The following is a 144,179-nucleotide window of genomic DNA, read 5'->3' on the forward strand; positions in this document are numbered from 1 at the left end:
GCTTAAAATCATTTTTTATCAATATTTTCCATGTTAAATAGGATTTTAAATGAGTTAGAGCTATGAGTTTTGAAGTGATACAATTACATATGAAATATTCGACTTTAAAAAACAAGGAGCAAAATCACATCATCTCAATAAACATGAAAAAATTTTTTCACAAAATAAAACACTGTAAAACAATCAGGGGTTTGAAGTGGTGGTGGGGTGGGAGGTTGGGGTACCAGGTGGTGGGTATTATAGAGGGTATGGATTGCATGGAGCACTGAATGTGGTGAAAAAATAATGAATACTGTTATGCTGAAAATAAATAAAAAATAAATTTAAAAAAAAATGCAACACTTTTTTCAAAAAAAAAAAACTTTTAACATATTGAGTATAGAAGGGACATACATCAATATAATGAAGACTGTATAAGACAAACCCACAGCTGACATTATACTCAATGAAGAAAAGTTTTCCTCTAAGATCAGGAACAAGACAACTTTTCTCACTCTCACCAAACTTATTCAACATAGTACTGGAAGTCTTAGCTATAGGAATTAGACAAGACAAAGAAATAAAAGACATCCAAATGAGAAAGGAAGAACTAAAGTTGCCACTTTTTGTTGATTAAATGCTTTTATATATAGGAGTCCATCAAAAAATTGTAAGAACTAATCAACAGTTCAGTAAAGTTGTAGTTGCATTCCTTTACACTAATGATGAAACATCTGAAAAAGAAATAAAGAAAAATACACCTTTCAAAATAGCATCAAAAACAATGAAATACTTAGGGATAAAATTAACCAAAGAAGTGAAAGATGTGTACAATGAAAAACACAGTACTGTTGAGAGAGATCAAAGAAAACACAATATAAGATTAAGAGTCACTTGGGGGGAGGGGGTTTGGGAGAAGGGGGTGGGATTATGGACATTGGGGAGGGTATGTGCTTTGGTGAGTGCTGTGAAGTGTGTAAACCTGGTGATTCACAGACCTGTACCCCTGGGGATAAAAATATATGTTTATAAAAAAAAATAAAAAGTTAAATTTGATTTAAAAAAAAAAAAAAGAAAACACAATATAAAGACAGTCTATGCTCATGGATAAGAAGAATTAACATTGTTAACCTAACTATGGATGCATCCCAAGTGTCCACTGATATATGAATTGATAAAGGTGTGGTGTATATATATATACAATGGAATATTATTTGGCCATGTGCCATTTGAAACAACATGGATGGACCTAGAGAGCATGAACTGAGTGAAATAAGTCAGTCACAGAAAGGTGGATACCATATGATTTCACTTATTATATGTGTGGCTTAAGAAACAAAACAAATGAACAAAAAGAAAAAACAGAAAGAGACAAACCAAAAAACACAGACTCTTAATTACAGAGAACAAAGAGATGATTGCCAGAGGGGAGATGTGTGTGGGGAATGGGTGAAACAGGTGAAGGGGACTAAGGGTACACTTACCTTGATTAGCACTGAGTAATATATGGAATGTTGAATCACTACATTGTACACCTGAAAGAAACTAATACAACACTGTATATTAAGTATACTGGAATTAAAATAAAAGCTTAAATAAATAAACAAATAAATATGTTTTTTTAATGGGCAGAAAAGTTAAATAGACCTATTTCCAGAGAGGACAACAAAATGGGGGCCAACAGGCAAGTGGAAAGATGTTCAACATCACTAATTGTCAGGAAAATAAAAATCAAAACCACAAAAATATATCGCCTCACACCTGTTGAGTGACTATAATCAAGAAAACAAGACACGAGAAGTACTGGTGAGGATGTAGAAAAAAATGAAACCTTTCTACATTGTTGATGGAAATGTGAATTGGTCCCACCACTATAAAACAGTATGGAGGCTCTCCCCCAAATTAAAAACATGGTCTACCGTAGAATCCAGCAATTCTACTTCTGTGTATACACCTGAAGGAAATGAAAACAGTTGTGAGGAGAGATCTGAACTTCTATGTTTATTGCAACATTACTTACAATAGCATATATATATATACACACACAAACACACACACACACACACACATACACATATATATATACCTCAATGCCCATTAAGAGATAAATAGATAAGAAAAAAGTGGTGTGGGAGCACCTGAGTGGCTCAGTGAAACAGCCCACTCTTGATTTCCACTCAGGTCATGATGCTGGGATCTAGCCCAGCATCAGCCTCTATGCTCAGTGGGGATTCTGTTCGAGGATTCTTTCCCTCTGCCTTGGCCCCGCCCCTGCTCATGATCGATTGGCTACTTTTTCTTTTAATGTGGCATATATACACAATGAAATATTATTCAGCCATAAGAAAGGAGAATAACCTGTCATTTACAACATGAATGGACTCTTTTACCCATGCATAGTATAATGAATATAGATAACAATGCTATACTATAATTATGTAACATGATAATGACAGTCATATTACAATATACAATGCAATGATGGACATATTACAATATATAAATGTATCAAATTAACACATTGTACATCTTAAATTTATACAACAGTATATATCAGATTCATTCAGTAAAATAAATAAATGAATAAGCCAGGAGTAGAGATGTGTATAAGGTAAGCTTTCCTTTACATTATTTGTAAAAGTGTATACACATGTACAAATATGCATCTTTTATATGCAGGCAAAATCTTTAGATGAGGAATCTCTTCATAGGAATCTGGAGTGGATGGGAAATTTACATTTACTTATATTTCCATACTTTATAAGTGGAAAATAACAAACCTTAGAAATAATGTGGGGATGAAAACTTAAACAGATAAGAAGACATTCATATTTTTATTAATTTAGAAAAAGAATATGAAAAGTATGTATAGCATGTATGATCTAAGAAATTACATCCAAATCTATTATTTTATCTATGTCTTTATCTCTATACCTTGTAATCTCACTTTCTTCCTAAAGTTGTCCATAAATAAATATAACATGTAAGTCACCATCCATAAAGCAAACAACTTACTTCTTTAGAAAATGTATATGTATTTCAACATGAATAATACAAGTGTTGGTAAAGATAGTCCTAGCTTGAAACGGCTTCTGACTGTTAATGTCCCACCTTATCCTACCATCTTCAATTCACCGCTACATAATCCCTTTTGTGTCCACCATTTAATCCCTGGGATAAAGCCAAGAGGTAAAGTTTTTTTTTTTTCTCCTGATCTGGAAACAGTCATTTAAATGAGCCTTAGCAACTTACTCATTGGGCATCCCACCACATCATGAGATTGCCTCTCCAATTACTAGCCAGCAAGAAAGAGGCTTAAAATCACATCTTTGGGGGTGACTGGGTGGCTCAGTCATTAAGCTTCTGCCTTTGGCTCAGGTCGTGATCCCAGAGTCCTGGGATCAGGACTCCCTGCTCAGAGGAAGCCTGTTTCTCCCTCCCCCTCTCCCCCTGCTTGTATTCCTTCTCTCTCAAATAAATAAATAAATCTTTTTTTTTTTTTTTAATAATATCTTTGGTGAACTTTTAGGCTCTTCAGAAAATGTAGTGTGTGCACTGCTTTCCTGTTACTCTGTTGTACCCTGCTCTTACCAGCCAACTCTCACTACCACCACCTGCATTTCTTTTTCTGAGGATTTCTCTTTCTACTAATTTTCTACTACTCAGCAAGCTAGAAGTGCCCCCCCCCCAAAAAAAAACAAATAAACACTCCCTGGGATAGTTTTCAACCAAAAACTGATTCAAAGAAATGAGAAAATGAAACAAAAATGAACAAAAACAGATGGGACCAAAAAAAAAAAAAAAAAAGATGTAACAACAAGGAAACAAAAAGCAAGATGGTGGGAAATTGGAAGGGGAAGTGAACCATGAGAGACTATGGACTCTGAAAAACAATCTGAGGGTTTTAAAGAGGTGGGGAGTGGGAGGTTGGGGTACAAGGTGGTGCGTATTATAGAGGGCATGGATTGCATGGAGCACTGGTTGTGGTGCAAAAATAATGAATACTGTTATGCTGAAAATAAATAAATTTAATTAAAAAAAAAAACGTACACTATTTATATAAAAACAGTGACTCTTAATCTCACAAAACAAACTGAGGGTTGCTAGGGGGAGGGGGTTTGGGAGAAGGGGGTGGGATTATGGACATTGGGGAGGGTATGTGCTTTGGTGAGTGCTGTGAAGTGTATAAACCTGGTGATTCACAGACCTGTACCCCTGGGGATAAAAATATATGTTTATAAAAAATAAAAAATTTAAAAAATAAATAAATAAATAAATAAATACCCCTAAAAGGTAAAATTGATATTGCAACTAAAGCAAGATCAACATATACCGCCTTGAGAAACACACTTTGAATATACGACACACAAATAGTTTAATATTAAAAGGCTGGAGAAAGATAAGCTTTGCTAATACTAACAAAGGGGTAGATGGTGTGGCTCTATTACATCAGACCAAACATATGTTAGAGCAAACAAAAACTACCAAGATAAAGAAGTAAGTTCAAAATGATAGTGGGGTCAATTTATCAAGAAGATTTGACAACTCTCTGCATTTTTGCACTTGATGATATAGCTTCAAAATACATAAAGCAAACACCAATATAACTGTAAGGAAAAACAAATGAGTCTACAATTAGAGTAGGGTATTTCAACATTATTCTCTTAGTCATTGATACAATAAGTAGATAAAATATCAGTAAGGATATAGAAGGATTAGATAGCATTATGAACAGAACTTAGCACTTCTAGAACACTCCTGTCAGTAATAGGAGAATAAGAATTATTTTTAAATGTACTTAGAATATTTACCATGATGGGAAGGCAAGCTGGTGCAGTCACTCTGGAAAACAGCATGGATGCTCCTCAAAAAGTTTAAAATAAACCTACCCTATGACCTAGCAATTGCACTACTGGGTATTTTCCCTAAAGATACAAATGTAGTGATCCAAAGGGGCACGTGCACCTGAATGTTTATAGCACCAATGTTCACAATAGCCAAACTATGGAAAGAACCTAGATGTCCATCAACAGGTGAATGGATAAAGAAGTTGTGGTATATAGACAATGGAACACTGTGCAGCCATCAAAAGAAATGAAATCTTGTCATTTGCAATGACGTGGATGGAAACCAGATGGGTATTATGCTGAGCAAAGTAAGTCAATCAGAGAAAGGCAATTATCATATGATCTCTCTGATATGAGGAATTTGAGAGGCAGGGTGGGGAGTTTGGGGGATAGGGAAGGAAAAAATGAAACAAGATGGGATCGGGAGGGAGACAAACCATAAGAGACTCTGAATCTCACAAAACAAATCAGGGTTGCTGGGGGGATGGGAGTCTGGAGAAGGTGGCTGGGTTATGGACATTGGGGAGGGTGTGTGCTATGGTGAGTGCTGTGACATGTGTAAGCCTGATGATTCACAGACCTGTATCCCTGGGGCAAATAATACATTATATGTTAATAAAAATAATTAATAAAGAAAAAGAATATTCACCATGATATACCATCATAAAAAGTCTCAAATTTTAAAATATTCAAGTCATAGAAAGTATATTCTCTTGACCTCAAAGTAATTGAATTAGAAAACAGTAACAGAAAGATCTTTGGAAAATCCCCAAATATAAATAAAACACTTCCAAATAACCTATAAGTTAAAAAAAATTAAATAAATATAGAAATTATCTTTAACAGAATGAAAACAATGACATATCAAAATTAATAGGAAAAATGTAAAGCTCCACTCAGAGCTTTGGGAAATTTCTAGTACAACCAACAGAGAACAAGATAAAAAGTCTTCAGCCAATTACTTCAGTTTCTACCCAAGAAAAACTAGAAAAGGAGGTGAAAATAAAACCCAAATAAGCACAATGTGAAACTCAAAGGGTTCAGATCCTGATCCCTAGAACCTGTAAACACTTCTTGATTTGGTTTAATGGGTTTCACTGATAAAATTAAATTGAGATCTGAGATGAAGAGGTTTTCTAGGTATCTAGGTGGGACCCAAATGCAATAAATTATTCTTATAAGAGGAAGAGATGTAGAAAAGACTAGAAAGAGAGAGAGGAGAAGGTAATGTGAAGACAGAGGCAGAGGTTGGAGAGGTGTGTTCCCCAAGCCAAGGAATTCTGTAGCAGGGAATAAATTCCCCCTCTCCCCCACCTACCAAGAATCTCTAGAGGAATGATGATCCTGCTGCCCTCTTGATTTCGGCCCACTTTTTAGTAATCTCTTACAGTAGCCACAGTAAACTAATACACGGAAAAAAAGAAACAATTAAAGTCGGAGTGGAAATCAATTTGGTAAAAAAACAAAAACAAAAAAACTTTTTTAAAAGCAATGGAATCAAAACCAGGTTCTTTGAATAGATCAATAAAATCAATACACTTACCAGACTGATCAGAAAAAAAGAAAAGAAACAAATTACCAGCATCAACAATTAAAGAGGTGACACTATAGATTCTACTACAAATGGAAATAGCCTGAGTTAAAAATATACTTGACTTCTGAGACATTGCAAATGGCCTGGTGGGTTGTTCAGGTACCTGGAAGATGCAACACTGGGAAAGCAGAGACAAAGAGCTCTGCTGGGAAAGCGCATGGATAGATTGTGTCCAGTGGATGCAGTTCTTCATGTCTTATATCAATGCCAACAATATCACCTGGTGCAGACATCACTGACCAGGTAGACAAAATTTCAGGCAGCCCGTGTCCTCAGTCACCTCAATGCCAGCACAATGGACCCATGAACAGAGCAGCCATGGTACATGGAGGGAGGTAATATTTGTACAATCATGGATGTTTGAATACTATTTAATCCTAACTTATGGCACTCAGCATAACACCTTCAAGATCCATCCATGTTGTCACATATGGCAAGATTTTGTTCTTTTTTATGGCTGCATAATATTCCTCCCCCCCCCATCCATTCCATTCATCTACTGTTAGACACTTAGGTTTCTTCCATATTTCTGCTGTTATAAACAGTGTTGCAATAAACATAGAGTATATGTATCTTTTCAAGTTGGTGTTTTCATTCTCTTTGGATAAACATCCAGAAATGGAACTGCTGGGTTGTATGGATTGTGTGGTAGTTGTATTTTTGACTTTTGAGGAACCTCCATACTGCTTTCCAGTGTGGCTGCACCAATTTCCATTCCCAACCAATGATGTACTCGAGTTCTTCTTTTTCCATAGCCTCGCCAACACTTATTTCTATCTTTTTAATAATATTTTGGAGAAAAAAGAAAAGACACATTCTAAAGCAGTAAGTATAGTTATATGTCTGTTTGGTGGAATCACAGATCATCCCGAGACCTGAGGAAGTGTGTGAAGCATCAGTCGTATTGGTATATGGAAAGCAGAAATTGTCAGTGCAGTTAGGAAGAGGAATAGAGGCTTGGACACAAATAGGTGTGATTCGGGTGGCTTCCAGGAGGTTGATGAAGCTGCACAAGCTGTTCCAAGCTGCACAAAGCTGAGCTCAGAGCTACTCAGGGTGCCAGTCCTTAAAGGGTCAGTTTACTGTGACCTTTGCCAGGAAGCTTATCCTGTGGCCAGACTGGTGTCATCTCTCTCCCTAGGTACCGGACTCCTTGGTATTCTAGCTGGACTCCCCGCCCCATGGCAGACATGGCAGGTGCACATACTAAACCATATGACAAGACATTGTTCTGTACCAGATAGAAGTCTCCTTCAGGGACTGATCTATATTGGAATAAGCTCTATATTCCCCTCCTTATGCCACCCAGTGCAAGCATTTGTCCAAAAAAAGAACTCACTAATATATACATTTTCAAGTGCTACGAATAAAAGCCCTATGACACATTAGTGTCAGGGAATCAGGAAGAAAAACTAAGAGTGGGCCACTGGAAACTATTAGGGATTCAGGAATCAACTAACGTAAGCCATAGTGTCCTGGCCTATATAATGGGAATAATAACAGTATCTGCTTTATAGGACTATAACAATGATTTAATGAGAGAACCTTAGCACATTTTCTGTCAAGTAATAAGTTGCCAATAAATGTTAGCTATCATTATAATTAATTCATTAAGAAAAGAAGATACTGAAAAAACCAAGCTGGAAGAATTCTTTTAAAAAACATTTAACATCAAGACTGAGGGTATGTGTTTTTAAATCAGATCGTCCTTAGATCAAACCCCACCCCTGTCATTTATCAAATCACTTGCTTGCTTTCTTTGCCAGTTTCCTCATTTGTAAGTGGATATGATTATTTGGCTTCGGTAACATAATACATCCAAAGTATTTAACAAATGTCATTTTCTAAGCTCAAAAAATATTTGGTTATCATGTTCAATTTTTTGACTGTTTTGCAAATGAGGAAACCACCATCCAAAGCAGTAAGAACTTGTCCAGGGTCCCAGAGAAAGTCAGTGTCATTGTTGGCACTAGGATATGACTTTCTTGACTCCCACCCCAGCAGGGGAAACACACACACACACACATATTAAAAAGTCTGCTAAGTTCTCAACCCAAGGAGTCATAACTAGAATGAGTCTAGATCCCGGCCCTATTAAAAATCCACAGAAACAGGCTTCTCAACCTGGCCAGTGACAAGAAAAGACCAATGGGTGGCAGTATATTCACGTACAAAGAGGCTGGTTGTCCCGATTTCCAGTCTCTTTGAATGCCTTTCCTCTCCGAACTTGAAATCATGGCAGAAGATTCAAAACTCAACCATTAGTATCCTGCTCCCACCACAATGTCTCCTGTGCCTGTGTAAGCTTCCGATATCCCCATTTACAAACTCTGCTGCCCATTCAGAACAGAATCTCCCACAACAGTTTGCTCCTGAAAGTCTTATTGTTAATTGATTTGCTGAGTCAAAAACAGCCTTTCAAGAACTGCACCTCAGTGGTGTAGCTGGATAAGCATTTGACTCTGGGTTTAGGCTCAGATCATGATCTCGGGGTTGGGGGATCTAGCCGGAGTCAGACTCTGCACTCAACAGAGAGTCTGCTTGGGATTCTCTGTCTCTCTCTCACAGTCTGCCCTTCCTATCTCCTCTCCCACCTCTCCCTCTCCCTCTCCCCCCCCCAAATAAATTAAATAAATAAATAAATAAATAAATAAATAAATATTTTTAAAGATTAAAAAGAACTTGAGGAACACCACTGCATCTCAGGATTACCCATTAAATCATTATAGTGTTTACTGAGTAGAAACTGTCACCTTATATTTTACAGGCAGTTCATGGGAATAACATTAAGATGCCTCGCTGTTACCTCCACAACTCCTCCCCTCTAAAAAATAAAATATTTGAAATAAAAGGAAATTAGGATTGCCCATTCTGAGGGTAGAAGTTTAAGTGAGAGGAAAATAATTAAGAACAAAAATAAACGAAATCACTTTTGAAAGATCTGTCCTGACATTGAACAGAAATAAGATTCAATTAATTCCTTATCTAAAGACAGAGTAAGTCCATTGGTAGAGGAGTTGGCCAGTAATGCAACCACAAGAGAAGGAAGGAGAGGAAGGAAGAAAGGAAGGAAGGAAGAAAGAAAGGAAGGAAGATAGGGGGAAGAAAAGGAAGGGAGGAAGAGGGCAGGGAAAGGTGAGAAGGGAGGGAGGGAAGAAGGAGGGGATCTCTAAAAGCAAAGCCTATAAGGTGGCTCAGTCAATAAAGCATCTACATGATATCGGGGTCCTGGTATTGAGCCAGGCGTCAGGGTCCCCACTCAGAGGAGATCCTGCTTCTCTCTGCCTCTGCCCCCACCCTGCTCATGCTCTCTGTCAAGTAAATAAATAAAATCATTTAAAAAAAAGTCTAGGGGTGCCTGGGTGGCTCAGTGGGTTAAGCCTCTGCCTTCGGCTCAGGTCATGATCTCAGGGTCCTGGGATCGAGCCCTGCATCAGGGTTTCTGCTCAGCAGGGAGCCGGCTTCCTCCTCTCTCTCTGCCTGCCTCTCTGCTTACTTGTGATCTCTGTCTGTCAAATAAATAAAATCTTAAAAAAAATGTATAAGTGGGAAAGTCCATATTCAAATGTATTATATGGGGTAAGGAACTCTGGTGTATCATGCTTATGGCAGCTTAGCCAGATGCCACTAAATATTCAAATTTTAGTCATAAATTCTGTACCCATTTCCATACCCAAACAGCTTCAAACTAGTACATGGCATCCCACACACCAATATGTAGATATTCTCTACGGAGCCTGAATGAGGCCCATGTGAGTTTCACTGTCTATGGAAATTAACACCTAATAATAAAATTATAAACTGATACTCTACTTTTATCTACCATTCTCTTGTGAGCTTTTGGGAGCTTTTAGGCATCATGCTCTTGGGATATTCTTTGGCACAAGTTAGAACTCATCAACCCAATGACACTTCAGGCCAAGATTCTGTATTTGAAAATCTAACTAGATCCTAGACCAGAAGTGTCCAAAGCAAAGATCTCATTTTAGTGAGATCTATGGGCAAGCTCTTAGCTTCCTCTCATGACACTTCAAGCAAATGGACTTAACTTTCAGGCATCAGCAAATCTTCTTTGATGAATATTCAACTTACTTATATATATGCTCCTGTTTTTAATACCACAGAGATAGAAATAAATGGTCACTTGACTACTTCATAGACTTAATGATGATGGTTGTTAAATGCCAGGGTAGCCTCTGCCTCAGCCAAATGGTTGATATCAGAAAAAAATACTAAGGTCGGCTGCTGCAGTATATCCCAAAGAGGGGCAAATCTGATGTAATATTGTTTCGCACAAAATAAATTGACAACTGAAAATCTGTTATAATCACACATCTATTTTCCAGATCATTGAAGCATAAAATCAATAAAAAAACAAGAGCATTGAATGACACACTGGACCAGATGGGCCTCATAGATAAATACAGAACATTCCACCCTAAAACAACCAGAATACTTGTTCTTCTCAAGTGCACATGGAACCTTCTCAAGAATAGACCACATACTGGGTCACAAATCAGGACTCAACTAATACCAAAAGACTGAGATTATTCCCTGCATATTCTCAGATCACAATGCTTTGAAACTGGAGCTCAATCACAAGGAAAAGTTCCAAAGGAACTCAAACACCTGGAAGCTAAAGGCCACCCTGCTTAAGAATGCTTGGATCAACCAGGAGATCAAAGAAGAACTGAAACAATTCATGGAAACCAATGAGAATGAAGACACTTTGGTCCAAAACCTATGGGATATAGCAAAGGTGGTCCTAAGGGGGAAATATTTAGCCATCCAAGCCTCCCTCAAAAAAATTGAAAAATCCAGAACATAGCAGCTGTCTCTACACCTTAAAGAATGGAGAATCAACAATAAATCAAACCAACTCTACACATAAGAAGGGAAATAATCAAGATTAGAGCTTAGATCAATGAGGTAGAAACAAGGGATACGATAGAACCTATCAGTGAAACTAGAAGCTGGTTTTTTGAAAGAGTCAATAAGATCAATAAACCATTGGCCACACTAATCCAAAAGAAAAGAGAGAAAGCCCAAATTCATAAAATTATGAATGAAAAGGGAGAGATCACAACTAACACCAAGGAAGTAGAAACAATCATCAGAAGTTATTATCAACAGTTATATGCCAATAAGCTTAGCAACTTAGATGAAATGGATGCATTCCTTGAAAACTATAAACTACCAAAATTGAACCAGAAAGAAATTGACAACCTGAATAGACCGATATCTAGTAACAAGATTGAAGCAGTGATCAAAAACCTCCCAAAAACAAGAGCCCAGGACCTGACGGATTCCCTGGGGAATTCTACCATACTTTCAAAGAAGAAATAACACCTATTCTCCTGAAGCTGTTTCAAAAAATTGAAGCAGAAGGAAAACTTCCAGACTCTTTCTATGAAGCCAGCATTACCCTGATCCCCAAACCAGCCAAACCTCTACCAAAAAGGTGAATTTCAGACTAATATCACTGATGAATATGGATGCTAAGATTCTCTACAAGATCCTTGCAAACAGGATCCAACAGCACATTAAAAAGATTATCCACCATGACCAGGTGGGATTCATCCCTGGGCTATAAGGATGGTTCAACATTCGCAAATCAATCAGTGTGATACAACAAATTAATATGAGAAGAGAGAAGAACCACAAGGTCTTCTCAATTGATGCAGAAAAAGCATTTGACAAAATCCAGCATCAGTTCCTGATTAAAACGCTTCAAAGTATAGGGATAGAGGGAACATTCCTGAACTTCATCAAATCTATCTATGAAAGACCCACAGCAAATAGCATCCTCAATGGGAAAAAGCTTGCAGCCTCCCCGTTGAGATCAGGAACAAGACAAGGATGCCCACTGTCACCACTCCTGTTCAACATAGTATTAGAAGTCCTACCAACAGCAATAAGACAACAAAGAGAAATAAAAGGTATCCAAATTGGCAATGAAGAAGTCAAACTCTCTCTATTCGCAGATGACATGATTCTTTATATAAAAAACCCAAAAGACTCCACCCCCAAACTATTAGAACTCATACAGGAAATCAGTAACGTGGCAGGATACAAAGTCAATGTACAAAAATCAGTGGCTTTCTTATACACTAACAATGAAAATACAGAAAGGGAAATTAGAGAATCGATTCCATTTACTATAGTACCAAGAACCATAACATACCTGGGAATAAACCCAACCAAAGAGGTAAAAGATCTGTACTCCAGGAACTACAGAACACTCATGAAAGAAATTGAAGAAGACACAAAAAGATGGAAGACGATTCCATACTCTTGGATCGGAAGAATAAACATTGTTAAAATGTTTATACTATAAACATACTGCCTAGAGCAACCTATACTTTTAATGCCATTACAATAAAAATTCCACCCGTGTTCTTCAAAAGAGCTGGAGCAAATAATCCAAAAATTTGTACGGAATCAGAAGAGACCCCGAATTGCTAAAGAAATGCTGAAAAACAAAACTAAAACTGGAGGCATCACGTTACCTGATTTCAAGCTTTGCTACAAAGCTTTGATCACCAAGACAGCATGGTACTGGCATAAAACAGACACATAGACCAGTGGAACAGAGTAGAGAGCCCAGATATGGACCCTCAACTCTATGGTCAAATAATCTTTGACAAAACAGGAAAAAATATACAGTGGAAAAAAGACAGTCTCTTCAATAAATGGTGCTGGGAAAACTGGGCAGCTATATGTAAAAGAATCAAACTCAACCATTCTCTTACACCGTTCCCAAAGATAAACTCAAAATGGATAAAAGAGCTCAACGTGAGACAGGAATCCATCAAATCCTAGAGGAGAACATAGGCAGTAATATCTTCGATATCAGCCACAGCAACTTCTTTCAAGATATGTCTCCAAAGGCAAAGGAAACAAAAGCCAAAATAAACTTTTGGGACTTCATCTATTTTCCAATTCAAAGATGACTTACGAATCCTCTGTGCCACAGCTCCTCCCTTCCCTTTGCCAAAAGAGTGAAAGGTGATTGATCTCACTAATTTCACATAAAGTACTGTCCTTCATAGTCAAGTATATTTGGATGATTGATTTATTCATGCTTATATGAAATATTTACTTGAAGGGCATTCTAGAGATCATAGAATCCAGCTTCTTGTTTTACAAATAAGGAAACAAAGGTTTCACACAAGCAACATGGCTCACAGTCATATAACTATTGGGTGACAGCAAACTGACCACAGGACACTGATGCCATACAGAAATGACCTCAATAAAAATAAAATTGAGGTTTTATTTGGTGTAAATTGACTCCAGCTTAAACAAGCTGGTGTTCACTGACCTTCCCAGTTTCCAAAGTTGTTTCATGGTCACAGTAATCTACATGATATCATTTTAAGTTTCCATGAAAGTCCCCAGTGCCCCATTTATGAATATTTGTAAACACTTGATCACTTGACTCACCTATAGTCTGGCAGTGTCTGACATGCCCTGATTAAAATAGCATTACTTTAGCTTACGGTTTTATCTACCTGTTAAACTGGGAATGCAAATGCATCTTGGAGATTCGTCATGGGTCAATCAGCCCTCAATAACTCTTCAAAGTGAAAGAACTCCTTTCTTTCTAAAGAGCTATTTGTTGATTCATTGATGTCTTTGATCATGTGTTTAATGAGTACCTGCTCCTGTAAGAGACTGTGCTAAGATTTGGTGGAATTCATGCAAATGAGTAAGGCAAGATTGCTGTCTTCACAGATTTCACAGTCTATCAGGGGAAAGGGGGAATCTAATAAGATGTGACATGTCACAGCAGTTCTGTGAAAACATGTTCTTGATGCTACAGAGGACTGAGAACTAATTTTATTTAAGGTGGGGTGGGGTGGGGGAGCGTTATGAAGGCTTCCTGGAGCAATCCACAGAGGGTTTTGATGGAACAATGTTAAAGAAAACTATGAAGGCATTCTATATCTAAGAGGGATTGAGGGGTGGGGAAACAGTGTGATGAGATGAGGAGAGGAGAAAAATCAAGACTTTGGGTTCCTCAAAGGCTGACTACCCATTACCACTGTGACCTTGTCCAGCTAAGCCTAACATTTACTCTAGACATGAGTTGCAAATACATGTAGACTTTTTACTGAATCATTACCAGAGTGAATACAAAGCTAACATAAAGCATCAATTATGCATGGTTGGGTAATTGAAATGACTCATGATACTCTAGTAAGCAGGAAAACGAAAGCACAGGCAAACATCAAAGAGGTCCAGGACTTCAGATGTAGATTGCAGTATGTTTCCTCCATCATACTGGAAATCACACTTACGTACTTTAGAATCAAAATCATGAAGTATCAAGATACATGCAGGAGACCTTGGGCTCAGGAGAGCCACAGTCTTCTCCAATGGACTGGGCTTATAGCCCTCTGCTTGCATAGCAGGAAAATAGGCTACATGACCAAGAGCAATAGAAGAAACCAAGAGAACACAACAGAAACTAAGTGCAAAACCATTTACCTGTTTTTTAAGAGCAAAGCTAATAAACCAGTAGAGAGTGCCTACCACATCTCTCTTAGACCCCGGGATGGGAATATTTATCCCAAGTTAGTTAATTTCATTGTGATTTGGCAAGAGTCTGCACCTTGGCTCCAGTCATCCCTGGAAATAAGCATAAGATTCAATGGGTCAGTTGTTATTAATTCTGCATTTACACATAGAACCTGCACTTCCTCAAACCAGAAGAGGCAATTAAGGTGAAGTGCTAACACAAAGGTAGGAAAAACATCTTTTGGCTCCATTCTACTTCTCATCCCCCCATTCTCCCTATTCAATATTTTCCTTCAGTCCTTTTTGAGGCCAGAAGATGCCTGAAATTCTGTTGGCTACTGGTTATAATTGAGATTGGCACCTGCTGCTCTTCCTTCTGGGTTATATTTAGTTGCCATTAAATACATCCAACTAGTACATCCAACTCATGCCTGACCACTCCCAGCTCTGTTGCTGGAGGTAGTGGGTCCTCTCTCCAACATCAAAAACTATACTGCTCTCAAGCACAAAAGAGAATCACTGCTTTCTCCCTGCCACAAGTAAAACCTTTTTGATCTTCTTCAATAAAAGTTAATCAGGTTAAGGATGAAAATTCTGGGCCTTGGCTTTCGTGGCAAGGTTGGTCAACTTAAAACTCTGGAGCCACTGGTATAAATCTCTTCCCATTCAGACTGCAGGAATTCACATGGTAAACCTGATAATGGTTGAAAAGGAAAGGAGTTTGAGTCAAGGTTAGAACATAAAGCAGGGGCACCTGGCTGGTTCAGTCAGTAGAACATCTGACTCTTAATCCCAGGGTCATGAGTTTAAGCTTCACATTGGGCATGGATCCTACTTTAAAAAACAAGAACAACAACCATAAATAAATAAATAAACAGATAGATAAATAAATAAATAAATAAATAAATACAAACCAAAACAACACAAAACATAAAGCAGACAGTGAAAACATTCACAAGTCCAGAAATGTCTCTGTCTGTGAAGTTTTTTTGCAATGCCTTCTCCTAAGGCTGTCAATGGACTCAGATCCACTAAAACCAATGTTTCTCTGAAAGATTGACTCACCATCCTCGAAACATTCATGACATGCTAGTAATTCAGTCCTGACTTGAAAAGCCACTATAGCATCCCACTCTCCAGCTACAAATGGAACAATGCTTACAAGCTCATAAGTAAGCCAGCTGAGTTTTTGATTAAGCAATACACAGGACTTATTAAATAATGCCAAGAGCCAACTGGCTTTTCCAGTTTTACTGAGAAATAATTGATATACATCACTGTGTAAGTTTAAAGTGTACAGCATGATGGCTTCATTTATTATTGTAGAATGATTAACACCATAGATTTTTCTAACATCCATCTTCTCATTTAGATAAAATATTGAGAAAAGAAGGAAGATAGGAAGAAGAAAAAAACACTTTTGTCCTTGTGATAAGAACTCTTAGGATATACTCTCCTAACAACTCTTCTATACATTGCATAGCAGTGTGCTACAGGCACCATGTTGTTAATAGCCAACTGTTAACTGAATCTAAACTTGACTTTGGAACACAGGGAAGTAAATCTCATGCCTAGTAAGATGTAGAACTGAAGGATGAAATCCAAGGAGGGCCCCAGAAAGTGAAGATGAGTGAATGTTATCCCTGCCCCTGGAGCATGTCCCTGGTTCCCTCCCAATGCAACCATAAGAGGAATCGTCAGAGTCATGCAGTCATTTACTTTTACCCTCTGACTAACTGGGAACCCCAGAGGGCATGGACTAAACCCTAATGTCTTAGAGTTAGAGATGGATATCTGGTGGTTGCTTACCTCCTTGTTCCCTTTCCTTCTGATAGCAAAGAGCCTGGTCTTAGACAGAAAGATTAAATTCTAATTCTAACTAATTTGCTCCTGAACAAAACTGTTCCCCAGCCTCGAGGTTTACACAGTAGGGAATGTGACGCCTTCTGCCAGGCTCTACCCAGCAGCAATTCTAGAATATCAAGGAAGAATTTACATTTCAGCAAACCAGATACTGGACACCATTCCACAGGAATGCACAGACACTGTCCAGAATGAGAGTGTCCTTAGATCTAGATTTACAGCCTTTTCCCCTCAGCTTCTCAGTCCAGGCACAGCACTTAGCCACAGAACTATTAGTGCTATGCCCCCTTTTGTTCTCTCACGAAGAGGAAAGAAAAGCCATAAGTGGTATGAAGAGACACTTGCAAGAAAAGCAGTCAAAAGTGGAGGATTAACTCCCCTTTCCAGGGAGCCAGGATTAGGGAATCTAGATGTTATGGGAGTAGCTCATCACATAGAAGGCAAGACTTGGACAGGAAACTACAGAGAGAGAGGAAAGATCAAAAATTAAAATTTTAAGGGCTTAAGTGAAATAATAAGGTGAAAAATGATAAATAAAGATCCTATGCCTCCTCCTTCAAAAAGAAGAAAGAAAGAAAGAAAGAGAGAGAGAGAGAGAGAGAGAGAAAGAAAGAAAGAAAGAAAGAAAGAAAGAAAGAAAGAAAGAAAGAAATTGGATGGCAGAAACAAGCAGGAAATTTCTAAAGTAGAAAAACTGAGTGGCTCCTGAAAGCGGTAAGTGCTACCTAATGACAAGACAAAATGAGTGAAGAATATATACTTTGAATGTGAATTTAATAGACTTTCGGTAAATGTTAAAAACACAGCTCCTGGGCCACTGGGTGGCTCAGTGGGTTAAGTCTCTGCTCAGCAGGGAACCTGCTTTCCGCCCCCTCTCTCTCTGCCTGCCTCTCTGCCTACTTGTGATCTCTGTCTGTCAAATAAATAAACAAAATCTTTAAAAAAAAAAAAAACTGTTCCTTCCTTTGAAGAACTAGGGGAGGAAAGTTTAAAAAAAAAAAAAAAGGAAACAGGAATAAAAGTGAGATATTCACCAAAGATGAATGAACACCTATGAACACATGAAAAAATGTGTTAAAACAAAAAGAAATGTTCGAACAGAGAGGCAGGATTCTGGTACCAGTATAGACCCTGAATGACTAACATGAGATCAGTCTTAACTTTTACAGCCTTTGGAACACATATTGCCAAAGAGGATTGCAATCCTCAGGGAGTCTTACCCACCTTACTGATATGCAACCACTTTTCATTTTCTCATATCACAAATTTTTTATCACATTGTCTACATAAACAGAATCACTTAGGTAGTGACTAAGCCTAACCATCTGCCCATAATTTATGAAGCTTTGTTGTTTTATCTTCGTTGTGACTATGGTAACTCACTTAAAAGGATGAACTCTTTTTTGATGGGGGTGGGTGCGGTTTTTTTTTAAAAATGGCCCTCACAGGAAAGCTAGTTTCTAGGGTTAGAGATGGGGAGTCTGAGAAAGTAGTGGTTTTCAGGCTGAAGACAGAGCTGCTTGAATGGAAAAGTGGAATATCAGATTTAGTGATAGCATACATCTCCACATAGTCTCCACACAGAAGCAGAACTCAGCAGAATTGTCTCAGTGAAATAAAAATTTACTCATCAAGTGAGAGACAAAAGTAGTGAAGACTGAAAAGGTGGTTTATTCATCACATGAGCAACAACACAGGAAATAAATGCCTCCAGGTAGAAAAATACTTCAGGTAGGAAAATCGGGAACTTGCAAGTACACAGCCTTAAATTATAAATAGTGAAGCTACTGTGAACCTGCCCAAGGTTCACTATCAAGTAAAGGTTGGTGGGAGAATTTTAAGAAAATTCCTTCATTAATGTAAATTTGATAAAAGAAAGAGTATCATCTGACTTCCCTGTGTGTGTGTGTGTTTACCTAAATTGAAAAGTGGAAGAGGTTCATTGTGGAAAAGGTTATGGACCAGGATAAATGTTCCACACAGACAAACTCTATCTATATGAGAAGAAAACACTTTGGCACACGAAGATACCCAGAAAAACAAGCTTCTGGGTTTAAAGCCAGTAAAGACTACCTAACTCATCCTCTCTGGGGCCATTATGCAGGCTTTGTTGTTAGGCTGGGTTTGCTCTGCTCTTCTATGTTATTAAGTTCTGGCTTCTGTCTACACTCACTTCTTTGATGGTCTTATCTGGTTTCATTGTTATAGGCCAATGCCTCCTGAATTTATTTATTTTTTTTAAAGATTTTATTTATTTATTTGAGAGACAGAGATCACAAGTAGGCAGAGAGGCAGGCAGAGTGAGAGGAGGAAGCAGGCTCTCTGCTCAGCAGAGAGCCCGATGCGGGGCTCGATCCCAGGACCCTGGGATCATGACCTGAGCTGAAGACAGAGGCTTTAACCCATTGAGCCACCCAGGCGCCCCGCCTCCTGAATTTATATGTCCCATTGAAACCTCTCCCCAAACACAGCCTCCAAACACCTGCTCGACAAATACTCTTGGATGTTTTATGGGCACCTCAAAATTAATACATTCAAAAATGAAACGCCTGATCTTCTCCTCTTAACCTGATGCACCCACAGCCTTCGCCCATGTTAATGTTATTTCCCTTTTTCTAGATACTTCAGCCCAAAATTTTGAAGTCATCCTGATTTTCTTCCTCCTCTTCTACCCCACCTCCAATCCATTCACCAACACTATCGGGTCTACTACAGAATATTTCTATATCCAATTATTTCCTACTCCCTCCCTGGCTACCACTCGGATCCACCTACTGCTAATTCTTTCACTGGAATTATTGCAACACTCTCCTACCTGGTTTTTGTGCTTCCACCTTTCCCCCAAGTCATGAAATGGAGTATCAGCACAGCCGCTAAATGATCCTTTAAGAAAAGAGGTCGGACCAGGTCAGTCCTCTGCTCAAGTTATCAGTGGTTTCTCCCATCTCACCTGGAATAAAACCAAAAGCCCTTTCCAGGACTATGGTCCTTTATTTCTCTTATGTCATTTGAAATTTATTTTCTGCTGACTCATCACCTTCCCACCCCACTGGCCTCCTACCTGTTCTTTCAACACATACTAGAAACAGTCTACCTTCCACCTGGAAGTTTCTTCTTCCACATATCCATGTGGCTCACTTCTTCACTTCTTTCAATTTGGGGCTCAAATTTCAGTTATTCATGAGATGTTTCCTGACCAGATCAACTGACTATACTCGGCCCAAGATACTCCCTCTCTTCTCTTCTCTTGCTTTGTCTGAAACAATCATCATCAGTTCAGGTACTATATATTTTACTTAGTTATTTTTCTTGTTATCTGACACCCATTCTTGAATATAAGCTTCATGAAGGTGTACATTTTTTTTCTTTTTTCTCCTCCTAACCCTTCCTAACTCCCATTCCCTTGCTTTTTCCCTACTACCTAGAATAGTGTTTGGCATGTCATTGATACTCAGTAAATGTTCATTTATATTTTAATTGCTCTAATTTCTCATAGCACATTCACTCCACCTCTGAATTTGCAATAACTTTCCCGAGGGTAGGCCAAGAACTTTGAGATTCATAAATCTGGGTCAAAACTAGATGTTCTTCCCAGCCAATATCCAGCCACTATCCAGGATCTAAATGGCTGGATAGCTCATGGCTGGCTAACTCACCTATACTGAGACCATCTCACTTATATAGGCACACTCTGAGAATTTGGGTGATGGGCACTGAGGTTTTATAGTCCTTTTTATGAAAGTTTGAGCCCCGTGGCCCTTAAGGCTTTCTTAGGAGGCTAATAAAATCCTCCTATAAGAACTGCTTACCTCCCAAGCTCCCCTGACAAACCAGAATTTTCACTGCTTCTCCTTCCCTTCAACTCTGTACACTCGACCCAAGCCAGTTTGGAAAGAGATGTGATCTGGTAGGATGATAGGTAGAGGGTGCTCTCTTAGGCCTGACAGGTACAGTCGGAGGTCTAGTTTGCTTTGACACTTAGGGACACAGACACTATCTATGCACTGAATCAATAGGTATCCCAGAACCTTGCCAGACCCTATGCACCTCTTCTTATAACCCATACTATCATCACCACTGGATGATGAGAAACAAGGAAGTTGGCAAGAAATCTACCATAGAGACCAGGATGCCAGAGAACAAATTCCCACACTTGATTCCAAGAGATTCTTCCCATTTTGTTCACCATACAGTCTCCTAAATCCCCTTCCTCATACCTCAGAAGGCCAACCTGGAGAGAAGCAGAGAGATGAGGCATCTGAAAGACAGGACCTTAAGAGATCTGTTCAATTGTGTCTCATAGATTGAACTCAAGTGTAGTAGTCCCTGCTACTTAGCAGCCTGTGGGTCCTTAAGATGAAATCAGCTACAGAAAATAATGTTCAAATACACATTATTTATACATCTGAACGCAATGTAAATGGATCTCTCCCCACCCACCAACAACCCCTGTTACATTTGTCTTTTCCAATCAAGCCCCACAGTCTGGACTTCTGCACTTCTCAAAGGGATTTGATGGATCTTTGATCTAGGTCTTCTCTACCAGGCTAGCTTCTCCAATCCTGAGGCTTTGCCCACTAGCCAGGCCATCATTCATTCATTCAGTCAGTCAGTCCTTTTTCTTTCAACTGTTACAATAAATGAGAGCAGCTGAGGCATAGGAAGGAGAGTCAATTTAGAGATAAAAGAACTGCCACCAGTGCTCAGAGCCATTAACCGTTATCTGCTCTGTGACTTGGACAGTGCCTTAACTTCTCTGAGTCTGTTTCCTTATCTGTAAAATAAGGACAATATACCCAACTCTGAACTATGGGCATTTCTGTTACATAAAAAAAAAGTAAATATGAAAGAGATTGATGCATTTCAAAGTGCTTTGTAAACTCAGGCATTGTTATTACGGATGCTAGCTGCTGCAGGGTGCAAATTTGAGCAAAGACACATTTCCTGCCTCCAGCTTTTTATAATCGAATGCAGTCATACCTTGGGTTCATTTGGCTTGCCCTCTCAGTGTTGCTCTGGCTTACCGGAAATCCGTTTACTTCATGCTGAGAAAGGAGGTTTAGACAGAGTTTTGGTTCCAATCTCTTACCCTGAAATGAGTTACTGCATCATGTAAAATTTCCTGATCCCTCATCCAGCACCTGCACCAAACACTGTTTGCTCACACATCAGGTAAGCAAGAAATATAACATGCATGCATGCACACACACAAACACACACACACACACACACACGTGTGTGCAGGGGGATTGAAACGGCTCTGCCTCTCCAAACTCCTACCTTGGACATCTCTGATATGCTCTCAAGCGCAAAGGAAAATCTTCAAAGATTCCCTTGCATAATGTTTGCAATATTGTATATAAATCTCCCAGCTTGTTTACCTCATTAATTCAGCCCCTATCGGTGTAATGGGAAATTGAAGTAATCAACCAGATAATGAGCACCTGAGAATTTGTTATTGTAGGGCCTGAAATCAGCCAGAGAACTGGTGATGCTCGGCAAAGTGGCTGGCAAATAACTCACCTCGCCACTCATTTTGCTAAAACTATACAGAGAGAGAGAGGGAGAGATGTATATATAATGTTCTATTAACATGTGTTGACCTAGCAGAAGAGGCTGTAAACAACCAAAAGCATTTATTCGGGGTCTTGGGGATTGCAATACGGGAAACAGAGAGAGACCAAAAATTAAAAGTGTGCTCTGAATTGCAAGCAGGGAGTGCAGGCTTGGAAAGGCAAAAACCACAAAGTTATATAACTTGTTTTGAAGGAATTAAGATGAGTCCTGACAGAGTTGCACTGCCTGTCTAAGACAGGATTGGCCATTTAGCTAACAGATGCTATATTATCTTGGTTTCAGTCCAAAGTAGAAGGATGAGTCCCAGGAGGTGGTCGAGGTGCAGATGACAGGTTGCAACTGACAAAATTCACAAGTCTCTAGTGTTCAGAAAATTGAAGCAAAAGAAATGCATTGCTCCTGTTTCCTCAAGATCCTCCCCACCCTATTTTGAATGATGCTGTTAACACCGTTTGCTCCACTTGAGAATCTTTTTTTCACACATAATGGTTGTATTTTATCATTTTATATGTATTTATTTAATTATTTTTAATCAAGTTAATTTTATAATTATTGTATATACTGGAAAGTAAGCATGAGGATACGCCTCCCAGAGACCTCACCATGCTTGGGCATGGGGGAAGGGAGTCCAAAGGAAAAAAATATGTGAATTAGATAAAATTTAACTTATACCACAGCACGCATGTTGTATTTAAGGATATAACTCCCTTATGCCACTCTAAACACTTCTCTACAAAACAAGAAAACCAGGCTTAAAAAAAAAAAAACTATTTGCACATGCACGCACACACACACACACACACACAAAGGTGATATATAGATATAGATGAATATAGATATAGATAGATAGATATGTATGGAGTTTTCCTTCTTCTGTTTCCATCCCCAAGGTGAAATCAAGTTCAAAGATAGTACTTTTCTTAAGGAGAAAAAAAAAAGAAAGAAAATACAGACACTGAACTTTCTCTCCAAAGATTCTGCAGAGGGAGATAATTAAGCTACTTCTCACTGATAAGATATGCAAACTAATTATGAGCAATTTTCTGACACCAAGGTACAAGCAGCCGCTGAGCTGCATTTACTCTGAACCTACATCTTAGGGAGGGCACAGTTCCTTGGTTCCTGCCTATTGTGGAATAAAATCAGAGTGAGATTATAATGAGGCTAGAGAATACCAAAAGTCTAATTAAATATGAAAAGTCAATCCAGGGAACGGGAGAGTGGTCTTGATTTTAGAAAGTCTTTTAATTTTATTTAATTCTTACTCCAAATGTTATCTATGGGAGTTAAGTCTTGGTGTTAAGGTTAAACAAAGGAATATATTCTTACAATATAGTATTTGGATACAGAAGTGGAGGGGTACCCCAGCCTGATCCTTGATAGGTAGCCCCTCACAGAAATAGCTAAATTCCACTGGGTCTTTTATATGCATCTTGCATTGGGTTCAGACATTCATTCATTCAAAAAATACCTTAGACATGAAACATGGCTCTGGGTTCTTGGGATTCAACACACAAATGTTAGATAAACAAGTGAAAAGAGAGAGAGAGAGGTTTAGTCAACTTTAAGAAGTTATGAGAAAAAATAAATTGGCCAGAGGCTAATGAGCAGAGCAGGGAGAAGCCTTCTCAAAGGAGGAAACTAGCAACAGATCAGACTGTCTGTCAGATGGAAGGGCTCTCCAAACCCCCTTCCATGTAGAAGGCACACAAGTGTGTGTCCTCAGTGAAGAATAAGCTTGATTTGTAAGGCGCCTGCGTGGCACAGTCAGTTAAGCGTCTGACTCTACATTTTGGCTCAGGTCATGATCTCGGGGTCCTGGGGTCCAGCCCTGTATGGGGCTCCATGCTCAGCAGAGATTCTGCCTAAGATTCTCTCTCTCCCAGTCTCTCTGCCCCTCCCTGCTGCTCGCTCGCTCTCTCTCTCTCTCTCAAATGAATAAATAAATAAAAAGAACAAGCTTAATTTGTGTAAACAACTGAAAAAGGCTTTAAGTAAATTCTGATTTCCCCCAATTTATAGCTGAGAAATTTGAGTTTAAAAAACTTGCCCAAAGTTCTTTACAAATATGTTCCACTTGCGGGAATTCTTTTAACTTCATTTTCCCTTTTAGGATAGGCAAATCATTTACGTTTCATTGAAGCAACATAAAAACATATTCATTTGGAAGTCTCACTTTCCCTCCTTCCCTGTGCACCCCACCCCATCCTTCATCCCCATTCCCCAGCACTAACTAAAAGTGGTTTATTTTTGGTTTTGCGAACATCATTCAAGTGTTAATGCAAATACAAGCAAATACAATTTCATATCCTTATCCTCCTTCCTTATCTCAAAATAATATATACTAGAAAAATTTACTGCTTTTCTGTTTCACTTAAAAATATATACTGGATAAAAAAGATGTGGTCCCTATGGATAATGGAATATTACTCGGCCATCAAAAATGATGAATACCAAACTTTTGCATTGACATGGATGGGACTGGAGGAGATTATGCTGAGTGAAATAAGTCAAGTAGAGAAAGTCAATTATCATGTGGTTTCACTTATTCGTGGAACATAAGGAATAGCATGGAGGACATTAGGAGAAGGAAGGGAAAAGCAAAGGGGTGAAATTGCAGGAGGAGATGAACCATGAGAGACTGTGCACACTAAGAAGCAAACTGAGGAACTTAGAGGGGAGAAGTGTGGGGGATGGGTTGGCCCAGTGATGGGTATTAAGGAAGGCATGTATTGCATGGAGCACTGAGTATTATATGCAAACAACGAATATGGTGACTAACATAATTTAAAAAATAAGCATTTATTGCATGCCAGTCTCTCATTGTTCTAAACACATTTCATGTAGGAACTTATTTAAACCTCACAACATTTGGAGGTAGATACTGTAATTTTCATTCCATGGAAATTCACAAGGAAAAGTGTGACAGGGGGAAAAGCAAGAGAAGGAGGAGACAGTAGCTATAGTCAATTGCAATTAAAATATCTCACTTGCGTAAACTTTGCAAAAACAAATGGTGTGTGAGCACTTTTCTGGGATTCCTCACAGGGCCTGGGAAGGGATGGATCCAAGTGAGGGTCTTCCTGGAAAGCTGGCCTCTAACAGAAGGACCTTTTGGGAACCTAATTATTCAGAGATTTAAATGAGTAGAAAGAAGTAAATCATGTAAAAATATGGAGAAACAGTATCTTTGGAAAAGATTGCACTGATTTGGCCAGTACAAAGGCTCAAAGCAAGAACAAATTTGAGATGTTTAAGGCACTGAAAGAAAGCCACCATGTATAGGATATAGCTTCCTCTTTCCAGCAAACTCAGGAGAACAGAGGTGTTAAGGAATTCAATGTGGAACTTTGACCAAGAAACTCATGCATCACTATGATAAGCTTAAAGAAACATCTGAGACTATCTAATAACCTGCAAAGCCCTCTAGAATTCTGACAATGCCCCCATAGAGTCCCAGAGATGGGGGACAGGGAAGTTCATACAGAGGCCAAGCAAAATTCAAGCTCCTCACTCCAGCCTCACCACTGCATATTACATGTACCTGTTTTATATCTTGGGTTCCTCACAAGGACTTACTTGAATCAAGGGCTTTCTACAAGGAAAAGTTGATAATCTACAGAGACCCGACCCCATCATTTAGTCTGAGAGGACTTGAAACTCAGAAAGAGTAAATGGCTAGCCCAAAGCCACAGTTAGATAGGGATACATCAATGCAAGAACTCCAACCTCTTGGTTCCCATGCTAGGACTCTCTCTGATATACTGTATCATGCTAATCCCTAATCTTTAGGGAAGTTTTCCTTCAGATATTTGATATTCTTTTTAAATGCAGCATAACGTTTATATTATCTATCCACCTTATAAGACAAAGAAGAGATCCGAAGAACCCGCTCAGGGTAATAAATGTACCATTTACTACAGTGGAATTTGAGAAGGAAAATGTGAATCTTTTGCAGCTGTTAATTCTACCAAGTGGGGTTTCTACTAAAAATATTATTCCTTGATATCTCAACGAAAGAGTCAAGGGATGATGTGTGTGTTCACAATGAAAAGGCTAGGCGAGACCTGGCTCCTCCTGCTTCACTCCCACCATCCTCATCTGTTTTCTAACCCTCATTACTTTTCACCTTAAACCATTACACAAACTATCTCATTGTTCTCTCTGCCTCCAGTCTTTCCCCATTCTAGTCTGTCCACAGTGTCTTGCCCAATTTACCACCTTCCAGGTAAAACTCTTATAAAAACATTCTCTTTCACAACTTTGAAGCTCCTCTACAAATTAGATCATAGAATTCCCAGAATCTTTAAGAATGTTCAGACCTAATCACCTAAACTTGGCACTCAAAGCATTTTGCAATCCAACACTAACACTATAATTCCCATTTTTGGGATGCCTTGGGTGGCTCAGTTGGTTAAGCCACTGCCTTCTGCTCAGGTCATGATCCCAGGGCACTGGGATCAAGTCCCATATCGGCTCCTTGCCCAGCAGTGAGCCTGCTTCTCTCTCCTCCTCTGCCTGCCACTCTGCCAGCTTGTGCTCTCTCGTGCTCTTTCTCTCTCGCTCTCTTTCCCTCTCTCTCCCTGACAAATAAATAAATAAAATCCTTTTTTTTTTAATTTATTTTTTATTTTCAGCATAACAGTATTCATTATTTTTCACCACACCCTTTTTAAAAAGGATCTGTACTCGAGGAACTACAGAACACTCATGAAAGAAATTGAAGAAGACACAAAAAGATGGAAGACCATTCCATGCTCTTGGATCGGAAGAATAAACATTGTTAAAATGTCTATACTGCCTAGAGCAATCTATACTTTTAATGTTATTCTGATCAAAATTCCACCGGTATTCTTCAAAGAGCTGGAGCAAATAATCCTAAAATTTGTATGGAATCAGAAGAGACCCCAAAATGCTAAGGAAATATTGAAAAACAAAAATAAAACGGGGACCATCACGTTACCTGATTTCAAGCTTTACTACAAAGCTGTGATCACCAAGAAAACATGGTACTTGCATAAAAACAGACACATAGGCCAGTGGAACAGAGTAGAGAGCCCAGATATGAACCCTCAACTCTATGGTCAAATAATCTTCGACAAAACAGGAAAAAATATACAGTGGAAAAAAGACAGTCTCTTCAATAAATGGTGCTGGGAAAACTGGACAGCTATATGTAGAAGAATGAAACTTGACCATTCTCTTACACTGTGCAAAAGATAAACTCAAAATGGATAAAAGACCTCAACGTGAGACAGGAATCCATCAGAATCCTAGAGAAGAACATAGGCAGTAATCTCTTCGATATCAGCCACAGCAACTTCTTTCAAGATATGTCTCCAAAGGCAAAGGAAACAAAAGCGAAGATGAACTTTTGGGACTTCATCAAAATCAAATGCTTCTGCACAGCAAAGGAAACAGTCAAGAAAACAAAAAGGCAACCCACGGAATGGGAGAAGATATTTGCAAATGACAGTACAGTCAAAAGGTTGATATCCAGGATCTATAATGAACTCCTCAAACTCAACACACACAAAACAAACAATCATATCAAAAAATGGGCAGAAGATATAGACAGACACTTACTTCTCCAATGAAGACATAAAAATGGCTCTCAGGCAAATGAAAAAATGTTCATCATCACTAGCCATCAGGGAGATTCAAATTAAAACTACATTGAGATTATCACCTTACACCAGTTAGAATGGCCAAAATTAGCAAGACAGGAAACAACATGTGTTGGAGGGGATGTGGATAAAGGGCAACCATCTTACACTGTTGGTGGGAATGCATGTTGGTGCAGCCACTTTGGAGAACAGTGTGGAGATTCCTCAAGAAATTAAAAATAGAACTTCCCTATGACCCTGCCATTGCACTCCTGGGTATTTACCCCAAGGATACAGATGTAGTGAAAAGAAAGGCCATCTGTACCCCAATGTTTATAGCAGCAATGGCCACGGTCGCGAAACTGTGGAAAGAAACAAGATGCCCTGCAACGGACGAATGGATAAGGAAGATGTGGTCCATATACACTATGGAGTATGATGCCTCCATCAGAAAGGACGAATACCCAACTTTTGTTGCAACATGGATGGGACTGGAAGAGATTATGCTGAGTGAAATAAGTCAAGCAGAGAGAGTCAATTATCATATGGTTTCACTTATTTGTGGAGAATAACAAATAGCATGGAAGACATGGGGAGTTAGAGAGGAGAAAGGAGTTGGGGGAAATTGGAAGGGGAGGTGAACCATGAGAGACTATGGACTCTGAAAAATAATCTGAGGGTTTTGAAGGGGCGGGGGGTGGGAGGTCGGGGTACCAGGTGGTGGGTATTATAGAGGGCACGGATTGCTTGGAGTACTGGGTGTGGTGCAAAAAATAATGAATACTGTTATGCTGAAAATAAAAAATAAATTAAAAAAACTAATAAATGAGTATATGTAAACAAAATATAAATAGTATAAGTAAAATCTCTGAAAGTGAAGAACAATTTAAAAATTGATATTTCTGCATCAAAGTCCTGGTCTTTTTAATAAAAATATCTCATCTTCATTTTTAAAAATAATAATAATAATAATTCCCATTTTTTTCTGCAAATGCTGCTTCCATTTATGCTCTGTCCCAGGAATTTTGAGTGTTCCTCATTCTCACACTGTGCTCTTTATCTTTACAGAGATCTTTGCTTATTATCTCTGCCCTAGTGTTCTCCTTGAGTGCTGCCATTGGAGCTTCTCTAACCTTCATGGCCTAATTCAACATCACCTCCTTTAGGAAGGTTTCCTTGTTTGTGGCAAGCAAATAAGAATTCTTCAAACTTTTTCTCCCCACACTGGAATGGCAATTTTTACTGCCTTGTGTTGTCATTATTTGTGAAATTATTTTGTTCCCTTTATATACTATAAGGGAAGAACTAATCTATGTATCTTGGCATTTCCTAAGGGGCCTCACAGACTCCCAGGGGCACAGTGAGTGTTTGGTACCATATGTGGTAAACGGATAGGAAGGGTAGGTCCTCAATATTCCATTCCTCCAGTGTGGGATCGGGCCAGAGACAATAGGTCAGAAACTGAAGACAAATTCCTTTAGGAAACATTCAAAGGCTCTGCCCAAACAGAGGGAGAGAGATGGAGGATCGCTAGGGTACAGCTTGGCAATACATAGACACCAATAAGATTAGTTATAGCCAAATGACACTGTGACAAAATAGAACTTCAGTTGGAACCAGTTTTGCAGCCATGTCCACATTCTGGTCACCTCACTTTCCAGCTGTGTGACTTTGAGCAGGTTCCTGTCACTTCTGAACCTTTCTTACAGAACCATGCTAAGGGCCAGCTGTGAAGACTGCATGAGAAATTCCAATTAACATTTTGGAACATAATATTTATGCCATAAAAAGTAACAAAAACTACAAAAATCAGAAAATCAACTGCAGAGCTGAATATTTATTACTGAAATCAGCCTGCACAGGCATGAAACAGCCATTTGGAGCAGCAAACACCTGTTAGAAATCCAAAGTTTAGGTTGTTAGCTGATGAGTTTATTGAGCCTTCAGAGATCACCTTTTCCCTTCCTGAGATTTTTTTTTTTTTGCAGATTTTGCAATTATCATCAGATCTGAAAAGATGAAAATGACACAAGACTATGATATCATATCCAAAAAAAAAAAAAATGAGTTCACCTGAGGTTCTGATAGGATTATAGGACACTTCTAACGAGGGCGGGAGGGAACAATCAGGGATGACACTGAAAGGAGTCACAAGGCTCAGCACTGCTGAGGTGGGAAGTGAGCCTGGGGTGTGTTTTGACTGAGACTTCCCACCTTCATCACAGAGAATATATGACAGAGCAGAACATGGATCTTCTTTTTGCATTGATCCATTCATTCATCCCGTAATCAAGTCCGAAGCACTATGTAGTTCCAGGTTTGAAAAATGCATGAGTGATCATGGCTTGTCCCTCAAATGACTCTTGGTCTCATGGAGGAGACAACAAGGACAATGCAATTAAGATGTGACAAGAGCTATAATCACACTGTGCCCAAGGGACAGGGAGAACACATAAATGTCCTAGCTCGAGCAAGGTTGATCATGAAAAAATAAAAGTGCTGCTTAACCTGAGTTTTGAAGGATGAACAGGTGTCCCACAGGAAGGCAGGGTGGTTTGCACAAGCAAGGCACAGTGTCTCCTTAGTGAGTCCACACATAGTCTAGTGTAGCGACACAGAAAATGCACGAGGGTAACAGATGGTAAATGAGCGGTGGCAGATTGCACATGTACCCTTTCTTATGGATCATCAAAGAATGTCTACTAGAATGTTCTAAGAAAAGGAGTGCCTATTCTTAAACCTTATATTATATGTAGGATTAATCGCCCTGTGTGATAGAGCAGAATCAGAAGTACGTTTTGGCTATGGTCAGAGAAGAGGACTGAAGAGTTTATCCCAGCCGGGAAGTCAGACATGGCTTCTTTTTACCTGAGAGCTGGAAGGAATCTCAGATACTACCCAATGTAACTTCTTGGAATCCCTAACTACTTTATTAAAAATTTTGTTTTCATTCAACCTATAAAAATAATATCTATATTAGGAGGACTACCTTATTAGCAAATTCTGCCATGCAATGCTGGTGCTCAAGTATTTTGTGTTTGTGGTCTTAAATATCTAAATAGCAAATGATCCGCCCAAGTGATAGCTTTGGCTTCTAATTCAGTACTCTTGGGGATCCCCAAGACCTTATGTTTGAGGACAACTTTATCTGATACAATCCCTCCATGTGATACCCAGAAAGGGAAAATGGCTTTGTAATGCATCCAGCTAATCAGTAACTCAGACTAGAAGCCCAGATGCCCAGCTCAACATTTGCTTTATCACAAGTTAGCCATCAGTCCCATGACTTTCAGAACCTCTGAGTACATATCCAACTTCATAATTCACAACTATGATTTTCCTTTATAGTCAGAGTTTCATCTTCTAGTTTATCTTGGACTACATCTGTACTCCACCTCTGAGAAGCAAGCAGAAAAGTTCAAGATAAATGACTCCAGCTTGAGATAATGAAAATAGCTTTTTAAAAAAATCCTCACTCTCTGACCTTCTTGTATTGTGTAATTTATGAGTTCACATATATAGGAGGAATTTTTCTTATGTCCTGACTAGATGGTACCATGAAACTTCTGACCCCAAAGTAGTACTCTCTTTTGTTCGTTGAAGCAGGTAGTAACTGCTTTTCTGTTAGGAAATATTTTTTTAAGATTATATTTATTTATTTATTTGATAGAGATACAGCAAGAAAGGGAATACAAGCAGAGGGAGTGGGAGAGGGAAAAGCAGGTTCCCCACCGAGCAGTGAGCCCGATGCGGGGCTTGATCCCAGGATCCTGGGATCATGACCTGAGCTGAAGGCAGATGCTTAACGACTAAGCCACCCAGGCGCCTCTGTTAGGAAATTTTTAAAGCAGATCAAGCAATCTATTTTTTGCCATGTTTTACCTATATTTAATATTTCATAAGTACTCACTGAATGAATAGCAAATTGACATTACCTAAAACACCCATTTTATACGGTAAATAACCTATCTCAGAACTGGGAGGTGAGTGAGTCACAGCGTGTGGGGATTCATGGAACCACAGGGCATGGTTCCTAAGAACCTGGCTGGCAAAACCACTGGGGGCTTTAGGAAAAGGCAGACTCTGAAACACCGCTGTAGCCTAGTTGAATCAGAATTTCCACAGGGTTTTACCCAGAATTCAACATTTACAATGGCTCTCTAGGTAATCCATAATTATCTAATCTACCCAAACAAACTCTTGCCATATTTTTCAAAGCAAAAGATTCTAAGTTAAAATGATGAAATCAGTTATGGCAGTCAGTTGGAATCCAGCATGAGAAATGAGACCTTCCAGGATCAAGGTAATTGGGATGAGCTATCCCTTTCCTTCACCCAGATATTTCCTCTTCTTGGGACCCTACTTATTCAATCACTGAACAAATAGTTACAAAATGTATACTGTGCTAGACCTGAGGTTATAATACTGATCATGATATAAATCACCATCTCCTCATGGAGCCTGTGATCTCAGTCACTATAGTACTATAAGAATTCTATCCAGGAAATCTTCCTGAATTTATAAACTTAACTTTTTTTTTCCTGATGTTTCCTTACTTTTCACACTTGGTGCAGACAGGCTTTTTTTTTTTTTTTTTTTTAGAACTATTTCCTGCCTGTGCTTAGAGCCTCTACTCAAGAGATGAGATCCATGTCTCTTCAGGTTTGGGTAGCAATTACAGAACTCTTTCTATTCCTTCCTCTCCTTTCTCTCTTTAATCAGTGACCCACAGTGAGGACAGTAACGTATTGAACCAGAAAAGCCATCCCAGAACCACACAGTTTGTTAATTCTATTTACATTTTCTCCTGGGTTAGCCAAGGACTCTCAACCCTTTGAGGCTTGCTTCTTCTTTCAAATAATGTTCTTTCTGCTAAAATCTGCCAGTCACTGTGCAGCAGGTTGGAAATGCAGACATCAGGGTCATGTTCTCTGCCCCTTGGTGGAGTGTCCCTGTGTATTAGCAAAGTCAGGCAACTAAAAATATACACATACAAGGTGGTCAGACCCAGCACAAGGATGGCACAAGATAGATGCTCAGCAAGTGTATGTTCAACTGATATTAGTTTGTTCATTACATGGAACCATATGAAACTTATGATATTTGACAGTTTAATGTGCAAAGGAAAGTGGCAATTAGATATAATTTAATCTAATACAGGTTCTGATAGGATTAAGCATTAGACAATGTGAGAGAGCAGGGAAGTAGAAACAAGGAGCTGACTCTTTTTTTTTTTTTAATTTTACCGACTTTTTTTTTAAGATTTTTATTTATTTATTTGACAGAAAGAGAGATCACAAGTAGGCAGAGAAGCTGACAGAGAGAGAGGGGGGAGCAGGCTCCACTGAGCAGAGAGCCCAATCTGGGGCTCGATCCCAAGACCCTGGGATCACTACCTGAGCTGAAGGCAGAGGCTTACCCCACTGAGCCATCCAGACGCCCAAGAAGCTGCCTTTTGAAAGTTCAAATTTTACTTTTTTTTGTCTAGTTAGAAAAGCGATATATCAGAGAAGAATCTTAAAGAATAAATTCAGTCATACAATCCATTTCCACTGTCACTCCTCTTACCCAATCCACTATCACCTTTTACCTAGACAAGGGCCATGAGGGCATCCTAACTGATCTCTCCACTTAACGTTTCTTCTCCCCTCTTCCTATGCAGTATCCATATGAATGATCTTGGAAAATCTCAAATCAGATCATGTTCCTCAGCGACTTAAAATCTCCCAGTGGTGACCAGTTATGCTTTAAATAAAACACATATCCCATCAAGGTATTAGCCTGACTTTGCATTTCCTAGCTGTTTAATTCTTTCCATGCCACTCCTTCCATCCCCATCAAGGACAGCAGACACACAGACCTTCATGTTCAGCTCCCCCCACGAGATTCTTTTACATCTGTGGCTCAAGCCTCAGGGGAAAGTTGTTTCATTTCAAGAATAACAAAAAAGGTTATATAACTTTCAACTCCATGTCAAAATTTCATTAGCTAGTAGTTGTTATTACAACTTGGGCTGCACCAGCAAAAAGCAAAGACACATACCTTTTTCATGAATCTTGGGGTAAAAGTGTGTTTTTCTTGAGGTCTTTTGAATTATGGAAGATAGCACAACCGTCCCCATCCACAATTATGGAAGATAGCACAACCGTCCCCATCCACAATTATGGAAGATAGCACAACCGTCCCCATCTTTGTATTCTCTGTGCTCCACTGTTTGTTGGTTTGTTTTGGTTTGGATTTTTTGACCAGAATCAAAGTGACAAAAGGCATTTAGTGAACTGTGGCCTGGTGATCTTTTCCTGCCCCATTTCACCTGACTGACCTATGGTCTCATTTGGGCCTCTCTCTGATCCCTGCATGGAAGTATGGGCTGCCTAGATATCAGAGCTCATGTCCTATCTCCCTTGCATTCTGTAATGTCATCTGCATCAATGAGTATTTATGGAAAACAAGTTATGTGTTCAGTTCCAAACCATATATGTGCGGTCCTATACCTGAGATGAGGACCTGCCCTCTAAGAATTTTTAGGGAGGTTATGTTGGGGAGAGACAATTGAACACACAAGAAGCAATAAAACAACTAGTCCCAGAAAATATTTAGCACCTACTGTAAACATGAAAGGCCCCAAGATGGCCACTAAGGACAAAAGTATTAACTGGTTGTTCAGGTAAACTGATGCAGAAGCACGAGTCTTGGTATCAGAAGACCTATGCCTGTGTTTTCATGTCAATAGGATGTGCAGGTTTAGCCAAGTGTTTTTCTGAACCTATTTCCACATCTATAAAATGTTACTGACACCTACCTCCAAGAGCCACCTGTGGGTTAGGAAGATTAAATGGATGTAAAAGAGTTTTCTAAACCTCAAAGCACTTGCTATGATGATGAAGATGAGGATAAGGATGATGGGTATTTGCATGAGACAAGTTCTATGCTAAACAATTTAAGTATATTATTTCAATTAATCCTCACTGATGTATTTATGAATTAGATTCTATCACAATCTTCACAGATGAGGTTCAGAGTGGGACAAATTTCTTTTTCAAGGTCACATAGCGTATGTAATTGTGGAACTGACACTGGAATCTAGATCTATCTAGTTCCATAATTAATACTCAATCATCATTCTGTACAACCAATCTCCTTTGTCTTTGGAAAGTACTTTTATTAGAAGGCCACTGACAGTGAGTTAGAAACTCTGGGTTAGGACCCTGGGTAGGGCCTGGGCCTATAACTTACTCCATGTCTGATACTAGTTAAGTCCTAATCAACTGTTTGTAAGGAGGTTGAACTCCAGCTTTTCTCAGGTCATTTAGGTCATTCTCTTTATGTCATTTGACATTCTACCATCTTTGTTCTAGTTGATATGCTAGACATGGCCCATTAAGTAATTAACAATTCACATCACCCTGGCTTCATGCCAAATGAATGAAGTCAACTACAGATACTAGAGGGGGTTGAAAAGGAAGATCTCCAAGACTACTGCAGGTGAAGAAATCTTTTCAGAGAGGATGGGCCTGAATTATTTATTATTTTCCTCCATAATCACTATATTTACAAATATTTTATTTTTACTTAACCTAGTGTAGTGGCATAATCTGGCAAAAGAAAAGAGAAGGGGGATCACATGAGCCCCAGAAAGAGTCAGGCAGGGAGGCAAAATTGACCATTGCATGCTTCCTGCAGAACACCACGGTAGAGGGACAGCATTTCATCACCAGTTGTGAGTTAGCTAGAAGTTGTAGCCAAATGCCCAAGAGCTGCTTGGAGTTGAGTCTTCTTTCCTCCATGAGGCCTGTGAGTGCTTCATCCATTGTAAAATCCTTGTCATTATGGGAATGATCATATAAGGCACTGATTCCTTACCATGGGTGATTTTGCTTGTCCAGTGAACAACTGGAAATATCTGGAGAGACAGTTTGTATGTCGGGATTTGGCAGAGGGATGGGAGCAGCTTTCTACTGACACCAAAGGGGTTGAGGCCAGGAATGCTACCAGACATCCTACAAAGCTCAGGACAGCCCCACTCCTATGGCCCATCCCCAGCAATAAAGAATTATCTGGCCCAGAACATCAATAGAGCTAAGACTGATGAGTTCTGATAAAATGGAAGAGCAATTATAGAAAACGATCTCCTTCCCACTCCAATACCAGAAGGGAGAGAGAGCCACCAGGCCAGCTTGTGCAAGGTTTTTGGAAAGTGTAGGAAAAGTTTTAAACTGAACATGTTGATTTTTAATAACTTTTTATTTTATTTTATTTTATTTTTAAATTTTATTTATTTATTTGACAGAGAGAAATCACAAGTAGACGGAGAGGCAGGCAGAGAGAGAGAGGAAGGGACGCAGGCTCCCTGCTGAGCAGAGAGCCTGACGCGGGACTCGATCCCAGGATCCCGAGATCATGACCTGAACCGAAGGCAGCGGCTTAACCCACTGAGCCACCCAGGCGCCCAATAACTTTTTATTTTAAAATAGTTTAAAACCCATGAGAGTTGCAAGAAGTATAGTATAAAGTAACCACATACCCTCCACCTATCTTCTCCCTTTGTTACTGTTAACGTAATCATGGTACGTAGTCAAAACCAGAAAACTGACCATGACAAAATAAATACTATTAACGGAAGTACCACATTATTTCTATTTCACTAGTATTTCCATGCACTCTTTTTTTTCTTTGTTTTATCACATGTGCAGACTCAAGTAACCATCACCATAATCAAAATAGGGAATCGGTCAATTGCAACAAAACTCCCTTGTGTTACCCCTGGATAGTCACCTCCCTTCCCTCAGCACTAGCCTCTGATAACCACTGATCTGTTCTCCATCACTATCAGTTTGTTATTTCAATAACATTATGTAAGTGGAGTCATACGGTATATAGCCCTTTTTTTCACTTTACATAATGCCCTTGAGTATCATCCGAGTTGTTGTATGTGTCAATAATTTATTCTTTCTTACTGATCAATGGTATTCCATTGCATGGATATACTACAGTTTGTTTAACCTTTTACTTGTTAAAGGACATCTAGGATTGTTTCCAGTGTGGAACTCTGATAAATAAATCTGTTATGAACTTTTGTGTCCAGGTTTTTGTGGGAACATAAGTTTTCATTTCTCTAGAACAAATACCAAGAACACATCATTCTTATAATAAATGCATATCTAACTTTAGAAGAAACTACCAAACTGTTTTGCATTGGATCTGTACCACTTTACATTCCCATCAGCAATGCATATGACATTCACTTATGAGACTGATGTTTTAAAATGGAAAGTGCTAGATCTTAACAACCATAATGAGACTGTCTTAATATGATTGCACAGCTAAGACATCTGACTCCAATCAAACTAGTGGAACTCACTGCCCACCTGGAGAGGGAGGATCCAAAGAGCAGAAGAGGTAGCAGTTATTAAAGAAAATAAAACCTTCATCTTTGAATCTCAACAAGTAGAGACTCCTCAATTGAGCGTTATGTCAGCAAATATCATTTTCTCTGAAAAGCAAATTCCTTTTTCCAGTTTTTATCATGTAGGTAACTGCCATTTGGAGCTTTGGATCACCATGTGATAACTCATGGCATCACTGAGATAAACAAATTCCAGGCACATGCAAGGAACCTGACTTCTCCGTGGGTCTCATTGACCTTATATGAAAAATTAGTACTTCTGGTGAACCTGGAAACAACTGGATCTGCCAATTCATGATATGGCTATATGATCAGGTGAATTAGTTAACCTTCTAAACTATTGCAAATTTAGCAAACAACAGTTTCTATATTATGCTTTTAATGCAGTTTGATAATATATGAAAATCACTCAAAGCAGTGCCTAAGACCTAGTGAATACTTAATAAGTGTTCATTATTTATGGCACTTAAGAAGGTAGTTTAAAGATGACAAGTTTTGATTCCTGGTGACTGATAATACCTTAATATCAAAAGAGATGTCAAGATAAGGGGCTGCTTCAGAATAGGGTTCAATGATATTTTAGGGAGACTGAACCTACTTGGTTAAGAATTTTCTACCATGTATGGAGAAATAAGTATTTAGATCTCCACTTTTCTGATGCACAAGGCTCCAATCACATGTATTTATTCATAATTAAATTTTAATTAATTAAGAGAAATTAAAAATTCAGTCTCAGTAACCACACTTTAGCACTAGCCACACTTCAAGTCCTCACTAGCCACATATACTGGACAGCACAGATATAGAGCACTGACAAAGAGGCAGAAAATTCTGTTGAACAGAGCAGACAGATCTCATGCCTTTGATCATATTTTTAAATAATTGAATTTTTATATTACTCCTTTGTTTTGTGTGTTTAAAATATCTTTTGAAGGAGAATTTCATAGCCCTCACCAAATTGCCAAATATGATTTAGAAGCAACAGTAAAAGACCAGAAGTAGAGGTAGAGAGAACTTGAGACATTCTTGTAGAGAAGTCATGAGAGTCAGTACTATTGCACAAAGAGAGAAGGTACATGTGAAGGAAACAGAACCTCAAGAAATGCTCACCTGATGGGAGATACTAATGAATGTTTGGAAAAGGCAAGAAATAAAGAGAGTCCTGCATCCAGAAACCAGGATAGTAGAGTGGGCTGCTTAACAAGTCCAGATGCTGCATGGAAACCCAAGAGAGCAAATACTGAGCAAGAACTCCTGGGTTGGGCAGCCAAGTAGTCATGATAACCCCAGAAGTTTCAGTGGATGGTGGGGTGCTACCCAGTTTACATGGAAATAAGTGGGTGCTTAGGAATGGAAGCAGTACCTGAAGGTTATTCTTTCAAGAAGTTGGCAAGAGTGATAGGAGGGAAAGGCTAGTTATCTTAAAGATATGGAATGAAACATTTTTAATGAAAAGGAAAATAAACTCATGGTCTGATAGAGAATTTCTATTAACAGTTGGACAGACGGCAAGAGAAGAGATGCATTATTCCCTTCATGTCTATATGGGGGAAGCCTGAGGCCATCCCTGGAACATGGAATAGGCTAGAGCACAACATAGAAGGCCATGACCATGACCATGTCCCAGTGTTAGCCTTGCAGGACAAATCTTTCATGTAGGAATCTCCATTTCTAAAAAGTCTGTTCTGGGTCCTTTTCATTCTTCAAAATTCAGCTTAGGATCACATCCATCAAGTCTTCCATGAATTTTTTTTTCAGTGAAAATTTCTTTGGTTTTTAGTAGGTTTTTTGTTTTGTTTTGTTTTTGTTTTTAGCAAGACAGGAAAAAATGTGTGTTGGAGAGGATGTGGAGAAAGGGGAACCCTCTTATACTGTTAATGGGAATGCAAGTTGGTGCAGCCTCTTTGGAGAACAGTGTGGAGATTCCATAAGAAATTAAAAATAAAGCTTCCCTATGACCCTATAATTGCACTACTGGATATTTACCCCAAAGATACAGATTTAGTGAAAAGAAGGGCCATCTGTACCCCAATGTTCATAGCAGCAATGGCCATCGTTGCCAAACTGCGGAAAGAACCAAGATGCCCTTCAATGGACGAATGGGTAAGAAAGATGTGGTCCATATACACTACGGAGTATTATGCCTCCATCGGAAAGGATGAATACCCAACTTTTGTAGCAACATGGACGGGACTGGAAGAGAGTATGCTGAGTGAAATAAGTCAAGCAGAGAGAGTCAATTATCATATGGTTTCACTTATTTGTGGAGCATAACAAATAACTTGGAGGACATGGGAAGATGGAGAGGAGAAGGGAGTTGAGGGAAATTGGGGGGAGAGATGAACCATGAAGACTATGGACTCTGAAAAACAATCTGAGGGTTTTGAAGGAGCGGGGGGTGGGAGGTTGGGGGAGCCTGGTATTGGGTATTATGGAGGACATATATTTCATAGAGCACTGGGTGTAGTGCATAAACAATAAATTCTGTTGCACTGAAAAGAAATTAAATTCCCTGAATTCTTAAAGACAGTTTTGGATACTCTCTTCTCTGTAACTTCATAACCCTCTATAATGATTTTCTCTCACACTCAACCAGAATATTTGAGGTTTAGTGTTTTGTCTTGTTTTTATTGGTATCCCCAACATCTAGCTTATAAAAGGAGCTTAGTAAATATCTGTTGAATAAATGAACTAATGAACATTACATTCATTCATTTCTCCCTATGGGATTTTAAAAAGTATTCCTTAAAAACCTATTCCATCCAGTTCCATGATGTGGATGGAACTGGAAGGTAGTATGCTGAGTGAAATGGGTCAATCAGAGAAAAACAATTATTATATGTTTTAACTCATATGTGGAATTTAAGAAACAAAACAGAGGATCATAGGGGAAGGGAAGGAAAAATAAAATAAGATGAAGTCATAGAGGGAGACAAACCATAAGTGACTCTTAACTATAGGCAAAAACTGAGGGTGGCTGGAGGGAAGGTGGGGGGAGATGAGGTAACTCATGATTGATGGGCATCAAGGAGGGCACATGATGTAATGAGTACTGGGTGTCATATGCAACTGATGAATTACTGAACTCTATTACTGAATCTAATGATACACTGCATGTTAACTAACTGAATTTAAATTAAATAAATAAACAAACAAATAAATAAATAAATAAAAATAAATTTTCAAGACCCCTATTCCATCACCACTAAGAGGAATTCCTTTTACCAGCTTGGAATTAGTAAGATAGACAAGACCTCTTACAACCAACTAACATGGTTGTCAAACCCTACTTCACCCAAACACACTAGCCACATGTATAACACTATCTATGACAAATCACCTATAATAAACTTAGCAGAGTACCTTGGACTCATACACACTAAGGATCAAATTCCACTCAATCCCTTGGGAAATGAATGATCCACAATAAACTGCTTAATCTCCCAGATCTTCTATTTCCTCATCTACATGACAGCAATGCAAATAACTACCTGTCCATTGTGAAGAAGAAAATGGGGGAAAATAATACATGTGTATGCACTTAATAGTAGTAATTCCATAAGTGTTAGTTGACATCTTGAGTATTTAGTCCTGGAGTAAATCTGATAAAGAACTAAAAAGAGAATGGTGAGAGATTATGCTGAGTGAAATAAGTCAAGCAGAGAGAGTCAATTACCATATGGTTTCACTTACTTGTGAAGCATAAAAAATAGCATGGAGGACATGGGGAGTTAGAGAGGAGAAGGGAGTTGAGGTAAATTGGAAGGGGAGGTGAATCATGAGAGACTATGGACTCTGAAATAATCTGAGGGGTTTGAAGTGGAGGAGGGGTGGGAGGTTGGGGTACCAGGTGGTGGGTATTATAGAGGGCACGGATTGCATGGAGCACTGGGTGTGGTGAAAAAATAATGAATACTGTTATGCTGAAAATAAATAAATTAATTTTAAAAAGATTATTGTGATAAAGATAACATTTGGTACTGCTGAAAATTTTCAAACAGTAAAATAAGTAGGTAAGTGGAAAGTAAAGGTGTACCTCATGGCCATTTAAGACACTCACACTTTCTTATATACTTATCTAAATTTATTATGTATTTCTTGAGTCATTTTGATTAATGTACTATAAGAAATATTGCTCAGGAGATATCTTCTTACACAGCAAAGAGACAAACCTTTTTTATTTCTTTGAGATCTTCTCTGGTTCAGGCAATGTATCCAGTGTTGACAGAATGAATCCATAAGCGTCCCATCAACACCTACCAGAAGTTCAGTACCACCCCAAACTCTGGGAAACCGTATAGTCATCACCCAACCAATGTGCTAGTAAGATGGCAAATTCTGGAAAGTAATCTAGCAGCAGGTATACAGCAACATGAATTCAGACTCTTAGAAAAGTTCTCATATACTCCTTTGCCTTTGTAATTATTAAACTTTTAATATAACTGACAAGCATAAAATCTCAAAGTCAACTTGATAGCAGTTGTCATTAACTATAAAAATAGTCATGTTTTGACCCTGTATTTCCCATTCAAGGCAATTTTTCCTCTGTAAATAATGCAGATAAATACATATTCTGTTAATACATAATAAATACAGATAAATACAGGATTCTGTTATTTTGTTATTAATTGTGGAAACAATTTTGAGAATCACTTAACCACTATTAAGGTTATTGCTAAATAAAAGGTGGTACCTCCATAATGTGGAATATGTTTAGCCATCTGAAGTTATGTTTTTCAAAAAATACTTTGCAGAGAGGAAATGTTAAGGAAAATGTGTTAAATAAATAAAAGCAGGATACAAAATAGCATTACAATTCAATTCAAGTTTTTTACTTAGTTTTCTTGAATTGCTTGCAATTAACTCTCTGAAACACCCTTCTTCTGTCTTGATTCCCCCATTTTCTGGGTACCTCAGCTGTTCCCACATCTTTTTATTCTAAATGCCCTGAAAATTTCACCTTCCACCAACCACCAGCCTAACTGAATATGTTCTTTATTTTTTTAACTCATATTGAATCTATTTCCAGGCCCCAAATTATAGCAAGAATGCCCCCAATCAAGCATTGTTAGTGCTATCCCTTGCCTCTTGTGGTACAAAAGCCTCAGGGTTTACTTGGTACTGAGGGAAATAAAATGATAGAAGATGTCCCTTCTTCCATGTAAAGCAATTGCCCTCATTACTGCAGATCATTCTGCTCACAAAACTATTTTTAGCATCAATATTTGCTGATTCTTCCACTCTGAAGTGCATTGAGCTAAATGCATTTTCTTACTCCTCATAAGGGGTGCCTCAAGAAAGGTGGCCAGCACCTCCCTTTCTCAACTGCTTGCTGCGTAACTTAGGAGGAGTCACGTGCCTTCTCTGATAATAAGCCTTCTCTTATAAAGCAAGATGAAATCCCAACTCTGACATTCTATTTTTCTCTTCCTTTACTACATACAAAAATTACAAACAAGAGATTGTAATAACGGAGGGGATGGATTCCATTCTATAAATTGGTCATATTCTTCTGAACTGGCCATGTATTTAGCCTCATTTACTGGATGAAAGTAACTTTATTTGTTGTTCAGCATATTGTGATCTTCTCAGAACATGTTGGGTCCATGATAAATTCTCTGGATACACAGACAACATTCAAATTCTCAGAGACTTCCTGATCACTCCAAGATCTTAGTTTCTGAATACAATGTCTTGTTAACATGAACCAAGCATCTACTTCCAGGGCTGGGGCAGGGAAAATGAAACTGGCACATCTTTGTGTGTCAAGAAGTAAAGATGCCTATCAAACGTTGATGGGAATATATCAGTAAGACAAGAAGTCAGCTTTCTTTAGCCACAATTGGTAAAATTGGTAAAATGAATAATGGTAGGACTGGACTAAAATCCATTAATCTAAAAATAATTTAAAAAAATGAGTACTTATTCATATAAATAAATAAAGATGGATGGATAGATAAATGATAGATAAATAGATGATAGATACATAGATGATGATAGATGATAGATTGATAGATAGATGAGAGATGATTGGTAGATAGATAATAGATGATTGATAGGTAGATAAATGATATATAGACAGACAGATAGATAGAGTCCTTATACATCCATGAAAGAAATAAAGCAAATGTGGTAAAATTCTGACAGTTGGTGAATCAAGATGACAGGTATATGAGTATCCATTTTTCTATTCTTTCAACTTTTATGTAGGTTTCAGATTTTTAAAAATACAAATTTGAGGGAGGAATTGAACCAAGTGACTCCACGTTTAAGTGATTGTCAACTCTGGACTTCAAAAACTCTCTGTAAATAAAAACATTTTAACTCTCTCTCTTTTTTTTTTTTTTTTTGAACAGAAAATATTTATTTATTTATTTATTAAATTGATTTATTTATTTTCAGAAAAACAATATTTATTATTTTTTTGCACCACACCCAGTGCTCCATGCAATCCATGCCCTCTATAATACCCACCACCTGGTACCCCAACCTCCCACCACCCCCCGCCACTTCAAACCCTCACTTGTTTTTCAGAGTCCATAGTCTTTCATGATTCACCTCCCCTTCCAATTTACCCCAACTCCCTTCTCCTCTCTAACAGCCCTTGTCCTCCATGCTATTTGTTATGTTCCACAAATAAGTGAAACCACATGATAATTGTCTCTCTCTGCTTGACTTATTTCACTCAGCATACTCTCTTCCAGTCCCATCCATGTTGCTACAAAAGTTGGGTATTCATCCTTTCTGATGGAGGCATAATACTCCATAGTGTATATGGACCACATCTTCCTTATCCATTCATCCGTTGAAGGGCATCTTGGTTCTTTCCATAGTTTGGCGACCGTGGCCATTGCTACTATAAACATTGGGGTACAGGTGGCCCTTCTTTTCACGACATCTGTATCTTTGGGGTAAATACCCAGGAGTGCAATGGCAGGGTCATAGGGAAGTTCTATTTTTAATTTCTTGAGGAATCTCCACACTGTTCTCCAAAGAGGCTGCACCAACTTGCATTCCCACCAACAGTGTAAGAGGATTCCCCTTTCTCCACATCCTCTCCAACACAAGTTGTTTCCTGTTTTATCTCTCTTTTAAAACCAAGGGATTCATGGGCACTTGGTTGGTTCAGTTAGTTAGGCAACTGCCTTCAGCTCAGGTCATGATCCCAGGGTCCTAAAATTGAGACCCACATCGGGCTCTCTGCTCAGCAGGGGAGTCTGCTTCTTCCTCTCCCTCTGCCTGCCACTCTCCCTACTTTTGCTCTCCCTCTATGCCAAATAGATAAAATATTTAAATGTTTAAAAATGTTTAGAATTAAAAAAAAATAAAACCAAGGGATTCGATGATCACTGATCATCCACATTATTTTTGAAATTTAGTTAACTCTTTCACAGAGATAGCCATCATGTTCCATTTCATCAGAATGTTAAATTTTGCCACTTTAATTCCTATAAAAGATACATTATTCTGATGTGATGCATGGTATGTATCTCTACTAGTAATTTCCTAATGTTATGTTCAAGACTTATATAATAGTGGTGCTGAAAATAAGGGTTTTTAAATTCAAGATAACCAATAAAATGACTTAATATTTTATTAAAATAAAATTATTATAATATGTCTTTTCAAAACACCTCCAAAGCCTCCTCTAGTCACGTATCATATGAATCACCATAGTGGATTCCTATGTCCACCCATAAAGACCCATCTAGATTTTGCCCCAAAACAACTTGTTCTGGCAAGTTAAATCTTCCTTCTTCACTGTAACTCACGCACACACACTCTCATACACATGGACTTAGGGGAAGTACTGTCAAGATCTTGATGAAACACAATGCTAGTTTTCTCTTCACCCGAACAGACATAGTTATGAATCTCTGAAATGTCTGCAGAAAGGAAGAAGAAAGGAAAATTGAGAAAAGAGAGGGAAAAAGGAAAAAGAGAGACTAGCCTGGGATAGAGAAAAAGAAAAGGAGAGAAGAAGTATCAAAACATCAGCTGTGGGAAGAGCCAAGATGCCCTTCAACAGACAAATGGATATAGAAGATGTGGTCCATACATGTAATGGAATATTATGTAGCCATCAGAAAGGATAAATACCCAACTTTTGTATCAACATGGACAGGACTGGAGGAGATTATGCTGAGTGAAATAAGTCAAGCAGAAAAAGTCAATTATCATGTGGTTTCACGTACTTGTGTAGCATAAGGACTAATATGGAGGACATTAGAAGGAGGAAAGGAAAAGTGAAGAGGGGTAAGTTTGTGGAGGAGAGGAAGCATGAGAGACTGTGAACTCTGAGAAACAAACTGAGGGTTTGGGTGGGGCAGAGGTGGGGGGATGGTCAAGCCTGGTGGTGGGTATTAAGGAGGGCATGTATTGCATGGAGCACTGGGTATGGTGCCTAAACAATAAATCTGAAAAAATAAAATGAAAAAAAGATATCAACTGTGGGAGCTCCTGAGTGGTTCAGCCAGTTAAGCATCTGCCTTATAGGCAGGAGGCTGATTCCAGCATTCTGGGATCAAGCCCCACCTCTGGCTCTCTGCTCAGTGGGGAACCTGCCTCTCCTCCCTCTGCCTGCCTCTCTACCTACTTGTGTTCTGTCTCTCTCTCTGTCAAATAAAATAAAATCTTTTTTAGAAAAATATATCAGTTGTGGGATGGCATCTGTTTTAATAAATCAATGTGTTACAATCATCTCCCCACAAACTCAACCCCACCCATGTACCACAGGTATATACTGGTAAACATGGCTTCTGCCTCCTGGAGCCCAAAAGACCTCCACAAAGTTCAGTGAACCTTGGGACCATGGCCAAGGATCTCATGAAACCACACAGTAAACTTACAGTATCTGCCAACATCAACATGAGACTGCATTGACTATTACTCAGTAGGAAGCAAAGTCGCCAGGAGGTGTTAAAACAAAATTGTGGTGACCAGGGACGTGAAGCCACCTTAAGCATGACCACTAGGGCACGCATCTATCTTTTTTTTAATACTAGAGAGTAGAAGCAAATCACCTTGATTTCCACCACTTTTGAGCCACAAAATCCCTGGCACAGTATTGAATATATCCAATCTCTCTGAATCTGTTTTCTCCAGCCTGAGAAATAGAGCTTGTAGCACTTTCCATGGTAAGAAGTAAGTAAAATGAGGGAGGTAAAGATGATGGACCCATGCAAACACTTAATGAATGTCTGGTTTTGCCATGCATTCTCTCTATAAATGATGTAGATTAGAGACCAGTTAAAGGCCCCTGGCAATCCTGAAACTCAGTCCATTTTCCTAACCCTTCATTTGTGTGTTCATTCATGTGCTTAACAAATATTGGGTGAGAACCTAATTTCAAGATGGACTGAAACAGGGGGATGAGACTCAAACAGGCGAAAGCCGTGCCCCCCTTAGACCGTAGAATTTAATCCCCGCTCTGTCCTCTGTCCTTCCCCATTCCTTCCTTGACTGGTGGAACGTGAATTCATGGGTGTTCATGTTGTCCTTCTCAGGAACCATCTCCTTCCTTCCCATAAGATAGGGGAGACCACCACGGAGTCTAGGAGAAGAATAGACCATGTTGTCGCACAATAACCCAGCCCTTGGCAGGACTGGGGCCGGCCAAACAGCAGCTAACAGGGGGGACAGATGGGTGCTAGAAGTGTCTGCAACTCGGGCAGTTCTTCCTAAATGTCAGCGTTGAGGCAATGAGATGCTTTAAAGCCAAAGCACCAATAGCTAATGAGGATATTTTTTGAACGTTTGAAATGAAAAGAACTTCGGAACCGTTGTCCTGGAAAAATGGGTGTGCATTTCATACAGTCACTCCATTCACAGAACCAGAGCATGCCCTGAACCAAATGAACTCTTGAGGAAAGCAGGTCGTAGGTGATCCTAACAGTGATACTCACAAGCATTTATATAATGTCAGTCCTCCAGGAGCTCTAAGCACATTATAAACAGATAGGTAAGCTAGATAGCAACTAATCCTGGCAAGTCAAAGAATTGAATCATCTACAGTCAGTCCACCATGCTGCATGATATTGTGATTAATAAGAATGGTTTCATTGGGCGCCTGGGTGGCTCGGTTGGTTGAGCAAATGCCTTGGGCTCAGGTCATGATCCCAGACTTCTGGGATTTCATCCCGCATCGGGCTCCCAGCTCCTTGGGGAGTTTGCTTCTCCCTCTGACCTTCTCCTCTCTCATGCTCTCTCTCACTCATTCTCTCTCAAATAAATAAATAAAATCTTTAAAAAAAAAAAAAAAAGAATGGTTTCATTTTTCTCTGTGCCTCGATGGATCCAGTTGGAATGGATCTCGTGGAAAACTGGAAAATCTCTCACTCACCATAACATCACAATGGTTATTTATAATCACAGTTTCTGCATTACAACAACATTTCCAGCTTCATTATCTCTTTCTCTCTCTTTTTTATTAACATATAATGTATTATTTGCTTCAGGGGTACAGGTCTGTAAATCATCAGTCTTACAGAATTCACAGCACTCGCCAATTTCATTATCTCTTTTGAACCTCACAACACTTTAAAAAATAGGCAGAATGGGTATCATTATACCCAATTTAACAAGGGCAGAAACTGAGGTTCAAAGAGGATAAATGACTTCAATAAAGATGATCAGCTTTTAGAAGGAAGTAGCATGAAAGAGGTGTGATTAGTTCTGCTAAGACCAGAGTTTTTGCGCTGTCTGTGCAGTTTTCAAACAAGTGTTTCTTTCTCCCTTAGTGATAGAGTTTGAATCCTCAGGAAAGCAAGTGGCACTAGCACCTACTGTAGAATTTCTTTTAAAAATGATTCTTGTTTTTCACCTAAAAGGGCCATGCTTTTGTTTTGAGGACATTCCACTGTAAAACTGTGCATAAGGTGGCCTTTTGTATTAGTTTATGACATTACAGAGCTGAAGAATGTTCACTGATTGACTTAAAAGGAGACAAGGAGCCTGGAAAAGAGATTCCAAGTGGTAGAAGATGCTTCAGAGACGAAAGCTGGTGATAGAGTAAGGAGGAACCCTCAGCCTGCTTCCTCAGTCCGTAATTTTAATTTATGCTTTGATATTTTCTGTCACTACTTCAGTTGCTGTACTGATACATCTTTGTCTCTTTTTCTTGCCTATTTATCTACCTTCTCACTTCCTTTAAAAGAACAGAATTCTTGTGAAGACACCATATTTGGCAAATATTTGTTGTGGTTGGATAACATGCTGACTCAGAGATTAGAGAATCCCAGAGGCTAATGTTTATAATGAACTTAATATATGCCAGGCATTGTCTTAAGCACTTTACATGAACTAGCACATTTAATCTTCACAAAAGAAAATACATAAGGTTTTCAGCATCATATTAGCATTTATTAGCATCATCTATTAGCAACATACCTATGTTACAAACGGGGAAACCAAGCCACAGGAAAGTGAAGGTATTTATCCAAGTGCATGGTGCTAGAAGCATTAGTACTGGATTTTGAACCCTAGGTGTCTGACCTCTCAAAGATATTAAATGCTTGGGGAGGGGAGAGGAAATGCATTTTGTCCACTTGTTTTGTTTTTAGCAGCTGTCCATATGGAGAAAAGGAAGCTCTATCCATTCCTTATTTCCAGGTTATCTAGCATGTCAACTAGAAAATAATTAAACTATCTGTAAATCTTCAGTGAATTATGTAAAGGTGAGAAAATCCTTGATGGCAGAAAGAACTGCTATAAGCTTCTGACAAGCTCTAGGCTGAGATGTGGGGGCACCTGGATTCAGAAGGTCTTATATTGGTCTAACCTGCCTGACCCAGGATGCTGCCTTGAGTCCCCCGAGCGATTGAATGGATACATTCAAGTCATAGTTAATCCATACTCTGACCTTCTAGGGAGTAATGATGTCAAGAAGACTCGTGTTGTTTTTAAAGATGGCAGAGAGGCCTGGAGGCACAATGCCAGCCCACAGAATCTCCTCATTACAGGCTTGGTGGATGAATCCGTAAATACATGAATGATTCCCCTTGCCCTGGTAAGAGATGCTAGCTTTTCAAAAAGCTCATTGTGGGGGGCACCTGGGTGGCTCAGTGGGTTAAAGCCTCTGCCTTCAGCTCAAGTCATGATCTCAGGGTCCTGGGATGGAGCCCCGCATCGGGCTCTATGCTCAGCAGGGAGCCTGCTTCCTCTTCTCTCTCTCTGCCTGCCTCTCTGCCTACTTATGATCTCTGTCAATTAAATAAATAAAATCTTTTAAAAAACAAAATTTTAAAAAATCTTAAAAAGCTTATTATGGATCATGAGAGACTATGGACTCTGAAAAATAATCTGAGGGGTTTGAATTGGCGGGGGGGGGGAGGTTGGGGGTGCCAGGTGGTGGGTATTATAGAGGGCACGGATTGTATGGAGCACTGGATGTGGTGAAAAAATAATGAATACCGTTATGCTGAAAATAAATTTTAAAAAAATAGCTTATTGTGGACTTGACATATCAGAATCATATCCTTCAACGATATTTGGGGTTACACACACCTTTTTGTAATCAGAACAATCTTGAGCATTACCTCTGAGGTAAGGCATTTACCTCATTCCCGTCCCCAAGTAAGAGTTAGAGCAGTGGGTGTTTTACTCAAGTAATAAATCATTGAATATTACATCAAAAACTAATGATGTAATATACATTGGCTAACTAAACGTAATTTAAAAAGAGAGAACATGATGAGTAAGATAGTTACTGAGGGGAGATTGCTCTCTATGAGGCTGGGACAAGACCCTAGAAGTCTGGGAAAGAATTGAACACAGCCACATACACTCATATTTCTACAGACTTGCATCCATTCTGGAAAGGCATGTGTGGCAGGAACCAAGTGTACTGAGGACTTTTCTAGGAAAACCTCCATTACCAACACTTTCTGAGCCTTCAAGACACCTTGCACATAAAGCAAGAACCAAACCATGCCCAATTACCTTATTTAAAGAGGTTCTGGTCCCCAGTTAGCAAAGGCTCATGTGCTCTCCCTCTGTGACAAGGCCAGTATAAGAAATCATTCTAAACTGTCTCCTAAACCACAAGAGGTCCTTCCAGAAAGTCCAGAAACAATCCTAGCACTACTGAGAACTACTCAAAACTACTCAGAAGCCCATCGTTGCATTTTCCTATGAAATGAAGTAAGGACATTCTCTCTCTCTTTTTATATGCTGTTAAACTTGAACGGCTGCTGGAGGCCATCAATTTTAACATCTCATGTTAGAAATGAACAAACAGTGCCAGTGAAGGGGCCAGGCTGGCAGTAATTGGGGACAAAGCTGGGACGTGCATCAAAGTCCCCACTGTAGTATGTACTTCCTTTTTCTACTCCATACCACTTCCTCCTTTCTTATCTACTTCCTCTGGGGTTTTGCTCTCGTTTCATTCACATTTATCATTTCTTCTGTCACTTTCCTTGTCTCCCATTCTCACTTTCCCTCTCTCTTTCTTCTACAGAATTGAGTTAAACAATAATGGAGTCCACTGGACTCTCTCTCCTAAAAGAAGATAGAACAGAACTCCTAGCCAAGAAAGTGCCAGATGTAGGGTCCTTTGTTTTGGAGTGGAAAGAGGTAGAATCCAGAGAGCCCCAACTTCGGTAGTCAAACACCTTTGGTCTCTTCTCCTGGACCTTAATAACGATGGTCATTTTAATGACAACATTAAAAACAATAATAATAATATGAAGTGAGCACCAAAACACAGGTGACGATGTTCCAAAGCAAAAATAAAACACATACGATAACAGCAATAGCAAATGTAACATTTATTGTTTGTCCAGGTGTTAGGCACTACACTAGCTTCTTCCAATACATCATATAATCTTCTTCATAAATTCATAAGTATGGTTTTCGCTCACCCCACTTTGTAGAATAAGAAAACGTACACACATAGATCATAAGAATCTTGTGCAAGAATACTCAGCTTAGGTATTTCTGAATCCAGAGTTTGTTTCCAATTTACAAGAAGGCTCTCTTCCTCCAAAACAAGCAAATACAAAAGCCTTGAAAGAATGAGTTGCTACACTCAATATCCATGCAAGTACAGACAAGAAACTAAAAATTACAGAAGTCTGCTATGTGCCAAGTGTTTCCAAAGCATCACCATTGGAGGGATGGGAAAGTCCTTGATTATCTCCCCCAACACACAGCCACACTTCCCATCAGTGTGTTTGCATTCTATAGTATAGCAAAATGACATTATCTCAAGCATACATAAAGGGCCAGCCTACTTCCTTAGGCAAGCCATCTACCAGCTCCCCAACAAATTTCCAACCAGATTGTTGCCCTCAAACCTCAATTACACTGAAATTCTGCAAGATGCCTGAATGTATGTGTAGAGCGTACAAATACTATGTATATATATGTTGGATTCATGAAACTTCCATACAAAAGTCATGGAAACTGTTGAGAGTTTCTGTAAATACCACAGCGTTTATGTTAACTCACTGTAATACTGAGAAGAGTACTTCTTTCATTTTACAGATGGGAAAACTAAAGCCCAGAATAATAAGTGATTTGCATGATGCTCTACAGCTAATAAATGGCAAACAGAAATATGATACCAGGTTCAACTACCTCCAAAATTCATGCTTTATGTATTTTTTATTGGATCCTTATTTTGTAAAAATCTTTTTCTAAATTATAAAAGTAATATGTATTCATTGGTAGGAATGTGGGAAATGCTATTAAAAATAAAGATTAAAAACATGCTTCAATAACACTATAATCCAAACTAATGGCAACATTTTAACATTTTCCCTTCCAATCATATACTACTCAGTAAATAGAATTTCATCAACTGATTATTTTCATTATATTGTATACATAAGCCCATGAATTTAAAAATTCTATAAAAATTACTTTAAAAATATCTATATATCTATATAATATTCAAAATAAATAAATATCTATATAATAAATAAATATCGATATATTTATATTATAATATAATAATGCAATATATAATATATAAATAATATAATATATAATATTATAATATAATGATATTATATCTATATAATATTCAACATATATATAGTTCATTCACCTTCTTTTAATTGCTGGACATTTAGGCCATCCCTGATTTTTTTTTTTCTCATTAAACTTTTGTTTTAATGGGTCTCAAAATTCTGTGACAGATTTTTGGTCAAGATGTTTCCATTAAAAAGTACTGATTTTTAAAACTAATAACTTAAAACCGCCACACACACAAAAAAATAACAAATGGTCCACCAAACATTCTCCTTTCCTTCTGAAGGTTTTACGATGCATTGTTATCATTAACCAGTCTTTTACTATTAAACTTAAATGGCCAATTGACACAAACAGTTCTGAGACCGTTCTTCCATCACTGATTAAGACTGGGGTGGCAGGTATTGGGGATAATATTCATTTAGGCTTCTGAGCTTTCTCGGCAGACTTGGTGACCTTGCCAGCCCCAGCTGCCTTCTTGTCCACGGCTTTGATGACCCACAGCAACCGTCTGTCTCATGTCACGAACAGCAAAACGGCCCAGAGGAGGAGAGCCAGAGAAGCTCTCAACACACATAGGCTTGCCAGGAACCCTATCAACAATGGCAGCGTCACCAGATTTCAAAAACGTGGGACCATCTTCCAGCTTTTTTCCAGAACGATGATCTAGCTTCTCCTTCAGCTCAGCAAACTTGCAAGCAATGTGCGCTGTGTGACAATAGCAATTGTAAACTAGTACTAGAATAAGCCCTTAGCATATACATCTTGGGCTGAATTATTGATGATTTACTTAGGACTGATTCCCAAATAGAAGAATGGATGTTTTCTATTATTTCATGCCTCTTCTTTTCTTGAAATTAAGACCCTTCCCCACCACCACCACCACTATATTATCCCAGAAGCTCTCCTTCTGCCTCATTTCTAAACCACTGAGTTAAGTTACTATCATGTATGTCTAGACCCTAGGTTTGAAGAACGCCAGGGGAAAAGTTGGAGATCTGGAAATTCTGAATTCCTCAGCAATTTACTTATGAATAAGTGATTCTGGCACGTTACCTGGGGTCTTCAGTTCATGTTTTCTCACCGGGAATATGGGACACTAAGAGCACCTCCCTCAAAAGTTAAGGTGAGGATTAAATCAAATATAACATGTGATAAAGGCTTTGTAAACTATCTCGTCTTCTAGCAAACATCAGTTGCTGTTCCCTTTAGTAGTACGACAGATTTAGACAGCATTCAACGATAAGAGAGAAAAACTAGTTTTCTGCTCATTGGCTCTTTTGGTAAATCTAAATCATTTTTTTTAAATGTTGTTTTTTTTTTAAAGTTAGCAAAACCCAGGGAGAAATAACAGTTGTCCACAAAGAACACTTCCCAAGTCTATCAAGCATTCATGTCATCCTGGAGGTTTTGAAAGGTTTTGCTTTCATGTGGAATTAACAAACCTAAATGCCTCCAACCACAAGCATGCCAGAGACCTAGTGAACCCAACCCCATGGGGTAACAGTGTAGGACAGCCCAGTAACCTGAGGCTTTTCCCTCCAACCTGGGGCAGGCTACAACTTTCAGACCAACTGATTGGCTCAAGTTCCTTCCTAAGGAAGATTTAATGCTGAAGGAAGATGTTGCTAAGACACCTGCCAGCAGAGAAAGGAGAAGTGAGGAGAGACAGTTGGTCTCATCCCCCAGGAAAAAAAATGTGATCCTGCCTCTATCAGTGCAGAAAAGATTCAGAACAGACAGAGACGTGAGAAGCTGGGGACGTACACACTGTCAGGTTTGCGAAGAGGTAACTAGGCTAAAAAGAAGTGCTCCGGGCAGACATCACATTGTAGTGGAATAAGAAAGAAGGAAAAGGGTCATTTTGTGATCCAATCATAGGCAAGGATTAGAATTTCAGGAGTCAACCCAGAAATCTCAGGGGTGTTGACAATGATGCTTGAAGACGAGCATGAAGGTAATGGGAGCCTCGTGGGAAAGAGTCAGCAGTATCTAGGTGAGAAGCAACAAGCAAATGGGAAACCAGTAACAAATGGGAAAGACTCTGTAAAACAGGAGGCAAATGGGAAATGTGACATGTCCAGAAAAATCCTCACGATGTACAGCTGGCAGGAGATCCAGAGACACAATCAGGAGGCTGATCAGTGGCTGGTGATCAATCGCAAGGTCTACGATGTTACTGACTGGGCCAAGAGGCATCCAGGTGGGCACCGGGTCCTAAACCACTATGCTGGTGAAGATGCCACGGTAAGGAACTCAAAGCTCTGCCCTTTCTCTTCCAGCTAATGGGGGACTGAGACGTGGCTCTCTTCCCAAAAGTATTTTGAGTGTGTACTCAAACTCCATAATTGCTCATCTCCTCCCAAACCAATTTTATAGGATTCCTATCCAGCAAGAACCTGAAAGCACATTAAGCCTTGAGGTTTAACTCTTACTTGAGGATGAGCTCAGATGTTGACAGTGGATACTGTTTGTGTATTTTGAATTTTGTTCTGCTCTTGGTGTTTTGTTTTTATTTGAATTAAAGCCACTGTCTATTTTGCTTTGTTTTTTGAGAATAGTTGACACAGTGTTAAAATTAGTTTCAGGTATACAGCATAGTGGTTCAACAATTCTATATATTATGCTATGTTCACCAGAAGTGTGGCTACCATCTGTCATTTTCTTTTAAGAAGAAAGTAACAAATGGGTGAGTAAAATCTAGGAAAAAAAATATCTGTGCCCAAGGAGAGATTTCTCAGACTCTTATAAATGGAGTGTGTAAAAGACAGATTGTGATTCATCTGATAGGTATAAAATGTTAATAACGATAATGCAAACCTACAATTAAGGATGGTGCTTTTCTAGTTCAAGTCACAGAATCAGCTCAGATGATCTGTTGCCAAAGATGTGGGCTTTCTACCACCTTAGAAATAAATCACTGATAAACTCACTCAGCCGGAGACAGCTGGGCTGATAAATGCGTAACTTGCTGATAATGTTTATCTCCCAGAAATTAAGAAAACTCCATGATTCTGCATTCAATTCTAGCCAACAAGGAGGAACTGAGTAATAAAAAAAAAGAAAAAAGAAACCATCAGAGAACTTCAGGAGAAAATACCCATGCCATCTAAGGATTCCTATCTTAAGAACGAAAACCCTGAGCATGGTCAACCGTGTACCTTAGAAGTAAGGTAAATAAGCCCAAAAAAATTCAGAGAAAAGGTTCTTCCAAAGGAAGATGTCTTGAGAAGAACGGGAGGTTCTGAAAGAATTCTGACAAATGTAATGTTCCATAGCTACTCAGAATTCAGGGAGCCTGAACTTTGGAAGTGATTGTGTGAACATGGGGAAGTTATTGCAATTCTCTCAGCCTCTACTTCATGATTTGTGAAACAGGAATGACCTTACCCATCAGACAGGTTTATGGTAAATTGGACTAATGTTTACAAAGTGCTTAGAACAATGCCAGATACTTAAGAAAGTTTCATTAAATTGTACCTATTATTATTTATCTCATTTATTATTAATAATAAATATTATTATTTATCTCACTGGCTAGGCTACTCCTAGCCTCAGAGGTGTAATTATTATTTCCTGTTTAGCACCAGGTTAGAAATCTGGTTGTATTTGATGTCACGTGATTGGGGAAAGATGGAGCCCATGGTGGGGAAGGATCATGCTCCCTAGTGAAGGAGAGCAAAATGTATATAGGACCTGCAGTCAGATGTTTACTCTACAACTTAAGAGGTGTTTGCAGGTTGTACCTTGAAAGGCAACTGTGGACCAAAGAAAGTGTGGTCTCTCTGTGTGCTAGCCCTGGACCCAAAAGTGCCCAGAGGGGGACACCTTTCTTTTATTTACATGGAAACTCTTCTCCAAGCTTCCATCCTCCTCACAAAAGGTGACTAATGATAGCCTTTCCTATAAATTGATTAATTCATTCCTTCATGTAGCCAGCCATTCTAAAACCTTTGTTAAGGGTCCAGCCTAATGAGTATGAGTACAGACTTAGGAACGAAACAGGCCTGGCTTGTATCTGAGTTCTTACTGAGAATGCCTTGAGGGAAGACTGCAGAAGCTCTTGGAGCCTCAGGTCCTTTACCTAGAAAGTGGGGATAATAATACCTTCATCTTGGCCTTGAGAAAGTCAACAGTGCCTGTGGTGTTTGACACAGATTAAACACTGAAAAAATGACAGTTCCTGGGCTTTTTTGTTACTTTATTCTGATATGGGTTGTAATCTTCTCCAAAGAACAAACAAGACAAATAAGTCTGTAAAACGAAGGGGGTACCTCAGCTCCTATTACTGCAGATACAAGTTATCTTACTGTTTTTGAACTATGTGATCTAAAACTAATGACACGATGGGACACCTGGGTGGTACAGTTGGTTGAGTGTCTGACTCTCAGTTTCGGCTCAGGTTATAATCTCAGGATCATGGGATCCAGCCCCATGTTGGGCTCCATACTCAGCAAGGAGTCTGCTTAGGACTCTCTCTTCCTCTCCCTCTGCCCTTCCCCGCCCTCCAAAATGGATAAATAAATCTTCTTAAAAAATAATAATGACATGATACTAATAATTACAGTGTAGGCCTAGTCTTCTTACCAGAGAAGAGCTTACAGGAAAAGTCCAAGTAGGATTGATTATATAATTAAGTATATATTTATATGATGGGCTGCTTTTGCAATTATTGAAATGAGGTTTACAAAGCATTGGAGGACATGACATGAAACCCTACTTGGTCACAAATTTTTTGTAAGGCAACAGTAGGAAAGGAACAAATGCAATATTGTGGTGCATGCACATCAGCAACATGTCCAGAACAAACAAAGCAGGTTAAGTATTCTCCTTATCTCGGAGGCCACACTCTTTTTTTTTAAGATTTTAATTATTTATTTGACAGAGAGAGACCACAAGTAGGCAGAGAGGCAGGCAGGGAGAGAGGAGGAAGCAGGCTCCCCGCTGAGCAGAGAGCCCAATGCAGAGCTAGATCCCAGGACCTTGGGATCATGACCTCAGTTGGAGACAGAGGCTTAACCCACTGAGCCACCCAGGTGCCCCTGGACAGCCACACTCTTAAGAAGGACACTGAGAAACTCGAGTGCTTTCTTGTATGGGTCAAAGGTCAATTTGATAGAGAAGGGATGACAAAAACTTAGAGGAAATATAGAAAAGCTCATTTCATCTATTTAGAGGACTACCATGTGAAAGACAGGAGTGTTGTGTGCAACTCCAAAAGGGTGGTATGGAGCCAAGAGAGGTGAGGCTAGGGTAGGAGATGGAGAGGATGTGCACAGAAGTGGAGTGAAAATAGGATTCACATCAGGACTAAATACCCAGCCAGAATGGACATCCCAACTTAGCCACTTTCTCTGCTTAGCACAATATTGGCACATAGTATATGCTCAATTAGCATCAGTGACTGTCGTGGCATGAGGAGGAGAGGTTGGAGAGGAAAGGTAGAGAAAGAGAAAAGAGAAAGGGGAGGAAAGGAAGGGGTCTTAGAGTGCTGAGCCATGTCTTCCTCCTCTTCTTCTTCCATTACACATAGTGACACTGCCCTAGCACGTCATCCCTCCCCACCCCCAGCCACCACAAAAGCAGCCAGGATTTCTAAGCTGTTGATGAAAAGAAAGTAATAATCAGTAATCATAATTGCATCTTCTCTGGTAGGGGGGCAATCTTGAGGAAGAACAAATCTAGAGGCATCACACTCCCTGATTTCAATACATACCACAAAGCTATAATAATAAAAACTGTATGCTATTGGCATAAAAAGCAGACACACAGATCAATGAAACAAAATAGAGAACCCAGAAATAAACTCACACATACATGAACAATTAATTTATGACAAATGATCCAAGAATATGGTAAAAGACAGTCTCTTCAATAAAATGGTATTAGAATAACTGGACATGGACAGTTACATGCCAATGAAGGAAACTGAACCACTATCTTGCACCATACACTAGAATTAAAAATAGATTGAAGACTTGAGCACAAGACCTGAATCACCAAAAAAGTGCAAATCAAAACCACAGTGAAGGATCACCTCACACTTGTTAGAATGGTTATTATCAAAACATAAGAAATAGCAAGAGTTGATGAAGATGTGAAGAAAAAGGAATTCACTCTTGTACTCTATTGATGGGAATGTAATTTCTGCAGCTGCTATAGAAAACAGCATGTAAGCTCCTCAAAAAGTTAAAAATAGAACTACCCCCATGATCCAGAAGTTCCATTTGTGGATATTTGTCTGAAGAAAACAAAAACACTAACTCAAAAAGATATTTGCTCCCCTAAGCTCATAACAGTGTTATATACAATAGCCAAGACATAGGAACAACTTAAGTGTCCACCAACAGATGAATGGATAAATAAAAATTGATAGATAAATGATAGATTAGTCAGCCATTAAAAAAGAATGAAACAATTATCATATGATTTCACTTATTTGTGGAGCAAATAGCATGGAGGACAAGGGGAGATGGAAAGGAGAAGGGAGTTGGGGGAATTTGGAAGGGGAGGTGAACCATGAGGGACTATGGACTCTGAATAACAATCTGAGGGGTTTGAAGTAGCGGGGGGTGGTTGGGAGGTTGGGGGAACCAGGTGGTGGGTATTGGAGAGGGCACGGATTGCATGGAGCACTGGGTGTGGTGCAAAAATAATGAATACTTTTACGCTGAAAAAAAAAGATATAAGGGTAATAATATAATCCTGCTGAGGAACAAGGGATAAAAAGGGGAAAGGAGGTAGTGCCAACAACTGTTGAATGTGTCCTATGTACAAGGTACCCTATGGGCCAACTCATAATCAACACCTTAGTTCTATGAGGCTCTTAATCATTGAATGGCTCTCTTCCTGGTTTGGGGAACTAAGTTTTAGACTTGTAGAATATAACAGCTAAGAAACACATTTGAAATAATACAGTGTAGCCTTTCCCAAGGGGGTCAGAGGAAGCATACAGAAGCAGAATGGACAGTTGAGCCTGGACTGGTTCTAGCAAATACAAAGCCCTTTTTACATCATTGAATCTAGAGACCCTTAGGTGACGGAAGTCTAAAGAGTTGATATTGTACCCCTCTAATTAATGTTATTTGTTATATAAACACCTTCTAAGTAGGCTTGTATGTAGTTCATAGATGTATCTAAAGTTGCTTTATACTTTGAAGATGGAGGGTTCATTATATTCACTAAAATAAGTGAGAGCTCGTATTACATTAGGCATTGGAATATATGAAGAAAATCTACGAATTGCTGTATTGAAGAGAAGGTGGGTAGTAAGTTCTTACTAGAAGTATACATAGAAGGGGCACCTGGGTGGCTCAGTTGGTTAAGCGACTGCCTTCAGCTCAGGTCATGATCCTGGAGTCCCGGGATCGAGTTCCGCATCAGGCTCCCAGCTCCACGGGGAGTCTGCTTCTCCCTCTAACCTTCTCCCCTCTCATGCTCTCTCTCACTCTCTCTCTCAAATAAATAAATAAATAAAAATCTTTAAAAAAAAAAAAAAGAAGAAGAAGAAGAAGAAGTATACATACAAGAAAGATGGCTGACAGGCACCTGGGTGGCTCAGTGGGCTAAGCCTCTGCCTTCGGCTCAGGTCATGATCTCAGGGTCCTGGGATGGAGCCCTGCATAGCATCGGGCTCTCTGCTCAGCAGGAAGCCTGCTTCCTCCTCTCTCTCTCTGCCTGCCTCTTTGCCTACTTATAATCTCTGTCAAATAAATAAATAAAAATCTTTTTTAAAAAAAGATGTCTGATATGTATTGAGGATTTACTATATGCCAACAGGATTCTAGTTGATTCACTTAATCCCTACAATAACTTTATGAATTGGTTGGCTATGATCACCACCCTTATATATTAGAGAAAATGGAAGTACAAACAGGTAACAGGACTTGTCCACAATTACACAGATAGTAAATAGAAACCAGAACTTAGATGTAGGAATGCTGCTCCAGGGTCCACTTTCTTAGTGAATACTATGGAACACCAGCGCTTCAGAGTCATATGTAAGACTTCCATGTATTCAAGTTACAATCTTGGTAATATTTCCTCATTTTTAATCACTCCTGTCCCCAAAGCCACACTAGCAGAAAGTCTAGCATCTAGCTCTTGGAAAATTCTCCTTTCCCAAAAACTGCTTAAATCCCTGGGGTGGAAGAGAACATTTCTTACTTCCAAATATAAGCAGGACATACAAACCACCACTGTTTCTCATAGCCTCTACAAAGTGCTACTTAACATGGAGATGAGGCGGAGGAAAAAAACACACACACACACACATACAGTTGGTCACCTCTCTTCTATGCCTAGCTGTCACAATCCTTTGCAGAGATTGTCTTAGAATTTTTTAGAAAAAGTGACAAGACCCCTTCGGTGTCAAACTGTGCCAAGAGTGTAATACTTTAGATGACACAGACCTCAGAGCTGTGCTCCCATGCTCTCTTGTGCACTTGTCCTACACTACCATTGCCAACTTTAACCCATCCTTGTTTAGAAATAATGTAATTCAAATGCTTCAGTCTTCTTGGCTTTGGCCAAGAACCAAGAGGGAGATTTGATGGGAGATGGGATTTTTATCTGTTTCCCCACACAGTGTGATCAAATTCCACCAAGCCTGACATTGGGCTTTAAAGAGGTACCAAGGCTCATTAACTCAAGCTGACTACTTCTTCTGGTGCTCAACAAAATAGTAATCTCTTTCAATGCTTAGGAATGTCCTGGCTGTATTGGGCTTGGCTAGTGAAGCAATGTGCTAAGTCGGTGGGTCTCTAGCAATAGGCTTTCATAGAGGATTTCCAAGAGTAATGGGATTATGGTAATTTTGATTTTTTAACTTGAAACATCCACCTGGAGATAGAAGAAATCCTCCATAATAGAGTCTACTGATTCCCAAGATGGGTGCAGGATGAGGTAAGGAAGGGAAGTATTCTGCAGGTAAGTGTGTATCTCTTAAGCATCCAACAGTTCTCTCTGATTTACAGGATGTCTTCAGAGCCATGCACCTGAAGCTTGACATTGTAAAATTGTACCTTGAGCCACTGCTTATCGGAGAGCTTTCCCCAGAAGAGCCCAGCCAGGAAAGAAACAAAAATGTGAGTGAGGTCTTGGGACCCAGGTGCATGTGGAGGAATGGAGATAAGAGCCAGTTGATTTTTCCTGATATATCCAAGAACTGATCATTTTCTGTGAGACACCAGCCATTATGCCTGGGTGATCCTGCCGTACCATGAATGAGTAGATTCTGCATATTTCAAAACAATGTTATCCTCCTTGGACCCTCAAACTCTTAAACTTCTGTGTGAGAAAAGAATGAAACTTTTGGTCCTGCACCAAACAATAATTCCACATCTCTAAGTACCTGCTTCGTCCCAGGCAATGTACACATACAATTTTTTTCAGTGGTTACTTATAGCTGTTTGATGTCTATATCTGTGTTTCCTGCTAAAGTAAATTCCATGAGAGCAGTAAATATGTGTATTTTGCTTATCCCTCTGTCCTCAAGCACCCACGTACCCAAGATCAGACATGTAGTAGAGACTTCTAAAATGCTATTGAATGAAAGATATGGGTACATCCTAACAGCAGCACCTTTTAAATTTGGTGAAATTATAGTCCCGGGAGAATAAATTACTTTCTGGAAGTCCCACAGTTGGTGGGTCAAAGAACTGGGACTCCAAGTCTCTTCTTTCTGGTCCCAGCCCTTAGGTATTCCCAAAGAAAGATGCCACTCTTTCTTTCTCTAATACTTTGGCTATCTGAGTACTGTCTTCCAAAAGACAGAGTCTCTGTAAGATCAAACATTCCCTCGGATGATTTTACAGAAAGCTTACAGAGATTTTAACTAACATCGAGCATTTATTTCTTTTTCTTTTTCGGCAAGTTGTTTTGTTAAAACCTGTTTACGTTCTGTTTAATTGTTAAGAAATAACAATGTGAGGAAGATAGAATAAGCATTATATTTCTGCTTGAAGAAATGATACAAACTTGCCAAGAAGAGGACACACAGCAGGTTTGGGGCAGACCTCAAATGAACACTTACGCTTACCCCTCAGGTCCACATGCATCCCACACAGCTATGTGTCAGGAGGCAGAGCCCTGCATTTCGCAGCAAGGGCTCTGAGGCTGCACACTGGTACTCACAGCCCAGCCCTACCATAGATTTTATGGGTTCAGACCAGTTACAAAACCTCTCCATGACTCAGTTTCTCTCTTTCTCTCTCAAGCAGTACAGTAGTAGCACCAGCTTTCCTAGGAGACATTGGGGGATTATGGAAAGAGTTAGAGGCATTTCGAGTTAGCACAGTGTCTGGAATGTAGTAAATACTCCATACATTTTAGATACTATCATTATCATAAACCCAGTGGTGACACTAGCAATTGACAAACCTCTAGATATGCCCCCACCATTTAGAGCAGGAGACTCTTGGTTTAAAAAGAGAAAGTGATGAAAAACTTAATTGTTTTTCCTAAATATTTCTAAAAGGAAAAGAAAGTCCACTAATGGTTAAGAGCTGTAAGACAATCATTCATTATCTAGAAGTTTATTGGTCTCTGCAGGGAAAGGTCTGCTCTAAATTGTCTTTAGTACATCTACATGGTTTGATTTGTTTTTGATTCTCCAGTTCTTTAAAGTGTAGAGATAGCTGGTGTATTCTGGATTTTTCAATTTTTTTGAGGGAGGCTTGGATGGCTATGTATCTCCCCCTTAGGACAGCCTTTGCTGTATCCCATAGGTTTTGAACCAAAGTGTCTTCATTCTCATTGGTTTCCATGAATTGTTTCAGTTCTTCTTTGATCTCCTGGTTGATCCAAGCATCTTTTTTTTTAATATTTTATTTATTTATTTGACAGACAGAGATCACAGATAGGCAGAGAGACAGGCATAGAGAGAAGGGGGAAGCAGGCTCCCTGCTGAGCAGAGAGCCCGACGTGGGGCTCGATCCCAGGACCCTGAGATCACGACCCGAGTGAAGGCAGAGGCCCAACCCACTGAGCCACCCAGGGACCCCCATGATCCAAGCACTCTTAAGCAAGGTGGTCTTTAGCTTCCTGGTGTTTGAGTTCCTTCTGAACTTTTCCTTGTGATTGAGCTCCAGTTTCAAAGCATTGTGATTTGAGAATATGCAGTCTTCTGGTATTGGTTGAGTCCTGATTTGTGATCCAGTATGTGGTCTATTCTGGAGAAGGTTCTGTGTGCACTTGAGAAGAATGAGTATTCTGTTGTTTTAGGGTGGAATGTTCTGTATATATCTATGAGGTCCATCTGATCCAATGTGTCATTCAATGCTCTTGTTCCTTTATTGATTTTCTGCTTCGATGATCTGTCTATTTCTGAGAGAGGTGTGTTAAGATCTCCTACGATTAGTGTATTTATATCAATATGACTCTTTATCTTGATTAACAGTTTTCTTAAGTAATTGGCTGGATATTTACAATTGTTAGATCATCTTGGTGGATAGTCACTTTAAGGATTATGTAGTGTCCTTCTGTATCTCTGACTAGTCTTTAGTTTGAAGTCTAATTTATCTGATATGAGAATCGCTACTCCAGCCTTCTTTTGAGGCCCATTGGCATGAAAGATGCTTCTCCATCCCTTCACTTTCAGTCTGGGTGTATCTTTAGGTTCAAAATGGGTCTCTTGTAGACAACATATGGATGAGTCCTGTCATTTTATCGAATCTGCAACCCTGTGCCGTTTTATGGGTGCATTTAGGCCATTCACATTGAGAGTGATTATTGATAGATACGTTTTTATTGACATCGAGTTACCTTTGAAGTCTTTCTTTCTGTAGACTGTCTCTATATTTTGTTCAATGCTATTCTTGGGATTTTTCCTCTTTTATAGAGCCCCCATTAATATATCCTGCAGTGTTGGCTTGGTGGTTGCATAATCTTTTAAGCCTTGCCGGTCTTGAAAACTCTTTATCTCTCCTTCCATTTTGAATGTCAGTCTTTCTGGATAAAGTATTCTTGGCTGCATGTTCTTCTCATTTAGTGCCCTGAATATATCTTGCCAGCCTCTTCTGGCTTGCCAGGTCTCTGTGGACATGTCTCACGTTATTCTGATGGGCTTCCCTCTGTAACTAAGGAGCCTCTTTGCCCTGGCGGCTTTCAAGAGATTATACCTACAATTATAATTCCTCAATTTGACTATCAGGTGTCGTGATGTTTTTTTGGAATGTATAATCATGGGTGGAGACTGTTCAGCCTCTAGTACATGAATGCTGGTTCCATTTGCGAGATTGGGAAAATTTTCTTGAAGGACTTGTTCCACTATATCTTCTAGACTTCTTTCTTTCTCCTCCCCTTCAGGAATTCCAATAATTCTGATGTTGGAACGCTTCATGGCATCATTTATTTCCCTGATTCTGTTTTCATGGTTTCTAAGCTGTTTGTTCCAGTACATCTACATGGATACACAGATATACATATTCATGTGTATGTGTAAAATAATACATATATACTCAGATACATGCATATAGACAATTAGTTTGAGTACAACACTTGTGTCAGGTAGCATAGTTTGGAGTCCTGTATCTGTTGCTGACTTGATGATGATTTCCGAGCAGTTACTCTACTGGGCTTGCTGACCTCCTACTCAGCAAAATAAATGCGTTGGAAAAGATGACCAGGATGGAAGGCAGTCTAAGAGATGGCCTCTTAAGGTCATCCATGGCTACCAGAATTCCAAAGTTGATGGCGGCTTGAAAGATAAATGCAGATCTTCTAAAAGTTCAATCAGTGAATTTTGAAGTGAAAATGCTTGCTTCTAGAATTTTGTTCATGGCTCTTACTTTTGATACTGCAAGTGTCTCTCTCTTCATGTATCTGAATAATCCTGCTCTCTTCCTTATACCCTGGTCACTGTGTCAACTGCCCCGATTTCAAACCCATTCATCATTAAGCTAAGGGATATCTATTCCCAGCCCTCGCACTGATTCTCCAGTCTGACCGGCAAGCTGGCAAACCAAAACTAGCCTTGTGCATACACACACATGCATGTACACCTCTTACACAGACAGAGGACCAAGGCCCCCACACATGGCAGCAGATACACACTAACGTCACCAGAGATCCTGCCTTGTTTCTGGGACTCCATCACGCAGCTCACGGGAAAGTCATCCTGAGTGAGCTACACTAAGTGAACAGTATTTTTCTGCTCAACATCTTTAATGAAAGAGCCCTTCACACATACTAAACTGCTGATGACATAGAAAATGTTGTGTAAACTGTACCCCTAAGTATGGGTTACCCATATAGACAATGTTATCAGAGATCAATTAACATCTGAAATAATACTGATGGTTTAAAAGGCAACCATTAGGGGTCCCTGGGTGGCTCAGTCAGTTAAGCATCTGCCTTCAGTTCAGGTCATGATCCCAGAGTCCCTGGTTTGGGATTGACCCCCATATTGGGCTCCCTGCTCAGCAGGGAATCTACTTTTGCCTCTCCCTCATGCACTCTCTCTCTCTCTATTTCTCAAATAAATAAATAAAAATCTTAAAGAAAAATAAATAAATAAATAAATAAATGGCAACTGTTAGACACAATAACCACATCCACCCCCCAAAACAAACCCAATTCTGATTTCCAAAACAGTTTGAGGACAGTTTACAAATCACTACTTATCTTTCTCTTCTCCAGAAAAAAAAATATTATTTTTATAACATACATATATATTTAATCATAACCTTTTAAAAGGTTTTGTTTGTCCATGGTTTTATGTTTTTAATTTCACCCAATTAAACATATTAATATCAATAAATTTCTATGCATTAAAATTAAGGTATTAATAAGCTTATAGAATGGATTATTCATTGTGTTCACTTGTGTTCCCTGAGCGAATTAATTCCTTCCATGAATATTTATTTCTCAGCCCCAGTTGGTGGAAGATTTCCAAGAACTGCGAAGAACATTGGAGGCCATGAACATGTTCAAGGCCAACTGGGTGTTCTTCTTCCTTCACCTGGCCCAGATCTTGATTTTGGAGACCCTGGCTTGGTTAATGGTGTGGCATTTTGGCAATGGCTGGCTTATGACAATATTCATTTCCTTCCTTCTCTTAATTTCCCAGGTAAGCAGGTAGCCTAAGCTCAGGCAGTGGCTTAGATGGAAGGTTCAGAAGGTTTCCTTCTCTCTCTAGACTGGCATCAGCTGCTGCCTGCCACTTCCTGTCAAGCTACTCATCAGCGTCTGACACAACTTGCCAGACCCCAGTTCTTTTTTCTGTAAAAGTGGAATAATAATTTCTTATGGAAATATTCCAGACTAAACAAGCTAACATATAAAATGCGTAGCAGTGACAGTGACTGGCACATAGGAAATATTTAATTTATGACACATGCTACATTTCACCCAATTCTCTACATACCAGTTCAGTAACTGCAGTCCTTTCTCAGCCATGTAACACTCACCTTTATCTTGTGTTCGTCTTCCAATCAACAAATAGAGAGAGAGAGGCAAACCAAGAAACAGAATCTCAAAGCTGTGATCACCAAGACAGCATGGTTCTGGCATAAAAACAGACACATAGACCAGTGGAACAGAGTAGAGAGCCCAGATATGGACCCTCAACTCTATGGACAAATAATCTTCAACAAAACAGGAAAAAATATATAGTGGGGAAAAGACAGTTTATTCAATAAATGGTGCTGGGAAAACTGGACAGCTATATGTAGAAGAATGAAACTTGACCATTCTCTTACACCGTACACAAAGATAAACTCAAAATGGATAAAAGACCTCAACGTGAGACAGGAATCCATCAGAATCCTAGAGGAGAACATAGGCAGTCATCTCTTCGATATCAGCCACAGCAACTTCTTTCAAGATATGTCTCCAAAGGCAAAGGAAACAAAAGTGAAAATGAACTTTTGGGACTTCATCAAAATCAAAAGCTTCTGCACAGCAAAGGAAATGGTCAAGAAAACAAAGAGGCAACCCACAGAATGGGAGAAGATATTTGCAATTGACAGTACAGACAAAAGGTTGATATCCAGGATCTATAATGAACTCCTCAAACTCAAAAAAAAATGTTCATCATCACTAGCCATCAGGGAGATTCAAATTAAAACTACATTGAGATATCACCTTACACCAGTTAGAATGGCCAAAATTAGCAAGACAGGAAACAACATGTGTTGGAGGGGATGTGGAGAAAAGGGAACCCTCTTCCACTGTTGGTGGGAATGCAAGTTGGTGCAGCCTCTTTGGAGAACAGTGTGGAGATTCCTCAAGAACTTAAAAATAGAACTTCCCTATGACCCTGCAATTGCAGAATCTTAACTATAGAGAACACACTGATAGTTATCAGAGGGGAGGGAGTTGGGGGTGGGTAAAATAGGTCATGAGGACTAAGGAGGGCACTTGTGATGAGCACTCTGGAGGTTGTATGCAAGTGTTGAGCCACTATATTATACACCTGAAACTAATATTATATTGTATGTTAACTAACTGGAATTTAAATTTTTAAAGAAGAACATATGGATTCTACCATAAATTATAATCAACAACTGGCACATAGCAGAATATTTGATAAATCTTTGTTGAACGAAGTATGAATCTCTGAACATGGCCTTCTGTGAGCACAACACTGTGTTGTGGACATGAAAAGAAATGCACCCGGTTCTTGCCTTTGGGAAAAGAATTTTCAAGTGCAGGAGATTGATGCTCCAAATTGCTAAACATACTACGTAACAGAATGACATTAATGCTAAGGAGGGGGAAAAGTATGTGCTGTTAAAGCAGAAAAAGACATTTATTTCTCCTTGGTATATCTGGGAAAGTTTTCCATGTTAACTCCAGAATTTTATGCTAATTTTTTCTTGAAAAGTCAATTTGCTTTTAAGAAAGGAAACAAACATTTCTTGGTGCTTAGCATAAGCCAGGCACTTTACTGGTATTTAAGATACCAAATGGTCCATGAGTAAGGTATTATTATCCGTACTTATCAGAAGAAGAGTTAAGGTTCAGAGCTACTGAGTATCTTGCCACAATCCATGCAAAAATTACATGGTAAAGAACAGTTAAGAACCCAAATCTGCATGACTCCAAAGGCCATACTCTTTCTATTTCTCACACGAAGATTTTGACAGTGGCAAGGAAAATGTTCTAGGTTGTGAGAACCCCATGGACAAAGGCACACAATTGGGAAAGAATCCAACATGTGGGAAATAGAAAGTGAACATAGCTTGGGGTCAGCTGAGATCCCCCACAATTCCTCTCCAGAGGTCTCCTGAGTCTACAAGCAGACTTAGTTATTAATTTCTTCTTGACACTCCCCCAATTTCTCTAACAACAACTTCTCTCTTCTAGATGCAGAGTTTTTTTCTGCAGCATGATTCAGGACACCTTTCCATGTTTACAAACTCCAAGTGGAACCACCTGATGCAGAAATTTCTGATGAGTCATCTCAAGGTACGGGATGTTAGGGGAATGTGATGGGATTCTCAGACATCATTTCCTAATGCAGTGGTTTCCAAGTTCGTGAGCTCAGTAAAAAATGTTTGTGCACAAATAGATTTATAAATAAGTTTAAATATACTAATAATGTAGATACTATGTATATGTTAATATGTATATAATATTATAGCACATATGCTAAGATTGGGATGTTAAATTTTTATGGAGATAAGTTTATTTTTATTTAGGAAGTTCCAACATCTTTTCTTACCCTAATAAACTCTTTGGCCCAAACCCTGGAGCCCCATTAAGAAACCACCTCACAGGACAAGGATTGTGCCTTTATAAATGAAGATGTGCCTTGTAAAATCATGAATGGGAGCATTCAGAGAAGGGGTCTGAACATTTACTGCAAGAAAGCTACAGGAATCCAGCAAGACTGATTAGTTTTGGAAGAATAGGGTATGAAGAAATAAAGGAAAGGCAGCAGAATAGAAAAAAGTGAAGAGAAAGAGAATGGACCAGAAAGGTCATATGGCACCATTTGAGTCAAGGACTACAAACCCCAGACTGCTAGAAAAAGCAGTGGTGATGGTGACAGTTGACCTTGTCTCCCTTCCCAATTCAAACATAAGCTCCAGGAGGGCAGGCACATTGTCCTATGTGCCACTGCAATGCAGCACCTAGCAGAGTTCCTGGCACATAGTAGGCCTTCAATTTCAATAGCATTTGTTGAGTGGATGGATGGATGGATGGATGGATGATTGGATGGTTTTGTGAACCAAGGTAGCAGTACAGAACTGCTAGGAATGAGTTTTAGCCTGGCTATGATAAGGCTCCTTGTGTGATCTTGACGGAGTCATATTCCATCTCTGGTTTTCAGTGTTCTCATTTCTAAGATTAGGACTTAAACTGAATCTGTGCTTTTCTATGACATTCTAGGATTTATTGACTATGTACTCTGGCCCAGAAGGGAGGAAGTGCCTCTGCGCCTTCCACTAAGCCAGGTCATTTTAGGAAAAACTCATAAGCACTGACTCAGAGTCTATGTTTTGCTTTAACACAATGGTTTTATATTGAATGGGAAGACACTTAAAATCACAGCCTTATCAACCCTCTTTCTGGTTGAGCAAACTAAGTTTAAGTAGATTAAATAGCACAGACTTGGATCTAGATTCATATTAGAATTATGTCTGTTACTCAAATTGGTTAGAATGAAAAATATACTGTCATTTTATGTGCCAAGTCTCATTTAACTGGAAAATTCCTACAGGTACACTGCTCTGCCTTCTATCCACCAGTGCTGGATTGACAAAATATTTCTGCATCCATTCAGAATCTTTACCACAGAATAAAAGCAAAGATAGTTTCTTCTGTCCTTGTGAGAACTAAGTAATGGGCTCTCCAATTCTCTCTGTTTTGAGGAAGTCAGAGGAAAAGAGGGACTCATGTAGCCTGAAGATAACTGACAGTTGACTCAGTGCTAGTATATGCAATATTTCAAGCTCCATCCTCTCTGGTCTTTTAAAAAGTCACTGCTTTTCCATTGGTCCAAATTCTTACACTACTCTCTCTCTGTAAATTGTGTTGCCAGGAACAAGTTTGCACTAGTTTAAGTGAATATAACCTTGATGACTCATGAGCGAAGTAAGTAAATGGGAAATGCTCTAAAAAGCAAATTGAGTATACTCTGCTGTTTTGCCCACAAAACCAGTGAGTGAATTTTGAGAAAAATAAATATAGGCTTCACTCTGTGCAGGAGAGAAACTATACAGGAAGGATAGGCAGGCAGGAGGGAGATAACAAAGAAAATTATAATATAAGCAGCAAAAACTTCACCTTCTATGTACATTGTTGGGTCCCCAATGTTGGGTCCCCCCATAATGGGTCCGTGATTAAAGGAGCAAGACTGATACAAAGCGAAGGTCAAGCAAAGCTTTATTTCATGCCAAGCATCGAGAATCAAACCAACCAGCCAGCGCCATGCCTCTTACAGAGAGCATGACCCCGCCCTGCCTCACAGACTAACGTTTATAGAACAAAGGCCATGTGGTTGAGCCTGGCCACACACAGGTAGCCAATACACAGAGAAAGCAGTACAGTCATGCTAGGTCACAGACCGGTGGCCAATTGAACTACAATTCACCCCATAGTAAACATTTGAACTAGCCTAACACCTTAGTGAGAATTGGCACCCAAAAGGCGGGGCCCACACTCCTTGGTAGCTTGGGAGACAGTATGCCCACTTTACTGATTGGATGTCTCCACCTGACCGGACTCAGCTCTGCATTAGGGCTGTTATCTCTACCTGACCTGACCCACCCTTGTATTTGGGCTTCGTTACCTGGGATTGGTTTCCCGGACTGGCTTTTAAGTAAATTCCCCTGGGTGGCGGGGGGGCAGTGTCAATTTAAGTTTTACTGCAGAAACAACAAAATGGCTGTTCAACTGAGGTGGGACCGCTTTGGCTAAATAGGCCTTTACATACATCACAACTTTAAGTTTTTTAAAACTTGATTTCATGTCAATTTGCCCTCCTCCTGGAAAAGCACAGACACTTAGTTGAGTTTTGTTTTGGGTTTTTTTTGGTGGGGGGAGGGATTTTTTTTTCACTTACTGCACTAAGCAAATGTGTATGCCTGGTCTTCATAGCAATAAAAAAAACCCTTGTGAAAACACACTGCAAAATATCTTTTTCCAAAACACATTTTGGATTTTTGTGCAATGCCAAAATCCAAATCGACCCCCTGTGGTGTATCTTTCAACTCCCCTCCCCCAACACCCAGTATGCACAGTTTGAAAACTATAAGAATCAAGTGTATTATAGGGACAAAGAGACAAAATATTTGATACTAAGACTTACCTTGAAACTGGCCTATCCTGTTTCTATGACTACATCTGAAAATAATTTGGGAGGGAGGAGTCAAGCATGCTATTTCCTGTAATCCTCTTCTTACCTATTTCACAGATGAGGATTTTGCCCAAGGCCACACACATCCAGTAGCAGGGATTTGAATTCAAGCCAAAAAATGGCTTCAGGCCAAGGCTTGGATTCCTTATACTGCACGGAGAAAGGACCTCACTTGGAAATGAGAAATGACTTTTAGGGTAGTTTCTAGATGACATTTGGTATGGGGCAGCCTATTTGCATGCAGCTAATAATCTTCACATCCCCATGGATCAGTAACTGTGACTTCCAGACCCAGGGGTAAGGGTAGAGCTAGCTACTTTAGATTCCACTCACAATTATTCTGACCATTGTTCTAAGCTACAGAAACTTGAGCTGTCAAGATCTACTACCAACCTATCATGAATCAAAACTTGTCTCTCCTATTATCAGTTTCCACATATAGTCATTGACTGTAAAGCTACAGTCAGCTGATGGAAAAGTCCAAAATGTTGGCTCTCAGAAGACTTAATTAACAAAGTGAATCACTGCTTATTACAATGTCCTTGTGTGTTTATTGCTCCTATTAAGGTTGTATGTTTCATAAATGAGGGAACCCCATTTTATCATGTCTGACTTTGTATTCCAATGTTTGACTCAGTGTCTGGTGCATAGGATCTACTTCAAAATGGATAATGAATGGGTCAGTAAAAATGCACAGCTCTAAAAGTGAGTGAGTGGTATGCTGTTTTGATGGAGTTTTAGAATATAAGTGAAGTTTGGTGGGGTGGGGTCCGGAGTCAATGCAAGAAAGAATTCTTGAGACACTTTTGGTGCAAAATGGTGGTTTATTAAAGCCCTGGGACTGTGAGCAGTGGTCCATTATATACTTGAAAGTTGGGAGGGGTTCAGGGATAGCGTAAGTCTTTAAGGAATTTTGGAAGCAAGGTTTCCAGGACCTTTAGGGGCTAGCTATTATTGGGGAAAAGGTTGTTCATTACTGGTAATAAAACCTTTGTCATGAGACCCTTTAGATGTGTTTCAATGGGCCATATGCTTGGGAATGATTGTCAAGACTATCTTGGAGTGTTTAGAGATAAAGTTTTCAAAAGAATTGTTAAAGTAGACTTCAGGAGCCTGGTAGAGGTTGGGGTGGGTCAGGTTAGGATTGCCATTTGCCCTTAGCAAATCCTCCAGGTGGAGGTAATTGAGTCCCTAGAGGAATGTCACTCTGCCTTTTCCAAGGGTTTGTCAGTGGGTAAGGAAATTTAATAATTTTTCTTCTGCCTCTGTTTCCCACATCAGTTGGATGGGATAATGCAGAGTTCAATGGAGCCCCAGAAGAGGGAATAAAAATTGATGAGTACACATTGAGTTTGACATATCATGAGCCAGAAAAAAGGAAATGTTTGGAAAGTGATTGTCCTTTCAAGAGTGAGATTCAGGGGAGAGTTACGGGGATGAAAGAAGGGAGATTTTACTCTAAGAATGGTAGGGGGTGTTAGAGGTGAAAAGAGAGTATCTCTCCTGATTGATGGGGTCAGGAAAAGTTTGCTAAGAGAGGGCTCTTCTCCAAGGACTATGGAAAGACAATGTTAACACTTGCAGATTTTCAAGCATACCCCTCCCCTTCTACATGGTATGTCAGTGTCTAGACCAGCATAGTCCAACAGAAATATAATGTAAGCCACATTAAAATGACACCAATCACTTTAAATTTTCTAATAGCCAAATTTTAAAAGGTACCTATATTACCCCACTTATATGTATTCAAAACATTATCATTCAATATGTAATCAATAGAAAAATCATTAATATGGTATTTAGACTCCTTTTTTCATCCTAATATAATCTAATATTATACACATACAGCAAATCTTAATTTGACCGGTCATACTTCAAGTGCTCAATAACCAGCATGTGGTCCTGGCTACTATATTGAATAGTAAAGATATAAAATACATATAAGCCAGTTACTGAAAGAGGTCAAAAATTCAATAAAAAAACAAATGCTCTTTATTCTTCTGTAGTGATTAATGTAATGGAAAGAAGAGAAATTGAAGATCTCAATGTACCAACAATTTACATATATCATCTCATGTCTCCCAAAAAAAACTAATGGAGGTAAATGTCATTATATTACATTTACTGAAGATGGACTAGAGCCTCAAAGAGAGTGAAAATTACCCAAACCGCACAACAGTATTTATACATCCAGGACATGAAACCACATCGATGAACTTCCAAATCTTAGCTCTGTGAAAACGTTCAGACTGTAATTGAGAGAAAATCACAAACAACTTAATCAGAGATTATTTGAACTTGACATCAATTCTTTATTTTTATATGAAAGCACTGAAGCCTGAACATCAATCTTCTGAGTCAAGCCCCCCTAAGAAATCATTACAGATCCATGGTTCTTTGAAATACTCATTAAAGCAGGATTCCCAGCACCATTGTGCTCCCCCAAAACTAATTAAAATTTTACAGCTGAGTTTTCTTTATTTCTAAAATAAGAATACTCTCTGCCCCACCCACCTTTAGAATTTTTTCAAATGAGGAGCCCCCCCTAAAGAAAGAGGGATGGAAAAAATTTTCATTGCCACAGGTTTTTATGAAATTTCATAATCAGGAATTGTGTTAGTCTGAACTTGTGTTCCTGGACCACATAGTTATTTGTTTGTAGGTTTTGAAAGCCTTTGTCCAATGAGTCATTCTATGGCCTGAGGCAAGTCAAGAAGCGCAGATGTCTTTGACTTTAGAGATGCATGCAGGAAACTCTGACAAAGGACATTTCAGAAGAGAAATCTCACCACTAATAAACTGTCTCTTCTCCTCAGGGCCTCTCAGCAAAATGGTGGAATAACCGACACTCCCAACATCATGTAAAAACAAACATCTACCCCAAAGACCCAGATATTGATGTGGGCCCACTTTTCCTGGTTGGAGATTTACAACCTGTCAAGGTAGGTTTAGAATTCCCAAGCATATGAGAAATGTTCCTGGAAGTGGTTCCTGGAAACAGCTATGATCTTGTCCAGGAAAAATCAAGTGGGAGGTTCCCACTTCAAGCACATTCTCAGAGCATGTCTCCTTCTTTTAAGCCCAGGACAGAGACATGAAATAATGAAACTGGGGTTGTATGAATAGAAAGAGATGTATAGCATGTGATTCTATGACCGGGAAGACATCCAACCAACCTTCTATAACAGGAAAAATGATAACTCATCACCCTGCTTGAGCAATCCTGGTGACAGACAGATCCCTGCCCAATGGCCATCATTACCTCTGAGGTGACACAAGATAATGTTAGATAATGAAACCAGGTGACTAAGGTTGACAATGACTCTCTAAAGTTTAATGAGGATATGGAGACATTCGTTCAGAGAAAACATGTTGGTACATTGAGTAAGCATTAAATCACAAATACCTGAATAACTAGATATCTCAACCAATTCTAGCTCAGTTAGAAAAGGTTATGCTGGTATTTTTAGTTTGTATTTATTTGGTTCATTTATACATGAACAGCCCAAATGCTTTGTAAGACACTGAGAGATCTCACCACTAATTTGGACTTCTTAAACAAGGAAAAGGAGGGGAAACATCAATTCCAGAATTTCTCAGTTGCTGGTTTTTTGTGTTTTTTTTTTTCTTAACCTCAACTTAAAATCATCATGTGAAGGACTTCTACCAAAATTTTTAGGAAAAAGTCTTACCTCAAAAAAAAAAAAAAAAAAAAAAAGAAGAAAGAAAGAAAAGGTACAAGGATAATCAAAGAAAGGTATTTCTCCTCCAAGGGAAATGATACATTCTGAGAGCCAGGTACTTAGAAAGAGGCTTCTATTGCTTAAAAGAATTTAGGAGTTTATAGCTCTGTCAGTTGCTGCCTGCACTTGGCAGTATCTAAAGAAAAATCGTGCAACTTTTTGAAAGTGAGTTTTCCCAGCTTTGGAAGACCCAACCTTCTCCAAGTGCATTAAGAACCAGATTTTTGACTAGATTTAAAAAAAAAAAAAAAAAAAAAAAAAAAAAGGTCTCTGAGTGTGATCATGAATCAGTTGCTTTTGACAATGGCTACAACCAAGCTGGACTTCTGTGATGGTTGTGGACTCCTATACTCATCATCAAAAATGTGACACTTATTTCTCTTTTTTTTTTTTTAATTGTGTTATGTTAGTCACCATAAAACACATCATTAGTTTTTTGACACTGATTTCTCTAATCATCCCCACAGAGCAAGGATTTGTCTTACTGAATTTTATGAAGCATGATGACCCTCTCCAGAAGTACCTTCCTTAGGACTATGTGTTCAATACACATGCTACCTCTTTACAAATGATGGAGCTCACCACTCCAAGATTTACAGCTGCTCTTGGGACATGTCCCTAGACCTTATAGTTCTATGTGATATAATTTCAAAGCTACTGCCTAAGGCATTGCTTAAAATTATTTAAACTCTAAAATTCAGTTGTCTTACATAAAAAATGGTTCTGAAGAGCTTTGAACTTTCCCTTCCTTCTCATTTTACTGCCAAACTTTCTACATATGTTCATGTTCTGAAAGACATAGAGCCCTCTTTTGGAGTGATACTCAAAATCAGTCTCCATCTAGGTGTGCCATCTCCCAGGAATTTTCCACCTGCTCACTACTTAAATGTCTGGAGGTTTGGGAGCAACTTCAAATAGCTCTTATAACATTATCACCATGATATTTCTTATCTATGACATTAAAGAAGCAAGAGTCAACCCTGCTATCCAAATACAAAAAAGAAGTTTATATGTAGGAGGGAAGATATCAACAGAAAGGGGGGAGAATCAAATGTTGCCCAAAGTGTTGTGACAAAGTGAACTATAGAAAAAAATAGAGAGATGTAAATTTTCATTTATTCATTTATGCATTCATTCATTCTTTCAACTAAAGATGTATTGTATGTTTACTAGGTATTGGAGACATAACCATTACTTCTACACTTCCCCTCAGGGTATTTGCTGTCCTTGTGTGCTGAGCACAGGCTAAATTAAGGAGACTACTAGAAAATGAATAAAATTCACAGTATTAAGATTATATGTGGGGGGGGGCACCTGGGTGGCTCAGTGGATTAAAGCCTCTGTCTTCAGCTAAGGTCATGATCTCAGGATCCTGGGATTGAGCCCCGCATCAGGCTCTCTGCTCAGCAGGGAGCTTGCTTCCTTCCCCCTCTCTCTCTGCCTGTCTCTCTGCCTACGTGTGATCTCTCTGTCAAATAAATAAATAAAATCTTTTTTTAAAAATTGTATGTAGGGACACCTGGGTAGCTCACTCAGTTAAGCATCTGACTCTTGATTTTGGATTGTGATCTCAGAGTTGTGAGATCAAGCCCCACTTCAGGCTCTTCAGTGGGCATGGTCCCTGATTAAGATTTTCCCTCTTCCTCTCATTACCCCCACCCCCCAAAAAGATATACATAATATCATTATGTTTTAGAAATAGTAAATTAAAGTTTTAAATCCATGATGAGAACATAAAGGAGGAAAGATGGGACAGATAAGAGGTGCCATGCCTATATCTTTTATCACATGACCACTTGATAAATATCTGTTGGATGAAGGGATGGAGATGGAGACTGGCTTCAAGCAGAATTCTAAACACCACAGTTAAGATGAGCTAGGAAAATTCATCAGAAATATTCCTTCTGATCACCACTCCACTCCATATAAGGACAAAAAGTTTCAAAATGACTTCCTTAGGAAATTTTTTAACATGAATAGTTGTGGGTTTTTTTATTAACATATGATGAATTATCTGTTTCAGGGGTACAGGTCTGTGATTCATCAGTCTTACACAACTCACAGCATTTGCCATAGCACATACACTCCCTGATATCCATCACCTGGAAATTTTTGTTAATCACAATCCCCGTAATCAAATGCAAGAATTGTCCACATTAAATTAAAGCAAGAAGTTGCCTCAATATTTCTTCTTATTACAGTTCTGTTTCCCCTAGTACTTTAAGTTTGATAGCCAAAAAACTCTGACCAGATGGTTCTTTCTACAGAGATTTTAGACACATACACACACACACACACACAGGGCATTGTCCTTGAGTGTAATGACCAGAAGTCTTGTCTCTTATTTTAGTTTTATTCTCTCTCATTTCAGTATGGCAAGAAGAAAATCAAATTCATTGACTATGAAAAGCAGCACCTGTATTTCTACATGGGTGAGTTTCCTTGAAGCCACTATCTTTACCATCCCATCAAGTCAAGCCAGACAGTTTGACTGTTGCACTCTCACAGACAAGCCCATGTCTTCTTATGACTGGGAAGAGCAGCATGTCTTATCTCAGGTTTCCTGGGGCAAAACTCTCAAAAGGAAAATGGAAAAGCAAATAGACATTTTTTATGTGCATCTCATGAGATGCTTCAAGAGAGATGGAAGTCAGGATGCCAATCAAGAGATTTTGCATCTGGTACTCTCATCCTTGAAAGACTAAACACCTTTCAAGAAGGAGAGAATAGTGGTATTTGGATAGGAAAGAAAAAGAGATAGGAAAAGAATGCCAAAGGATTAACAGAGTGCAGCCAGAAAATATAGAATCTCGGGAGTAAAAGGCACCTGTTAAACTTCTGTGTAAAGGAGAGATGGTTATTCCCATGACCTACTTACAGCTATAGAAGATATTTTGGTGGACAAAGACATGTAGATATATGTCAGTATCTATTTTACTTTTAAGGTAGTACTTAAAATGGCCCAAGCAGCAAAATTTATTAATATTCTACTACAAACAGCCTAAAATTAGTATGCTTATTTTTTATAGAAAGCCAATATTTGAAACAATCAACTGTAAATATGCTTAAAACCTTCCATCATTCAAAGTGTATTTTGTAAGATAAAGGGTTTTGCATTTCTAAGCTAGTGTCATCGACATCAAAAATCATTCAAGAAAAGCATAACTGTAAAGACATAGTACTTTGTCCAGTTTCTCAGTGGAGAACGGTTGGCATGTCTATTCAACTTTTGAAGCTCACTAATCTTGCAAATGTTTGAACTCCCACTTCATAAACACAAGCCACTGGAAATCCTTTATAATAGTTGCATCCAATATAAGCAAAAATCACAGGTACATATAAATATATATACATACACATATATGTATATATGCCTATATATATTATTAGATATTAATGGGGATTCAGGCTTGAAAGACAATAGGATAACTAAATAATTCTGATACTAATAAAAAATATAAGCAAATTTTGGATTTTTTTTTGTTTTTTTTAAGTCTTAGAGTTAGAATTTAGTGATTCATCAGTTGCATATAAGACCCAATTCTTATTACATCAAGTACCTTCCTTAATGCCCATCACCCAAATATCCCTTCCACCCACCACCTCCCCTCCAGCAACCTTCAGGTTTTTTCCTAGAGTTCAGTGTCTCTTCTGGTTTGCTTCCCTTCCAATTTTCATCTTATTGTATTTTTTTCTTCCCTTCCCCTATGTTCATCTGTTTTGTTTCTTCAAATCTACATATAAATGAAATCATATAGTAGTTGTCTTTCTCTGACTGACTTATTTAACTTATCACAATACCTCTAGTTCCACCCATGTCATTGTAAATTGCAGGAGTTCATTCTTTTTGATGGCTGAGTAATATTCTCATCTATACCATATCTTCTTTATCCATTTATCTGTTGATGGACATCTGGGCTCTTTCCATAATTTGGCCATTGTGGACATTGCTGCTATAAACATTGGGGTACAGGTTCCCCTTTGGATCACTACATTTTTATCTTTGAGGTAAATACCTAGTAGTGCAATTGCTGGGTCTTGAATAGATCTATTTTTAATTTCTTGGGGAAACTTCATACTGTTTTGCAGAGTGGCTGTATCAGCTTGCATTCCCACCAACAGTATAATAGGGTTCTCCTTTCTCCACATCCTTGCCAACATCTGCTGTTTCCTGTCTTGTTAATTTTAGTCATTCTGACTAGTGTGATGCCAAGGGATATGGAGCATTTTTTCATGGGTCTGTTGGCCATTTGGATGTCTTCTTTGGAGAAATACCTGTTCATGTTTTCTGCTAATTTTTTAACTGGACTGTTTGGTTTTTTGAGTGCTGAGTTTGATAAGTTCTTTATGGACCGTTGATGCTAAGCCCTTTATCTAATATGTCATTTGCAAATATCTTCTCCCATTCTGTATGTTGCTTTCTAGTTTTGTTGACTACTTCCTTTGCTGTGCCAAAATGTTTTATTTCAACGAAGTCCCAATAGTTCATTTTTGTCTTGTTTCCTTTCCTTTGGAGACATGTCTAGCAAGAAGCTGCTGTAGCCACGGTCGAAGAAGTTGCTACCTATTTCTTCTCTAGGATTTTGATGGATTCCTGTCTCATATTTAGATATTTCACCCATTTTGAGTTTATTCTTGTGTTTGGTGTAAGAAAGTCATCCAGTTTCATTCTTCTGCATAGTATATGGCTGTCCAATTTTCCCAACACCATTTATTGGAGAGGCTGTCCTTTTTCCATTGGATATTCTTTCCTGCTTTGTCAAAGATTAGTTGACCATAGAGGTAAGGTCCACTTCAGGGTTCTCTATTCTGTGCTATGATCTATGTGTCTGTTTTTGTGCCAGTACCATACTTTCTTGATTATAGCTTTGTAATAGAGCTCGAAGTCCAGAATTGTGATGTCTTCAGCTTTGGTTTTCTATTCCAGCATTCCCCTAGTGACTCAGGATCTTTTCTGGTTCCATACAAACTTTAGGACTATTCATTCCAGCTCTGTGAAAAATGTTGATGGTATTTCGTAGGGATTGTGTTGAATGTACAGATTTCTCTGGGAAGCATAGACATTTTAATAATATTTGTTCTTCCAATCCATGAGCATGGAATATTTTTTCCATTTCTTTGTGTCTTTTTCAATTTCTTTCATAGGTATTCTGTAGTTTTCAGAGTACATATCCTTTGTTTCTTTGGTTAGGTTTATTCCTAGATATCTTATATGTTTTGGTGCAATTGTAAATGGGATCTATTTCTTTATTTCAATCACCAGAAAAAAATTAGAAGGAACACAAATACATGGAAGTTAAAGAGCATCCTACTAAAGAAAGAATGGGTCAAACAGAAAATTAAAGATGAATTTTAAAAAATACATGGAAACAAATAAAAATGAAAATGTAACAGTTCAGAACCTTTGGAATACAGCAAAGATGGTCCTAAGATAGAAGTATATAGCAATATAAGCCTTTTTCAACAAACAAGAAAGATCTCAAATACACAACCTAACCTTACATCTGAAGGAACTAGAAAAAGAACATCAAATAAAACCTAAACCCAGCAGGAGAAGAGAAATAATAAAGATTAAACCAGAAATCAATGATATAGAAATTTAAAAAAAAAACAGATAACAAAACTGGGAGCTTGTTCTTTGAAAGAATCAAAAATGCTTTGTTCTTAACCAAAATCAAATTCATGGCAGTTCACAAAGGAAGTTTTCATGGAACCCCAAAAAATGCTCATTACACATTTGAGAAATAAGACAAAATCATGGAAGGTTCCAAACATTTCCTGTAGATCAGTGGTTCTCTACCAGAAGTAATGTTGCCCCAATAGGACATAGACAAAAATGTCTATTGGCTTTTTGGCTAACCAATATTAACCAAAAATGTCAATTGCCACTGCTACCCCCTTCCACCACTGGAATTCTGAAGCCCCATCCTATGTTAATCACCCTCTCCTTCTACTGCATGACCAAAAAGAGGAATGAGGACATCAGTGCCCCTTTCTGAAAGGTAGCCTATCAAGAGGTGTATTCATTTAAGAAAAAAGTTTTTGTAATTTCTTTTCTGAACCTTCTTCCCCGTCTGTAGTGCTTCAATATGACCTTAGCTCATGAGTAATAAATGGATGGTGTGGATTCACTGCAGAAGGCCCATCTCACAGAATTCTCTGCCCTTGGGAGCTATTTCATTTTTTTCCTTTTCCTTCAAATGCCAACTTAGTATCTCGGGTACAAGTACATCATGCTCAAACTGTCAAAGAGAAACAGAGCTGGACATTTCTTAAAGGTGACAAGACAAAATTTATTCAGGCTTCTGTAGTAGGAGAAACGGACTTCAGTATAAACTGAGCTCAGTTCTGCTAAAACAAAAAGTAGGAAACATTTTTAAACACTGAGTATGCTAAAGGAAATTACCAAGAGGAGGGGAGATAAAGTTGGTCAGTGTGATTAGGCCATCTGTATCTGCTACCTGGTGCTTAGGGTCCCACTTCCCCCTCCCCACAGAGATACTGGGAGACAGGGCCTATCCTGGACAATTATATTCAAAGGTATGACTCCCAGGTCCTTGAGAAAGACTTTTCTGGGTTGTAGGAGATCCGTTTCAAAGAGACAGAGAAAGGATTTTATAATTGTAAGTTTCTAACAGATATACTCTAAGAAAAGGAAGGTCTGATGCCTGTAATCAGCTTTGGCTTAAACAAACAGTAAATTCTTTTGGTGGTACTGAACTTTCTCAGGCAGAACTATAGGGGTCTGAGATCGTCCCAAAGGTGTGGTCTTGCACTGTTAGAAACTCTGCTCCTAAAAAAAAAAAAAAAAAAAAGTAAGAAACTCTGCTCCTGATGTTCAAGTCTCTCAGTGTGAGGTATAGACAAAATCATTTGTACTAAGAGTTTGTATTTGAGAGTCTGGAAGCCAATGGTGAAATCTAGTCAACAAAGAAGGCTTTAACTAAAGTCTGATCAAAGACAGAGTTGTCAAAACTCAGAGAGACTTCATCAGACTGTGCTCTAGGCAGCCTCACTGGTCCTAGGGGAGAAGCAAGTAAATAACCATCTGGTCAGAAAATGAACATTGCTTCTTTATTTCTACCACCTTGATATATTGTGACAGGGCCCAATCCCAAGGACTGTGGTAAACTGAAGGATTCCATATACCTTGAGAAAGCATGAGAGTTCAGAGTAGAAGATTTTCTAGTATGTCTCTATCAAGAATGATGCAAATTTTCAAAGCTTCCTTAGTCTTCTTGAGAGAGCTTGAACCAAATCCTTGTTTCAGCCTCAGAGACTCAAAGAGCCCCATGGAGTCTAGGATGTGGCTGTGGTTCTCCACTTTGCATCGCTTCTCAGGGGCAACATTCCAGAAGAGACATGTTAAGAACGTAGACTCCTGCTGACTTGCACTGGGGTCATATTCTACTCATTTACTTACCATATTTTTTTGCTGTTGTTCTTTTTCAGTTGGGATCCCCCTCTTAGTGCCTCTGTATTTCAACATAAAATCCATACAATTGATGTACCTCCAAAGGTGTTGGGAAGTGAGTAACTTGACTCATCCTCTGAAGCTAGATCAGATAGAAAAGGGGACATGAAAATGTTTAGTCCCTTCAGATGTGGCTTCCTTGACTAAAAAGGCATAAGACTTAGCCTTAGCCTGGTGAAGGGGAAATGGAATTGTGTCCAGGGCATTTAACTGTCAATCATTCTCTCTGCAGGACATCGCCTGGGTCAGCAGCTTTTACATCCGCCATTTCATTATGTTAGGCCCTTTCTATGGAATCTTCGGAACCATACTGCTCATATATGGGGTCAAGTAAGAAAGCAAGAATATTTTTTCCTGCAACCTAAATGATCCTCTTATGTTCCTTATCTGAGCTGTTTGGGATTATCAGAAGATTAGAACAACAGGCCCCATTCTCTGTAACTGACATATTTCCATGAAAATATTTTTTTTTGAAGTTGAATTGATTAAATAAGAAAAGTTCCTTAGAAAAAGATTTACCCAATCTTGCCCTTTTCTTTCCACATGTTTAATTTCCAATTACAGAGTTCCATCTGACCCCCAAGTTCTTTTGAATCGCAATCCAGCCGGACACCAAAATCCTTCCATAATGGAAGGACAGGAATTTTTAATAGTTATTTTAAGACAAGAGATTTTCCCAAAACCAAAATGACTAAAGAGTTCTCTTCAACTTTACAATTTATTCCTCACCCATTCTTTTACATTATTATTCTAAACCCTACATAATAATGAGGATATTGACAGCTACTATGCATCAGGCACTTGGATAAAGGATTTATCTGCATTATCCTATTTGATGTAATCCTTGCACATTCCTGTAATGTAGATAGCACCATCATTTTTCTGCTAAGAGAGCTGAAGCTCAGGGAGATTAAATCATTTGTCAAGGTTACAGAGCAGGTAAGGGCCAGTGGCAGTGCCAAACCAGAACTTGAATCCAGTTCTATCTGATGACAAAGCCAAAATTTCACTCACTTTACATATCCTAGGTATCTTTTGATCCTTGGGCCAATGCTGCAGTGAACTTTGGGGTCACTGCTCCCATACATTGGGCTGCAAGGCTGGTCAAGTGATCATAGCCTAGTGTGTCATCTCCATATACAAAGAGCTTCCAAAGAGGGAAACAAAGGACCACGATTTTATTGGAATCTCTCCTTCCCTTTCATTTCCTCTAATGCTCAACCAGATCTGCCAGCAGTTGTACGAGTCCAGTGATAGGAACTGAAACACCCCAAGGAGTCATCACCTCCTCCTTTTATTCTCTGAAAGGTTTCTTGAAAGTGCCTGGATGATATATGTTACCCAAATGAGCCATATACCAATGAAAATGAGCAGAGAGGAGAACCAGGACTGGTTCAGCACCCAGGTAATGTGAAGTTCCTAGGAGAAGATCCTTGAGGCCATGATTTAGAGTCTGGTTTCCTCAAATAATAATAATTTATATTTATGGAATGCTTACTAGGGGCCAGGCACTGTCCACTGCTTTGCATGTAACTACATGACACAGATGCTATGATTATTACTACTCCACAGATGATAAAATTAAGGCATGAAGAAATTGAGTAACTGTATAAGACCACACAACTAGTCCGTGGTAGAAAGCAAGTTTTAAACATTAGGCAGTCTGATTTCAAAGCCTTTTCTCTAAACCAAGGGTCAGGAAACTATAGTCCAAGGGCCAAATACAGCCCATGGCCTATTTTTATAAAAAAAAATTTTATTGGAATACAGCCATGCTTATACATTTACATATGATCTATGCCTGCCTTCATGCTATAATAGTGAAACTGAGTGTGACAGAGAATTAAAATATTTGTCTTGCGTCTTATAGAAAGTTTACTGACCCCTCCCCCAGATGACACAGCCTTTCAAAAGAATCTGCATTCCTAGAATTACAAAATGAATTTTTACACCTAGAAGGACCCTGGAATTCACCTCATTTAAGTGTATAAATAGAAGGGCCCAGAGAGGAGACCTGGCACGATCTCTGAGCACACTGTTAATGATTAACAGGGCTATGATCGGTGCAGAATATCTCAGCCTCCTAAGCTTTCCGCTCTCTGTGCCATGATTAACTGGAGAATTCTGTCATTATAACACTTTGTTCCCCAAGCTCATTTCCAAATTCAGTGGACCTTCATATAGAGCATAGAGTATTGGTTCTCAAACTTTTTGGTCACAGAACCATCTTATACTCAGGAGTTACTGAGAACGTCAAAGAACTTTTGTTTATGTAAGTTATATCCACTGATATTTACTATATTTAAAATTAAAACATAATTTTAAAACATTTATTTATTAATTAACTTTAAAATAATGAAAATAAAACTCATCAATACACGTTAAACATCAGACTGATGATGTCATCCCATATTTAGAAGCTTCTGGGGGGAAAAAAACTCCACAGTACAAGCATAAGACTTTGAAAATGAAAAAGGCAAATTCTATCTTAGAAGTATTCTGGAAATGGTTTTGACTTTACAGATCGCCTGAAAGGATCCTAGAGAATCCCAAGGTGTGCTAAACGCATACTTTGAGAAACACTGACATCGAACCACAAAAATAACACTCAAAATGGCAACAACCCCAACTAGAATTAAACCTTAGAAAGACAGTGAATAAAATGACATTTATAAGAGTTCTTAATGTTGGCAGTCTAGAGAACCCCTTGAATCCTTCCTAGGATAAGGGTTTTAAATTCATAGAATAAAATATATTAGATTACAAAGGAAACTACTTACACTGAAGTGCACTTCTATGCCCAGAACCTGTGGTTGAAACAATTGAATGCCTTACTCCCCATCTAGAAGTCCTCCAAGTGTGCCCTATAGAAAAGGTATTCTAACACCTATAATCTCTACCAAATTCCTACAGTCCCATTTCCCTCTGCCAGAGTCCTCATTCATGACATTAGTCATCTATATCCAAAAGCTGATGATGATTTAGCCCCTCAGGTCCCACATTCTTCTTCGTATCTATTGACTTATATAAACTTCTTAGCAAAATATCTTATTACGTTTTAAAATCATAAGTTCTTTGAAACCACACTCTGTGTATCCTTTTCATCCCTCATAGTTTCTTACACTAAATAGGTACTTGTTGAACAATTGAATTATTAAAGGAATAAATATTTTATTTGATACTTGGGCTTACTTTACATCTAATGTAAGCTTTTTCTTTGCAGGTCTTGGCCACCTGTAATATTGAACAGTCCTTTTTCAATGACTGGTTCACTGGGCACGTGAACTTCCAAATCGAGCACCAGTGAGTAATAAAAGCAACCCACGGTAAAAGGCAAGGGCTGTCACTTCGAATAGCCCCTCGCAAACAGTCTAGAGCAGAGCCCTATAGCCAAGATTTCAGAGAGACAAAATGAACCACAATTCTTTAAAGGCTGCTTTCTTTCTAAAACATGAATGGTAAGGAAGGGAAAAAAAGAAAACAAAGTGTAACAATTGTGAGAAATTGAAGTTCTTGAAAAAAATACCAAAGACTCAGTTTCTAGATTCCCAAAGACTTACGCATTGGTGATTGGTTTCATTTTGTCTTGCATGTGGTTTGTTGGTAATACCCAAGAAAAATCATAATACTTGTGTAACCAGGTTGTGTTGAAACTTAATTAAGATTTCATATTAATATCAATCTATATCGTTAGAGCTGAGGTTACAATGAAATCCAGTTCCTGCTGCAATTTCCAAATGATATCTGGAAATACTTCACCAACGGGCAGTTAGGAGGATGTACACTAAAGAAAGAGAAAATGATAGGACTTTGAAAGTCAGTCTCTCCAGAATATTCAAAGAGACTTTCCACACCCTTTTTCCCTAAGCTGTATCTGATAATCAGAGGAAGGAAAAATATGTACTCGCAGAATTTTCTGATCCTTCTTCTCCTGTTAGTCCTTTATAATCTCAGCAACGGGGACACCTGGGTGGCTCAGTCATTATGTGTCTACCTTTGGTTCGGGTCATGATCCCAGAGTCCCAGAATTGAGCTCCACATTGGGCTACCTGCTTTGTGAGCCTGCTTCTCCCACCCCTCTGCCTGCTTCTCCCCCTGCTGTGTGTGTGCTCGCTCTCCCTCTCTCTCTCTCTGTCAAACAATAAATAAAATCTTTTTAAAAAATAAAATTAAATTAAATTAAAAATTCTCAGCAAGGGGCACCTGGGTGGCTCAGTCACTTAGGCATCTGACTCCTGATTTGGCTCAGGTCATGATCTCAGTGTCATGGGATCAAGTGCCACACTGGGCTCCACTCTCAGCCCAGAGTCAGGGGCAGATTCTCTCCTCCTCTCTCTCTCTCTCTGCCTCTGCCCTCCCATGCGCGCTCTCTCTCTCTCTCTCTCTCTCTCTCTCTCATTCTCAAATAAATAAATAAATAAAATCTTTAAAATCTCATCAAAACAGCAAAGATTATTATTCATATTTTATCCAAGAAAAGGTTAAAAGCCAAGAATTTCATCTGATCGATTAGGGAAAGCCTTGGATAAAATCCATCTCTCCTCACTTCTTATTCCTATCCTAGAAATTTTTTCCACATACCTTGACTACAACTTACTGAATACTCAACATATTAATTGTGCAGGAGTTAAACGTATATATAGAGAGAGACAGAATGGTGGAGGGGTGGTTATCTCCAACTCGTAGGTATTTTAAGATGGTAGAAAGCCCTCTACTTTCATTTGACCTGGCTAAAAATAAATATATTTGGTAGAGGTAGTTCTCTTAGGTCTTCCCAAACATTTGCACCCACAGGGCTTGCAAAAGATTAAGAGATAAGATTAGAGTTTTTTGTTGTTGTTGTTGTTGTTGTTTTTAAAGATTTTATTTATTTATTTCACAGAGATCCACAAGTAGGCAGAGAGGCAGGCAAAGAGAGAGGGGGAAGTAGGCTCCCTGCCAAGCAGAGAGCCTGATGTGGGGCTCGATCCCAGGACCCTGAGATCATGACCTGAGCCGAAGGCCCAGGCACCCCCTAGATTAAAGTGTTTTGACAAGAGTTTTGAACTTCCTGGAACAGGAGTACTATGCAATGTCAAGGTTGTGTCTGCCTTGCTAATAGAGTTTTATCTAGTAATAGGAGGAAGGAAACTTCTTCAGGTTGCTCTTTTGATCTAAGTTTTATATCTCCTGTCTCTGTATCTCTAGTCTGTTTCCCACAATGCCACGCCATAATTATCACAAGGTGGCACCCCTGGTGAGGTCACTGTGTGCCAAACACGGATTGCCATATGTGAGTAAGCCCATGCTGGAAGCATTTGGAGATATTGTCAGGTAATTACAGAGTCTTTCAGCTCACAGTTCCTATCACTGCTGGTCTCCAGACTGTCACTGCCTTGTATCATTTATTCAACAACTATTTATTAAAGGGACATGAGAACCTTCAGGGAACAACGTCAACAATGCAATGATAGTAAATAATTCTTACTGTGTACCTACTTCTTTCTAGGTAATTAATTCTTTGTGAAAATGCCTTGCTGCCCTCCTAAATTTCAAGGTTCTTAAGACCAGAATTGTGTGTTATTGGCCCCTGTATTTCTTCAAGAGCCTTATCATGCTTTATAATTTATATGCCGGGGGTGTGGGGGACTCTCCAATCATCTTGCCCAGAGTTATGAACTTAGATGCCTACAGGGTCCAAGAACATAAATGTGTGGATCAGAGAACGGTAACTGACCAAGAGCAGAGATGTCTGCTGGAACTGAACATCTGTACTTATCTTGGTGTATTCACATCCTCCTACAAAACACTAAAAGCCCATGATCTGGATGTAATAAGTTTCTCTTACTTTTACAATTAGAAGAAAAAGAAAATACCGGTGTTTTGAATTAAGCCAACAAGGCCAGGCCTGGCCTGATCTGACCTCTGGACAGTGCTCCCGTTTCAGACTCCCCACCACTCCCATTTCCCTCTTCTGCCTTCCAGATATCTGGCTTCTCTTCAGTTGCTACAAAACTCCCTGCCCCTTACCATTTCCTGTCCTTTCCCACCTTTTCTTTGCTTAGAATGTTCTTCCAGGGGCACCTGGGTGGCTCAGTGGTTTAAGCCGCTGCCTTCGGCTCAGGTCATGATCTCAGGGTCCTGGGATCGAGCCCTGCATTGGTCTCTCTGCTCAGCAGGGAGCCTGCTTCCCTCTCTCTCTCTGCCTGCCTCTCTGCCTACTTGTGATCTCTGTCTGTCAAATAAATAAATAAAACCTTTAAAAAAAAAAAAAAAAGAATGTTCTTCCAGCCCACCACCTCCCCCTCACATCACCTTCTCAATTTCCATCCACTTTCCAAGGCTTATAAATGCCTTTTCTTCATCTCAATCTTCTCTCACCTCCAGGACCAAACCCTTCATCTGCACTTACAGCACCTGCTTCTCTTCACTTGTGACTTTTATCACAATCGTGACTAAATAACATCGTGGCTAATATATTATTTAATGTATGTCTCCCAACCTAGACCAGGAATCCCATGTAGATGGGACTCATGTCTCTCCTACTCATTGCTACATCCCCCAAGCCTAAAAAAGTATCTTTCACGTTGTAAAATACGATAGGTGGGTAGATATAGGATGGGTTCATATAAAGGGATATGCTTTAACTTATAGAGACTCAGAGACTTTATTTTGAATACTAGAAAAAAGAGCAATTGATTTTTGGGGTACAAAGGAGAATAAAATGAAATATAAACTCAATTTCCTCCTTAGAGGAAAGGTGAACTCATCTGCTAAAAAAACAATGCAGTGTATTTGACTCTTTTTTCTGGGCAACAGAAAAAAACATCCATCAGATATTGCTGGAAGTGACAACATTGCTGTGAATCAAATGAAAGAGCACATGTTATATGGAGCAGCTCCTTTTCCATTAAAGTCTCACCTACTGATGATTTTGTCTGTTTCTCCTGCAGGGCATTGAAGAAATCTGCAGCCCTCTGGAGGGATGCTTACTACGAAACATAAAGAAGAGCATCAGCCTTAATACACATGTAGGGGCATCTCTGAAGGAGGTTAATGAATGTACAAGAGATCTTTCCTGCTTACCTGCTGGTGCCTCTGGCATAACTGAGGGTGCCAGGAGAGTGAATTCCAAGGATACATGATAACCCCTTCCCTGAAGATTTTCTCTGCAAATGCAAAGCAATGGAAACACAAGGTGGTTAAGGTGACAAAAGGGAAATGGGAGTCAAATTCTTTTATTTCTTCAATAGAATCTTGAACTTGGTCCTACCAATTGGATCATCTCCATCATTGGGGCATAAGCACAAGAATCAGAGAAAATTTTACTGATGAGGTGGGTATAGGAAGAAATGGGCCAAAGGAGAGACCTCTGATGGGCACTTCAGGAAACACTTCAATTGTTCCTAGAAGAGAATGGTGTATTTAGGAAATTTCTGCCAGAATACAAATCTTTGCTTATTCCTTACTTAAATGTGTGAGTCTCTTTTTCTTTTTTTTTTTTTAAGATTTTATTTATTTATTTGACAGAGATCACAAGTAGGCAGAGATGCAGGCAGAGAGAGAGGGGGAAGCTGGCTCCCTGCTGAGCAGAGAGCCTGATGCGGGGCTCGATCCCAGGACCCTGAGATCATAACCTGAGCTGAAGGCAGAGGCTTTAACCCACTGAGCCACTCAGGTGACCCAGAGCCTCTTTTCCTTTAAAAAATAAGTCTAATTAATGTTAAAGCCCCCTTAAATGTTTTCATCTTCACTTTGGTTTTTCATTATTGTACCTACATAGGTGTAATTGTTATGTATATAAATTTTGCTTCTAAATTATAAAATCTCTTAAAGGAGTTCCCTACATCAAGGCCCAATAGCCATTGATTAAGGAGGTTAAGATTCCATGTTTGAAAACTATTGGTCTTATGCTAAAGTATAAACTGTCCCTGATCATTTGATTGATTTATCTAATCCCTACCCACCAAAGAAGAATTACTACACCTTGTTATTAGGTAACTCTGATGAAGAAAAGAGATTTGTTTTGTGTACTGTAGACATCAGGCTGTGTCAAAGCATTTTTCAAGCTGAGCATTGAATTAAGCACATGTTAGGACAAGAAAGTTTCAATGCTAGAAGGATTAGGGTAGGGGACGCTCTCAGCACCATACTGATGTCGAGCATCTGGGCTTTTGCTCATTCATTCATGGGGTCATGTTAGAAATGACCCTAGCTGTGGGGAGGGAAAACAAACAGCATAAATTTCCACCTGAAGCTCCAAGCAAGTCAGCATTATGGGTTATCTGTTGTCTAAAATGCTACCAGTAAGTATTCCATTCCCCTTCTTCAAACCCTATAAAACACTCTTTTTCTTTGTTTCTTAATTAAGTCCCTGGGTTCCAGAGCAAAGATCCTAAGGCAAAAGGAAGTGTGATGACTTGAAAGAAGCCCCTGGTGCTAAAGCATTAGGAGCAAAAGCCAGAGTGATACAAGAAGGACAATGAAGAACAATACATGAGGTTACTCAAAGGTCCAGAGGAGTTACTCATGTATGTCAAAGCTCAGAAAGCAAGAACTACTCAGGAGGAAGAAACATAGAGATGCTAATGATAGCAAACAGGGAAGTTGGACAGAGGATAGAAAGGAAGAAAGGCTTTGCTGACTTCATGATTCTTTTTGATATAAGCCCTGAATTGATGTGGCAAGAACCCACATTGCACATGCTAGTGGAACTACACATGATTTCTCCTGCCTGAAGTCAGGGTTGTAAGTGGTTCTGGGGTACAGTGGTTGGTTTTCTCTGCTGTATCTGGCCCAACTCCCAGAGATGCTCCAGTACTCTTTCTTCTCCTTGTCTCTTGAAATAGCAACCAGACCTCTTTCTAAACAGACTCACTACCTCAAAGACATCTCTCCATCAATGTTGAAACTAGTTCACTTGGCAGTTGCCCAAATGAAGTTGGTTACTATGGGCCTGGACAAATCTGGGATATTGAGACACATTATCTAGGGGAAACACATGAAATCAGTTCAAGAAATTTGCTAAAGAATACAAATTTATGATGGAGTCAATTTTAACCTGCTTTGTGGATATTATCTCACTGTAACAGTCATTTTCTTGAACAAACTATCTCAACTGATTTCTCTCCCTCACCCTGTGATGACTGGTATTTTTACTTGAGGAGGCATTTTATTACTTCTTTTATTGTATTACTTCTATCATAAGCCTCCTAGAGAAGGAGAACCAAGCCCTATAAAGTTCACATCTTCCCAGACCACTTAGCACTGGGTTAGAATCTAGATGGAAGTACTCAGGGCATTTTATTGTTGTTCTCCAGAATGTAGGGCTCTACTCCATGGCGACATGAATGAAGATGGACCAGACTTCTGTCTCTTTAAACCAAATGACTCCTGAAAGTGGCTCTGGGAGGAGCAATCAGTTGAACAGCCAACTCTCAGTTTAGGCTCAGGTCATGATCTCAGGGTCCTGAGATTGAGTCTGCATCAAGCTTCACACTCTCACCCTCTGACCCTAACCCCCCCTCCCTCTCTCTCTCTCAAAAATAATAATAATAATAATAATAATAATAAATATAATAAGAGGAGGGAAAATGACAGAAGATTAGGGGACCCACATTTCATCTGGTCCCTTGAATTCAGCTAGATATCTATCAAATCATTCTGAACACCTATGAATTCAATCTGTGATCTAAGGAAAACATGCTGCAATTCTATAAATAGAAAAATGACCACTTTTTGCAAGGTAGGAAATACAGAGACATGAATCTGAAGGGATATATTGGAAGGTAAACCTCAAGGGAGAAGGAACCTCCATAAGCCAGCCCTGGAAAGTGATACAGCGGCAAAGCACAAAATCAGAACTTAAAAATCTGTTCTACTGAGGGTGTCCTTATCTGAAAGGTGCTCAGGTGGCAAAGTGGGGCAGAATACCAGGTAGGATAGTGTGGTGGGGATCTCAGGATTCCCAGGGTCACAGAAAGAACAGGAGTGCCTGAGTGCAGCAGAGCTCCCAAGCATTGGAGCAGGGAAGCCAGCTACAGTTAGCAAGCCCTGGAATGGCCTCTCAACCAGGTGTTGCCATAAACCATGAATGGCTCTCTAAGCAGGGGTCCAGCAAGAAACAACCATTATAGGTTGTTTGAGATGCAGCAACCGCTCCCCAAGCAGGGGCACAGGAAGTGGCTGGGCTGTGGTGAGACCCCACTGCCTTTCCCTGGGAGGACTGGTGTGGGTGTGCACCAAAGGAGTCTACAGAGTCTGGCACACACAAAAGAGACTGACTGCTTTTCCCTGAAGGAGCACCATAGAATAAGGGCAGAGATCATTCAGCTCCAGGATTGGAGAGCAGGGCCCTGTTATTTTTACTTTTTCTTTTTTGAAAGATTTTATTTATTTTTAAAGATTTTATTCATTTAAGAGAGAACAAGAGTGAAAGAAATCACAGAGGGGGGGGAGAAGCAGTCTCCCCATTGAGTGCAGAGCCTAACATGGGGTTCAATCCCAGGACCCCAAGATCACAATCTGAGCCAAAGGCAGACACTCAACTGACTGAGCCCCCAGGTGCTCCCATTTTTACTTTTATCTTCATCCTCTAAACCAGTGGGAAAATGTTTCAGGGGACAAAAGCTATGTAGAGGAGCTTACACTGAGCCCTGCCTCTTGGCAAAGGGTGGTGAAACTCCACCAAGGCAAAGACACCTGAGAATCAGTGCAACAGGCTCCTCCCCCAGAAGACCGCAGGATCTCGGGCAAATACCAACTCTAGGGAACACACAGAACTGAAAAACTCCTGTGCTAGGGAAAATAATATATAGAATTGGAGGTTTTATTCTCCTGAGATTTTACTCTTTCAGTTTCAAATTTTCTGTTTCTGTTTCTGTTTTCTTCTTTCTCCTTTTCAACTAATTTCTTATTTTACCAACTCTTTGTTTTTAGGTCTTTTTTTTAATTTTCATTTTTACACTTACATTTTATAGATATATTCTTCATTTTTGGCTTTCTGTCATGGTACTCAATTTTATTTTTGTATATATATCTTTTTTCGGGGGGCTTAAGTGGGTAGGAGAAGAATCAATGATATAATTTTGGAACTTAATGTCTTCTAACAAACGTACCAAAATACACCCAGAACCAAGTGGATTGACCTTTTTTGTCCACCTGGGAGATTATATTTTCTCTATTTTCCCTTTTTTTTTCTTTTCTTTTTTGGTTTCCAACCTCTTCAGATTTCCCTAGTGTGTATTTTGCTAGGGTTGTGGTTGATACTTTCTTTTTTTAAGATTTTATTTATTTATTTGACAGACAGAGATCAGAAGTAGGCAGAGATGCAGGCAGAGAGAGGAAGGAAAGCAGACTACCTATAGGGCAGAGAGCCTGATGCAGGGCTGAATCCCAGGACCATGGGACCATGACCTGAGCCAAAGGCAGAGGCTTTAACCCTCTGAGCCACCCAGGCACCCCGTGGTTGATACTTTTTTATTTTGCTCTCTCATCATCTATTCTTCTCTGAACAAAATGACTAGAAGGAGAAAGTCACAACAAAAGAAAGAACCAGGAGTAATACTTTCCTGCCATAGACCTAATCAATATAAACATAAGTTAAAATATAAGATCTAGAATAGGGGCGCCTGGGTGGCTCAGTGGGTTAAGCCGCTGCCTTCGGCTCAGGTCATGATCTCGGGGTCCTGGGATCGAGTCCCGCATCAGGCTCTCTGCTCAGCAGGGAGCCTGCTTCCTCCTCTCTCTCTCTCTCTGCCTACTTGTGATCTCTCTCTGTCAAATAAATAAATAAAATCTTTAAAAAAAAAAAATAAGATCTAGAATAGGTCTTATTATATATATACTATATATATAATATATAAATGCAGAATGATGATTATAATGTTACTAGCTGAGCTTGGGGGATAAAAAAGGATAAATGACACTAGAGAATCTCAGTGCAGAAATAAAATCTAATCAGGCTGAAATTAAAAATTCTTTAACTGAGATGAAGTCCAAAATGGATGCTTTAACAACAAGGATAAATGAGGCAGAAGAGAGTCCACAGTGTAGAACACACAAGGACGGAAAGAAAGGAAGCCAAGGAAAAAGAGAGAAAAACAACTAATACCATGGGGGAGGCTTTGAGAAATCAGCAATACCATAAAGCAAAATCTATTTAAATTATTGGGGTCCCCTAGGAAGGAAAAAAAAGAGCAGGACAGAAGGTATATTTGAGCAAATCATAACTAAGAACTGGGGAAGGAAACAGTCATTCAAGTCCAAGAGACACAAGTAACCCCCCTCAAAAATCAATGAAAATATATCAACATCCCAACGTATAATAGTGAAGCTTGAAAATTTCACATATAAAGAGAAAATCCTGAAAGCAGCTCAAGGCAAGAGGTTCTTAATGTACAAGGACAGGTACATTAGACTGGCAACCAGACCTATCCACAGAGACCTGGTAGGCCAGAAAGTGCTGGCATGACATATTCAGAGTATTAAATGAGAAAAATTGCAACTAACAAAACTTTATCAATCAAGGCCATCATTAGAATGGAAAGAAAGATAAAGCACTTCCAGGAGAAACAGAAACTAAAAGAATTTGTGATCACTAAACCAGCCCTGCAAGAAATATTAACATGGATCCTATAAGCAAAGAGACACACAAGGAATATTACAATGGCACCAAATTCATATATTTCAATAGTTATTCTGAATGTAAATGGGCTAAATGTTACAATCAGAAGACACAGGGTAATATATTGAACAAAAAAGCAAGACCCATCCATATGCTGTCTACAGGAGACACACTTTAGACCCAAAGACACCCCCAGATTGGGAGTGAGGGGTGAAGGACAATTTACCATGGTAATGGACATCAAAAGAAAGCTGAGGTAGCAACCCTTATACCAGAAAAATCAGCTTTTAAAGCAAAGACTGTAGTAAGGGATAAAGAGGGACACTATATCATACTTAAAGGGATTATCCAACAAGAAAATCTAACAACTATAACTATTTATGCTCCTAACTTGGGAGTAGCCAATTATATAAACTAATTAATAGCAAAGTTAAAGTATCACATTATAATAATACAGTTATAGTAGGGGATTTAACACCCCATTCACCAGCAATGGACATAGCAGAAGAGCAACAAGGAAACAAGGGCTGTGAATGACCCAATGGACCAGATGGACTTCACAGAGATATATAGAGCATTCCATCCTAAAGCAACAGAATACATATTCTTCTCCAGTGCACATGGAACTTTCTCCAGAATAGATCACATACTGGGTCACAAATCAGGTCTTGACTGGTACCAAAGATTGACACCATTCTCTGCATATTTTCAGACCACTATACATTGAAACTTGAAATCAATCACAAGAAGAAATTTGGAAGGAACTCGAGTATTTGGAGGTTAAAGAGCATCCTACTAAAAGGATGAATAGGTCAACCAGGAAATTAAATAAAAGTTTTAAAAATTCATGGAAACAGATGAAAATAAAGACACAACTATTCAAAACCCTTGGGGTGCAGCAAAAGCAGTCTTAAGAGGGAAGTGCATAGCAGTTCAAACCTTTCTCAAGAAATTAGAAAAGTCTCAAATACACAAACTAACCTTATACCTAAAGGAACTGAAGAAAGAACAGCAAACAAAGCCCAAACCAAGCAGGAGAAGAGAAATAATAAAGATTAGAGAAGAAATCAATGAAATAGAAACCAAAAGAACAGTGGAACAGATCAATGAAACTTGAAGTTGGCTCTTTGAAAGAATTAATAAGATCAATAAACCCACAGCTATACTTATCAAAAAGAAGAGAAAGGACCCAAATTAATAAAATTGTGAATGAAAGAGAAGAGATCACATCCAACACTAAGAAAATACAATTATAAGATTATATTATGAGCAACTATATGCCAACAAATTAGGTGATCTGGAAGAAATGAATGCATTCCTAGAAACTTATAAACTATCAAAACAGAAACAGGAAGAAACTGAAAACCTGAACAAATACATAATAGGCAAAGAAATTGAAGCAGTAATCAAAAACCTCCCAAGAAACAAGAGTCCAGGGCCCGATGGCTTCCCAGGAGAATTCTACCAAACATTTAAATAACTAATACCTTGTCTTCTGAAGCTGTTTAAAAAAACAGAACTAGAAGGAAGATTTCCAAACTCGTTCTATGAATCCACATTACCTTGATCCCAAAGCCATACAAAGACTCCAACAAAAAGGAAAATTGCAGATGAATATGTCTCAGGAACATGGATGCAAAAATTCTCACCAAGATACTAGCCAATAGGATCCAACAGTACATTGAAAAGATTATTCACAATGACAAAGTGGGGTGTATTCCTGGGATGCAAGGTTGGTTCAACTTCACAAATTAATCAACATGATTCATCACATTAATAATAGAAAGAACAAAAACCATATGATCCCCTCAATTGATGCATAGAAACCATTTGACAAAAGGCAGCATCCTTTCTTGATTAAAACTTCTCACAGTGTAGGGATAGAGGGAACATATTCCAATATCATAAAAGCCATATATGAAAAAAAAGCAATATATGAAAAAGCCCACAGCAAATATCATTCTCAACTGGGAAAAACTGAGAGCTTTTCCCCTAAGGTCAGGAATGTGACAGGGATGCCCATTTGCATCGCTGTTGCTCAACATAGTGCTAGAAGTCCTAGTCTCAGCAATCAGACAACAAAAAGAAGCAAAAGACATTCAAATTGGCAAAGAAGTCAAATTCTCTCTGTCAAATAATTTTTTTTAAAAAAAGGAAGATGCAATTCATATATAAAATGGAATATTACTCAGCCATCAGAAAGGATGAATATTTAACATTTAATTTGATGTGGGTAGAACTGGAGGATATTATGCTGAGCAAAACAAGTCAGAGAAAGACAATTATCATATGGTTTCACTCATATGTGGAACACAAGAAAAAGCACAGAGGATGATAGGGAAAAGGATGGAAAACTGATTGGGAAGTCATCAGAGAGGGAGAAAAACCATGAGAGAATCTTAACTATAGGAAACAAATGAGGGTAACTGGAGGGGGTGCTAGGAGGGGGGATGGGTAATTGGGTGATGGGCATGATGGAGGGCACATGATGTGATGAGCACTTGGTATTATACACAACTGATGAATTACTGAACTCTACATCTGAACCTAATGATGCAATATTGTTGGCTAATTCAATTTAAATTTTAAAAAGAAAAAAATAAATATAAATCAATCAATCAATCCTGAGAATTAAGTCACAGCCCTACTTAAAACTCTTCAGTGGATTCTCATTGCTCTTGAAATAAAGACCAAACCCCAGGACTTCCAAAAGACTTTGCTTACATTAGCCATCCCCATGCACCCTACCCAACCTTATGCCACTCTGGTCTTTGCTCCCTCTGCTTCAGACCCCATGGTTTCTTCTAGTAATCACTTTCCCTCTGCCACAGGGTTTTTGCTCCTGAACACAGTGTCTGAACATCTCTATCACCCTCCTGCCCTCCCTTCTCACCTGGTTATGTGCCACTAAACTGCTGATCTCAGGGCAACCTCCCCACAAAGTCAATGCCTATTGTGATATGCTCTGTAGCCATCACTACAGGTAAAATTTTACATTCTTTTGTGTGATATCTTAATTTTTTTCTCTTCTACCCATGCTTGCAATGTCCATAAGAGTCAGAACTTCCTGACATGTTAGAGACCCACAATAAAGATGTGTGGAAGGAGGGGAGGTAGGGAGAGAGGAGGAAGGGAAGGAAAAAAAGTACGTGAATGTAGCTTCCTAATTAGATCAAAGGTTAAATTTTGTCAAATATATGAAAGGCACTTCTATATCCAATTCTGAATTATTAGAATGCTTATCAAAACTGGAGAACATCTACCAAGTAATAAGTACTGAGCTACACCCTTCATGGCATTATTCCATTTAATTCTCATAATAGCACCATGGCGCAAGTCCTATAATTAATCCCATTTAAAGGCGAAAAACTTGGGGCTTAAGTAGGCCAAACAACTTGCCTGATGTCACAGTTAGGAAGTGGTGGAGCAGTTTCAGACTCAGCGATATCTGACTCCATACTCAATGCTCATTAATTTCCATGCCAAGAAATTCAAAAGAGAATTATGTGACATTAATAGATATGGGCAGTTGGCATTTCTGGAATATCTCCAATAGCTTGCCAGGAGCTGATGGAATAAGCATCAAGGGAGTTAGCTTTTCACCTCAGCAGGAACAGGCACCCCAGGCAAGGGAAGGCTAGAGCAGCATGACAGGCAAAGCACCAGCTCAGAAAGGATTCCTGTTGACTGACAGCTACTCACCAATCCTAAAAGGGTATCCTGCTTAGAGAAATATCACTTGGGAGTAGTCAAGCTGAGATCTAAGTTTTCAGAAATGACAGGCACTGCTTTAACCTATAGGAACAGGATGAAGAAATGTATTTGAGGTTTTGTGGTGATATAACATGAATTCAGTCAAAAAAAAATTCATCTTCCCTGTGGCTATTTTCATGTGGCCTTCCCTGAAACCGTATTTCCTCTAAAGCCTCATTCCTCTTGGTAAAATGATGCAGTAAGAACCTGCGTGCCTTTTCCATTGCGCATTAAGTAAGGGTGACTGGAATAGAAGTCCCCTATAACAGAACCTAGATTCTAATTACAGCTCTGTAACACCCTACAATAAGTTGGCCAGGTCATTTATACACTTCATACCTCAGTCTGTGAAATAGGTGTGGTTCCTACTGTTACCTGGTCTACATGCATCATAGTATGGTTGGGACAAATGAGTAAGGTAATAGTTTCATAAGCTGAGAACACCCATTCACATGCTCATTATTGTTATTTTGTTATAAGGAGGCTCCTCCCATCAGAGACCTACCAAAAGCAAGAGAGGCCATAGAGTCACACAGACCCACAGGATCGAAAGACACTAAATTGTTTTCATAATGACAGGGACACCTTTCTCCAAATAAGCTTATGAGTCACAAGTGAGAAAATGATTTCTCTTGTGGCAACAAGTAACACCCATGAGTCACCTTCCACCTCTGGCCCTTAATCTTAAATCTCCTGGGACCAGCATCCAGATCTCAGGCTGGTGAGATAGAAGAGAGCCAGGGGTTCTATTTATCCAGACTCCTGGTTAACCATGTGAAGGCACAGCTGTCATTGTTGGAAATCATACCCAATACAAGTGTACCATTTGTTACTTCATCAGTATATTATAAAGGACTTTCTTGACTATTCCCATGCTAGTCATCAACCTTAAAGATGCAGAAGGTATAGGGCATTGAATTTAAACCCTTTTGATGACAAGAATATACTCAGGGACTTTTTCTCTCCTTGCAGGATTTGTGGAAGTTTGCAAGCAGACATCAATGTTGAGAGAATTTTACAGTGAACATCTGAGTAGCCATCACCTAAATTGAACAGTAACACTTTAGAAAACTCATCTCATTTCACACCTATCTGTCATCTCCATCCACCTATCTGTCCATTAATCCATCTGATTTTTGTATGTGCTCCAAAGTAAATCTAAAGAAGCTTACTTTTTTTTTAAACTTTTTTTTCAATTTATTTGAAATTGAAAATACTGTTTTCAGAAAAACAGTATTCATTATTTTTTCACCACACCCAGTGCTCCATGCAATCCGTGCCCTCTATAATACCCACCACCTGGTACCCCAACCTCCCAGCCCCCGCCACTTCAACCCCCTCAGATTGTTTTTTAGAGTCCATAGTCTCTCAAGATTCACCTCCCCTTCCAATTTACCCCAACTCCCTTCTCCTCTCTAACACCCCTTGTCCTCCATGATATTTGTTATGCTCCACAAATAAGTGAAACCATGTGATAATTGACTCTCTCTGCTTGACTGATTTCACTCAGCATAATCTCTTCTAGTCCCATCCATGTTGCTACAAAAGTTGGGTATTCATCCTTTCTGATGGAGGCATAATACTCCATAGTGTATATGGACCACATCTTCCTCATCCATTCGTCTGTTGAAGGGCATCTTGGTTCTTTCCATAGTTTGGCGACCGTGGCCATTGCTGCTATAAACATTGGGGTACAGATGGCCCTTACTTTTAAAAATAAGCCCAGATTAGGCACACCACAAAAGTATATTTCTCTTCTTCCATAAAGAATTGGTGAAAATTGTGGAGCAGCTTCATCTTGCAAGGAATTTTAAGGGAATTTTGCTATAAGAGAAAAATAACATTGTTAACTTTCTGGAAAATTAAGCCAAAACAGAATAAACATTAGACATACATTTATCTTTCACTGTTTTTCACTTACTTACACATTTATCTACGTCATTTAGCAACAGTTATTAAACCCCTACCATGTGTCAGGCATTGGGCAGGTGATGTGAATGAGAGAGGCTGGACCCTGGTCTCTTGGACTTTACATTCTGCTGGAGAAGACAGTCAATAAACAAGTAAGTGGAAGAAAAAGCAAGATTATGTATGAATATAAACTGGGTGTTATGTAAGAGAATGATAAACAGGATGTCAGGGGAAATTGAGTGTGAGAAGAATGTTAAGGAGCCTGCCATGAGATCCTGATAAGCAGGATAATCAGAAGTAAGTGCAAGGGCCCTGAGGCAGGTGTTGGGGTCCGTTATCAAAGGAATGAGACTGAGACAAAGTGAAAGTTATGCAAAGCCTTATTCTATGACAAGCATTAGAAGTCAGACTGACCGTCCAGGGCTCCCTCCGAAGAGAGCAACCCCCTCCCGATCTCACAGCCTGGTTTTATAGGGCATAGCCACAGACCCAAGGTATGTGGCTTCTATTGTTAAGGCGTTTACTCCCGGAATTGATACCCGGAACCGATACCAGGAACTACTAGGGCGTTTATTCCAAGAATGAAGTCTGTGGATGTAAACAGCGATATGACTACCTAGGCAATATGGAGTCACTCTGGCTAAGCAGGCCCTAATAGTTAAACAGGTTTTAACATTAAATTGGCCCTAACAGCAGGAACAAGCTACTGCCCAAAGAATAGAATGGGAGCCCAGTGAGATTATAGAATAGTGTGCCAAGTTCTCTCTTCACTTCCATTTCAACTTCATTTCTTCATAAGTCTATTTCGCGTTGGCTTTTCAGCAGCATTCAAACATAATTTTCTATTATTTGTACAAACATTGTTTTCTCTGGGACATCTTTCTAGACTTCACTAACCAGATTAAGTCTCCCTTGATAAGCTCCAACGCCCTGTTCACCACACTGATAAAACTTATCCCTGTCTGTATATCCACCACACTGAAAATGCCATGGGAGCTGTCACTCATCATTTTATTACCCATCCAGCCCACTGTTTGGCATTGCGTGGGTGCTCAGTAAGTGCCTTAATAAATTAGTTCGTTAGAGCTATGGTGCATAAGCCTGGAAAGTTACACTGAGTCCACACTGAAAAAAAAAAAAAAAATCTAAAATGCCAGGTTGGAAAACCTCTGCTTGGTTTAGTACACTACATGGATCCACAGGGAATCTTTGAGCTGGAGAGCAGTGAAATTGGAACTGGGATCTTGAAGGACCCTTCTGGAACCACATAAAGAGAAGACTGGAAGATGAGTGGCATGGAGGAGGGGAGACCAGCAAGATGACTAATTCAATAACTGGGTGAGAGATCATGAGAACCTAAATTTGGCTGGTGGGATAAATAATGAAATGGAAAGGAATAAATAAGACATGTTGTAGAGACCAGAACCATGGAATATGGCACATTATTAAACATTAGGGAAGCCCAAAGACAATCCAAAGTTCACATTGTACGTGGTGAGATTAACCAAGGGGCAAAAAGTAGAAGATGGAGCAAAAGGGAAGGGTTGTTCTTAAACACCTTGAGCTTACGGTACTGAAAGAAAATCGGAGTGGGGTTGGCTAGCAGGTCATTGGAGAAAACGCCCTTGCAAAACCTGGAAGGGAAGTAAGGGCAAAAGATACTGACTTAAGCACACTCCCCAGAGAGCTCACTGAAAAAGAGAGTAGAGGGAGAGACTTGCTGTGATAGAGCGTTTTAAGGACACTTTCAGTCAAGTTGGGGCGGTGGGGGGGGGGGGGAGGATGGACCAGCCTAAAGAAAAAAAGAAAAAAGAAAAGAAAGCATTAGCTCAGTCCTTGCAGGATATATAAGGGAATGTCAGAGGCTAGAAAAGAAGTCTAATACTGAGAGAAGGCATCAGAGAGGAAAGCCCATTGTATTTCATTGACATTTTTTCCATTTGCAAAGCTGAGTTCGGTTCATCTCTAGAAAAAACATAAAATATCCAGCTTGAAGAATGTGCCCTAAATATGTTGCACTATATTCTAAAAGGAAGGCTTGGCTAATGTTTGCAAGTTTGCCATCATTCATAAAAAGCACAGATAAGGATTTTATATTTGCATACCACCCAAAAATTTTTTCTATAATGGCACAGACATAAAATTGCAATGTTTATATGAAACACAAGGATGAAAGGCATAGGACGCTCATCGCGTAGGAGAACCCATCAGGAAACTCTGTGCTCCAGGCCCCACACAGCTGAACTGAGAGATGAACGGATCAAGGTCACAGACTCTCAGGGTGTCCCAGCATATCAGTTCTGGTTTACACCAGAATTCTTGTCTACACCACTTCAAGGAAGATGTCTGGATTTCACTACTAGTCCTGCAGAAAGAAACAGGAAAGAGTCCCCGCAGGTGTATCATGTATTAAAAGACTGAGACACTTCTGTATCAGTGGGGAAATAGCCACTCCCCTCTACCCAAAGTCCTACCAACTCCCTCTCCCTGATGCCCCACTCCTTCTACCAGGACACACACCTCCATTTGTCCCAGAATGGAAGTGGGTGAGCCGGTGGGTGAGTAGTAATTTTCCATACCTCTTAAGCCCTTTCCGATGTGCTGAGGAAGTAGCTTATTTGCCAAAGACAAATATTCTACCCAAAATAAGGTTTAAACTCTAGGCTTCAGGTGAATTGAGCTTCACCATTTCCATGTGACCGACAAAAAAAATCTCCCAATTAAGAACAACCATCGGGGCGCCTGGGTGGCTCAGTGGGTTAAGCCGCTGCCTTCGGCTCAGGTCATGATCTCAGGGTCCTGGGATCGAGTCCCGCATCGGGCTCTCTGCTCAGCAGGGAACCTGCTTCCTTCTCTCTCTCTCTGCCTGCCTCTCAGTGTACTTGTAATTTCTCTCTGTCAAATAAATAAATAAAATCTTAAAAAAAAAAAAAAAAGAACAACCATCAAAGCCACAAAACGTCTCTACCTGGTGACGAAAACAGTCAATAATCTTTATGCTTCAGACAAGCATTCAAAACATTCCTGGTAACTGCTGCCCAGAATCCACCTGTCACTGCACCAGTGCTGCCTATCCAGCGTGACCCAAAAAACAAGTAGCTGAAATTATTAACGCCTATAACTTGGAACTCTGTTCAAACAACTGGAAAAGGTGGCACAAGAGCAGTTTGGGTCTCCTTCTCACTGTAAATGCAAACACTGATTTACATTAAAAGAATTCGTGTTACGATGCATGATTTCTTGGGGGCAGGACTAGGCAGAGCTAAAGAGAGAGTGTTTGAGGCTGTCTAAGCCCAACAGGGAGTTTTTAGCCAGAGTGGTGCATGGCCACAGCCCCCAAAAGAAGGTTCTCTTAACAATTATGCATTCTAGGGTCACCTGGGTGGCTCAGTTTGTTGAGGATCTGCCTTTGGCTCAGGTCATGATCCGAGGGTCATGGGATAGGATTGAGCCACGCACCGGGTGTCCTGCTCAATGGGGAGTCTGCTTCTCCTTCTCCCTCTTCCCCCTGCTCGCTCTCTCTCACTCTCTCTCTCTCAAATAAATAAGCGAAATCATTAAAAAATAAAATAAAATAGAAGGTACACACCTACTAATTAACCACGTGATCATGAGTTTGCCTCTTCCTAGGATTACCTCTTTTATTCACAAATGACCCGTGTATTGCGGCTTTAAAAATACAACGTATGTTAAAGTATCAGAACCAGGCCTGTCACTGGTCACCTTTCAGGAGCCATGGTACTAGCCTCCTGAGTGTTCTCCTTGCTTTCTCTCCTCCTCTCTCTCAGCAGCGACCTTGAACTTGATGTCCTACCTGCCTGGAATCTCCCCTAATCCATGTGCCCTCCCCTACCACCATTGCCTATCATTCCCTAACCACTAACCTGTTTTCTTTCCTTTATAACATGTATGCCATCTGAAATTGTCTTCTTTCTTGGTCACCTCATCTCACTAGAATATAGGGGGGTGTTTTGTTTTGTTTGTTTTGTTTTTTAAGATTTTAGTTATTTGACAGAGATCACAGGTAGGCAAAGAGGAAGGCAGAGAGAGAGAGAGGGAAGCAGGCTCCCTGCTGAGCAGAGAGCCCGATGTGGGGCTCGATCCCAGGACCCTGAGATCATGACCTAAGCTGAAGGCAGAGGCCTTAACCCACTGAGCCACCCAGGCGCCCTTAGAATATAGGTTTTAATACAGAAACCTGGAAGAGTGCATCCTAAATGAGTGAATGAATTTAAGTGTGTCTTTGTCATTTACAAAGTGGAAGAAGAATGGGAAAATGACATGCGTTCCTTGAGAGCAGTGATTTGGGCTTTTGTGTCTTCTGGTGCGGGCCCAGAGGGGGGACTCAGTAGATAGTCCTTCTTTGGGGACTCCTTTTGGGGACTCCTTTTCTCCACCTCAAGCCATCTACCACATCTCCCAGTGGTCCTGCAGAGGATGCAATTTCCTGGTGCCAAGCCACCAGCACTATCCAGGACAGCACTTTTTGCAAAAGGATTCTGATGCCCACTTCAGAGGACCCAGCAAGGAACTATGGAGACCCTGTGCTGTGGTTAAGGCAGGCTGCAGGCACATAGAATGCGGGCACGCCATTGTTCTGCCCTCAAGGAGTTGACAATTTTATAAAGAAGCCAAGAGTCATATGAATTAAAAAGGAGGATAAAATTAAGACAGTCCAGGGCTGTCAAAAATAGCAGGAGCAAGAGGTTACAAGGGTGTCGCTGGGTATCTATGCAGGAGCTGCCTTTGTCACGCTACAGGTTGAGGAGTCAAGGCAGGTAATGTGGAGGCGGGGAGCATGGAGAAGCCGGGATAGATGACAACAGCAGGGACCTGACCTGCCTTCAGCTCAGGTCATGATGAAACCACTAGCAGATTAGTGGTTAGGGAATGATAGGCAATGGTGGTAGGGGGGAGCCCATGGATTCTGTGAAGGAATTGGAGTGGCTAGAAGGTGGCCGAGATGATAAATATGTCCCTCTAGTGCAAATACCGGGGAGATTCCAGATCTTAATCCCAAGAGCTACTCTTCTCTCAAAGCTGCTAGACTCATTGCAAGGAGAGAAACTGGCTGGGGCGGGGGGGGGGGGTGCAGCCATGTGGGGGAAAAGGCCCCTGGGGGAAGGGAGGAGGCGGGAGGGAGAAGGGAATTTGGGGATTACAGAGAAGGAGGCAGAGGTGTTAGGGGGTGAGCAGTGTGGGAAGGGGCTGCCAGGCTCCAGAAGACCTCGCAGGAGGGCCTCCACAGGGAAAAGAGGTTGGAAAAGCTGGAGGCAAACGGAGTCTAGGCAGCAGAATCGGCCTCCCTTTTCCCCACATCTAGGAATCTTACCTTCCCTTTTGAGGGCTCGTCTTTCTATCCAGAGTACATATGCGGACTTGGACGACTCCTGCTGGAGAATGGCATCCCCACCAGCCCTTGTTACCTGGCCCTGAACGTGCTGCTCCTGTGGCTGAGCTAGAAGGAAAGCAGTCCCCACTGTCCTCCCCCACAGGCACTTTGCTGTAGATTATTGGGAAGCTCAGGCAATATTAATTATTCTAATACCAGCTAACAGGTACTTAGCACTTACTCTGTGTCAGTCACTTACAAATATCCTCACCAAAATATTGATGCTATTATCCTCATTTTATAGGAGAGGAAACAGAAGCACAGAGAAGTTGAGTAAATTGCCCATGGCCACACAGGTGATAGGTAGTGGAGGCAGAACTTGAACCCAGGATGCCTATCTCCATAGCCAAGTACTGCTAGGCACTGGACCAAGAACACATTCCCACTGCACTGGCAACAATGCCTACTGTGCTCTGACCTCTCTGCCTTGGATTTCTCGCATGCTAAGTTAAGCTAGGGAGGGAGACAGGAAGGTAGCTAAATTCTCATCTGGTTCTAGTAATTTTCATACCCAGAGGGATTATCATGTACCTGCAGGTCCTCACATGCCCTCAAAATTTTTACTAATAATTTTCAATAGTATTTCATATCTTTCACCTACCAGAATGTAAACTTCCTGACAAGCAAGAGTCCAAAACTTATCTCTTGCTCACTGTGAGACCATCAGAGCCCAGAATGTACCAGAATCAAATCAGGTACTCGCTGAATATCTGTTGAATGATTGAATAAATTGAGTTCTTCCATCTTTTGTAACAAAATCCCTTAGCCATATAGGAACCGTGAGGCATCAATCATTTTGGAAATTTTTCAATCCCATAAAGCTGGTATCATTCTAAATCTTACCTTTCCCTGTTCATAGAACATCTTAAATGATCACGATGATATTAATAAGCCTAGGAAATGCCCCTATCCAAAGGTATTTGTGGAATTGAGGGCCAAAGCCTACTACCAGCTGACACAAAGAAGGTGACCAGAATTAATCAGAGCCAGGTCTCCGTCCAGGTGAGCCTCACATTCTTTGTACATGGAGCTGGATGGAGCTATGAGAAACAGGTAAGTGTTTCGAGTGACAAGTATCAATGTGCCTTACTTATGCTGCCTTAATAACAAGCTAGACTGTCAGAAAGCAAGATATTTGGAGATGGTCCTCAAACTCATCAGAGTAAACAAGATGTAAATTCCCCTAAAGGATAGAAACTTGGGGGAAAAATAAATTTTAATGGTGCCAGCTGAGAAGTTCAATGCCATGCACTCAACTCAACCCCCACTGTTTGAGATTCTTATGGGAATAGATCTTAATCCCAAGAGCTACTCTTCTCTCAAAGCTGCTAGACTCATTGTGGGGTACCTGTTCATGTCTGCAGGAGGCTAGGAAGGACTCAGCTGACCTCAACGTAATGGACTCTAACTGGCCTTCCTTAGTTTAAACAACTCAAGGATCAGCAGGTAGGGGAGCCCTGGTTGTTTGGATTCTGTTTGCTTTTGCACCAAACTGCTGGATGACCCCTTGCCTCTGCCCCTAAGGAGTGCTCCAGGGATCATTCACTCTGTGAGAAGTTCTATAATGAGGCGGAAGGAATCCAGCCTTTATCTCCTTAGACCCCTCTGGATTGCTGTTAGCTTTTCACCATTTTCAGTTTTGACCAAGCCTCTCACAAAGCCTTTGGAACTCCATTTTATGTGTCAGTTATACTGAGGGTTTGTTTTGTGGCAATGTCTTATCTGCTTTATCTGTACTTTATTTTGACCTACTTCTTCTGTCTTCTCCTTCCCAGTTAAATGGCCCCATCATTCACACAGTTGATCAGAACAAGCATCTAGGAGCTCAACTTGGTTTTCTCTCTCTTTCCCTTCCTAAATTCAAACCAAAAGCAATTTTCCTGTAAACTACCTCTTCAAAACAATGCAACTAAATATCATTGTCTCCATATCCCTTATACTATTCTAATTCAAGCCCCTGTTATCTTTCAAAAGAAAGATGGCATGAGCCTCATCAAAGATCTTCCAACTTCCATTCTTGCTCTTATGTAAGTCTAATCGACAGCAGGAATAATCTGTCCAAAGCAATATGTCTAATGTCACTTCTCCCACAATGAAACTCTACTATGATGACTCCTTATCACACCAGGATAACATTCAAACTCCTGAAGGCTCTGTGTCATAAGGCATTTGCCCAGGTTTCTGACCCCATGTGTAACATGTCCCCTTCAGTTCTTCCAGCTCACTTTCTTGCCCTTGGAACACACCAATAGACCAGGTTCATTCCAGTTCCCACTTTAAGGATTGTGCACGATACTTTCCCACAGGTGGTTTTGGTTTTCCCTTTCATCTCTATAAGGAGGCCTCTCCAGACTAAGGTGGGACCTCTTATCAGACACCATCACTCCACACCCATTCATGTGTTTATTCCATGGATTATCCAGCATTTTATTTTGCTGAAAGCATTTACCCATGTTGGAAATTGTCTTGCCTTTTAATGGGCTTCTCTGTGCTTACTCTGCTCTGCACACACACTAGGATGCAACTTCCATGAAAATCATATCCATATGTTCCTATTTCTTATGTGATCCTGGTGCCTAGTGCAAGGCCTCCCATATGACAAGTGTAATAATATCTATTGCATCGACATTGCACATTTCACATAAAATCACTGAATTTATGTTTTTCCTCAAAAAGACAGGATTTTGCTATTTGGTTTTTTTTTCAACTTTGGTTCTGGCTCAGACCTGGTGACTTAGATCTTAAATTCTGGATTCAAAGTGACTTACTTGAATTCCATATGCATATTGTACTACCCCTGCAGTCATGGCTGACTCACTTCCCATCTCTGAGAGGCAGTTCCTTTATCTATAAAATGCAGATAATAACAGTGCTTATGCCATAAGGTTGTGCACAGACTCAACAAGACAATCCGTGTAAAATCTTTGAGCCCAATGTTTCCTAATGGCCAACACTAAATATGTTTTATTAGTATTACCAGTGTTGGTTTGGTGCTCTCAGTAGTCACTGCCATAAAGTAGAAGGGGCAGATTTCCCCACCAGAGAGTATGCCTCTTTCATTCACACCCATTCATGTGTTATTCTGGATTATCCTTCTAGCCCAGTCGGCATTTGTTCCATCAAAGGACGACTAGAACAAGGTCTGTTACTTAGTAGGTAACCAGGCAACAGATTCAAATTTATTGAGCACTTCAATAAACATGGATTAAATTACTGAATGCATGATTCCATCCTTAAATCCATGAAACCTGAAGTCCAAAGTCTCCAAGAGGTTAGGTAATTTGCTCATGTTTACCCAGTTAGGGAGAAAGTCAGGATTTGGACCCAGGCCAACTGACTCTGAGAGTTCATGCTTTAAATCCCTATGCCAGCCAGCCCTATCACTTCATCCATTTTCCTAGGAAGAAGACCAAGAGAGACAGCCTCTTTTTTTTAATTAACATATAATGTATTATTTGCCCCAGGGGTACAGGTCTGCAAACCATTAGGCTTAGACACTTCACAGAACTCACTATAGCACATACCCTCTCCAGTGTCCATAACCCATCCACCTTCTCCCTATCCACCTCCCCGCACCCCAGCAACCCTCAGTTTGTTTTGTGAGATTAAGAATCTCTTGTGGTTTGGAGAGACAGACTCTTAATATGGCATGCTAACCACTGGACACCAAATATGAGAAGAAGAGGCAAAAAAGCAGTAATTTAGAACAATCTATTGCTCTTCAGTCACAGTTCCTGCCAGGACCTCTATCTCTGGAAGAGAAGAATTTCAAGTCTGCAGAATCACTCATTAGGCACTTGCACTCAGGGAAGAGTCCTAAAGAGCTCTCTGAAGTGATGGTCTAGAACTATAGGATAACGCCTGTGAACTTTCTTTTAATGATGCCACGGGACTAATGAAATGAGGCATGGAGATAATCAAGTTAGAAGGGCATGTGAATGTCTTCACTGAGGTTGCAGACAGAGCTTCCACTGAGGACTTTGCCTGTCTGTGCAACATCCCAGAGAGTCAGCAAGGTAAATGACAATGATAACAGGCACTGCAATGAGAAGAAGGGGCACTTTGATTAGGAGAAGACTTCTAGCAATGATAATCCTGAGAACCTCTCTCGTGGCCAAGTCCTTTGTTGTTCAAGATATATGCATATGCATTCCCTTACTTGCTCTTCCAACACAACACAGATGTGGCTCCCTCTGAGGGAACCACATCTTCCTATTTTATACACAGAGAAACTAAAGTTTAGAGTAGAAAGATCCAGCAGGCAAAAGCGGATTTCCAAAACCAAGATTGGCCCCAGGTTGGAACAGATGGTCCCCAAACTCTTAGGAGTAAACAAGATGCAAATTCCCTAAAGGATAGAAACTTGAAAAAAGAAAATTTTAATGGTCTCAGCTGAGAAGTTCAACACTATGCCCTCAACTCAGCCCCCAGTGTTTGAGATTCTTACGGGAATAGATCTTAATCCAACAGCCCTCAAAAAAACTGCCCTCCCCCATTTGTAGCAAAAGCAAAAATATCACCTTATAGCAAGTGTTTTTCTAAGCAGACCCTTGAACCCAGTATCCCGAAGGAAAATCCAAGCCGAGAAGTCAGAGGAATATACCAGGAATTTTATCTCTGGTTCTTTGCAGACTCCGGAAGATCAAAAGTTGAAACAGAGTAGCAAGATGTACTGATGGAATGAGTTGGGAGCATTTTTGACATTAAGTTCCTAAAACACTTGAATACTGTCAATGCACAGTAAAAGTTTTGAAGCTAAAATAGTTCGTCTTGGTTACCAGCTAACACTGTGGGAATGGAACAAGTTGGATCTACATACAACTTTACTTTATTTAAGAATATCTTCGAGTAGAGCAGTAGTTGCTGGGGGCCAGAGGATGGAGGAAATGGGGACATGTTGGTCAAAGGGAACAAATTTTCAGTTAGAAAAGGAATCAGTTCCAGGGATCTGATGTACAGTGTGGTGATTCTAGTTAACAATACTGTATTGTGAGAGTTGTTGTAAGAGTAGATTTTAAATATTCTCACCATAACAACAACATGATAATAATGTGAGTGAAGGATATGTTAACTACTATTTTGCAGTATACATGTGTATCAAATCCTCACAATCACATCTTAAACATCTACAATATTACATTCAATTTTATGTCAATAATATTGGGAGGGAAAATATCTTTGAAAGATGCACATAAAAATTCCATAGTCATTTAATATAGAAATTAGTCCTAATTAGAGCAACACTCCTTATTTGTATATAATGGACTCCCTATTGTGTCTTTCCTTTAGCTTGTGGGCCAACATCACCATGCATTTGTTCAAATACTTCCTCTGCTTGGAGCTGCTTTCCCTGGCCATACATCTCTCTTTCTTATATAATCCCAAATACAGTTCTAGAACCAATTGTAAAGCCACTTATTTTAGGGAAGTTTTCTATCTCCTGTGATACAATGAGATTAGTTTGCTGAACTAAAGTCAAACAGCATATGGTTTGTATCTCCTTTGAACACTATTAACTTTAACTTTTGTCACAGAGAACCAACATAAAAATTGAACTTGAGGACTGGATGTAATTTGCTTACCAATTTAGATCCAAAATCTCTGACCATTGTTTTCAACACCTGAGATGTTGGATTTTTCCTTTGGACTGACCTCTTTTAACCCTTAAAATGGTAATAGTCTCATTTCTCTAATGTCGTGTAAAGGAGGTGTGGCTTTAATTAAAAAAAAAAAAAAACTGGCAGCATTTTGACTTGCTGAGAGTTAGTTCAGTATTCCTATAAACTGCAATTGAAAGGCAACTTAGGGTGTGTAAAACATATACAAGACATACTTAATAATTAAAACAAGACATACAGAATATACAACAAACACAGGTAATGACCAGATATCTATGAATATAAAATATCACCAATACCATAGAAGCCCCAGTATTATATCTTACTGTAATTAGTCAAGAAGCACTTTCCTCAGCATTATGATTTTAAAATTCGGGTAGAGAAATGTAGGCCTAGGACACGTGGGTGGCTCAATAGGTTGTCTCTGCCTTCGGCTCAGGTCATGATCTCAGGGTCATGGAGCCCTGGGCTGGAGCCCCACATCGGGATCTCTGGGCAGTGAGGAGCCTGCTTCCCCTTTCTCTCTGCCTGCCTCTCTGCCTACTTGTGATCTCTCTCTCTGTCAAATAAATAAATTAAATCTTTTTTTTTAAAAAGTTTTAAGAATTTTAGAGCTTACATCTAATGAACCCTCTAATCTATCAGTATCAGAAGATTTTTCAGTTTCTTGACCTTTTCTCAATGGAAAATATTATTAATATTTTATGCTACCTCTATTTACTCTTATTTTTTGACCTGTTTACCAATTTCTAAGCTCCCCATTTCTTCTTGTTTCTGAAACTTTTTTAAGGATCATATAACCCTCTTCTGAGCAACAGTCCTTACAAGCATATTTAGTGCGCAACATTTGGTGGTAAACTCTCTCCATTTGTTTTTGTACGACAGTGTTTTATCGATGTTTTTCATTAACTTCTTACATATAGATGTAAAACCTTCATAATAGTTAAAATGATGGTTCAGTGAGCACTGGGATGCACTTCACCTACATTGACCAATTATTTTTCTTTCCCTTTTGCTTTATCTCTACTCAGACAAATGGACAGATGAGAGATATCTGGCATGTCCCTTTTGCAAGCAAAGAAAATCTCTATTATAACCACCTGTTCCCACCAAAGAAATTTGATATTGATGAAATTACATTATATATATTCACTATTATAATTTCCCCCACTTTCCTCGCAATATCTTTAGCAGATGTTGTATTTGCAGATCCAGGAGCCAGTTAAGGATTGTGTATTGAATTTAGTTGCAATGTCTTCCCACTCTTATTAAATCTAGAACCGTCTCCTGCTTTGTATTATATTTGTCTGCTTTTTATGAAATTGATATTTTTTAAGTGTCTAAGCCAGTTAATTTGTAGAATTTCCTATCATCCAGATTTTTTCAAGTTGCTCCATGATGATTAGATCCAAGGGAACCATTTTTGGCATTAAAACATGAGTGATTCTGTTGTCCTTCCTTCTATATATGCACATGTATATGCATGTGTGTACATATATAAAATGAGAGGACTTTCTGGCATGAAAAGATGGGAGTTGTATGCTAAGGATAGTTGTAGAAAGACATTCTGAAGTCAAACATGTGTAAACCATGACCAGATCTCAGAAAATTTCTCTAATTCATGCTTCTAATTTCAGGAGCTTGACCAGGATTAGATGGATAAATGGCTGAGAAAAACCTGCAAGTAAAGAAAAGGTGCAAAATCATATTTGAATATTGTTGCCAGCAAATAGGGATACCTGTTTAATACAGTGGAAACATGTGTTAATATATGTTTCTTAAAATCACACATATTAGAAGTGTATCTTCTATGAGATCTTCATTTTTGAAAATGAATCCATGGCTCACATATCACTTTTTATGTGGTGATTACTTATCAGGGCAGTAGTAGAAATATAGAAAACAATATATCTTTTTTGTGAGTGTTTGCCATAAGAAGTGAACTTAAAAACAGGTGGCTGAAATATAAGAAACTTATTTTAAGAAGTTGCAAAGATTCTCTTTCTGTTCTTGGTCATCTTCTTCTTGGTCCTTTCTAGACTTCAGTAGCCATGACAAAAGAAAATAGCACTGAAATGACTAAATTCTTTCTTCTGGGATTTGGTGCCCTATACAAGTTTTGATACATCCTCTTCATTGTATTTCTGGTCATCTGTGTGACTACTGTGGAATGATCCTACTCATCAAGACAGATTCCAGATTTCAAGCATCTATGTACTTTTTCCTACAACATTTGGCCTTTGTTGATATTTGTTATTCCTCTGTTATCACTTCCAAGAAGCTGCAAAACTTCGTATTAGAAAATAAGTCTATATCATTTGAGGGCTGTGTAATGCAATGATTGTTTTATGCAACATTTGCACTCAGTGACTGCTACGTCCTGGTTGCTATGGCAGTGGACCATTATGTAGCCTTCTGTAACCCACTTCACTATCTCACAAATCATGTCCCAAAGAGCCTGCCCCCGATTGGTAGCTGGTTCATATGTCATGGGTTCAATAAATACTTCTGTGCATACAGGTTTTACATTTTCACTGTACTTCTGCAAATCCAATACCATCAATTACTTTTTCTTTGAAGTCCCCCCAATTCTCGCTTTTTCATACTCTAACATTGACATCAGCATCATGCTCCTTGTCTTTGTAGGATTTAACTTGATGTTCACTGTGTTGGCTGTCATCTTTTCTTACATGTATATCATGGCTGCCATCCTGAAGATGTCTTCTGCTGCAGGAAAGAAAAAAGCCTTCACCACATGTGCCTCCCACCTGATAGCAGTAATTAGTTCCTGTAAAACCCTATCACACATGTACTTGCAGCCTCAGGCTAACAATACCTAGGAGAATATGAAAGTGGCCTCTCTTTTATGGCATTGTGATACCCATTTTGAACCCCCTGATCTATAGCCTGAGAAACAAGGAGGTGGTTTCACTTATTTGTGGAGCATAACAAATAGCCTAGAGGACATGGGGAGTTAGAGAGGAGAAGGGAGTTGGGGGGAATTGGAAGGAGAGGTGAACCATCAGAGACTATGGACTCTGAAAAACAATCTGAGGGTTTTGAAGGGGCAGAGGGGGGGAGGTCAGGGTACCAGGTGGTGGGTATTATAGAGGGCACAGATTGCATGGAGCACTGGGTGTGTTGCAAAAATGATGAATACTGTTATGCTGAAAATAAAAAATAAATTAAAAATAAAATAAAATAAGCTCTAAAAGTGATGAAGAAAAAGTTCTTCTAGGCTGGACCCAAGTTTTTAAAATCAGCACATCAGAGCATCAGGTAGGGATATTTGACCATTGTGTAATGTTTCTAAAGTTGGGAACACATTCACGTCTTAGGCCAATGCTTTTCAATAGGTAAGTTCTTAAGATGCAAGAAATATGGTAACATCTCTTGGAACTAATTTCCCCCTGAATAGAGTTTGAGAAATATGTCTCAGACTTTCCATATTTTATTGAGATTATTTAAAATATTAAAAAGTATGCACAGACTTCATAAAGTATTTAGTTGCTTGAAATATATTTCAGATGTATTCTTAAAGACTAGAAAACCTCAGTTTTGTAGATAATCAATATTAAAATTGAAGTTCATTATTTTCCTTTCACTTAAATGACTTTCCTAAATTATTTACAAAGAAACTTTTCATATGTTCTGTTCCAATTATTGTATAAGCATGAATGTAAAATAAATGCACTATTTTGTAAAATCCCTTGTGACTCTGGCTATACTTCCTACTTAATAGTTCCATATTAGTTACATTCTCTAGTATTTGAAAACACTTATTTCTTATGTGATTATGACTTATGTTTGTCATTAGTTACCCTCTTCATTCCAAATCCATCTCTTTCTTGCATAAGGTAAGGAAACTTCCAGAAATATTTTCTATATCTCTCCCTACTTAAGATAGAAAAACTAGAATGTAGATTGATCCAAAAACCTAAACAATTCACTTATGAAAGGGCATCAATCATTTTAATCTAGAAAAATAACTTTAAACCATAGGAATTCAATGAGAAGTTGAAGGGAGTCCAAGAGCCTTTTGAATCAGGAAGATAAGCTGTTACCAGAAGTGCTTAAGTAAGTAGATTGAGGTCAAATGATGGGAACCACCACATGAATCTAAAGAGGCCATGCTAGTTACATGAAAAAACAAGTTTCACATGAAAATTACACCAGACAGACTAATGATCTGTCAGAAAATGTATTGTTAAGTAAAGCAGAAAGAAACAGAAAAAAAAAAAGAGAAGAAGAAATATTTTTCAAATATGATATTTTGCATCCATCCTGAAAGAAGAGAAAAAATTAACCTGGAGTCGATGTGGGATGACCCGAGTCTTCCCAGCAAAGACTCCACGTAAAGGAGGAGACCTTCTATAAAGGGAAGGTCTGAGTACCTTCAGAGACCAGGATCAGGATCAGTTGCTAAAGAGTCATTAGCAAATTAGACAGAGGGTGCCCTGAGACCCTGGAAAATCAGAGACTAATGTACAATATGGTGTCTATTGTTAAAATACTATATTGTATATTAGAAATTTGCTAAGGAGGCAGAAAAAGGAAAATTGTAATCATATAAAGTGACGGATATGTCAATGAGTTTGATTGTGGTGATCATTTTACAATGAATACTTATGTCAAAATATCAAGATGTACATTTCAAATAAAATAAACTTTGCCATGTATACCTCAGTAAAGCTGGAGGGGAAAGATGATGAAACAAAAACTTGGTACATTTTGGGAAGTCTAAATGGCCAAGTTGGAAATAGGGTGCAAAATGGAGAGTCACAGAGTACTCTGCATTCAATTACCAAGGTGAAAGAAATCCCAAAAGGAAATAAGTTCTGTGACACATGGACATAAGCAATGAAATCTGTGAAATTTATATGAAGAAAGAAATGGTTGATCTGGGCTGTGACAGGGAATGGTAAGGGATTGTTAGCACTTATCCAAAAGAAAAACTTCCCTTTCCCCATATAGAGTAGTAATGGTCTGATACATAATCATACATTGTTTCATCAGTCGCCAGCTACACCTTATTGTTTCATAAATCATCAACAGCCCATGATTTAAAGGGTGTTTCAGGTCTGGCAACTGTCTCTAAAACATTATGATAGAAACTCAATTAGTCAACCAAAATTTGAAGTTGATGATGAGCAAGATGACTAACTTTACAGAAAATATTAGTCTATACCAAGATGGAAGAAAATATAGCATCACACACAAAAATTTGGAACAAGAAAGACACAAAGAAAAGAATACCTACAGAAGCTGAAAGACAAATTGTCTACTCACCTCCTGCTGCAAAATGTAGCTGGTTGTCCATTCTCCTTTTACTCCTGCTTTGTGTAGAAGATGATGCAGTCAGGTAAGAAGATATTACACTTCTCAGCTTTCTTTGTAGCTAGGATGGCATATGTCTTAGTTTGTTTTCCTGGGATACGTACTTGGGTAAAGATAACATATGCAGGAGGTGTGAAGAATTAACCATAACCTAAAGAGCAGTCTAGTCTATGTCTTCAGCTACTGGGGTGATCTGTAAGCCCCTGGAATATCATTCCTGACAGGGGTGTCTTTGTTTTCCTGGAGAATTTGGCCACTGAACAACCTAACATTGTGATTTATCATAGAAGCTTTGAGACACGCCTCATTAGTTCTAACGTTCAGAGAGACTTGGGGGCTAAAGCTGAGAAGGAGAGATCAGCCACATGAAAAATATGTCATACCTATAACCACAAAGAATCTGGATATTAAAGGTGAGTCTCCCAGGTCAGCAGTACTCCATGTGTGTTGCTACATGTTGATGTTCTGAGGATGATGGAATTTTTGTGTTTGGATCCTCACAAAATTTGCCCTATGCATTTCTTCCTTTGGCTACTTTTAACTTGTATCTTTTTATTATAGTTAAACTAAAATTATATGTAGAGTTCTTTCCTGATGTGTTAGCCAGTTTGGACTCTTTTACAAATTACCATAGACTGAGTGGCTTCTAAAAGACAGAAATTTGGTTCTGGAAGTTAGAAGTCTGAGATCAAGGTGTCACCATGGTCAGAGAACCACCTTCTGGATGGCAGACTGCCAACCTCTGCTGTGTCCTCAATGATAGAAAAAGATCTAGAGAGCCCTCTGGGGTCTCTTCTATAAAAGCATGAATCCCACTCATCAGGCTACACCCTCGAGATGTGCCTCCTCCAAAACCTTCACCAACTGATACCATCACATTGAAGATTAGGATTTTGACAGAAGGATTTGGAGGGACACAAACATTCAGTCCAAATCACCAGAGTTCAGTGTGTCATTCTAATGAATTGCCAAGCCTGAGGGTAATTGTGGAAAAGCCCCCACATTTGTAACCAGCTGCAAATGAAGGTGGTCCTAGGGACCCCTGGACTTTTGACTGGTGTCTGAAGTGACATCAGTCCAATGGGAACGGTTTTCCCACACTGTGCAATTTGCTAACCTTTTGGGTGGGAGTTATCCCAAGCAACAGAGAGCAGGAAGCATGAGATATAGAAAAACAGAAGTAAGGAAAGGGCAAATAACTTAGCTGACTTATACCCTGGAAACTAGAACTCAGTCTCAGTCCCTGAAGGACAAGACTGTTATTCAATCCTTCTGCCCCATTGCATGGAGGTCACCCAAGGTCATCCTCAGGCTTCAGAGACATTCCTGAGGTAGAGAAGCAGAGAGACACTATAGGAAACCCTCACTAGTAACACACACAGCGCTGTCCACTACAGATGCATGAAATCAAATAGCTGAGGAGATGTAGTACAAGACACTGAGACCTCTGCTACCCATACAACACATTTCCAGCCAGTGAGATGTGAGGGGAAATCTGCTGGATTGGGGGAAAGCTTGCATTTTCCTAATAAAGAGTATATATTTGTATTCATATTCATATACACAAATATATGCTTGTCACCCTACCTTCCTGGATCCTTTTTTCTGCTTTGAAAGGAATGTGATATCTAGAAACTATAGTAGGCAGGTCAGACTGTGAGGCAACCAGCACATGGGAAAGATTAAGCAAATTAGAAAAGTGCAAGTCAATTAATGACTGAAAAGAATAGTTTGACCTATGACTAGTTTTACTTGAGTTTTTAGAAAATGAGAAGCTACTAACGTCATCATCTGTCAATTTAATTTGGGGGGAAAATATGACAGACAATAAGAAAATGAAATGCCAAGTTTGACTAAGCTTATTTTAACTGGTTGGTGAACTCAATTTCAAATTTATAAGATGGATTTGGGTTCAATATTTTGGTTTTATTTTTCTAAATCTCTAATATAATTGCCTCTGTGTGTATTCTTTTAGATTAAGGTGTGATTTTCAAATACAAATGTATTTTACCCAAATTTTCATGGTAAAGGAAATGCCTCCATAGGTTTTCTTTCAAAATGTTACATGACAATTATGATTATTATTTTATCTACTATATTTTTATTTTATTAGAACTCAAATCAGCAAAAATAGAATACTTAAAAATTTGAGATCAATCATGTCAAATAGAATTAAATAATTCCAGACAAATATTGTTACTTTTTCTATGTAAAAAAAAAAAAAAAGGAAAGTACAAGTCAAAACCTCCAAACTATGGTTATAAAGGAAAAATAAGTCTCTGTTTTGTGAGCCAAAGTAAATTGTTTTTTTTTTTTTCTACCAGGAGTAGAACACATTCCTAAGTGAGACATTTGTCATGCAACAAGTAATATCGAATGTCGATTCACCATCATCACTAGCCATGAGGGAAATACAAATCAAGACCACATTGAGATACCACCTTACACCAGATAGAATGGCCAAAATTAGCAAGACAGGAAACAACGTGTGTTGGAGAGGATGTAGAGAAAGGGGAACCCTCTTACACTGTTGGTGGGAATTCAAGTTGGTGCAGCCACCTTGGAGAACAGTGTGGAGATTCCTCAAGAAATTAAAAATAGAGCTTCCCTATGACCCTGCAATTGCACTCCTGGGTATTTACCCCAAAGATACAGATGTAGTGAAAAGAAGGGCCATCTGTACCCCAATGTTTATAGCAGCAATGGCCATGGTCGCCAAACTGTGGAAAGAACCAAGATGCCCTTCAGTGGATAAATGGATAAGGAAGATGTGGTCCATATACACTATGGAGTATTATGCCTCCATCAGAAAGGATGAATACCCAACTTTTGTAGCAACATGGACGGGACTGGAAGAGAGTATGCTGAGTGAAATAAGTCAAGCAGAGAGAGTCCATTACCATATGGTTTCACTTATTTGTGGAGCATAACAAATAGCATTGAGGACAAGGGGAGATGGAGAGGAGAAGGGAGTTGGGGGAAATTGGAAGGGGAGGTGAACCATCAGAGACTATGGACTCTAAAAAACAATCTGAAGGTTTTGAAGAGGCGGCAGGGTGGGAGGTTGGGGAACCAGGTGGTGGGTATTAGGGAGGGCACAGATTGCATGGAGCACTGGGTGTGGTGCAAAAACAATGAATTTTCATGATGAAAATAAATAAATGAATATGTTACATGACAATTATGACGATTATTTTATCTACTATATTTTTATTTTATTAGAACTCAAATCAGCAAAAATAGGATACTTAAAAATTTGAGATCAATCATGTCAAATGAAATTAAATAATTCCAGACAAATATTGTTACTTTTTCTATGTAAAAAAAAAAAAAAAAAAAGGAAAGTACAAGTCAAAACCTCCAAACTGTTGTTATAAAGGAAAAATAAGTCCCTGTTTTTGTAAGCCAAAGTAAATTGTGGGGTTTTTTTCTACCAGGAGTAGAACACATTCCTAACAGACATTTGTCATGCAACAAGTAATATCAAATATCAATTCACCATCATCACTAGCCATCAGGGAAATACACATCAAAACCACAGGGAGATACCACCTTACACCAGTTAGAATGGCCAAAATTAACAAGAACGAAAACAACCAATGTTGGAGAGGATGTGAAGAAAGGGGAACCCTCTTACACTGTTGGTGGAATGCAAGCTGGTACAGCCACTCTGGAAAACCGTATGGGTGTTCCTCAAGATGTTAAAATTAGAACTACCCTACAACACACTATTGCACCACCAGGCATTTATTCCAAAGATACAGATGCAGTGAAAAGAAGGGGCACCTGTACCCCAATGTTCATAGCAACAATGCCCACAATAGCCAAATGGTGGAAGGAGTCAAGATGCCCTTCAACAGATAAATGGATAAAGATGTGGTTCATATGCACAATGGCATGTTACTCAGTCATCAGAGAGGATGAATATCTACCATTTGCATGGACATGGAGGGAAATGGAGGGTCTTATGCTAAGCCAAATAAGTCAAGCAGAGAAAGACAGTTACCATATGGTTTCACTCATATGTGGAACATAAGGAATAGCACAGAAAACCACAGGGGAAGGAAGAAAAAACTAAGTGGAAAGAACTCAGAGAGGGACACAAACTATAAGAGACTCTGGACTCCAGGAAACAAACTGAGGATTGCATAAGGGAGGGAGTTGAGTGGATGGGGTAACCAGGTGATGGGTATTAAAGAGGCTCATCACAACATGTATTGTGATGAGCACTGGGTGTTATACACAACTAATGAATCATTGAACACCACATCAAAAACTAATGCTGTACTATATGTTGGCTAACTGAACATAATAATAATAAAAAATATATATGTTTACATAGTAGTAACCCTCTTTGTCACATTATGGGCCTATGCCCCTAAATTAAGACTAGCTTTGTTTTGTTTTTTTTTTTTTCAGATAACCATGTATTTTGCTGATTATGGTGACAAGGTCAACTTTCTGGATCTAAACACAGATTCTTAGACATATTAAAAAATTGTTCAACCTGGGGTGCCTGCAGGGTTCAGTTGATTATTGACTCTTAGTTTCTACTCAGGTCATGATCTCTTGGGTCCTGAGACTGAGCCCCACCTCTGGCTCCGCACTCAGTGGGGAGTCATCCTAGAGATTCTCTCCCGCTCCCCCTCGCCACACTCACTCTCAAATAAATAAATCTTTTTCAAAAACTTGTTCAACCTGATTTATAACAAAAAAAATTTTTAAAGAGTTTTATAACAAGGCAACACACACACACACACACACACATCCCTAATGCCAGTACCATGAATTCAATCTATCCTTTCTAGAAAGCTTAAAAGTTTTCAGCAGAAAATAACTACAACTGTTGTTTATTCCAATCCAACTCAGCCCCCGGAATCTCAGATTCTTGAGGGAGCTAATATTGATCCCTTAGGCCCTAGCTATAAACTCCCCAATTAGAAGAAAGCACACAGAAAGACCCTGGAGGCAATCAGCCAGCACCGGCTGCAGAAGGAGAATTTGGAGGCAACTCTGGTGTAAGTAAAACAAAGCAAATCCCATTTTTCAAAATCAGCCACATATCATCCCACTGAGTGCTAGAAATGTTTCACCCAAGACCATGGATAAGCTCTTCATCCCTGGTGATCTAATGGCACTGGAAGAAGGGACCTGAAGATTAAAAAAGAATAAATAAATGAAAGCTATTTTCATACATTATTTGCATGGGCTATTATGACCAATTCTGAGTAACCATTCGATGCCAGGCCCTCACTTTGTCAGATCATTACAAGCAGCCTTTACTTCTTTCTCTTCCTCTTCCTTTTTAAGATTTTTTTTATTTATTTGACAGACAGAGATCACAAGTAGGCAGAGAGGCAGGCAGAGAGAGAGGAGGAAGCAGGCTCCCTCCTGAGCAGAGAGCCTGATGCAGGGCTTGATTCCAGGACCTGAGATCATGACCTGAGCCAAAGGCAGAGGCTTAACCCACTGAGACACCCAGGCGCCCCTTCCTCTTCCTTCTTAAAACAGTTAAAGCTATCTCAAAAAGAAAAGGTGCTGATGTTTTTATGTTTAAAGACTTTCTCTCTCCACTCCCATGCCCAGGGATAACCACTAAACATTTGTTATGGATCCTTCTTGAGCTTTTTCATGGATAAAGAAAGTGAGAAAAAGAGAGAATGGATGTGAATAAATGTTTAATTTTTAACAGAGTCCATACTTGGGGCACTTGGTCAGTTAAGTGTCTGACTCTTTTTTTTTTTTTTTTAAGATTTTATTTATTTATTTGACAGAGAGAGAGAGACAGCAAGAGTGGGAACACAAGCAGGGGTGGGGTGGGAGAGGAAGAAGCAGTCTCCATGCTGAGCAGGGAGCCTAAGTTGGGGCTCGGTCCCAGGACCCTGGGATCATGACCTGAAACAAAGGCAGAAGCTGAATGACTGAGCCATCCTGGTGCCTCAAGTGTCTGACTCTTGATTTTGGCTCAGGTCATATCTCAGGATCTTGGGATCTAGCCATGTGGGGCTCCTTGCTCAGTGAGAGTCTGTTGGAGATTCTCTCTCCCTCACTCTCTCCCCCTACCCCTGCTCCATTCTCAAATAAGTAAAGAAATCTTTTTTTTTTTTTTTAAGTGTCCATGCTTTACGTCTTACTCTGCAGATTGCTTTGCTCATTTAACAATATGACAGGAGCACCTTTCTATAAGAGCCCCATATTTTCATCACACTTTTTGGATCCCACAATATGAATCTATTATTTATTTAGCTCTATTTCCAAATTTTTGTTTTACAAAAATGTTACACTGTTATAATAAAAAGTATGACCTTCTAAGCAATTCTGTGCTCCTATCTTATAGACAATGGAACTGGGGCCAAGGAGAGTTACATACACACTTTGTCTCTATGGTGTGACCACAATTCAACCCAGGTCAGCCTATTTCCTTTCTACCACATGGTACTGAATATAAAGGATGCTTCAGAAGCACCAGGGTTCTGTATGGGTTAATCATGCTCATAATACTCAAATACTTTTGGTAGGGGTGTGTCCCTTGTTCTGGTTTTTCATAGCTCTTGAAAATTGCTATGAAAATTGTCCCCCAATATGTCATATGTTTTATTTAAATTCAAGATGATTAACCTGATATTAATCTCACAAAACAAACTGAGGGTTGCTGGGGGGAGGGGGTTTGGGAGAAGGGGGTGGGATTATGGACATTGGGGAGGGTATGTGCTTTGGTGAGTGCTGTGAAGTGTGTAAACCTGGCGATTCACAGACCTGTATCCCTGGGGATAAAAATATATGTTTATAAAAAATAAAAAATTAAAAAAAAAATCAAAAAAAAAAAAGATGATTAACCTGAAATGGTAAATGTCATTACACTATCAAGATTTTAAGTTGAATGGACCCATGACCAATTCTATCTTCCTCTGACAAGTGCATTTATGTACTGGTGCAAACTCCTTGAAAAAACTGCACTTCAACCCCTACCCCTCACTAAATATTGAAAAGGATTATTTCTTTTTCCATCACTACAGAGTTAAGCCACCCTATTTATTCCTCATGATATTTGGAAGAACCAGACTGCCCAGGAAACATTAACAACAGGTTTAGTGTGTTATACTCCCCACCACTAAAGTCACAGTCTGATCTAAAACTATCTCATCTCAGATCTACAGCTCTGCCTGACATTACTGATACCAAGGTACAGGAGCTTTCTACTGATGTCTTGAGGTTGTGGCTTTTCCTTGTGAGGGACTTCTGTTATTGCATAGTACTTAAGGTGCATGAAAATATATTTAAGATAATGTAACAACCATCCATGGAGCCACCATCTAACTTCTGCAGCTTCCTTCTTATTACTTAGCAATCCATTTGAGAAATATAACCCTGTGGATGTTGTGACACTAATTTACTAAATTTTCACTGATTTACTTAATAGTTAACATTTTTTCTATGATCAACAAAGCTTCTTGTGTGTGTATGAATATATTTATATACATACATATATATACTTATATATTTAAGTTGTATATGATATTATATAATATATATTATATAATATGTATAACATATCTTAGGTAATATATGTTATACTATATAATATCTTACACACACATATATATGGTGTAACGTATATATATATGTGTGTGTGTGTGTGTGTGTATATATATGATTGGTTATGTGGTCAAGAACTTCTCTAGAATATGAACCTATGATGGAAATTTTGGAAGGCATATATTTAATTCTACTAATATTTCCGAAGTTGCCTCCAACATGATCTTGCTAATTTACCTTCTCAGCAGAAATATATGACTCCATAGCTTCACCAGAACTTGGCGTTTTAAACTGAGAAATGCAACACTATATTTCAATACAGAATTAATACACAATTATCAGATTACTAGTGAGTTGTGTGTATTTTCTCTTTTGTTTCTTAAAAAGGCATTCTCTTACTAAAGAGAATGTTTATAGATTTTATTTATTTTTATTTAAATTCAATTAGCCTACATATAGTACTACATCATTAGCTTCGGATGCAGAGTTCAACAACTCATCAGCTGCGAGTAGCACCCAGTGCTCATCACACCACGTGCCCTCCTTAATGCCCATCACCCAAATACCTAACCCTAACCCCCCCACCCACCTCCCCTCCAGAAATCCTCAGTTTAAGAGTCTCTCATTGGCTTTTCTCTCTCTCTGATGACTTCCCATTCTGCTGAGTGAAATAAATCAATCAGGGAAAGACAATTATCATATGGTTTCACTTATATGTGGAATATAAGAAATGATACAAGGATCATAGGGGAAGGGATGGAAAACTGAATGGGAAGTCATCAGAGAGAGTTGTATTTTCCTATTTTTGTTGACCATTTAGGTTTTCTTCCTATAATTACCCCAACTAGATATTTTGTAGATTTTTCCCGTGGGATAATTTATAGAAATTCTTTATTTATACTGGATGATAATCCCTTAACATTTGTATGTACTGCAAACAAATTTACCTAAGTGAATTCTAGTCATTATTTAGTCTTTTCTCTTTTATAATGTTGGCATTTTTAATTTAGATATGGTTGCATTTTCAATGTTTTATTTTTTGTTCATTCAATGTTTTATTTTTTGTCCTGTTTAAATATTTTTCTGTATATCTCAAGCATGGATATTTTGTTGTTTTATTCTCAAAGCCTTACAATTCAAATCTTTAATCCACTTGGAAATTATTTTTGTAAAATGTAAAGTACAAATACAATATCTTTCTCATGTGTATAAACATTTATAGCTCCCGTTTATTGGACCATTTTTCACTCAAGTACATTCTCTTGGTTTCATACATCAAGTTTCCAGTAGACCTGTGGACTTATTTATTATGTCTTTTTATCAAGTCCATCGGCCCATTTGTCCTCATATCATACCATACCATAATGTCTTTATTATTACCACTTCTTAGTAAATTCTGATATCTGAGAGAATAAGTTCTCACCTTGTTGTCCTTTAAAAAACTTGTCTTGGGAGGGGGGTAGGGAGACAGTGGTGGGGTTATGGACATTAGGGAGGGTATGTGCTATGGTGGGTGCTGTGAAGTGTGTAAACCTGGCAATTCATAAACCTGTACCCCTGGGGCTAATAATACAATATATGTTTATTTAAAAATTATTTTAAAAAATAAATAAAAATTTAAAACTTGTCTTAACTTTTTTAGATCTTTTCCCTCCCATATAAATATTAGAATAACTGGATTAAGTTGTATGTAAAATTCTTTCAAAATTTGGTTGGAATTACGTGGAATTTATAGATTAATATGGGGGGAAATGTAATGTTTATAATATTGAGTTCCTCTCCATGATCCTGGTCTGTGTTTGGGTCTTCTCTAAGCCTTTAAATAAAGTTATATCTCAATAAGGTCACGAACATTCTTTCTTAGATGTATGTCTATGTACTTTATTTTTGATGTTATTGTAATATGAATTTTAAATAACATTTTTAATATTTCTGGTGAATAGAAATACACTTGCTTTTTATATATTAAACTACTATATTTTTTCCTCCTTTTTTTAAGATTTTATTTATTTGTCAGTGAGAGAGAGAGAGAGCACAAGCAGGGGGAGCAGCAGGCAGAGGGAGAAGCAGACTCCTCTGAGCAAGAAGCCTGATGTAGAACTAAAGTCCAAGACCCTGGGATCATGACCTAAGCTGAAGGCAGACACTTAACCAACTGAGCCACCCAGGTGCCCCTGTATATTAAACCACTATTGAGTAACTTCATTAGTCTCGCTAAGAATTTATCTGTGAAGTCTACAGGATTTTTTGTAGAGACAATTACATTATCTAAAAATAGTGAGAGCTGTGTTTCTTTCTCATTTTCATTTTACCTTTCATGTCTTCTGCATTTTGTCCTGGCTTCCAGAAAAATACTAAACAGATTCAGCCATAACAAGCATTTTTGTCTTGTTCTTTAATTTATAGGCATTGCATCTCATAATTTAAGAATAAATATAATATTTAGTGCAGCAATGTGTTTCTTACCTATTTTCATGTTTGCTCTAGTTGACCATGAAAATTTATTGAATACATGCATTTATTGAAATAATTGTCCTGTATCTATTGAGAAAATCATAGAACTTTTTAAAGAATATATTAATATGGCAAATTATATCAATAAAATTTTCAGTATTAAAAAATGCTTTCATTCCCTAGATGAATACAAATAAGTCTTGATTACTGATGGAAAATACCTTTTCCCTCCTCCTGATGCTTTTTTCCTTCAAGGAAATCTGTTTATATAATCATAGACTCTCTCCATTTTATCCACTAAGTTCCTAAAAAGGTGGCATGATATATCTGATTGGTAAAACAGATATATCTGGAATGCTTTGCTCTGCCCTTATTCTCAGCAGCAGCCAGCCCATGGAATTCCATACTCCCTGCATTCGAGATGCATGTTTCCACCACATACAAGATGCATGCTCCTGTCACTGCCGTGAAGACTGGGTGGGAAAACTCTCTGCTTATGGCATTCATTGGCAACAAATAACTTGACTAATAATTTTTTGGAGTGCCTGGCTGGCTCAGTCGATGGGGCATGGGACTCTTGATCTCATAGCTGTTGAGTTGGAGCCCCACATTGGATGTAGAGATTACTAAAAAATAAATTAATAAGCTTAAAATTTCCCCCTGGTGTCCAAAGGTGAAATTATGGTCCCCTTACAGACACTATCTTTCATTTACCAATTTGTTCAAATCCTGGAAAAGGAAGAGAATAGCTATTATGAAGAGCCTTTTTGAGACCCTAGAAATTGTTTTTTTTTTAATACATGGATGGATTTGTTCAATGAATGTGTATTCATTGAACATTAGATGCAAACATCTAAATTTTGCCTCTAAATTCATAAATAAGTTTGGTTCCAATTTTCTTTTCTCATATTTTACTTATTTTGGTTCCAATGTTATATTGATATGAATTGGAGAATGTTCTTTACGGTGATTTTCAGAAACAGTTTGTATAATATTAGAATTAGTTGTTCCGAAATGTTTGATCGGACTTTCCTGTAACATAACAGGGACAAGTGTTTGTGTGAGTAAATTTTAAAATTGCAAGTAAAATCATTTAATGTTTTAAAAATATTTAAATATTTCACATGTGCATACACACACACACACACACACACACACACACACACACCAACTATTATCACCCTTTATCCACTTAATCTTATTTCAAATAAAAAATATCAAGTAAAAACAAAATAACTTTTTCAAATTATGTGGATGAAATAAAATATGGTTCAACAAATACCATGTAGCAGCAAACAAGTATAAAATGGAAATTAAGTTTTATTATTATGTATGACTCTCCTGGCTGAATGAACAGAGGCAAGAATGAGCTTTATTCAATTGTTTTTTTTTTTTCAAAAGAACAAACCAAAAGGCAAAAAAAAAAAAGATGAATAATTATTTTAAATTTAAAGATTTTTGGTCTATGAAGAATACTATAGACAAAGTTAATAGATAATGGAATGTGAGGAAACCTTTGTCAACAACAAAGTTTTCAAATCTATATATAAAAAAGAAGCATCCCAATTACTTTAATTTTAAAGTTCTGAATAAACTTTATAATTGAGTGGTTAATCGGAATCTAGTTTATTTCAGAAGAGATTTTTCTCCATGTTACTCTTTCAAGCCTCACCTTTTCCTTATCTAGTTAAATTGCAACTGTAAGACCTACTGTTAAGCTACATTTATCTAGCTACCTTAAGGAGTCAATATCTTCTTGCAATGGAACATAAATGCTTATTTTTCTCCAAACATTATCATGTACAACAGAATCTCCTTGGGTTATTTTTTTCTTAAGAATATATTTATTTAATAAAAATTAAAAAAAAAAAAAAGAAGCATCCCTCCATGAATTAACTCACAGAGATACTGAGAAAAAATGACTCCAAAATTCTAAGAAAAATATTATATAATGATCAAATTCATTTCTGGTTAGGAAAAAAAACATTAAAATGGAAATGTCTGAAAGGAAGAGATTGTACTAGAAACATCTTGCATTGGGAGGCAATAAAAACGGTATTTAGCTTTTTGAAAAAAAATGGAAATGTCACTTTAAAACTATTTTTCTGGTATGAAAAATGTTAACAAAATACCAATGATGTTCACAAAAAAGGAAGGGTATGAGGACCCTGATGTACAATTAAGAGAAATATACACTGGTACATCTGTTATGCAATGTGATCTGGAAAAATGTGGTTAAGTTAAATGTATGCATACCCTAAGATTCAAATGTTTGTCCCCAGAAAAAAATTTCACAGTGAAGTATTTGTAGTGTAGAACCTACTCTCCATTGCTAGGAAAGCAGATAGGCAAATTATGGTATATGGATACCATAGAGTAGTGTTACTCAGTGTGTGGTGCCTGGACCAGCACCAGTCGTTGAACTCTCTGTTTCCACTTTATGACATGGTAACTATTGAAGTGAGATAGAGCATCTAAAAAAATTACAGAATTTTGACAATGCTGAGAATTTTTTATTGCTATAAACAAAAATATTGGTCCACAACATAAATTTTACAAAAAAAAAAAAAATGGCCCTTTACCATAGATAACTTGATAAACACTTGCATACAAGACTACTTGGGCATGAATTCATTGTGGCCAGAGCAGAATTGCTAAGGATGCAGAAAGAATAAGATGAGAATACAGAAATAAATTAGAGCAAAATCATACAGAAATGCATGGGTAACTCAAGATTTTCACAGATAATAATTCATATTTATGTAAACTGGCATTTGTGAATTAAAATGTACACAGCATAGAAGAAAGCGTAATTTTTAAAAGAATGTTTTTATATGTTCTCTAATTGATATATTTAAGAAATACATATAAGAAAAGCTTAAATTCTTAATATAATTTAGAAGTCAGTTTGTACCCTGAGAACAAAGAAAATGATCCCTGGCAATTTCCCCCAAAGTATAGATCTAAGTTTTCTAAGTCAGATGTCAAGGTATATGGACTTTAAATGCAGAGTCACTTATCCCACAGAAATATCCACTGACTCCACTGCGAAACCAAATATTAAATCATTGCCAATTTCAGAATTAGTTAAAGGATCACATGATCTTAGATTTCTCTGCTCTTCTTTCCTAGCAGCTTTTCAGCTGATACTTAATCTTTGCCAGCCATGGAACAAAACAATGGCACCGAAGTAACTGAATTCATTCTCCTGGGATTTGCTGGTCAACACAAGTCTTGGTATATCCTCTTCACTGTATTTCTAGTGATCTATCTGGCCACCCTGGTGGGGAATATGGGGATGATCCTACTCATCAAGAGTGACTCTTGCCTTCACACCCCAATGTACTTCTTCCTCCAACACTTGGCATTTGTTGATCTCTGCTACACCTCCGCTATCACTCCCAAGATGCTGCAAAACTTTGTCGAAACAGAGCAATCCATCTCATTCACAGGATGTATGGTGCAATTACTAGTCTATGGTGCCTTTGCAACAATTGACTGCTACATCCTGGCCGCAATGGCAGTGGACCGCTATGTGGCCATCTGCAACCCACTCCGCTATCCAACGGTCATGTCCCAGGCAGTCTGCCTTCAACTCCTGGTTGGTTCCTACTTCCTAGGCTTCCTGAATGCCTCTGTAAACACGAGTTTTACTTTCTCATTGAACTTCTGCAAATCCAATAAAATTAACCACTTTTTCTGCGATGAACCCCCACTTCTTGCCCTCTCGTGCTCCAACATTGACTTCAACACCATGCTACTAACTATCTTTGTGGGGTTTAACTTGATGTTCACTGTGCTGGTGGTCCTCTTTTCCTACATATATATCCTGGTTGCCATCCTGAAGATATCAACTGCTGTAGGGAGGAAAAAAGCCTTCTCCACATGTGCCTCTCACCTGACAGCAGTCACTGTGTTCTATGGGACTCTTTCTTATATGTACCTGCACCATGGCACCAAGGAGTCTCAAGAGCAGGAAAAAGTGGCTTCCGTGTTTTATGGCATTATAATCCCCATGTTAAACCCCCTCATCTACAGCCTGAGAAACCAAGATGTAAAGGAAGCCCTAAAAGGGATTGGAAAGAAGTCTTTCTAGTTTGAACTTTGATTTCTAACTCAACATCGTTCAACAGCAAACCAACAGTTCTCTCTTATTTCAGCAACAGATGTCACAAATGATTGTGAGATACAAAGTCATTCCTTAGTTATATCAACAGCATCTGAAAAATATTGGAAAAACATGTCAAATTAACAACAGATAAGTTTCTAATTCATGTGTTTCTTACAGAGAAAGAATCTGAAAAGAGTATCTTTGATGTTGTTTTTGTGTATTTTGAAAACCCCTCTTTTCATATACCCAACATTAAAAAGAGAAACTTTATTAAGGAGAAATGCATAATCAATATTACATTAATGTCTCTTTCAATAACAGCAGAAGAAAATCACTGAGATCAAAAAAATTTTTTTGGCTTCTCCTAAAACATGAAGAGATAGGAAGGTCAATACAATAGAGATGAAAATCCAGGAATAGGTCCAAATCCATAAGATAATTTATTATGTGATAATGGTAATATTGTAGACATTGGGCATATATGGATTATGTAACAAATAGTATAGAAATAATGACTAGACTTTGGTATGGCTTAAAGCTGGAAACTTATCTACACAAAAATATATTTTAAGTGGCTCAATGATTTAAATGTAAAAATTAAACTTAAAGAAAACACTAAATTTGTTAAGCCTTTAAAGTGAAGAAACCCTGTATAAATACAAAACAAAACACACAGTAAATTTTCTGCATTAAAAAAATCAAAGTTTTCTGCACAGCAAAATGTACTGAAAAGTAATATACTTAATATTGAGAAAGAAATGTTTGTGGGTGTTGTAGAGAAGGTATTTGACTCAAAATAGCAATATGAGGGGCGCCTGGGTGGCTCAGTCAGTTAAGCATCTGACTTCGACTCAGGTCATGACCTCAGGGTCCTGGGATAAAGTCCCACACATCAGCAATGAGTCTGCTTTTTCCTCTCCCTCTGCTCCTCCCCCTTCTCATTCTCTCTCTCTCTCTCTCTCTCAAATAAATAAAACCTTTTTTAAAAATAGCAATACAGGGGTACCTGGGTGACTCAGTGGGTTAAGCTTCTGCCTTCAGCTCAGGTCATGATCTCAGAGCCCTGGGATCAAGCCCCGCATCGGGCTATCTGCTAAGCAGGGAGCCTGCTTCCCCCTCTCTCTTTGCCTGATGCTCTACCTACTTGTGATCTCTGTGTCAAATAAATAAGAAAATCTTTTTTAAAAAATAGCAATAAAAAAGCAAGCAAAAAACTTTTTTTAAGAAGGGCAACCTATATAAACACATCATTCACAGAGAAATAAATACTAATTTTTTGTAGCAATATGGAAAGATAATCAACCTGACTTATGGGGGGAAGGCAAACAAAACTAAATTATATTATTTTTTATTTATCATAATGATAATGTATAATAGAAGTTTCTTAGAGAGGATTTGAAGAAGTACTCACTCCAGATTTGCTACAACGGATTTAAACAGATACAGCAACCCTCCGGAGGCAGATGGGAACTATCTACCAGAACCGACCACATTATGCCCTTTGACTCCGAGATTCCTGTACTAAATACCTTCTAACCCTAAAGGTATATTCAAATTTATGCACATTAATATATTTATTATCACATTGTCTTTATTAGTAAAGATTAGAAGCCATATTGTTTACCAATGAGGGTGGGGAGGAGTCTAATATACAGATTAAGGAATGCAGCTGCTCAACAAAATGGAATACATCCATTGAAAAGGGGGACATTTCTCTTTCCATACAGATCACCTAGAAATATTAAGTGAAAGGCAAGTGGAAAAACCACGTGAAGAATATGCTTTCATAATTGTGGGGAAGAAAGAAAGCATATAAACATTAATGTTTACCAAATACAATGCAAGGTTTATATCTGGGGGGAAAAGAAGATGTTAACAGTATTGACCTCCAGGGAGGAAAACCGGAAGTTGGAATGGAGAGATAGAGGAAGTCTGGGGTTTTTACTCTAAGCATGTGCTTTCGTATTTATGATATTTTTACCATGGGGATGCTTTGTTATAGAAACCCCCAAAAATGGGAAGCAGAGAGGCTAGAGGGATGGAGGCAGGAAGGGAAGAAGCAAGAAAAGAAGGAAGGGGAGGAGGGAAGGAAGCAGAGAGGGAGTGAGGGAAGCAGGAAAAACGCAATTTGTAGCAATATATCAGAATATCAGAAGCAAGACCACTCTCAAAAAAAAAAAAAAAAAAGGAGGAAGTCTCTAATGGCAGTAATGCAAAAACAAATTTGTCCCCTCTAGAGATCCAAACTTTTCTTCAGCAAAAAATAACTACTGATTTTTTTTTTTTTTCCGATTGTATCTCAGCTCTAGAACCTCAGATTCCCAAGAGAGCCAGTGTCGATCCCTAGGTCCCAGCTATAAAATCCCCGACTGGAAGGAATCCCACAAAGAAAACTCAGTGTGAAATCAATTTGCACAAGTTGCAGAATACAGAAAAGAATCTAGAGGCAACTCTAGTGTAAGTAAAGTAATTCTTGATTTTCAGCATCTTTCTCATCACAGCGTATGCATGAAGTGGCAGAGAGAAAGGGTCAGAGCCAGAGTTCTCCCATTCCACCCCAAGACCAGGAGGAATCATCTCATCACTGGTGAGGTCATGGAAATGGAATGAGGAAGCTGAGTGTTGCCTGGGAAAAGACATGAATGAACAAATAGTTGAATGAATCAATTGATAGATCAATTGATCAATATTATATGTCTTTAATGTATTCTTTGTATATTTTACTATGGCCATTTGATGAGCACTCCATTCAATGCATGGCCCTTTGCTGGGAAGATTACATAGATTTGTTTACTTGATCCTCACAGAACTGCAAAGCAGACTTTATTTTTTTTTTCTTAGTTTTCCTTTTTTTTAATTTTTATTTTTAAGTCATTAACACTCACAGGAAGACAGTTCAAAGAGGTACAAAGATAGTACACAAAGGTACCATGTATCCTTTACCCATGTTCCTCCTGTGGTTACCTCTTACATAATTATACTACAGTATCAAACCAGATGTGTGTGACAATGTGTGTATGCAGCTCTGTGTCATTTTATCCCACGTACAGATTTGTGCAACCATCACCACAATCAAGATGCCGACCTATGCCACCACAAATGTCTGATTCCATACAAACCTCCCTCCTGCAACCCCTTACAGCCACACCCCTCCTCCCCAACCTTACCCCTGGCAATCACTAGTCTCCATAATGTTGTCATTTGGAAAACAGTAGGTAAAAGGAAACCTGCACTATGTGACTTTTTGAGTTTGTTCTATTCACTCAGCATAATGCCTTTGTGATCCATCCAAACTGTTGTATCAGTAATTTGTTCCTCTTTATTGCTGAGTAATACCCCACAGTATAGATATATCACTGTTTCTTTAACCAGTCACCTGTTGGAGGACATTTTGGTTATTTACACTTTTCAACTCTTATAAATGAAGCTATTATCAAAAATTATGTACAGATATGATCTCCCTGATATGAGGAAGTGGAGATGCAACATGGGGGGGGTTAAGGGGGTAGGAGAAGAATAAATGAAACAAGATAGGATTGGGAGGGAGACAAACCATAAGTGACTCTTAATCTCACAAAACAAACTGAGGGTTGGTGGGGGGAGGGGGGTTGGGAGAAGGAGGGTAGGGTTATGGACATTGAGGAGGGTAAGTGCTATGGTGAGTGCTGTGAAGTGTGTAAACCTGGGTATGTGCTATGGTGAGTGCTGTGAAGTGTTTAAACCTGGTGATTCACAGACCTGTACATAAAAATATATATTTATAAAAAATAAAAAATTAAAATATATATATATATTATATATATATATATATATATATATATATATAATGGAAAAAAATAAAATAAATAAAATCCGAGTCCAATAGATCACAGAAAATATCCTCTGACTCCACTGTGAAATCAAATATTACATCATTATATCATTGCCAATTCCAAAATTAAAGGATCACATGGTCTTAGATTTCTCTGCTCTTCTTTCCTGGAAACTTTTCAGCTGATACTTAATCTGCCAGCCATGGAACAAAACAATGGCACTGAAGTAACTGAATTCATTCTCCTGGGATTTGCTGGTCAACACAAGTCTTGGTATATCCTCTTCACTGTATTTCTAGTGATCTATCTGGCCACCCTGGTGGGGAATATGGGGATGATCCTACTCATCAAGAGTGACTCTTGCCTTCACACCCCAATGTACTTCTTCCTCCAACACTTGGCATTTGTTGATCTCTGCTACACCTCCGCTATCACTCCCAAGATGCTGCAAAACTTTGTCGAAACAGAGCAATCCATCTCATTCACAGGATGTATGGTGCAATTACTAGTCTATGGTGCCTTTGCAACAATTGACTGCTACATCCTGGCCGCAATGGCAGTGGACCGCTATGTGGCCATCTGCAACCCACTCCGCTATCCAACGGTCATGTCCCAGGCAGTCTGCCTTCAACTCCTGGTTGGTTCCTACTTCCTAGGCTTCCTGAATGCCTCTGTAAACACGAGTTTTACTTTCTCATTGAACTTCTGCAAATCCAATAAAATTAACCACTTTTTCTGCGATGAACCCCCACTTCTTGCCCTCTCGTGCTCCAACATTGACTTCAACATCATGCTACTAACTATCTTTGTGGGGTTTAACTTGATGTTCACTGTGCTGGTGGTCCTCTTTTCCTACATATATATCCTGGCTGCCATCCTGAAGATATCAACTGCTGCAGGGAGGAAAAAAGCCTTCTCCACATGTGCCTCTCACCTGACAGCTGTCATCATCTTTTATGGGACTCTGTCTTACATGTACCTGCACCATGGCACCAAGGAGTCTCAAGAGCAAGAAAAAATGGCTTCTGTGTTTTATGGAATTATTATCCCCATGTTAAATCCCCTCATCTACAGCCTGAGAAACCAAGATGTAAAGGAAGCCCTAAAAGGGATTAGAAAGAAGTGTTTCTAGTTTGATCATCAATTTCTAATTCTCTTGCAAACCAGGCTAACAGTGCCAATTTTTAAGAAATCAATACCAAAGAGACGAACAATCTAGGAAAAGTTGCTCAGTGTTTCTAATACTGAGCTGTAAATTAAAGTAACAATGAGATAAATAGTTTCTACTCATGTAACTGGCAAAAACTGAAAAAGAATGATAACACCTATTAATTTTTGTGACGTAAGGAAATTTATTCTGTCACCTACTGTTAATCGGAAATTGAAGTGTCACTTCACCCTAGAAGGAATCTAGCGATAAATTTTTAAAACAAAGAAAAACTCTTTAATTCAAAAACTCAGACTTGCAAATTGATCTATGGTTATAAAGATATATATTGAAGTTTTGTTGGGAAGACAAGAGCAAGAAAGTGAGTATTCCTCAATAGGGAAATAAATATGTATTGTTGAAATTCCAACTGTTTGCATAACAAATTTCTACAAATTTAAGGACTTAAAAACATGATTATTAATTATAGTTTTTATGAGTCGAAAATGTAGACACTGCTTAACTGCACCCTCTGAGATGCTACAATAAGGTGTCAACCAGCACCAGGAACTCATCTGGAGGATCAAGTGGGGATGGATCTTCTTCCAAGATCCCTCATATTATTGGCACAATTTATCTCCTTGCAGTTGTAAGACAATTCTTGCCTTCCTGTCGGCCATCAGCCAGAGGTTGCTCCCAGCTCTTAGAGTCTATCCACTGTTCTTTTCCATGTGGCCCTCTCCATAACTGCTCTCATAACTTGGCAGCTTATTTCTTCAAAGCCATTAAGTCATTTACAGTTAATCAGTGTAGATACCATGTAAAACAACACATCTTTGTATGCCCAAATTGTACTGCTATTTCAAGAATCAGGCTCTCCCTGAAGTTCTCCCTGCTTAGTACTTGTTTCCTCACCAACTTTTTAACCCTGGAGGTAATTCCTTCTTCCACTGAATACCCATAGCACTTTATTTACAGCAATAAATATCATTTATTATTTATCACTTCCTCTCTACATCATTTATTTACCTATAAGAACCTCTGTCATTTATAAGGTAGTTGAGATACATCATCTTTCTATGAGCCTTTAATATCTGGTATAGAGACTTAGACACAGTAGGTATTCTATAAATATTGAATGAAGAAATGGTGATAAAATACAATAGTAGGGACAGCTTTCTAACTGGAAGTTATGTGAGTATGTACCCTACACTAGTGGTCTTTAAATATTAGTCTGTGGACAACAGCATTCAGGTGATCAGGAAAAGTTTTTAAAGTACAAATAATTATAGCCTGGCATTGGGGGTATTGATTCAGTAACATTAGTCAAAGCCAAATATCTGTAATTATCTATATATGCAGAGTGTTTCTTTAATTACATTGTCCACTAGAAAATAGTAATTAAGAGCACAGGATTTTGAATGGTTTAGTATGTCATTGATATCCAACCCAACCATTCATTAGCAGTATCCATTTACAGGTTAGTTGGGCTTTGAAACCTTGCTTCCCATAATAGTGCCTATCTCATGAGATTTTTTTGTTTGTTTGCCTGTTTGTTAGTAATAGATAGGTAAGCTAATGAATAGAAATCATAGTACCTGGCACTAATAAACTCTCAATAAATGTGAATAGTAAATGAGTATTAACAAGGATTATTTCAACATGGGTGTGGCAGACATAAAAATGTCCTCATTACACACACATACCACACACACACACACACACACATACCACACATACATACACAGAGTCAATAAAAAGTCTCCCAAGGTTTTCAACATGAAAATTTTCCCCTTTGGGAAACTCCTCTCTCCTTCAGCAGAATGCTAACGATTTGAAGGTTGTTTTCTTTGATCCTGTCTCAGCATCTAGAGTCACAGATGCTCAAGGGAACAAGTATGACCCCCATAGACCTCAGCTATAAACTCTCTCTGTGGAGAAATCACTTGGTGAAAAATTAGCCTGAACTAGTCTGAAAGAAAAAAAATCTAAAGACAAATACCCTGTAAATATATCAAATTGCATTTTTCCTCTTCTGCTGTGCATTATTTTGACAGATGGGAACCATAGTAAAATCTACAGGATTAGAGCAAACATGCCAATATAATTTACTCCAAGGTTGGGTAGAGTCATCTTATCTTTAGCAAAGTAAAAAATATAAATGGAGAGGGGTGCCTGGGTGGCTCAGTCAGTGAAGAATCTGCCTTCAGCTCATGTCATGATCCCAGAGTCCTGGGATTGAACCTTATGTCAGACTCCCTGCTCAGTAGGGAGTCTGCTTTTCCCTCCCCCTGCTCCTTCTCTCTCTCTTAAATAAATAAATAAAATCTTTAAGTATATATACTTTTAAAGATTTTATTTATTGGGAATACTATGGCTAATATGTCAGCTGTCATTCCCCTGGTCATTTTATAACTTCTCCGTACAATCAATAATTTTTCTCTCCATATAAAATTATTGATTGTACGGAGAAGTTATAAAATGACCAGGGAGATGACAGCTGACATATTAGCCATAGTATTCCCAACTGAACTTGAACAACTTTTATAGAATATAAACAATAATAAGACAAGGCCACTCCAAGTCTGAGAAAACACGATTCTGTGTTGATGTCTGAAACAAAAAAGGAACAAGAACCCTCGACAACTAAAAAAGTAGCTAAACATTCCACTATCCAACTAAAATGAGCAAACCCTCCCTCCCTAAACACTTTAATTTCTCTCTTTTTAGATACAAATTGTGAAAATATCTAACTACCAAATTCCTGGTAACACTCAAAACAGAATTTGTCTCTGCTTCCTAAATTCTTCTTAGAATCACCTAGCACAGGCCTAAATCCTACAAAAGTCCTTCTCAGTTTCCTCTTATTCCACACTCGGTCTCTCTGAAGTGTGAGGTGGTCTTCCTCACAGCAACACGTGAAAGAAGCCTAACTTTGCCTGACACGTAAGTGTCACTGGTTCTTGTTGGCTATTGCACATTGATGGTGTGAACTGTGCCACACGCATCTCTTATCTCTCTAGAATCTGGCTTCGTTCTGTTATTAATTTTCATATCTCCAAAGAAATTATGTGTCCATTTTCTTAAATATAGCTAGTTTTAAAGTTAAAAAGAGGGAGCCTCTGTTACCCTTATTTCTACTCTTCAACTTACTTAAGTTTGTCATATATTCTTCCAGATGGTGTTTTTTACATAAATGCACACACACCCAGATATTTAATTAAAAATCACTTCACATCCTACATGTTTTTCTGCAAAATGTTTTACTCCTTAGGAGTATGCTATTAACATTTTTTCCAAGAATACGTATAGATCTATCTTATTATTTTTATGTATTTCATGGAAGTACAAACTACAGATTAACTCTCATCTATCTTAGCATCAACCTACCTACTGCTTATATTTTGATATCAAAAAGAGTAATGCATAGAATCCCCTGGGTTTAAAATAAATTTTTCCATCTCATTTTATTAAAGATTAAACTGAAGTTGAGGGAAGTTACAGCTGTTGCCCAAGATCATGTACAATTGAATAGTAGTTTTAAGAAGCAAATATAGATCTTTCCCACTGCAAATCTATCTATTTTTCATTGTAGGTAATATAAAATAAAACTTCAAGGTGGCTTGGACATAATATAGTTCTGGCAACTTCAAAATGCTTGCATTATTCATCCAGTTAAAAGCACCTCTCAGAATTTCCAATTTGGCAAAGATGGAGTAACAGGGATTGGATTTATCTTTCTACTTGAACATGAAAAAGTGGACAAAATCTATAAAATAATAGTTTTAAGACACATCCAGGCAATAAGGGACAATGATTCTTGAAAGACAAGAAACAAATAAGCTCTAAAAATTTCCCCCAGGTTTCTGCCTTAAGAAAGTTTCCAGACCACAGTGCAGAAAGGTTAGTGTACTTCCTAAAGAAAATGGATCTGAAAATCTGGAGAGACAAAGGTAACTGGAATTTGCAGGACAAGATACTAAAAAAAGTTGTTGCACAGAGAGAAACCCCTAAATGTGCAGAGGGTCCCCCTTAGTTATGTAGCTGAGTACTGTCAGTACTAACACAGGAGGAAAGAATTTGAGGTTACAGAAGGAAATGCTGAAAACATTATAGATAACAGCACCTGATGCTCCCACGAGGCTGGGAATGGTGTGCTCTCACCAGCCAGACTGGAGAACTTTTCAGGAGTCATGGTGCATTTGATAGATCACACAGAAAGAACTTTCTTCTGTAGTGGGAATCATTAGCCCTAAACTAAACAGTGCTCCTGTTCCAAGTAACAAATCAACGAAGTAAGACTCAAAACTCTTATACTATTTGGGGAAGAGGAGTTAATTTAAGGTGATGGGCATTAAGGAGAGCACTTTTTGTAATGAGCACTCAATGCATATGTGACAAATCATTACATTCTACTCCTGAAACCAATACTACACTATATGTTAACTAACTTGAATTTAAATTAAAACTTGGGTGATAAAAAAAAGTATCCTATTCTTTTCAAGTCAATTAACTGTGTTACAAACAAAGCTCAAGAACATTTGTAAGAATACAAAAATAGCTATCACTGAACATGGTAAAATTCACAATATCTAGCATCCAATCAAAAATTACCATTCATGCAAAAAGCAGGAAAATATAACCATAATGAGAGAAATATCAATGGTCAAAACTGACCACTCCCAATGATGTTGGAATTAGCCATCAGGATCATTAAAACAAATATTGTAATTGTACTCAATATATCCCCAAAATGTTAAGTAGGGGTTTGAAAAATCAGGTAAAGACTACAGTGTCTGATTGTAAAATGGGTGGGATTAACTAGATCAGACATACCAAAAGACATGACTAGTGATCCAGAAGATACAGCAATAGAAAGCATCCAAAAAAAATGAAAATAGCAATAGAAAGCATCCAAGAAAAATGAATCAAAAGAAAAATACACAGCACATCAGTGAGTTATGGAACAACTTCAGGAAAATTTACATCTGTGTAATTGGAGTCCCTAAAGGACAGAAAAAAAAAAGGTTGATATAAAAAATTTTTGACAGATAATGCTAAGAATTTTGTAAATTTGATGAAAACCAGAGGCCCACAAATTCAAGATACACACACACACAAAAAAAAAACCTCCATGCAAAAATGATACCAAGACATATCAAATCAAATGACTCAAAACCAGGAACAAAGGGAAAATCTTAAAACCATTCAAGGAAAAAAAAGACACATTAGGAATAGCAGAACATAAGTAAGCATAAAACAGATTTCTCAGAAACAATGCAAGTCAAAAGACAGAGGAGAAATATCTTTAAGAACTGAAAGAAAAAATGCTTGCATAACAGACCAAATAATTTCATATCCACCCTTTCCTTAACAGACACACACAGGGAGTCCTTCTGATTTTGCAATGCACTCAAAAAGTACCCTTAAAATGTTAAATCACCTTTTATATAAGTTACCTTTGTATAAATATATATGTGTATATATATATTTATATGTCATCCTTTATATAAGTTACTGTCCAGATATCTTAATTTCAAAATTACTAAAGATAAATTAAGATGATTTACAAAGTTCTGTCATTGTTCCACCATATCAAAGTTCTGTCACTGTTCCACCATATCTAAAGCAAGTTTAGTTATCTCTGCATACCATCTTGCTCTCTCCCCACAAGATTCAAAACTGCTTGTAGAAAGAAACCAAATATTCACTAATATTACAAACTCTCCTCAAAGAAGCACCCTGCATAAAGTTTGACCTGAAGTTGAACTGTCATTTATTTTGTTGCTAGAAGGTTATTTAGCTGTGAGTACCTATGTGTCAAGGAATTTGAGGGAATCAGAGACGTCAATAATAACATAACTTCATTTGCTTTACTTTATATACCAAAGTCATGTTCTGACGTTATCTTAATGATAGAGAATCAGTTCTAACGTTATTGATATTAACAAAGATAAGACCTATAATGATTAACCAAAGGAACATATTGTTTTCTCATCTCTGGGCAACTTCAGAAGCTTGAGTGTGGCCACATTCAGAAGTTTAGCAATTCCTGTAACAGCAGGTGAGAATTTAAATCATCATAAAAATAATAAAGATCTCCAAAGAGCCCCAGCTTTGGACTTCACCAGTTCCTAGAACTATAAAAAAAAAAAAAAAAAAAAAAAAAAAAAAAAAATTCTAACAATGTGATTTCAACCACTTTCCTTTAGAATTTTCTCATTATTCCTTTTCACCTTTCACAGAGATCACTTTTTTTCCTGTATGCAGACTTTTTTTTTCTTCAATAAAAATATGTACTATCTATGCCTAAAACTGTAGAAATATACAATGTCCTTTTTTTTTTTCAATTCTTCTCTTTTCTAGTAAGTGACACAGGGATCAAAACAACTTTAAAACCATAATTGCTGACTTCATTCCTTCATTTCATCTATTCCCTGCCTTGTTCCTAGAAAAAGTTTAAAGCATTTCATGGGAAAAAGCATTTTATGGACTATCTAAATAGAAATTTTATAATTTTTATTCAAGAAATTTTAACCCACGATAAAACAAAACCTTTTTGTCAGATGCCAATCTATAAAGGTGATTTTAATGTGAAATACCCATTAATAAGTGAACATAATCTTCCTATATGAGATAAATTATTCTGCAAAACTCAATCATAAACTTCAAAAACTTCATTGGGGTAGCCTCAGTCCACACTAGCACCATAATCCAGCAATTTTTAAAAGAATAAAAGGTAAGATAATTATATCAAAAAATGGGCATAAGATATGAACAGACACTTCTCCAATGAAGACATACAAATGGCTATCAGACACATAAAAAAATGTCCATCATCACTAGCCATCAGGGAGATTCAAATTAAAACCACATTGAGATACTACCTTATACCAGTTAGAATGGCCAAAATTAGCTAGACAGGAAACAACATGTGTTGGAGGGGATGTGGAGAAAGGGGAACCCTCTTCCACTTTTGGTGAGAATGCAAGTTGGTGCAGCCTCTTTGGAGAACAGTGTGGAGATTCCTCAAGAAATTACAAATAGAACTTGCCTATGACCCTGCAATTGCACTCCTGGGTATTTATCCCAAAGATACAGATGTCGTGAAAAGAAGGGCCATCTGTACCCCAATGTTTATAGCAGCAATGGCCACGGTCGCCAAACCGTGGAAAGAACCAGATGCCCTTCAACAGACGAATGGATAAGGAAGATGTGGTCCATATACAGTATGGAGTATTATGCCTCCATCAGAAAGGATGCATACCCAACTTTTATAGCAACATGGATGGGACTGGAAGAGATCATGCGGAATGAAATAAGTCAAGCAGAGAGAGTCAATTATCATATGGTTTCACTTCTTTGTGGAGCATAACAAATAGCATGGAGGACATAGGGAGATGGAGAGGAGATGGGAGTTGAGGGAAATTGGAAGGGGAAGTGAACCATGAGAGACTATGGACTCTGAAAAACAATCCGAGGGTTTTGAAGGGGTGGCAGGGGTGGGAGGTTGGGGGAGCCAGGTGGAGGGTATTAAGGAGGGCACGGATTGCATGGAGCACTGGGTGTGGTGCAAAAACAATGAACTCTGTTATGCTGAAAAGAAATTTTTA

At 38.7% G+C, this 144,179-nt stretch overlaps 2 protein-coding genes, 1 long non-coding RNA gene and 2 pseudogenes across 5 annotated transcripts; 4 read left to right on the top strand and 1 right to left on the bottom strand.

Annotated features, from left to right (window-relative positions):
- The first annotated feature begins 54,000 nt into the window (after positions 1 to 54,000).
- LOC309872796 (fatty acid desaturase 2-like protein FADS2B) lies at positions 54,001 to 90,338 on the top strand. The gene is made up of 12 exons (XM_082747725.1): positions 54,001 to 54,615; positions 61,344 to 61,454; positions 66,239 to 66,436; positions 68,677 to 68,778; positions 74,491 to 74,616; positions 77,789 to 77,849; positions 82,870 to 82,946; positions 83,124 to 83,221; positions 84,200 to 84,296; positions 86,115 to 86,194; positions 88,079 to 88,204; positions 89,824 to 90,338. The coding sequence occupies exons 1-12, from the start codon at positions 54,301 to 54,303 to the stop codon at positions 89,873 to 89,875; spliced, it is 1,443 nt and encodes a 480-aa protein (XP_082603851.1). The 5' UTR covers positions 54,001 to 54,300; the 3' UTR covers positions 89,876 to 90,338.
- A 10,082-nt stretch (positions 90,339 to 100,420) lies between these two features.
- On the bottom strand, positions 100,421 to 101,642 carry LOC309873035. The gene is made up of 2 exons (XR_014316158.1): positions 101,574 to 101,642; positions 100,421 to 101,072 (listed from the first exon to the last, which is right to left on the bottom strand). It is a non-coding gene; the product is annotated as an uncharacterized lncRNA (long non-coding RNA).
- Positions 101,643 to 114,220: 12,578 nt separating this feature from the next.
- LOC309840396 (olfactory receptor 5AK2-like) lies at positions 114,221 to 115,118 on the top strand (annotated as a pseudogene). The gene has a single exon. The product of its transcript is annotated as an olfactory receptor 5AK2-like (transcript).
- Positions 115,119 to 130,662: 15,544 nt separating this feature from the next.
- LOC309872946 (putative olfactory receptor 5AK3) lies at positions 130,663 to 131,592 on the top strand (the record flags this gene model as incomplete). Its single annotated transcript, XM_082747912.1, has 1 exon — positions 130,663 to 131,592. The coding sequence occupies one exon, from the start codon at positions 130,663 to 130,665 to the stop codon at positions 131,590 to 131,592; it is 930 nt and encodes a 309-aa protein (XP_082604038.1).
- A 4,029-nt stretch (positions 131,593 to 135,621) lies between these two features.
- On the top strand, positions 135,622 to 136,551 carry LOC309872940 (putative olfactory receptor 5AK3 pseudogene; annotated as a pseudogene). Its single transcript has one exon. The product of its transcript is annotated as a putative olfactory receptor 5AK3 pseudogene (transcript).
- Positions 136,552 to 144,179: the final 7,628 nt, after the last annotated feature.

The sequence above is a fragment of the Mustela nivalis genome (genome assembly GCF_964662115.1).
Source record: "Mustela nivalis genome assembly, chromosome: 9".
NCBI classification, from domain to species: Eukaryota; Metazoa; Chordata; class Mammalia; order Carnivora; family Mustelidae; genus Mustela; species Mustela nivalis.

What these genes read in the sequence shown, in the direction of transcription:
- LOC309872796 (XM_082747725.1), top strand. Translation starts at nt 54,301, where the DNA reads ATGATGCTTGAAGACGAGCATGAAGGTAATGGGAGCCTCGTGGGAAAG. An exon ending in TTCTGATGAGTCATCTCAAG is followed by an intron (nt 68,779 to 74,490) that starts GTACGGGATGTT and finishes TCTTCTCCTCAG; the next exon opens with GGCCTCTCAGCAAAATGGTG. An exon ending in GAGATTTACAACCTGTCAAG is followed by an intron (nt 74,617 to 77,788) that starts GTAGGTTTAGAA and finishes CTCTCATTTCAG; the next exon opens with TATGGCAAGAAGAAAATCAA.